This window comes from Lemur catta, chromosome 1 (genome assembly GCF_020740605.2).
Source record: "Lemur catta isolate mLemCat1 chromosome 1, mLemCat1.pri, whole genome shotgun sequence".
NCBI classification, from domain to species: Eukaryota; Metazoa; Chordata; class Mammalia; order Primates; family Lemuridae; genus Lemur; species Lemur catta.
The window spans coordinates 179488105-179632283 of NC_059128.1; the positions used below are offsets into that span (position 1 = coordinate 179488105).

At 36.8% G+C, this 144179-nt stretch overlaps 2 protein-coding genes and 1 pseudogene across 2 annotated transcripts; 2 read left to right on the forward strand and 1 right to left on the reverse strand.

Annotated features, from left to right (window-relative positions):
* Positions 1–46144: 46144 nt before the first annotated feature.
* On the reverse strand, positions 46145–46795 carry LOC123645077 (annotated as a pseudogene).
* A 3439-nt stretch (positions 46796–50234) lies between these two features.
* CPB1 (carboxypeptidase B1) lies at positions 50235–85347 on the forward strand. Its single transcript, XM_045539427.1, has 11 exons — positions 50235–50312; positions 50417–50492; positions 56906–57030; positions 63075–63174; positions 63263–63364; positions 64219–64320; positions 66973–67083; positions 67157–67247; positions 67919–68121; positions 82801–82885; positions 84975–85347. The coding sequence occupies exons 1-11, from the start codon at positions 50242–50244 to the stop codon at positions 85160–85162; spliced, it is 1254 nt and encodes a 417-aa protein (XP_045395383.1). The 5' UTR covers positions 50235–50241; the 3' UTR covers positions 85163–85347.
* Positions 85348–91595: 6248 nt separating this feature from the next.
* CPA3 (carboxypeptidase A3) lies at positions 91596–117378 on the forward strand. The gene is made up of 11 exons (XM_045556109.1): positions 91596–91670; positions 91767–91842; positions 94714–94838; positions 104076–104175; positions 104279–104380; positions 105662–105763; positions 107728–107838; positions 108756–108846; positions 109868–110070; positions 111845–111929; positions 116818–117378. Exons 1-11 carry the CDS (start codon positions 91603–91605, stop codon positions 117003–117005), a joined length of 1251 nt encoding a protein of 416 aa, XP_045412065.1. The 5' UTR covers positions 91596–91602; the 3' UTR covers positions 117006–117378.
* The last annotated feature ends 26801 nt before the right edge of the window (positions 117379–144179 follow it).

Below are 144179 nucleotides of genomic sequence, written 5' to 3' on the forward strand. Positions count from 1 at the left end.
TTATCCTCATAATACAAATGTGGGAACTGAGACCCAAGAAGTGAAGCAACTTGTTCAAACCCAAATGGCTGGTGAGCATCAGGGTTCTGATTCAAATCCAGGCAGCAAGATTTATCCCTGGTGCTCTAAACCATTACACAAGATGGTTGTGCCAAATAAAGCCAAGATTCTAAATATGTGAGATGTGTTCATCTCATAATATTCTTCCCAGGGAGGTATAGCCAAGAATTACAAGCTTTATCAGGAAAGCAAGTGATTTGTCCAAGATCATACAGTAAGACCAGAACTTAAACTAGAGCTTTGTTGATATTGTTATGGGTAGCCTATCAGGTGCCATGCACTGAACTAAGTACTTGACATCTCAGAACAACCGTGAAGTAAGTGTCATTGTCTTCTTTCATAGAAAAGAAAATTGGAACCAAGAGTTATATCAACTGCCTGAAGCCATATAGTCAGTAAACTGACGCTTCAGGATTTGAACCCAATCTTTCTATACTCTTTCCCAGCACCTCCGATTATTTCCTAGAGTCTCAGTAAATTGTCCTCTTCACTAGTCTATAACTTCTTGCTTTTACCTCCTCCCCCACAATTTGTTTTCTGAGATTTTATTTCACTACTGGAGTTTGCATAGGTGTTTTCAAAATAAAACAAAGGTATTTCAAGGAACAAAGATCTTTTCTATGATTTTTTTTCCCTTTATCAAATTAAATCAATTTTTGTTCGTTATGAATTATTATATTTTCCTTCAGAGAAAAATGCTTCCAAGATCTTGGAATGTTTATGAAGAGTCAAAAACTTAAATTAGGTATTTTATAGCTTGAAGTGGAACTATTTCACAAGAATGCAAATGTACTAAGTATTTTCATTAAGATAGAAGAAACTGGAGAAATTACCTTCAATTTGAAAGATGAGAGGGGAGAATTTTTAATATCTAGTAACTTTTTATATTCTCATTATAAAATAATAGAAAATTTCTGATTCAAAGTTACTTTTGTGATTATCTATCCCAGCTGTTATTTGTCTAGTTTTGTTTATTCAGAAAAAAGATTTGAAGAAACATGCAATAAAACTGGAACACTTAAAGACAAATAAGAACCACACAGAGGAAGGGAAGACATCATTTCATTAGAAAAGCAAAAGGAGATCGTGATTATACTCAGGTATCAGTTCCATTTGTGACTTCTTGGCAGCAAAGGCAAAAATAAAAAATGTTATTTGTATATGATTGAACTCATATGATAATATTAATAGCTACTATCTATATGAAAGTATGAGGTAGTGCCTAGCACAAAATAAGTTGTCCAATAAGTGCTTCTTCCTACTTCCTCTTCAAAAGCCTTTTTTCCTTTCACACAAATTCCAGATTAGAAGATAATATCCCTTTCTAAAACAACATGGTTTTGAAATTATTTTCTGCTGGTAGTTGTTCCTAGACACAGTTCTTTCCTCTCCTATTGTATAAGGTAAAATTGACAAAATTAGTGATAAATTTTTTGTAACCTTAAATTTCTCAAAAGACTAGGCTAAAGAAGAGAGAAAGAAAAGAAAAAGAAGAGAAGGGGTAGAAAAGGGGAGAAGAAAGGAAATGTAATCATTTAAATCCGCACTTCATATATGTGTATGTTTATAAACATTAAGATATGTTTCCTCAATATTTCAAGATTCAACTGACAGTATTTTTCTCTTAATCACTCAAGGCAATTGCTATGGTTTGAATGTTTGTGTCCCCTCCAAAATTCATGTTGAAATTTAATTCCCAATGTAACAATATTAAGAGGTGAAGCCTTTGAGGAGGTGACTCATGAAGGCAAGACCCCTTAAAGATTAAGACCCTTATGAAAGACTTGAAGGAAGTAGCTAGGCCCCTTTTGCCCTTCTAAGTTCCACCGTGCGAGGACACAGAAACAAAGCACCACCTTGGAAGCAGAGACCGCGGCCTTCAGCAGACATCAAACTTGCCGGCATATTGATCTTGTACTCCCAGCCACTAGACCTATGAGAAATAAATTTCTGTTGTTATAAATTACCCAGTCTCAGGCATTTTGTTATAGCAACATGAACAGACTAAGACAGAAATTTTATGGTTTAAGGAGATGTGTATGGGTGCCATGTTGACAATGGGTAGATTTATGATGGTTCATTTTAGGTGACAATTTGACTAGATTAAGGGATACTCAGATAGCTGGTAAAGCATTATTCCTGGATATGTCTGTAAGGGTGTCTCTGGAAGAGATCAGCATTTGAATCGGTGGACTGAGCAAAGAAGATCTTCCCTCACTCAACATAGGCAGGCATTATCCAATTGGCTAAGGGCCTGGATAGAATAAAAAAGCAGAAGAAAGGTAGATTCTCTCTCTCTCCATCTTTCTCTTCTGGAGCTGGGATATTCATCTTCTCTTGGCTTGGACATCAGAACTCCTCAGACCTTCAGCCTCCAACTGAGAGTTACACCATCAGTTCCCCTTGTTCTCAAGAAAATAAATAAATTCTTTTAATTTGTTTGATTTTCTTCAAGCTGTACAACTGAAATTGCATTTCCTTCAGTGTACTCTAAGATTATATCACCAACTGGATGCATTTATTCAGATTTTAAAATGCATTTTTTCTTATTGGTAACTATAAAACTTTGCTTGAATACAAATATATATATTATTCCAGGTACTCATAATTAGTAGTATTTGTTCTTTCAGGGAGTATAAAATTCAAAATATAGTCCTGTAGGACACTAAGGAAAGCAAAAGATTGGCTAAATTACAGAGAATTTTATTTAAACTTAATTAGATAATTATATGAAGGTCGTTTCTTATTAACATTCAAATTCAAGTGATAAAATCCCTTTGAGAATGCTTACAGTAGTTTGAAACCAAAGTACCTTCTTCATTTCAAAAACATTTTATCTGATCCCTAATAAACTGAAAAACCTTATAATTCAACCTCCTAGAAACTATTTTCATTTTTAAGATCCAGTCAGTCAAGAAGTAAAGTCTTCACAGCCCTTGACCACTCTTTCCATTTCTTTCACTGTCTTAAATACAATATCAAAACTAAAAGAATAAGATCAGTTGGTTCTCAAATCACAATTTTAATTGCTTAGTTTTCCCTAGTCCCCAACTTTAGAGTATTTTATTTCAACCAATATCCAGATAATTAGCTAATATTGGAGCTCTAAACCACCACTGGGATTGTTATTATTATTATTTGAGGAATTCTATGATTTAGGAATGTTTGTCAAATTTATTTTTCTATTATCTCTACAGATAATAAAATTAATGCAATAATAATCCCACAAACCAAAGAAAATTACTCTTAACATTCTAGTATATTCTTATAGATACTTTTCTATACACATGTCATATTTATTTTTTATGGAACTAACACCCTATAATTTTGTATCATGATTCCTAACCTAATATTATAAGCATTTCCTATCTACTTTATTATATTTCAACCATATTGTTTATAATAGTTACATATTATTTTTAGCCTATGACTACATTATAATTTATTTCAGCAGTTAGCTACTGTTAAATATTTAAGTTACTTACAATATTTCATTACTAGAAACAGTGCAGACTTCCCTGGTCAAAACATTAAAGTGTACTCTGAAGTATAACCAAAAAATCAAAATAAAAAACGGTTTTAATACATAGTCAAGTACAAAATAAGTTAGGGAAATTCCCAGGTGCCAGGAACAAAGAGAAAACTGAAAGTCTTAAGCACAAGTAGAAGATGAAACCTTTCCCCGGGTGCATTAAAATCAAATATAGGTTGGTGGCTGGGATTTAACAGAAGTTAGGAGATAAGAAAGAAGTCACACCCATGAGTCAGAACTAAACTTTGCACAAAACAAGGAGCCACAAAAGGCTGTGCATTCTATTCTACAAGCTCCACTTGCCAGCCTGGGAAAGCCACAAGGAAGCTATTCATGCATATAGAGATGAGGTTGGAAAAGAATCACCTGTACAAAGGCAGACCCCAAGCCTGTGTGACTCATGGATATGAGGGTAATATTCCCTGGATAGAAAAATCTCAACATTAGGAATTAATAGAATAGCTTGTCCAAACCAGTAAAACTCATATATACTTGGCAGACATAAATATAAAATCATTCTATAGGAATGATTCTACAAGGACAATTCACAAATCAAGACACTGGGACTTCTCTGGTAAACAACCCCTATTGAAAAATTACTCAGTAAAAAATTTTAAGCCCTACATAGAAATGAGACACATTGAAGAAGAGTGAGTAGGTGCAACTAATGGGATCATTTGAACCCCAACAATTGAAGATAGTAGAGCAGTCTAAAAGAAACTCACAAATAAATATAAAAGTAAGTTTCAAATGATCAAAGAAATAGACAAAAAAGTAGAAACTCTGTGTCAATAACAGAAAATTAGATAAAAATGTGTTTTTGTTAAGAGAGAGAGAAAATCTAGAAATAAACACGATCCATGTAATTTTTTTAAATCCTTGATGTTTCAATTTAAAAGTCATTAGGTAGAGCTGAACAAAGTGGCTGTCTGCTCAAGGTCAAGGAGTAGGGGGTAGGGCTGCAATGAGAAATGGCCCACATACAGGTAGGAATGATGCAATATATAAATATATTGAGGATAATGGGATCCAAGTTCCCCACTGTTGGAGAAAGGAGTAGCAAATATGAAAAGAGAAAAAACAAAATGGATTGGAATTGAAGGGATCAGAGGAACTGATGGGTGTTAATATAGACAAATCTGGAAATAAATGTAGAAATATATAAATATTTATACATATAAATGGATGATAGATGATAGATATATGGATAGATGACTTGGAACAATAGCAATGATTAAACCTAACACCCAGATCTTAATTTCTAAATACCAGCTTTCCACTAAAAGGAACCAGGGCTCCTTGGTGAAATGGCTGCTTCCACGGCTGGGGCAGAGAAAGCATAAGGTGATCTTGGACCACCATTGGGACAGAAAGTAAGAAAATACTCAAAAAATAATGAGACTACATCAAAGACTCCAGTGCAAAGAAACTCCTAGCCAAATTGTGAACAATTTTAGCACCAAAATAAATCATTATAGCAACAGATTTAATCCATTGAATTAAAAAGCCCATACTGACATAAATAAATAGATGCACATCTAAATGTAGAGAAAAGAAAGTTTTTCCTTACAGGAGACTGCCAATGGATAAATGTAGATGGAATAAAGCAGTTATAAAATCACAATTTGACAACCATCAGAGTAATAATTACTTTAGCCATGAAATATCAACAGATGCAAAATCTACTTTTAAAGTTTAATGAGGAATGGTGTATTTATATAGTTTTAAACTACTTCCCCACAAAATCATTGTTAATTACATAGGAACAAATAATATCTTTTTTTTTTTTTTTGAGACAGAGTGTCGCTTTGTTGCCCTGGCTAGAGTGAGTGCCGCGGCATCAGCCTAGCTCACAGCAACCTCACACTCCTGGGCTTAAGCAATCCTTCTGCCTCAGCCTCCTGAGTAGCTGGGACTACAGACATGTGCCACCATGCCCGGCTAATTTGTTTTTTTTTTTTTTCCTGTATATATTTTAGTTGGCCAGCTAATTTCTTTCTATTTTTAGTAGAGACGGGGTCTCGCTCTTGCTCAGGCTGGTCTCGAACTCCTGACCTCGAGCGATCCACCCGCCTCGGCCTCCCAGAGTGCTAGGATTACAGGCGTGAGCCACCGCGCCCGGCCTGGAACAAAGAGTATCTTTACAGTGGAAAAACATAACAGATATCACTTTAATTATGGTTATGATGACCAGTAATGGGACAAATCAACACCATGTGGCAGCTGATAGGATTCAATGAGAACATCCTGTCACTTCTGTGATAGTCCTATCAAAATGCATTACCTGAGTCTAAAGAAGAAGAAATATCACAGGTATGAAAAGTGAAGATCATTGAACAAAATAACTGGGCCATCATTTAAAGTTTCAATATGAAAGTCTCAGAAGACTGAGAGACTGTTCCAAACTGAAAGAGACTAAAGAGATGTGATAACTTCATGCAATGCAGGATTCCAAGTTGGATCCTTTTCTACAAAGGACATTATTGAGACAATTGGCCAAACTTCAATGGAGTCTGACTAGATGGTGGTAACGTATCAATGTTAATTTCCTGATTTTGATGCAGGAGAATTTTCTTGTTTGTAAGAATTACACACCGAAATAGTTGGAAGTGATAGGGCATCATAATAGCCACTTACTCTTAAATGTGTTAGGGAAAAAAGTTCTTTATCCTATTCTTACAATTTTTCTCTAGGTTTGAAATTTTTTCATATTAAAAAATAAAACTTAAGTGTCAAAGAGTAGAGCAGGCACAGTTAATAGTGAATTAATTATTTGGAACCTGGAACAGAAATTATGCTAATATAAATGGAATTAAAATGTTAGACAAAAACAAAGAAAATGAGTGGGAAACTTCAGAGTTAAGGATTTCCAAGAGCCTCACATTGGGTCAGAGGAAGGTAGATATACTATTTGACTTCAGGATTTAAGAAGTCACATAAACAGTTAAAGGTAATATAAAGAAGAAAAAGTGTGAAAAACTTCCAACCTCATAGAAGAAAAAGTGAATAACAACAAAAACATGACCCATCTTGTAGAAAGCTGGATGGGAGGATAAAGCCATGGAAACAGAATAAATGTGATTAAAAAAATTAACAGTTGGCAATTCTACAATAAATATCCTTGGCTATAAACTTCTTTATAGATATAGATAATCATATATATGCACACACATATATACATATGTATATAAAATCCTGTCCTTAGAATGTATAGAGATGGAATTGCTGCGTTAAAATTTATGTGCACAATTTTACCACAGACACAATAACTTTTCAATTTATTAACAAGTAAACAAAGGTTTTACTTAACTACATTTTTTTCATTAAAAACAAATTTAACTAAATATCTCTTAAACTTCACTCTCTACCCACTCCACCACACTGTCTGCCTGCTCGCACATGTCAACCTCTTTCTTGCCTTAGGGCCTTTGCAAATGCTGCTCCCTTGTCTGGATTGGTCTCCCATTTTTCCCCATCCTCCCTTCATAGACACTCCTTTTGGTCTTCACATAATCGACACCTCCCTGGAGAAGTCATCTCTGATATTCAAGGGGGATCATCTCCCAGGGAACCCACAGCCACACTCTATGATGAAAACTTCCAAGAACTTTCTCTCCTAAAACTGAAGAGTTTAGTGTCACCTTCTTATGTTAATTTTTATAGCACAGTCTTTCTCTTTTGACACATTATATTCAATTTTTTTCTTTCATAAATCAAGCTGCTAAGTGCTAATAAAACATGTAACGAAAAGGTAAATGGCCTCTGTATTAATCTTAAGTACTCCTGCCTGTAATATGATTTTTAAAGCTATATTCTCAAATTACATAAACCCCATGGGGCAGATTGTCAATGTCTTTCATACATAAGAAAGCCTCATTGTGGCTGTCGTATAACTTATGCCAAATCTGTTTTCTGTTCCTTCTTTAAAAAAAAAAAAATTTTTTTTTTAAACTCTTTCTAAAGATTTTTGTGAAGTTAGTGCTGGTGAAAGGAGCCACACCAAGAATGTTTGTGACCTTGGCTTAATCACAGGAAAAACACTTGCTTATAGCATTGATACGCTTCACACCACTTCAAAAAATCCATAGTTTTCCTATAAACAATCACCTAATACTGGTGAAAGTTTTTGCCATTTCTAGCAGGAAGTGACTTGGACAAAGCAACTGCCTTTCAGGGTCTGGTGATGGCCGCTGGGCATAAGCTGGTGAGTTATGAACAGCTCTAGACATGTCTGTAGCATTTAAGATGTGCAGAGTGTTTTACAATTGCTTTTCCTAGTCATAGCTCATAGACTTGTGAAGAAGGCAGCTCCTGTCATTATTGCTTTGCAATTTGGATGCTGATCCTCAGAAAGGTTAAATACCGTTTCCAGGGTCACGGAGAGTTTTTCTGACAGAGCCTACTTAAGCATTCATTGCGGCTGACACAGGGCTCCAGGGAGAAGGAAATAGAGGAGGTGAGGAAAAGCCCTAGGCTACAATGAGAATGCAACATTATAAGCACATCACTGGGGACAGCCTTTCTAACATGCTGCTAAAGACAACTACACCACAAAATATCCAATTATGTTCAATTCTTGCTAATATTAAATAACATTATCCTCAGAATTCCTGGGGAACAGCAAGGCTATAAAACTGACATAGAATGGGAGAGGGATGAAAGAAAATACACTGACTTTTTTCATACCTACCAAGCTTTACTGTTTCTTTTCTATTTATGTTATGTTGATGCTAACACATGTTGCTTATATTTACAAACACTAATGGGGTTCTAACGTGTGTGCTAAAAGACTTAGGCACTGTTTAATTTTTCTGTCTAAGGGTCACCAATAGGATTTTATTGTCAATGGAAGACTTACTTTTCATAGTACTGGTTGAATATCCCTTATCCAAAATTCTTGAGACCAGAAGTGTTTCAGATTTAGGGTTTTTTTTAAATTTTAGAATACTTGCATATACATAACGAGATATCTTGGGGATGAGGCTCAAGTCTAAACACAAAATTAATTTATGTTTCATATATACCTTGAACACATAGCCTGAAGGTAATTTTATATAATCTTCTTGATAATTTTGTGCATGAAACAAAGTTGTGACTGTATTTTGACTGAGACCTGACACATGAGGTAAGGTGTGGAATTTTCCACTTGTGACATCATGTCAAGTGCTCAAAAAATTGCAGATTTTGAAGCATTTCAAATTTCAGATTTTTGGATAAGGGATGTTCAACCTGAGTACACTATATTCAGAAAGGTTAAGTGACTCATTGAACATACATGGCTGCCCGGTGCACCTTGCCCTAAGCTCAGCACTCCTCTTTCCCAAGACATATGTCTCCCTCTGCCAATCCTCTCGTGGGCTCTCCTGATACCTGTAAACATGTGAAAAGCAACAACCAAAAGGAAATGTTAATTTGGGGGAAGGCATGAGTAGAGAGAATCTGTCTGCCGCAAAAGCTACTAATCAACTGCAGGGGATTTGGATTAAATGCAAAAATACTCTGAAATCCTATGATCTGAAGAACTTCAAGGACAGGAACTCATTGTTGCTCAGTAGTCACCAATCCCAGTTTATTTCTTATCCTAAAAACATGGATAAAGGGAAGGTTGGAAACCCAGATTAGTTCTGGAGGCCGACTGTGCCTCCAATTCTAAGCTCTTAGTCCTCATAATCATTTGTTTCATCAGACTACCTTCTGCACATGGAAGGGTGTAGTAATGGCTATTTGTCTGTTAGAAAGCAAAGAAATAGTGTACAGATCAGATCTTTTGTCTTCTCTCTGTCTGTTCCAGATACTAACTTATTTCTATTATACTGTGATTCCTGAGCACATTGATCATAAAAATCTGGCCACTCTGGGGAGTTAATGTCTAAACTGCAGAAGGAAGGATGCTAAGGCAGAGCCTAGGGCTTCTGAGCAGATTTGTACCTACAAGAAATTCCTTTCAGTCCCACCGTCCTCTAAGCGGAGGCCAGGCACAGCCCTTTACCTCCTGTCTTCGGCAGTAAACCAAAGACTGTTCACCGTGGGGCTTGGGGTTTGGTTTGTTTTCCCTTAGCCCTGTGATCATGACTTTCATAGCATGTGATAGAGTTCATTGTCTTTCTGCTGAGCTCCCCAATCGGTCCCCACAGAACAGACTTGGCACCGGCAGCAACACAGGCAGACCACAAAGTCTCCAGAATGAGGAAATGTTGGAAGCAAATAATATATTCAGCTGAGCATTCCTCCTGGCACTGGGAGCGAGAGCCTGATTTGGACCTTAAAAGATTAGTGGCAACAACAAACAAGCATTGGCCTGGAAAATCCACCACCTCATAGGCAAAACAAGGCAGATAATGTGAAAATAAGTTTGAGGTATTTGCAGAATCTCTCTGATTTTTTTTTTTTTAATGGTCACCCTCCCACCCAGGCCACTTTCATGGAGTCATTCAGTGCTGCGTCCCTTGTGTGGGATCCAGAGCGCTTTGCATCTTTGACTGCCTCCCAACACCTGAGGGTCAAGTATCCCACTGAGAGCTGTAAAGAGAAGCCAAGAAGATTTGGAGCTGGTGCGGGTGACTGTCGAGCACAGATGGCCAGTTATCGATGTAATCTGTGTATCTGGGAGGCATGTGCTATAAGGAGGCAGCTGCTAAACCAAATGAATCAAGGCACAGTTTTTAAGAAGGGAAAGAGTGTGGATTGGAAAAGGATAGAAGTTTTGAATTTATGCAGCTGTGCAGGGCTATGATTGATGCTTAAAAGTCAGGATTATATGCACTGATTGATTGAGGGTTTTCCCAAAGTGAAACCCTATGGAGGGTCAGAGTGATAATCCATTTCACTGGAGGGATGGGGTGTTATTTTGCAAGGTCAGTTTTAACATTGTTTTCCAAGTGTGTTAAATATGTTATGTTGTCGTTGACGCGCTGTGTTTTGGAAAAAGGCTGCAGGTCCAGATTTAAAAGAAAGTATTAACCTCTCATTTTCCTACAGAAGGAGAGCAGGGAATGAATGCTTTTATTCCATTTATTGATCACTTATATGTGTGACTTAATCTGAATGGCTGGATAAATTCTGGATTTTATATCTGTCTGTGGCGTAACCCATAATGTCACTGGAAAATGAGCCAACATTACTTTGTTCTGGCTGTGTGCACAGCACCAAATTCTAATTGTGTTTCTGTATCTGGGCCCCAGAATAGAAACTGCCAAGATCAATTCATTTTGATAAATCAACTGTTTCTGATGGCTATCTGTACTGAACTGCAGCTGCTGTGCTTTTTTTCCCTAAGAAAATGATTATGAAGTAGATGTGCTCCAACTATTGCTCTCATTGTTTTATTGAGCTAATGAATTGCTCTGGGAAGCCTATTATGAAGACTTTTGATCAGTTATTGTGTACAAATTGTTTTAAAAGAAATACATCATAATTAGGCTAACAAATCTGCTATGATGCTGCCTCTCCTGATGAATAAATTCCATGGAGATAGGGGGTAGGCACAAAGGGGTACTTTGCATTTTTCTGTTTATTGATTTTCATATGTTATAATATGATGAATTAACCAACACTGGCTCACAATTGCTCTTTGTCCAGAGATGAATGGAGGGGAAAAAAATACTTTTTAATCTCTTTTAAATATCTCCTAGAAGTGTGGGAGAGATAAGCATATGGTCATCAAGCAATACTACTGAGAACATTCACCTAGCTCAAAATGAGGAAACGCATTTCAACTGTCACTACCATGTCATTACAACCTCTCCTCTACTGCATTTAGTTGCCAAGAAGAATCCTCACCAGATCAAAATTATTGAAATGAGGCCCAAGACAGCTGTGGCCTAGATAAAGAAAACCAAATGATTTCAATCTCCTGGATACCAAGAAGTAGGATATATCATAGATGGCCAGTTAGTGATCTTGTTCTACACTTCAGTACTGCTTATCAGACTGTGACACTTTCTGTATAGTTGTTGGACTATGGTTGTTTGTTACAGTTTAAAGAGAAAATTATTCCACTTTCTTTAAAGCCTTCTACTGCAAAGTTTGGGACTCAGACACCACGTAATACAGTCAGAGAAGCCTTCAGGAGTTTATAAAAATTATCAATTAAATTAACTTGATGTTCAAAAACTGAAGAGTAATTGGCATGTAAACATATCCTAGACTAGAGATTACTGAATGATATATGGAATGTGACTCTGGATTTATTAAAATTTAACCTTAGGTATTATATAAAAGCAGGGGAAATGACACAAAACAGGGGGAAATGACACATGAAGAGAAAGTTTTTAGCCAAACCTTTCACAAAGCCCAAGAAGTTTGGGGCATTGAAAATAAATTAGTGCTTTATGGCTGCCTATGTTTAAAAACACCGTTAGTGTTATGCTCTATGAGATGAAACAATTAATTAAAAATTGTGTGGGTCAGATGAGTGTTGGCATAATCAAAGTCGTTTAGACTTTCTGCACAAATAGAAGAGCATCTCTGGGACTCAGGAATAGTACATGTCTCAGGAAGAATCTACACCATATTCCCCTGTCCCAGAAAAGCAGCCAAAAAGAGTGCCTTTCATGGGACTCCGTTTTCCCTGGCCAATGAGTGATCTTGTTCTTGTCAAAGAGGCTTTCCCTAAGGAACTCTCGAGCCTTCTATAATTTCTTTCTCCTCTAAGTTCTTATTCCTCTCTGTATTAAAGCTTCCCTCTCCCTAAAATAAAGGCAATAACACCATGTATAATTTGGAAAACATGGTGTTTTTGGAAGACCAATGTTAAAAGAGTCAAATCACTAGTAACTTAGCAGTGTTCGTCACCTTTCCCACGTCACAGAACACGTGAAGTTCATGCTTGCACAGACAAGGCTATTTGAGGTCAAGGTCTCACATCCTGCCCCCTGAAGACTGAGAGCATAAATACCTCAGAAACACTATAAGCCATTCATGTGGGAAGGGTTGCTGTCCACCAGAGATTGCTGAGCTTTTTTGTGCTATGTTATCTGGTTAAGCCTATGAACCCCTTCTCAGAATATTTTTAAACGCATAAAATATAATTCATTGGATTGGAAACGAAACTGAGTATGATATAACAATATATGTGCTTCCTTATTAAAGCATTAAATGAGATCAGTGTCAACTTAAAAGTATTTATGAGTACATGTAATATTTCAAGATATTTGCAACCATGATATTATGACATAAAGATATTATTTCTATTAGAGATAAAGTCATGAATGTTGCTAATACTAGAGAGGTTTGTGGCTTATATTCATAGTGGAGGGGCATGTCAATTTTTTTTATTTCAGCATATTATGGGGGTACAAATGTTGAAGTTACATATATTGCCTTTGCCCCACTCAAGTCAGAACTTCAAGCATGTCCATCCCCCAGACAGTGCACACAACACACATTAGGTGTGTATATACCCATCCCCTCCTTCCCCCTCCCATCTGCCCAAAACCCAATGAATGTTACTATTCTATGTGCACTTAAGTGTTGATCAGTTAATACCAATTTGATGGTGAGTACATGTGGTGCTTGTTTTTCCATTCTTGTGATACTTCACTTAGTAGAATGGGTTTCAACTCTATCCAGGATAATACAAGAGGTACTAGATCAATTTTGAGAGAAAATAAGGATGTATTATAATTTTTTCAAATCCCAACTTGCAGACCCCCTGAATTTTCTCCATGGATCCCAGGTTACAAAACCCACTTTAGAAGAAAAATTCTGCCGGAAAAAGTCCTCTCTATTACACTCTTTTTTTCCCTGTTCCCAGACTTCTCCTGGATCATGTGTAATCACCTTACCTTTTCCTGCAGTTATCTCTGTTTCTTCTCTCTGTGCCTCTATTTCCTTCATTCTTTCCTTCCTTGCTCCTCCCATTCTCTTCCTTCATTTCATTTTCTTTCTCCTCTTTTCATAATCCACTTCTCCATATACTCAGCACATGAGCAGGTCCCTCAGGAAGGCCTTTGAATGGGTCTGTGCGTGGCAAGCAGTGGAAGTTTGGGCAAAGAGAGAAATGCACCAAGAAATACAGCCAAAATATGGGAGGGATTAAGCTTGCTCCAGCCTAGGCCTTTTTGTTATAAGCAAAAGAAAGAAAGCAGCTTCCACAGCTCAGAAGGAAAGGTGGAATTGTCTGCTAATCTCAGTCAATATACAGTCTGCAAAGTAACCTTATCTCCAAAATAGAATATCTGCAGACATAATTTTTATCACTTAAATATCAAGTTCTTCCTATACATTAATGTTCCATTAGTTAATCCCATATATTAATAGAAGTTAGTATTAACGAAACCCTAAAAATATAGACAGTCAAAAAGATTGTAAGGAAGTTCAGGCATTTAAAATTGTTATCCACATACCTCAAACACACAACCATACACTGGCACCCAAAAATGTAATAATACTATTCATACCCACTTACCACCCTCCTCCTCAAATAATATTCTAGATGCAACTTGTATGATTATGCTTGTAGAGGCCACTGAATTCTCTGGTTCTTCTTCTGGGCTGCCACTGAGCAACGCAGAAGACTGTTATATTCTCCAGTAAGTAGTTAAAGAAAAATACTGAATAAATATGGAAACAATAGGAAAACAAGAGACTCATAAATGAAATTTATTTTTAAATTGTGCTGGACAGATTAGACTTACCAATGAGGGAAGGGAATTCATTAAATGTTAAATATTTCATTTCAATAAAGCATGTTTAACAACATCTAATATAATTTTGTGTACAACCATCTGAACTAATTTTGCAACAAAAAACTCAGCCACCTGGGTAGAGAACCATCTGAAAAAAATAATGATAATTTATAAGAATGCCAATGGGGAAAAGTACTTAATATTATACTGGCTAGCCAAAGAAAATGAGATCTATTCCAATTACTTCAATACTCTGACATGAAGCATTTCATGTTATTTTGATATTCATAATTTATCTTGAGGAAGGGCCAATCAGGAAGCAGATACAAACATCAGTATGAAAGCCAACTTGAATCCTCACTCTTTTTCAGGTGACTCATCTATGTCTAAGTTACATAGTTCTCTCTGCTGATTGTTTTAAGTACAAATAAACATAATGTCTGATTGAAATCTTGGCTTCCCTGATCAATTGTGTGACCAGTTGTATGACACGAGCAGTTATTTTTCCTCTAGGCCTCAATTTCTTCAAATATAATATAGGGATAATTCATAGAGCAATTATGAAGCTCGGGTTAGATAATGCATGTTAAGTTGTTAGACTGAGCCTGACAACAGAATAAGTAAATTCTCACTAAGTAAAACTGTGATCGTCTTTAGCTGATCCAGCCAACTGACCAGACAATATTTTTAACTATAAGAAGGAAATATGGTTGCATTTTGTATGATGTGGAATGCTTTTTACCTGTTTAGAAGTCTATTTTGTTGTTCTTATATTTGGTGCAATACATACTGATAGTGACCTAATGCTGCAGTACTTTTCACACACCAAAGTTGGTGGAAGCGTGATTTTAACTTCAAGTGTAAGCAGCTCATGTTATGCCTAAGAAAAATCATTTCATCTGCCTTGTTAAAACATAAAGAAAAATCACACCCACATGGATAACAAAAGGACAGCTATAACACTGTTTCTATTAGGGAGAATAAATTAAAATTTTGTAATTCCTTTACTTTGAAATCCCAAGTCCATTGGCTTAGCCTGGGGATTTCCAAAGTAACTCTTTGAGATGTAATAGTGATCTTTAAAAATAAGAAAATGATTAAAAATCCATCTCTTTTATTCATCCCATTCAATATAATATCTATAAAAGCTTTGTGTTGTGGTATTAATCCTTTACTATTTCCTTTCTCTCCTTGGTCTTTTCATTTATTCATTTCCCATTAATCGTAAAATTGAAATAAAAAGAGAATGAATTTTTTAAAGTCACTTTCCATTCTGGAGCTTTGTTAATTTCTTCTAAGTGCACTTTAGTGCTGTTTAATTTGTATCTAGGGGTAGTGACTGTTACTGCATATTTGCTTATTCCTCCAGATAGAAGCAATTAGCTGGGCTAGCCAAATCCTCCACCTGGCCACCATCAACATATGCACAGCACTAGGAGAAAACAGGAGGCTGAGTGTTCCTTTGGGCCTTTTCCTTTGGTATTTGAATTCTCCAGTTTCTCCAGTGGGCCTGCAGTAGTGGAGGCATATTTATGGAACTCAGATCATCTCTGATCTTAACCCTGGCAGACAATGAACATAGCTGTCTCCATTCTGATATTTTAGTACCAAATAAGCTCTATTTAAAAACTGTTGCACTGACAAATAAGGAACCTCTAAAATGCACTTCGTAATTTGACACTGGTTGATACTGGAACTCACTGTTTTGTTACTGTTATATAAGAAAAGTTTAGAAAGAAACTGGAGTGCTCTTGGTGCAGTTCAACCAGGACTATGGATGTCCACACTTTGAAAAATGTGCAGATGTTGAATGGTGGTGATATTGTCTTTTTAGGGTTGCTGGACAGCTCCCTGAAGAGTTTGAATTCGATACATGTTAAGTGTAACTTGATATAGACCTATGTTAAAAATGACTTTTCTCTTGGATGACAGCATCACTAGTTAGTCTAGGCTTTAGTCCCAATACTTAGCACAGCATTTTTTCCAATTTCTAAGAAGTTTTATTCCACAAATGTCACCAGATGAGTGATCATTTCAATGCAGAAAAGTTTGAATTTAAAAATCAAATCATGCTTTATCTGGGAACCTGGTACCCAAGAGAAAAGCCATTTTTAACTAAGGATCCATCATACCACATTCAACTGAAGCAAAACTAAGCAACTTATACAAACAAGATCAGTAGTGGAAGGAAATGTGCATGAATTTTAAATGAATAGGACACAGCACATTTTTATTCTGTATGAAGTGCTTATAATTAACTTCATATTTTTATTTCTGAACAATATTTATCTTTTTCTTTTATGTTAGATTTCAACAGATATGTAGGATCCAGAAAGCATCCTGGAGGTCTTGAAACTTTTCCCTTATGGAATGATTCTTCCTCTCCTTGGTCATGTTTTTTCTTGTCTTAGAATCTGCTAAATACCAAACCTGCAGATGATTCAGGAAAAATGCCAGCAAAGCTATTCTACCAAAGAGCTGAAGAAAAGCCCCAAAGATCTTTAAATCCAGTAACCAAATTTGGCAACTTTTTCTAAAGCAAATTAACTCCTTTTTTTTAATTAGCTGGAAAAACCATCTGCTAAATAGTTTCTTTCTTTGCTGTGTACAATTTAAACTTCTGTTCACAGTCATAATCTAAGGGCCTAGCTCAGTGCCTGGCACATGGAAGGTACCACATCAATATCTTTAGAATTAATAAAAGGCTAGTTTAGTGAATGAATGAATGAATGAATGAAGACCATATTCAAAGTCTTAATCTTCATCACTACCAATTTAGTAGAAATGTCCTGAAACATGTTCTTGTTGAGTTTCATATTCCTCATCATTACATTTTTTCCTATTTATACTGTTAAAAATGTGCAAATGTAGAATTGCACTCTAGATTTTTCTGCAGTATAGGAAGCCAGGAAACAGAACAATTCAGGGCAGGACAAATTTTTTAATCTCTTAGCATCTCTGGTAAATGAGTAAACTACTCTCCATGTTGTTCTGGATTTGAAAAGGTTTTAAAACAAACTACTTTTTTCTCTTGGTTCCTTTAAGAATCAAGCTAAATACCAGTTTTCAAATGTGAAATGTCCTTCAAACATAAAAGGACAAAAAGGGAGGGGATAAAATGATCTATTCAAGGACCCAGTTTTAAAGAATTAGATTGCTACATCACCTCGCAGCAGACAGTCTGGAAATAACAATTGCTAGGCTTTTTGATGGTATTAGCAGAGTAGTAAATATAATGTATATGTCATTTTTATTCCAGACAGGAAGACTAGAGGTAGTTACTACTGAATGACAGTAAATTGTACCAGATGCCAAGTAAATTTTATCAGCCTTATAGCTGCACTTCTAATATTCACATATTCATTAGTATTTTAATTTTTAGTTATATAACTCAAGGTTCCAACACAACACCACTTAAAAAGAAAATTACAAAGGTGTCTATGAGACAACACCTGGCTCTTGAGACAAAAATCTATAGTTTGATCAAGAAATTATTCTGTATCTATCCAAGAGAAATGAAAGCATATGTCCATACAAATACTTATATGTGAATGTTCCTAGCAGCATTATTCATAATAACCAAAAAGTAAAAATGATCCCAATGCCTATGAACTGGTGAATGCACAAACAAAATGTAGTCCATACGGACAATGGAATATTATTCAGCAATAAAAAGGAATAAACTACTGATAAATGCTACAACATGGAGGAACCTCAAAAATATTGTGCTAAATGAAATAAGCCAGATGAAAAAGATCACACACTAAATTATTCCACTTACATAAAATGTCCAGAAAATAAAAAATCTGTTGAAAGGGAAAGCAGATCAATGACTGCCTGGAGCTGAGGATGGAAGAAGGGATTGACTGCCAAGGAGCATGAGGAATCTTTTTAGCATGATAGAAAGGCTCTAAAACTGGCTTTTGGTGGTAGTTATACAACTTGTAAATTTACTAAAAATTATTGAATTGTACTTAAGATGGGTGAATTTTACAATGTGTAAATAATAACTCAATAAACTTGTTAATAAAAAGTGAGACCAAACACTTTTGTTACAGAGGAAAAGCTTGATTTTCACAAAAAAATTACTTGTGAAATATAAAATACTTTTTATTCATACTCAAAACAATTGTCAATGAAACTGATTTTTTTTCTGGAAACAAAATGATGGAAATATGACAACAAACATTCCCTAAGTTTCCCTATCTTCCAATATGCTTTTTCAACAATGCCGCTGAACAGAGAGTTATTGGATGCCTCCTATGTGTCAAGCATCACATAAAGTTTTTAATAAATATAAAATAATAAAACAACTTTAAATTAATCAAATCCTCCCTTTTCTTGAGCTTTTCAACCATAGACCTTTGCCTTCACTGATCTAGAGACTGTCCCACAAGGTATGGCCAAAAACATTATCATTTTATGGTTACAACATCAGCCGAGCCATCTATGCTAGCCCTGAATCAGTGTAGGACCCTCATCCCTTCCCTAGACTTCAATCATCTCAAACGCCCTTCTAGCCAAGTTCCCCCATTGTCTGCAAATTACGAAATTACTTTGCCTTCTACTTCAAAGAGAAAATTGAGGCCAGCCTGCAGAAAATCCCTCAGCTCCTCTTCCCACTCACCCACCTGACATACCCTCTTTCCTCCCTGGCACCTTCCATTCCCTTGGGGGTCAATATTCAGCTTTCTCCAAAACTCTTCTTAATTACTTTTCTTCCCTTAAAATGCAAATATGTTCAAGGTCTTTCACCACTTTAAAAAGTAACCCCAAAACTTACAAACCCTTCTAGCTACTGCCCTATTTCCCTCCATCCCCTCACTTCCTTGAAAGATCTAAAATTCCTGCTTCCTTCGCCTGAGATCAGCAACAACATGACAGTTGGTATATCATTGGTTCCTCATCAATCCTTAGTTTACTTGATCTCTCAGTAACATGCTTTAGGGCTTTAGAGTTGATACTGGAAAGGATTGAGTCTGGGAAATGCTGGGAATGTATTTTTCACCTTCACATCTCCAAAGACTCAGACCACCACTTCTAACTGCCTCCTGTACACTTCCACTTGGATAACACATTGACACTGCAGGCTCATGTACTGTATTTAGTCGAATCTAAATTTCCATCTATTATAAAATAAACCATTGTTCTATATACCCTTAATAAAAAAATGCCAACAATTTGATTATGCCATGCATTCATTATAAGAAACAGAGAAATTGAGAGATATTAAAATGTGGGAAAAACAAAATAAAATGAGACAATGTGTTTTGGATTCAAGGAACTATGGCAAGGAAGTGAAAGATTTCATCTTCAGAAAAAAATGTGGTTCAAGCAGCTGGCAAAGCATAAGCACAGGCACAAATGTTTGAAAATGCCTGGTCTGTCTGAGAAACTATGGCATCTGGAAAGACCAAGGCCAACTTGACATAGACTGTTATCAAAAATACCTGAGCAATTAAGCAGGCTTTAAACCATAGAGGAAGAAAGAATAACCCCCAGAGGTTCTTAGTTGGAACAGACCCCCATTGCAAAAGACAGATTAATAAGAGAAAAACTAACAGAAGCTTATTAACATATATATTTGTTATACACATGGGAGACACCAAGGGGTGAGTACTTCTCTAGCTTATATAGCATCTTCAACAAAGAATAGTAAAATTTTAAAGAAGTTGTAAGACTAAGGAAAAGGACTTGGAATATATTTAGGGGCAGCAACTTGGGGGAAGGCAAATAACTAACAGATAATGGTTAGTTAGTACAGTTTGTTAATACAGAGTCCTTTGGTATCACCTCCAGACCTATAAACATCTAAAGCTGTTGTTAGGGGTTAACCTTTGTTTTTCCTAGTGGATGGGGATTGGGAGCAGGACACCTTTTGTCTGTGTAAATCTATATCCTGTCTTTAGGCAAGTAGAGGGAGGGCAGAGAGCTTTTCTGTATCAGCTTCTTAATTGCCTTCAGTTCAACAATCCTTAATGTTTTCCAGTGGCCTCTTCTGGTCTCTCACATTCTCCCCTTTAAAACTATTTTTAGAAAATTTCACAAAATATCAATAAGGTTGGTAGCTATGGAGAGGCTTGGGTTAGAAGCTGAGAGATAAGAGATTGGTAAAGGTGAGAAAAATATAGATTGGAACAAGCAGAAAAATACATTTGAGCACATTGTCCCATATCTTATTAAATCGGTCACTTAGTTCTGAGACTAGATCAGTTCAGTTAGACTTGTGTCTCATTTCAGGAGCTGATGTTACAGGTGGGCTCCCATTAATGGTAGGCCTATATGGTGCAAGCAGTCAGGTATATAATAAGAGGCATTTATATGGAACCAAAAAAACCTGCCAAAGATTAATAGAACAAATCATAAATGAGTTTCTGAGTCCAGAGGGAAGCCAATTGAGAAGATTTCTAGATGTTGGGCTCTAAAAATGTTTTTCAGTTTGAATGTCTTCAAGGATGTCTGAGTGGCCTATAGGCAAGACGCATGAAGGCAGTCCACATGAGAGCTGTTGTGGTGATTTCTCTGAAGTTAGGTCATTAAATATGAAATGTCCAATTTCAAATCAAAAGTGTAGTTTATTATATCTTAAACAGGAAGCAGTATAATTAATCAAAGTGTGCACCTAAACTATCAACACAGTTTTGCCATCTTAACAGTAGCTTGTTTATGTCAGCAGTGAAGAAGCGTGGAGAGCAAGTGGCAATGAAATCCCAAAAGGCATTTTCCACAGCTTATTGAGAATGGAATATTTTTCCTTGCAAGAAGTGGTCCAAAGCCTGGAAGAAGTGGTAGTCAGTTGGTAGAAGGTCTGGTGCATAGGGTGGATGACAGAGAGTTTCCAGGTCCAGCTTCTGTAGTTTGAGCTGAGCTGTTTGTGCGACATGTGGTAGAGTGTTGTCTTGCAAGAGGATGGGCCTGTCTCTGTTGACATATCTCAGCTGCTTAATAACAAGCATCCTCATCCTTTCGTCCAACTGGTTGCACTGTCATTGATTGACAAGGTTTAATGAAGCTGTAGTGGATAATACCAGCACTGGACCACCAGATAGCAGTAGCTTTTATTAATCCACTCATGTATTGATGGGCATTTGGGTTGTTTCCACTTATGTGCACATATAGTAGTAACATTCATCGGGTGTCAGGCAGGTGGGAGGGGATGGGGGGGATGGGTATATTCCCACCTAATGGGTACAGTGCACACCGCCTGGGGGATGGACACTCTTGAAGCTCTGACTCGGGTGGGGCAAAGGCAATATATGTAACCTAAACATTTGTACCCCTGTAATATGCTGAACTAAAAAAAAAGAGATATCATTAGCTTTTCTTGGTGAATATTCGGTTTTGGACTGTCTTTTAGCACTTTATCTTTACCCAACCATTGTGCTGAATGCTTGCGATTGTCAAAAAGAATCCATTTTTCATCATATGTGACAATACAGTGTAGAAATTGTTTGCCTTTATGTTGTGACAGCAAATAAAGGCAAGTTTTGAGATGATTTCTCTTCTGACTCTTGTTTAATTTATGTGGAACCCATCTGTCCAGCTTCTTTACCTTGCTGATTTATTTCAGATGGTCCAATGTTGTCAAAATAGTAACATCAAACCTTGTTGCTAATTCATGCGTAGGTTGAGATGGATTCACTCCCACTACCGCTTTCGGTTCATCATTGTCCACCTTGGTCTCAGGTCACCCACATGGCTCATTTTCAAGATTAAAATCACCAGAACGGCACTTCTCAAACCATTGATCTACTGTGTGTTCATTAGCCACATCCTTCCAAAACACCCCGTTGATATTTTCAGCTGTCTGCACTGCATTGATTACACCATGGAACTCATATTCGAAGATAACATGAATTTTTGACTTATCCATGATTTCACAAAAATTGCCCCCCCAAAAAATTTGAAAGATAATCACAAGCCAAAACATGTGTTTGCAATACTGAGGATGTACCTTCACAATAAAAATAAAACAAGAAGTGTCAAAGTGAAATGTCAGAGATATCAACAGTCTAACTTAGTACTTAAGGAAATCAAACATCTCATACTTAACAACCTAATATCAAGTTGTCCAGCTTCAACTTACAGGGCTTTGGAAAAAGGACAGTTTTGTTCTTAGTGATTCCAAGTCAGAAAGGTAGGTGAAAATTAGAACTGTTGGTTTGGAGAGTCACAACCAGATATTGGAGAAAACGTGAAGAATCCAGAATCCAGTCCAATTTAAAGCTAGATAATAAAACCTCATAAATAATGAATAGGGCTAGAATTTTATAATGAGAGCACTATAGTTTTCTTTTGATATGTATTTTTTTCTTTCTACAGTCACCCTCATTTTTACTAAAGATAATCACACTAAGACTAATTTATTTTCAAAATAAGTTTAGTCTCATTAAACTTGAACCGATTGTTTACATAAGTGCAACAAAAGTGGTGATTAACCACATGGACACTAAATCTGCTTTGCTAAAACTTTTTTGAGACAGAGTCTCACTCTGTTGCCCGAGCTAGAGTGAGTGCCGCGGCGTCAGCCTAGCTCACAGCAACCTCAGACTCCTGGGCTTAATTAAGCAATCCTACTGCCTCAGCCTCCCGAGTAGCTGGGACTACAGGCATGCGCCACTATGCCCGGCTAATATTTTCTATATGTATGTTTTAGTTGGCCAGATAATTTCTTTCTATTTTTAGTAGAGACAGGGTCTTGCTCTTGCTCAGGCTGGTCTCGACTCCTGACCTTGAGCAATCCACCCGCCTCGGCCTCCCAGAGTGCTAGGATTACAGGCATGAGCCACCGCGCCAGGCCCTGCTAAAACTTTTGATAAGTAACCTCAGATTAGACTTTTCAAAGGCTCTCAAGGCTAAAAAGCCAAGTCAAGGACTTGCCATAAGACTTTGACTACAATAGATTTGAGTAAATTCCTTTTTCTTGAGGTCCTCAAAATATTTTGAAGTTGCTGAGCCTACCAGGAAGTGACATCTCTACACACCTGTAAGGCTGTGAGAGCCCTTGTAAATTATTATACATATCAGGTCAGTTTTTTAAAACAGGGCTTTACTGACTTCATAAAGTCAACCTTAGTTCCTCAAAACTGTCTGGTTTTATCTGATTCTATGAACATTTTCAAATATGACATTCTAGTCAAAGCCTTGGTCATATAACCAGTGTTTCCAATTGTGTCCTGTTATAAAGAAGACAAATTCTTATTGAATTTATGAAGATAACTGTATCACCATAAAACAAGAATACTTGCAACAGCTGCTGAATTCTTGATGGATCAGGAGAGAGAAAAAGTAAATGTTTCAATTCTATTTATAAAAATTCTACTTACAATTGTACTTTTACAAAAGTACAATTCTGATTACTTTACCAAATTATTGTAAGCTGTGGGTAGCTTAAGAGAAAAGATTTCCTTAACTCTAAAAAAAAAAAAAAAATTAAAGAACCAGCAAATTTCTGTAAAAACCAAAAATCCTCATCAGTTCATTCAGTCTCATGTAATTAATTCTTGTTCTGCTTGATCTTGGTCAGTAGTTTCATGAACTCATCAGTTTCTTTATCAGAGTTCTGGACATTCTTGCCCAGTCCAATGGTTGATCTTACTTATGAGAACCCCGTACTTGTCAAAGCCCTTTCCATGAATCTCCTTGAAGTTTCCATGAAACTCATTAGGATTATAATTGCTTTCAAAAAGCTTTCAGGAAAGCACCAAAGTAAACAATTAATTGCCTGTGAATGACAAGACTTTAAATGGCCATGGTTAAAGATCTGATGAGAGTTCATTATAATAATGATCCAGTTGACAAAGAAATTTAGTTGTTTCTGTGGCAATATTCTAAGATAACTAGAAACGTGACTGGTAACATTATACCAGGACTATTAGGTTTCTGGGAATTTCATACAATTTCTGGGACACATATTAATAACCTATCCATACAACTCAAAGAAGGTTAAACATTATTTCTTATTTGACAATGCTTCCCATGCAAATTTAACTTATCCAATAGGCCAAATTAGCCTAATATTTTTCTTTTTATAAAGAGAGAGAATAAATTCTTTTGAGATATTCTGGGAGCCCATCTAGAAAATCCCAAAGTCAATTCAAAATCAAAAGAGACTTAATTTAGAACTTGATTTTGGAAACTTTTCAAAAATGTCAAAAGGTTTAAACCATTTGAATACATAGGATCACATTTCACTGTGAAACAATAGTCACTCATTTAATAAGATTGTTAATTAAAAGACTTCAAAGGCAAATACAGAAAGTTACTGTAGATGTAGAAAAAACCCTCAGCTCTTTTAATAAAGAGGATTCAGTTTTCTTAAGTAATCAAAGACCTGATAAAAAACAACATGAAGCACAGGAAATTATTCTGATAAAACATAAAATTTCCATTTTCTAGGCAGATCCCCCTAAACATAAAAATCTTTCATATCTCTTATCACAAGCAAAACAATGCTCCAAGAAAACTTTGGTTTTTTAACAAAGAGAAAACCAGCTTCTAGTTTTGTACCAATGTATTTTTTATATTGTCTCATTTTTTAAATTCATATAGTAAATTTATTCAATTTTAGCCAGCTTAGACACACAAGATAGCCTCCCCCACTTCCCTCTCCCTTTACCTCCCCCCTTACAACTTCCTACATCTTTTCAGTGTTGTCTTTCATTTTCATTTGTAATTCTAAAACAACCTTTCATGTCACTTTTGTGCAGAATTAATTCCTCTCTTTTCCTTTAATGAAAGCAGAGCCTCATACCTTATAGCTTTCTTTATCAAGTTTTAATTATATATATTAATCAGAATGCATATCTATATTAATCGGAATGCTCAACTCTAGGTACCTTTAATTTTTAGAAGCATGTGCTTCCTCATAGTATAATTTTTCAATGTGGCATAAGACATGTTTGCTAATAGACCCAAATATCTCCAGCTTCTCTATACTATATAAAAATAGATGCCAAAAGTATATAAACTTAAACTTATGCTTAGTAATTAATGTTTCAAAATTTTATCTTATTTGGAAATGATCTAAATATTCAATAAGTATCCATTATTTAATTTAACTTAGCAAAACTTAAGGGTGTAAATTACCAAAGAGATTTGGGAAATTGTTTTTAATTAGACATATTATAAAACATAATTATTGTTAAAAAGTACATTTATAAATCTTTATTCTACTTACATCTATTTAATTCTCTTTTTCTTAACAATTATGCCTGGATTACTCATGAAAATTACTCATGAAAATGTCATGAGACATTAGACAGAGTTAATCATCATCTTTAGTTCCCTGTTAACTGTTTTTATAGTACACGCATTCTAGGTGAGCATCACCCAAGCAAGAAACCTGTAAGTTAAATGTGTGAGATTTTCTTGTTTGCTTGTTTTTATCAAACTAACAATATTAAAGTAATCTTATTAACCAAAGATTTACCCAAGTTACATGAACTTGAAAAACATTGTGGTTAGCTTCTATACTTTTAGCAGTTTTAGGAATATTTCATTTATTTAAGCACTTATTTTTCTTTAGACCTATTAAATAGAGCTCTTTTACAAATTAATGTTGGCAATACCATTCAGAGATAGAAAAATATTATGTGTACACAACATACATGCAAACACATATATAAACATGCAGATAAAAGCAGATCTTATAGAAGCAGATCTTACAGCTTTCATTCTAAAACTTTAGCCATGTGCCAAGTACTATAATACAAAACTCATTCATTTATAAAAGAATAGCTGGATCTAAATTGTTTCTGGCAAATGGGACAAGCCAGGGTTACCTGCTTAGATAACCAAAGCTTTCTACCAATACTTGTGAAAAAAACTTGAGATTTTTTATTTGCCCAATGTCCAAATAGCGTTTTTTCCTTCTGAGGAGTCATCTCCCAGAAGTTTGCATTTCAAAAGGGATGGCTCTCAGGTGAGACAGGGTAGAAAATCTGTATCTCATAGGTACAGAAAAAGAATGCAAGCTTTTCTCCAAGAAGGAGTTTTGGGGCATATTTGTCTACTACCAGACATCAATCCCATGGAGGCTGTGGACTAAATTTTAAGTGCCAGTCTATTCCCAATTAACCTTTTTCCTTTGCAGCCTCAGGTAGTTGCTTCCAGGTGAATCTGAGTGCTGTGAGAGCAGGATCCCAAAGTTCAAATGACTTAGGCACAGAGTGGGAAGGGAAAAGGTCCAGCTAGGGTGGGCAGAGGGACAGAGGAGGCAAAGGCTGTGAGGAGACATATCAAAGATTTAAGGGAACCAAATTGAGGATTGAAGGCAGGAAAAGAAGAAAGGAAGAGCAGAAGCAAGGGATGCAAAAGGCCTTAAGGAACCAATTTGGGGAGATATTAAGTTTCTTAAAGAAGGTAATTAAGTTCCACATTACCGTAAACAAAAATCATGCCAACAAGAAAGGAAATTGGAAAGGGGGCAGAATATATAGTTAGCAAGGATTTGAGAAGACACAGACAAAAGTGTATACCCAGGGTGTGCAGGTAATGCCCCTGAAGGTATGTATCTTCATTGATAAATTCATTCATAGGGAGCATGGATAATATGGAATTAAACCAGGGGTCATGGTACTAACAAGTTTTCTAAAATCCATTTAAATGATATTTCACATGTATTATTTGTTGTATCAAGGCAGACACTTCTTGGCAACTCTGATTTAGGCAACATTTGTTAATCCAGCAAGTCAGGGATCAGGGTAGGGGGGTCTGTGGACCACTGTTCTAGTCTAATTTCAAGGATCTGGGACAAGTCAAAGCATAGAGTAAGGATATCCTGGCGTGAGGCCAATTGAACCTGGAAAGTGGTTAAGGGCAAGGAAAGATTCAGGTGTCACAGAAGTCACAAGTGGTAAATGCTTGTCCTGAATAGATTGGGGAAGATGTTGGCAAATCTGACAAACAGATTTCCTCCTGTGGCAACACTCAGAGATAGCCGGACTGTTGTGTTGTCAGGTCATTCAACCCTTGTGATAAAAGAAGGTAGGAGGATAGTTAAAGTCACAGCAGTAAGGAGAGACATCTTGGATAAACCTTGAGATTTAAGGTTGTTTAAATAAATGAAGGCACGGAACTACTTTGGCACGGCATAGGATGTAATAATCTCAGAAATAATGATTAAGGTAATAATAAAATAAATGTATGGATTATGCATCTAGTAGGAAAAGAAAGGTGGGGGTGGATATCCCACCTTCTTGCACAAAGTAACAACAATAGTAAAATTCCTATGGTGTTTAAAATAATTATTATAATCAATAGGGTTCTATTTAAATTTTATAGAAAATAAAAGCGCCAACTTATCTAGTTTTTTCTTGAAGAGATATTTAAGGTCCGTCGGGGGTTAACTTGTCCACTCAGGGGAGGTCAAGGTGACTTTCTGGTGTTTCTTGCTGGGCCAGATATCAGATGGGGCCGGCTTTACTTGGCTATGATGAATCCTCACAGAGTTTGCCTCCTGCAAGCTTGACAGAGGAGTGGGTCACCAGCAATACTTCATAGGGCCCTTTCCACTGGGGCTTTAGTTGATCATCAGGATGCTGATTTCTCTGGATCTTGAATAACACTCAATCTCTAGGTCGCATGTGACGTAATAGAACATCTATCAGGAACCTCAAACTGCTAGAAGCAAACTCATGAATATCGAAGCAAACTCATGAATATCAGCTAAAATCAAGCTTAAAGATTGTACATATTTTATGATATCAAGCTGTTTAATGAGTAAGCATTTAGGGTCTTTTAATCTAGAACTCTGATACAAAATTTTTCAAGGCTTCAACTTGAGCCAGCTTCTAGGAGCCATTCTTACTTTTAAGTAGGGAAATAGGCAATGCCTAATCCCAGGTCAGATTAGTTTCTTGGCAGATCTTGGATGAGGTTTTTTTTCTTTTTTACGGTGTGATTCATCTTTTCAGTTTTTCCAGTGGACTGTGGCCTCCAGACCATACGGAGGTTCTAAGTTACGCCAAGGACCTGAGAAATATCCTATGTGATCTGAGCCACAAAGGTGGCACCATTGTCACTCTGTATAGAAGTCAGTAATCTGAACCAAGGGATAATTTCTTTTAGCAAGACCTTAACAGCTTTAGATGTTCTTTCTGTTTGGCAAGGAAAGGCCTCAACCCATCTCAAAGAGGTATCTACAAGCATAAATATATATTTGAAGTGTCTTGTCACTCCTGGCATCATAGTGAAATGAATTTACCAATCCTCCATTAGTCTTTGTGCCTTGCCTGGATTCCTTGTGCTAAGGGAAGACTAGTCTTAGAATTGTTCTGAGCACAAAGAAAACATCTTTCTATGACCTTCTGGATGGTCTTTTTTATATGTGGACTGACAACATATTTCATTATCCATTGGAGGGTGGCATCCCTGCCATAATGGGTGGAATCATGAATATGCTGGACAATGTCATTCATGAGATATTTAGGTACCAGAACCATTCGTATTTTACTATATATCTATCCATTCTGGGTCCTTTGATTGGGATTAAAACCCCAATCAAGTGCTCTTTTTAGGTCCTCCTCTGAATATGTAGGGGGCTCAGGGCCAAAATATACTTCAGATAGCAAAGGCATCAATAAAGTCTTGAGGGCCTTTTTTCTCACGATTTCCTTTGCAGCCTGATCTGCCCAGTGATTGCCCCTTGCTACCTAAGTACCTGTCCGCTGGTGCCTGAGACAATGTATTGTAATTATTTCCTTGGGGACTAAAATCCTAGCAAGGCTAGGATTTGTGTGTGTGTGTGTGTGTGTGTGTGTGTGTGTGTGTGTGTGTGTGTGTGTGTGGCATGTTTTATTTCTTTATTGCCAAAGGTTAGCAGTCCCCATTCTTTCCAAATAGCCCCATGAGCATGGACAAAAGGAAAGGCATACCTGGAGTCCTTCTGAATGGTCACTTATGTTCCTTTACCTCATTGGAGAGTCCTATTTCTGTACTGAGGTTCCAGGAGGGAGTGCTTTGGTCTCCAAATTTTGTCTATGTGTTACCACCACACACCTAGCTGCCTGTTGTCCTTGGCCTATAAAATTGCTTCCACCAGTGAATATTTCTAAGTCTGGGTTTTCTAGGAGTATGTCTGTCAAGTCCAGCCAGCTAGAATAGGCTTGTTCAATTATTTGTAAACAGTCATGTACAGGTTCAGATGGCATTTGAGTAAGCCGGGTTACAGAGTTTAAGGAGCAATTCACTCTCAGTGCTAACATTTGGGTTGCCTAAAAGGATGTCTTAGTACCTGCCTAATCTCCCAGAGGTTAGAGAATGTCTTCCTTCTTGATCCAGCAAGGGGAATACACAGTGAGGGGTGTGTACCTTGGTGGGCTGGACTAGTGTAAGCTTCTCTGCTTCTTAGAGGAGGTTACAAGTGGCAGCAACTGCATGAAAGCAGGAAGATCATCTCCTTGTGACAATATCCAATTGTTTTGAAAAACAGGTGATATTTTCTAGGTCCTGGGTTAACACTCCCAAATTTATTTCTTGTCTTTTAGGTATACACAGATCAAAGAGTTTTTTATATCAGGGAGTCCTAATGCTGGAGCAGCCAGTAACATTTCCCTGATATTCACAAAGGCCTTTTGGTGGTCCCCAATCCTTTTTAAGCATGCATCCTCTCCTCCCTTTAAGGCACCATATAGAGGTTTTGCTATAGGCCAAAGTTAGGAATCCAAATGCAGCAAAACCCAGCCACATCTAAGCCCTGTAGCTGTCACTGAGTGGTAGTTCAGACTACTCTGGCAAGGGCTTGCCTTCAATCAAGGAGAAAGTTTCTCTGTCCCTGGGAAGGCTCAAACTTGAGATATTTAACTGAAGATTGTGAACCCTGGGGCCTTTTTGGGGATACCTTGTATCTTCACTCAGCCAGAAAATTTTAAATGAATATGGTATTCTGATCAGAAGCCTCCTTTGTTGTGCTGACAACTAGTAAGTCATCAACATATTGTAGTAGAGTCTCATTTTTAATTGGAGATCTCAAAGACCCTTAGCAAATATTTTCCTAAAGATGATAGGGAAGATTTTAAAGTCTTGGGGGAGAGCAATATTGTTGCTTTGCTTTAGTATCTGGGTCCTCTTATTGAAAAGCAAACAGTTCTTGTGACTCTGGACTCAGAGGGATATAACAGAAGGCATCTTTCAGATCTAACACCATGAACCAACAGAACTCACCAGTCAAGGCTGTAAGTGGCATATAAGGATTGGGACCGACCACTGGTGGATGTCCACTACAATTTGATTAATGGCCCTCAGGTCCTGAACAAATCTGGATCCTTTAGTCCCAGGTTTCTGAACCAGCAGAATAGGTGTGTTATACAAAGACTAGAAAGATCTAATGAGTCCAAACTAAAGGAAAGTGGGCAACAGAGGTTGAATTCTCCATCACACTTGTTCCCTCAAAGGTTATTGGCAGTGCCATCCCCACCCATACCTTGACGTGTACAGAGACTGCCATCTTAGCCCTTCCTGGTCTCCCATCCGCCCAGTCCTCTGAAATCACCTCTTGAGGTATCTCTTCAGGGATGGGGCAGATTCAGAGGCTTTTCCAGCTGTAACAACGCAGGCTGCATGGCGCAAGCCTGTTCCAGAGGCACGCTGATATTCAACCTTCCTGGGCAAAAAGTAATCTTGACATTTACTTTAGTTAAAAGATCAAATCCCAGCAAAAGAATGGGACACTCAGGCTTATACAGGAAACTATGTTTCAATGGGGGTTGGCCAGTAGACATTCCAAGGGTTGGAGGAATGGTCTCATCAAAGTTTTTCCTGAGACCTTAGTCATGTTTATATTCCCTGAGGAGAGTTTAGACAGCTGGGTGCTTACCACCAAATGTGGCACCAGTATCTACCAGAAAGTCCAAGAGTTGATTTCCCACTGCAATTATGACCCCAGGCTCCATGTGGGAAATATGGAGGGTGTTGTTTGGGTAGGGAAGAGGCCCTGGGCCCTGTCATTCTGGTCCCCATCCTCCATATCCTCAGCTAGCTCAGGCATCTGGTGAATAGGACAGAGATTCTTCCTAGCATGGGCCTTCTTAAAGTATGGGAAATCTTTTTTCTTTTGTCCTTCTTGCTTGAAATAGGCACATGGATTGTGACTCACAGTGAGATGTCCCTTTTTGCTAGGGGCCTGGGGGGCAGGGGAGCCTGCCTTGGATAGGGCCCCTGAGGGGGTGTCCATGCTGTGATCCTGGAATTCTTTGAGTCAAGGCAGCATCCAGAAAGCTAGCCCTGTTTCATTTTTCATTGTTCTTTTTTCTCCATCACCTCATCTCAATCACTGAATACCTCGAAGGCAATCTTTGCAGTTTCCTTCAAATGTCAGGAGCACTTTGGCTGATGAAGGTCACATTTACTATTTTTGAATTTGCTGGGGCTTCTGGATTGATGTTCTTATATGGCCTGTGTGCCTTAAAAATCCATTCTAAGAATTCCCAGCAGCTTTCATTAGGCTTCTGCCTAATTTCCTGGACTTTATTAAGACTCCTCTGTTTAGGAGCTCCCTTGCAGTAGCAGCCAGGATGCAATCTCGGTAGTGCCCAGGCTTGGTTCTATCTCCGTTGTTCATACCATCCCAGGTCTGAGGCAGGCACTGCAACCTGAGCAGCTGCTCTTACTGCATGGTTGAGGGAATCAGCATCCATAAGGTCAGCTTCATCCCTGGCCTTATCTAAAACCATTCTCTGCTTCTCGGAAGTCAGTAAAGTGTTGAGTAGATTCTGAACATCTGCTCAAGTGGGATTGTGGGTTGCAAATGTAAATATAGAGGAAGATAAATATTCTATTTGCTCCAGGTTATCCTGATATGTAGGCATGTTATTTTTCCAAGTGAACAAATTAGAGGTAGAAAATGGAGAATGGACCCAGATAAACCCCATAGGCTGACCTATAGTGGCATCAATGCCTCCTACTGGTATCTGCCAAAGAGGGAGTTGCCCTCCTGGAGCTATGGCACTCTGGCCAAGTATTGGGGGCAGGGGGAGATCACTCATGTCACTGTGCAGGGGGGATCCTCGCTCAGAGGCCAGCAGCATAGCTCTGGCCCTCCATAAAGAGGAGGAGGGGAAGCTGACAGCTCATTTAACTGGGTGATCAAGGTATCATCATCGTTTTACTGTGCTTCGGGCAAAATAGGCTGTTTCTCATTATTAACTTCCTGAGCTACAGTTTTACATTTTTCCTGTGTTGGTTTATTTTGCCAAAGTAGCATGAAGCACTGCACATGGGGGATCTCATCCCATTTTTCTTCTCTTTTACAGAATAAATCTAACTACAGGGTTGAAATCTGGTTAAGGGACATCAGCCAATATTCTGATCCCAGCAAATACTGTGGCCAAGCAGTATTACAAAGAAAAACTGATGCAGATTGACAGGTAATACCTGAATGATTTCCAGTTCTTGAGGAGGCACCCCAGTGGGCTATCCTCTGGTATGGTGGATGCTTGGTTCTCTATAGTATTGATTTCTTATTACAATTTTGTCTCCAACTCACAAGAGGTAGTCTCCGATGGTTAGTAGGGACACCCAACCCACTATATTGGACCCAAATCACATTTTCAATTCTCTCAGACTGGTAGGAAGCACAATATGCCACAAGGCGAACTTGGTGGCTTCCCCATGTGTCACAAAAAATAGCACAGTAAGCGCAGGTGTGGTCCTACAAGAAGAACAAAGACACCTGTCCACCAGCTGCACGGTGCCTTGTGATAATCCTCCCAATGTGGATCTCCACAAGATCCTGGAACACACCTTCCCACTGCTGTTGAACAGAGCCCCTAGTTCCCAGTATGGAAACCCCCTCACCATCCAACAACTGCCCCAAGAAGGCAGAGGTGATCAAAGGGGATGGGGGGAACTCCCTGCTCAGCTACTCAAGCCCTACATGAATGAGATTGGTCAACCTCCATAATAGTAGGAACTGGGAGGTGAGGGTTGCTCGAATCCAACACACTCAGAGAGAGAGCTCTAGGGGCGTAATTCGGCAGGAAGCATACGGGGATCCTACTAATTTCTCAGCAGTACTAGACAAACACAGCCATGGTTTCCCAGGCACTCTCCTTCAGTTCTGATAGAAGCAAATGGGAAAACACCCTAGAAAGTCTTTGAAGGGTCCCACTTACCGTTGTGGATCCTCTTTCATTCTCCAAGAGATGTGAAAAGGAACAAAGTGGGGAGGGGACACATAGGCACAAAAGGGAGCCACAGTCCAGGCAAAGTGGTTACTGCCTACACACACACACACACACACACACACACACACACACATACACACACACACACACACAGCATAGATGAAACCAATTTAAAACAAGGATAAACAAAAAGGCCTTCCAAGTCAAGATTCCAATCCAAAAGTTTCAAAAGTATTTCTCCTGGGCAGACCCCCTGTTCTCTGTCCAGTTGAGAAGAACTCTCCCCAAAACAAGACTATTCCTACAACTTAGAGAGAGCCAGCGAGACCCACGAAGAGGCCGCAAGACAGCCAAGGAGGCCAATAAATCCGGAGAAGGAAAGGGGTGCTGATTGCACTAAGAACACTCACCAAAGATGTCTTCTAACTCCAGAAACTGTTTCCCCATGGCGAGCAGGTCCAAGCACCATGGGTTGGCAACACCCCACCAAAAGAGAAGGTGCCAGAGATGGCCCTCAGTTTAAGAAAACTGAGCGGCTGCTAGGGCTCACCTCTGGGCCTACCTTGCCAGTGAAGGGCCCTTGAGCCACAGGCAAGTGCCCACAAACAGGAATCCCACATAAGCCCCCAAATTTGTTACCACCCAACCAGATTGATTTTACCCACTGCACAGAAAGTGCCAATCCTCTGAGAGTTGCAGCAGAGAAGGAGTTTAATAATCACTGGGCAACTGGACAAGAGACAGGAGAAATCCCTCAAATCCACTTCCCTGAAGAGTTCCAGGCTGGGTTTTTAGAGAACATTTGGTGGGTTGGCGGGGGGGGTGGCGGGGGGAGAATTCACAGGGATCATAGTGAAATCATAGGGATGTAGAAACTATTCTTGCACTGAGTCAGTTTTGTGGTATGGGTCACTCGTCCACTTGGCATCAGTGGCCCCATTGGAATGCAGGGCCTGGAATATATCTAAAAAACAGTTTTAGGTTTCACAATAGAGGTATTATCTATAGAAGTAATTAAGGGAAGTCATAAATCTTGTGACCACCAGCTATGTGACTTCTAAGCAGTAAGCAATTATAGGGAAGCAGGCTGTGGAGCAAAAGCGGGTTAATTTTTCGCTGTGACTATACCTTGCAAAATTTAGGCCTCTATCAAAGCTTTAACCTCTTGGTTTCAACTGAGCTTATAAGGACAGTTTCATAGCTATCCATAAATCAAAAAGGATCAATAACAAATGAGTACCCAAGATCAAAAGTCACAATTCAAACTAATTCTTACAAATGTTTTTCTCTTGCTAATATGAATTTGGAAAGAAAGGGACAAGGAGAAATTTTTACTTTTCTCCTCAGCTGTGCCCTACAGGCAGAGATTAGAGAGAGATGATTTTGGTAAAAATTCTTACCTTTTTGTCAGCTTCTGCCAGTTTCCCCAGGATCCCATCTGTGGGCTCTGGAGCAAATCAAGTATCCCAGAAAATCCCATCTCCTCATCACTAGGAATGTAGGGAAAGGAATAATAACCCCCATAAATTCTTAGTTGGAATTGGAACTGACCAATTACAAAAGACAGATTAACAAGAGAAAAACAAACAGAAGCTTATTAACATGTATATTTCTTATATACATGGGAGACACCCAGGGAATGAGTACTTCTCAGAGATGGCTTTGAATTCCAGCTTATACAGCATCTTCTATAAAGAACAGTAAATTTTTAGAGAAGTGACACAACAAAGGAAAAAGACTTGCAGTTTCTAGGGGTGACAACTTGGGGGAAGGCAAATAACTAGCAGATAAAGATTAGTTAATATAGCTTGTTAATGTAGGTTCTTTTGATATTATTTCCAGGCCTATAAAGCATCTAAAGCTGTCTTCAGTGGTTAATCTTTTTTTTTTTTCAAAAATATTTTCTTTAATTCTTATTCTGTAAGATTTTGCTATTAAGTTTTTTTTGCTTCTCCCCTCCCCCCCCCCCCCACTTTCTAAACTTTTCTGTTAAAAACCAAGACAAAAACACATTAACCATTAGCCTACCCCTGCATAGGGTCAGGATCATCAAAGTATCGCTAGGCGTTAGGAATTTTTCAGCTCCATTATAATTTTAAGGACCATTATTCTTCCTGGTAGAGCAAGGGGGGAAGATACCTTTTATTATGTAAATCTATGTCCTGCTTTCAGGCAAATAGAGGAAGGGCAGAGAGCTTTCTTATATCTGCTTTTTCTTAATTGCCATCAGTGTGACAATCCTTCCTATTTTGTGGTGGTATATTGTGCCCCTCCACATAGCAGTTATCTATAATTCCTCACCCTGAAATTTACTTCAGCACCTGCATTCCAACTCTCAGTGAAGCACAATCTCATTTTAAACAAAGACACACCATTCACTTCAGTCTTGAAACTACCCTCTTTTAAATCACCCAGTGAACAGTTACATATTTTTAAGAATTCTATAATTCAGAAATTAGCAAATGACATTGGCTCTTTAGAATTCTAAGGAAACAGTTTAGTTACATGTGATAGAGGTGAAAGAAAAAAAAACATAAAAAAGAATGCTTAATGCTTGCACAGATTTTTACTAACAGTATTAGGCAGTCCAAAGTCCAGAATGTTCTAAGGTCTATAAGAAAATGTCAAGGATAACAACAAACATTTAATCGGATCACAAAGAGACAAGAACTAATAAGAAGTGGGTCCCCCATCTTTACTTCACTTTGGGTATATAGTATCTGAGCTAAAACAGGCAGAAAACGGAAATAAGCGCATTGCTCCTAGTTGCCCCTGCACCAACTTGTCTTCACCTGAAAAAGCGTAGAGGGAACTGAGCACAGAGGGATGAGGAATAGTAAGGAAGCATCCAGTGCCATTAACTATGGTCACAGCTTCTAGGCCCAGCTGGACCGTTCAGGAAACTCAGTTTTCCAGAGAGACTGGAAGCACTTGCAGATGTTCAGCAGGAACAAATGCCAAGGACTTTAGAGAAATTGTTACCTCTGCTCAAGAAAAGCCTCCTACTCAGTAATTGCTGCCCTCTTAATAGACCAACTGCTGTTGCTTGCCAGCTTGTCACATCTCAACCTCGACTCCTCAGGCCATGCTTCAGGGCTTCTTTTGCCCGGGGTGCAGTTGTTCCACTTCACCTCAGAAAACCGTAGCTGCCTCCAAGGCTACCCGACCTCTGTGCCAGGCACAGTTCCAGAGAAGAATCTGTGGCAGCAAGCATCATGTTCATGCTGGCATTTAAGTACCTCATTGTCTCTGATATTGTCTTGTTATTTAATATCTTAATAGGTTCTTAGGAATGCTGATGGAGCCATTCAAGGAGTCATGGACAACATCTAAGCTAAACAATCTACAAATGTACTTTCTTCCTGATTTACCTTTCCACCTGTGTCCAAAGGTTACTAATGTTCATGTAGCTTGATTTGGAAGCAACATAATCAAAAAGTGGACCAGTGGTTCTCCAAGGGGATATTTAGCCCCAGGGGAACATTTGGTAATGTCTAAAGGTATTATTGGTTATTACAACTTGAATGTGTTTGGGGGGGGGTTACTATTGGCATCTAATTGGCAGAGTCCAAACATGCTGCTAAATATCCTATGATGCACAGGGCAGCCCCCTACGACAAAAGAAGTAGACCCAGCCCAAAACGTCAATAATGTGAAAAGTTGAGAAACCCTGCAGTAGTCTAACAAAATGTTACTAATTCCATGATTACTATCTCATTTCTCATGTCATATATTCTTGATGTATAGAGTTGCAGTACCTGACTTCAAAGATTTAACCAGAATATGAATCTGTTGTGCATACCTCCCAGGCATACATTTAAACCATATTCAGAGTTCACCAGCATCAGATAAAACCATATATATGAAAAACACTGTTGACTCTTTTTGTTTAATTCCCAAAATGCATGTACCATATTAATGTGCATAAATAATTAATTCATTTCATAAGTACATAAAAGAGCAAAGTCACTAACAGTTTCCATCCATAATTTTTACTTCTGAACTTGTCTCTGGAGTGTTTCTCAGCTCCATTAAAGCCTTACCTACATTAAACATAATATCCCTTCACCATAACCAGTGAGAATGTGTGGATTCCCTCTTTTGCTCAGGAGATCTGAGCCACGCATCTGACCCTATAGGGCTAGAGTGGCCAATATTCCAGATCTGCCCGTACTCTTTATGATGCTCCCATTCTACAGTATTGATTTTTGTAAACATTTGATTTTATGAACATTTGTTAGAGCAAATGCTAACAGGAAACATGAGCAAACAAATGGTTTCAAAAATGGGCATAATACCAGAATAAGAAAGTAGAAAAAGAAGAACACTGGGAACAGAAAGAGAGGGAGAAACTTGTATTTTTTTAAATCCCAAGGCTGTGCCGGAGATGTTGAGGGTAATTGCTCCAGCTGTGTCCTTCGTGCTGCCTCTGAAGCCCTGCCATTGTGCACTTTGTGCCTTGGTCCTGTATTTCTCTTGATCAACCTGTCACTCTGTCAGTTAAAATTTGCCATCAAACAAAACTTTCACCAACTGCTACCCTTATGCCCCTTGGACTTACACCAGCTACTCTTCCCAACATTTTATACTCTGAACTAAATTGTGTGTGAAAATTACCTTTTATTGACTTTAGTGAGTGCCTTATACAAACAACTGAGGGCCGATTTCAACTGCCCACTGCCAAAATAGCCCTCTGTCCCATCTGTTGGCTGCACATATCATTAAGACTTTTATTAGCCTCAGAAATAGAGAACTCATTTTATGGTGTTAGCTAAAAACCTACAAAAGTCCTTGAAAAGCAGCTCTGCTGGCCCTGGTAACCACTACATCTGAGCAATCGCTGCTAAAGAACCAGGTTAGTATGAATATTAAAAGACAAAACTGCCCCCAAATGATAGCACCAAATGTAATTTCATGTCTGTACATTCATACTTTACATTAAACTACTCAAGGAAAATATACCTATTGCTTTTCCAAAAAAAATGGAAACTCTTTGAAATATAGGTTTTGAAAGAAAAATACAGAAATTTTTTATTCTGTTTATCCTGATTTAGTAAGAAAAATGTCAAAGGATACAAAATTTCAGTTAGACAAGAAGAATAAGTTCAAGAGTTACCATGTACATCATAGTGACTACAGTTAATAACAATATACTGTATGCTTAAAAATTGTTATAGAGTACATTTTAAATGTTCTCACCACAAAAAAGATTAATATATGAGGTAATCCATATGTTAAATAGCCTGATTTAGCCATTCCACAATGTACATACTGTATCAGAGCATGTAGTACACATAAATATATATAAATTTTATTTGCCAGTTAAAAATAAACAAAAAAAAACACAAAAGAAAATTTCCTCAGAAACATTTTAAAAACAAAATTTTGTGAAGAAACCCTTATGAAGTAAAGACATGGCATAAGAGTCACCGTCAGAAGAAATCAAGAACTTTCTTGGAAAAGTTGTAAGAGGCTTAACCATTAGGGGCCCAGGGAGAAGTAATGATCTTTTACCAGAAGAAGAGAATAAAATCATGGAAGCCTAATATGGCTTTTTACAGTTCTGCTTACAATTACGCATTAAACAATTTACCCCTTGTGGATGAGTTCCTAAAGCCTGCTGAGATGTTGCACTTGGAGAAACGAGTACATGCTGTTTTTTCTTCTGTTGTGGTTTATTTTTATTAAAGCAAAAAAAACTTACAACAACAACAAAAAATTTACTTTTGCTGAATTTTACTCTTTCTAAGAAGACCGGCAGCATGGATGAACATTTGTCCAATGTTTGCAGTAAGTCCGACAATAAAAGACAATGGCTTATATGTTCATGCCCAGTCACTGTCCTATGGGCTGGAATTCATAAAATAAAGGCAGCAGATGGCATACCTAAATTTAATTTGCTATTTGATTTATCCTAGTGTTACCAGTCTGAAATGCAGATTCTGAATGTTTATCTAATAATGCTGTTAGAAAATACAAGACCATGCTTGGAGCAAGTTTATCATGTAATCTGATGCTAGCCCATCAATCCTGAGAACGAAAACGGTAGCCCATCCAGAGACATTCTCCTCTGACTAAGTGGGACCTGTCAACAGCCAATACTCCATGTATCAGGGACGGCATTTCATGTCGTTTGGAATCACTACTCATGGCAGTAAAGCAATACCAGAGACCACCAAGAGGAAGAATGGGCCTTTGCTTCTGTTTTTGTAATTTGAAATTAGAGGAGATATTTCTGTGTGTTTGAGCTTTATTTCCCAATTTTCACTGTGAAAACTGATGTGTTGTTTAACTGTTGTAATCACTTTCCCTGTGGGTTCTTCTCTTAAACACTCTGCTACTGTCTTTGATCGTCCATTGGTATGTATACATCAGACCAATATTCTGAAATACCACATCCCAAAATGAAAACTTTCTGAGTCTATGTTATTGCTTTTGGCAGCTATCAAAATAATTCCTGCTGACATCATGTTTAACAGACTTGCCTCCGAGTCAGATCAATGTTGGGGAGCAACATGCAGTGCTACGAAATTAGGTCATTAATTGTGAAGCAAGCTCAACCCTGCTTGCACTTGTAGACCAAAACTCTGAGATGAACAGAAACCAAATAATCAAGGACTCTGTCTTTTAAATCTCAAACAAGGTGTCAATTTAGTAATTTAATTCTCAGATTCTTTGGAAGGGTTTTTGTTACTTAAAAGTATGGTAATATAATACCTAGTCCTCCAATGGGACTGTAAAACATTCCAACATTAAAATATTTCACTCCTTAAGAATGAAAAATCAAGTCCTAACATCCATCATACTGATCGTATTTCTGAGCCCTCAAATGCCAACTTTTTTCAAATGACTCCAGGAGAACTTATAGTCAACCTGTTTATCTCAAGTATCAGCCAGGATGGTCATTGTAGGGTTAGCTTATAAAATTACCTCATGGTAATATAACAGAAAGAAACCAGAGAGTCTCAATGACTTAGAATCTGGGAACAGGAAAAAACCAATCTGGTGGTTAGAATCAGATTGCCAAATGACAGCATCCACTGCATTATCTTTGTGCCTGGGGGTTGCCCTTCCAAACTAATTTTAAGAATAAATTGAAATTGAACTAGAGCCACAAAAAGTAGAACAAAGACCTTTTTGAAGATTCATATCAGGTAAATAGTAAACACGTTGTCAGAAAATATCGACATTTGAATTGACTTCATGCTTTTATTTCCTACCTATATGGCATTTTGTATTATTAACATTTATTTATTAAGACTCTGCCCTTTCTTCAAAAGGTTTAAAGGAGTTTTAATGTTCTGTAACAGCATTTTAAGAATAAAAATAGTTCCCCATCCATTACCTTATAAACTAGAATAAAACAAATATTTTTCATATTTGAATTAAAGGTAGAAATGTACCTCTTCTTGCAAGTTTATTTCCAGTAAAGATATTAATGTGAAAATATAACATAATAATTCAGAATACCTGAGAATTTTCCTAAAATTTATCATCTAATACACAAATCAAAGATCAGAATATTAAAATGGTGTATGAGAATTAAGATAAATGTAGGAACAAAAACAGGTTGATTTATTTGGCACTATTCCAATTTATCTCCCCACTCTTCTGTCCTGATTAATTGCCCTCAGCAAGGCGTTGGAGCCTAGTTATGCTGTTTTCTTAATTCCTGTTGGTGGAGTGTTGATATAAGGATACAAAGAGAACCAACTGCCTCTTAACTAGTCCATTCTTCATGTGTTAATCAATCATAACTTGTCCATTTTAATTATCTCCCAAATTCCAAATAGAGATAAGCTTGCAGTTTCCAAATATTTGCATGATTAAAGATGTTTTCCTTGTTTCAATAAAGAACCTCAAATTGATGACTCAGGTGATAAGATTTATGGGATGAAGTAGCTGTGTTTATCTCCCAGCTTTCAAAAAATACTGGTCTGCAATTCAGTAACAACAACATTCCCACCAGAGATATGCAGACTATGCCCATTAATGATGATGATCATGTTTGAAAAAACAAAATATATACCCGTGTTAGTAGGTGCCAAACAGAAAAGCCAGCCAAGAAAATGTTTACTACCCTCCCTCTTCATATTCATAAAAAGGCAGTTTATTCAAATATTAAATATAATTATACAAAGCTAACAGGCCATGGGTACACCTGTATAACATTTTTAGATTGTTTTTGCCCTCCTTGGAGTAATAACAGAAGACTGGGCTATCAATCAGTTTCCCCATCAAGTTATAGGGAAATTCTGGCCACCTCACAAAAAACTGGACAGTTTGGTTATGAAAAGTGTGTAAGGAAAATTTTCACTGAATTGACTGAACCAATCAGTTATTTTGATCAGATGAAAACAAAAACAAAAAGCTAACTCTATCCAGAAATAAATCCCCATCTAGGAGCTTCCCTCTAGTATCATATGAAATCTTATTGCATTTTTAACATCAGAAATGAAGCAACAATATTCTTTTTTTTTCTGTCTTAATTTTTATTTTCATAATTAATTTTTTATTTCAAAATATTAAGGGGGTACAGTGTTTGTTATATGGGTGAATTATATCAGGCTGAGTCAGAGCTTTTAGTGTGGCTGTCACCAGAATAGTGTTCATTGTACCTGAAGTGTTCTCTTTTTGTAATAAATGGTCTAGGAATTGATAATAGAATATGATGATGGTGCTCATGATGCAGAGAAAATAATTTTTCCTCTACTTTTTCTGAGTTTTTAGATTGTCAATGGAAAAGAACTCAAACTCTGTAATGTAATTTGAAAAGGTTTATTCTGGGCCAAATATGTGCAACCATGGCCCAAAAAGCTATGCCCAGGAAGCCTTGAGCAAGTGTTCTCATCATGGTTGGGTTATAGTTTGGTTTTATACATTTTAGGAAGACAGAAATTGCAAATAAAGTCATAAATCAATACATGGAAGGCATATATTGGTTGGCCAGAGAAGGCAGGATATCTCAAAGGGGGACTTACAGGTCACAGGTGAATTTAAAGATTCTTTGATTTGCAAATGGTTAAAGAAATGAAGTTTTGTCTAAAGGTTTGGAATGTTTTAAGTTAAGATGAGGAAGTCTATTAATCAGAGACAAGCCACCAGACATATACTGGAGACTCAAATGATCTGTTAAGTAAATTGATGGCCTGAAGGATTGGTTTAATCTTTGTCTTACAGAGCCTAGGCCTGTTAATTATTTTGTATCTTATTATTACAAAAAATAACTCCAAAATGGATAAGACATGACTAGGCATCAATCTAAAATGTGTTCACAAAATCACTGGTCAGAATTGATGTTTTTAAAGAAAATGTTCCACAGCCAAACACACAGGAATAGCAGGAATGATACTAAGTCTTCTAACTTTAGCTGGATTTTGCCAACCCAACCCTCTATTGTGAGATATGTTTGGGAAATGCTGTATGCCAGAGACCCTTTTTGATGATTTACAATGTATATTAAAGACTCCAAGAAGCCCGACAGTAAAGGAGCTTGTTTGTTTTAGTTTAAAGCAAACATATTTGACCTCAGAATCCGTTTCTACTTAATACCGTGGTATGCTTGGGGAAATGCTTTTCCAGAAATTGAGACATCACATAGTATAAATTATAACACCATGGGTCAGTTTACAGATTCTCCAAAATCTCATGCTGTTACATGAAACACAAACAGATACAAAGGTACCTCTTGCCTTATTAATCACCAAAGCTGTGCCGAAAAAAGGAGAATTTAAAAATATAAACATGAGACAGAAAGCAGAAATTTCAAAATCTATGCAAAAATAATTGCACCTAACAAAAACAAATTTTAATTACTAACTGAAAATCCTAATTGCTCTCCACTTGGATTCACAATGCATCAATTGAGATAAACTCTGCAGTGTGTTTACAATTCCCAGCACAATACACCACAAGTCATCTACAAGTGATTATGTCCTCCTTTAGTAGATATTTGTCATTCTCTTTAGCCATCCACATCTGAGCCCCTTCTCTAAGTTTAGGGAATGCTCTAGCTAAGGAACCATAGAAGGCAAAGACCTTTCCTCCTATTAAAGTTAAAAAGTCTGACTCACTTTCCCAGCCTCTCTTGTAGCAGGGGCACTGACCTAATTGCTATCAAGACTACATGGTGAATGCCAGGCGCACTGTCTGGAGAATGGACATGCCTGAGGCTCTGATTCAGGGGGATGGGCGGGACACGGACAATGTATATAACCTGAGCTTTTGTACCCCCATGAAGAGCTGAAATAAAAAATTAAAAAAAAAAAAAAAAAAAAAAAAAAAACCTCAAGGGGGTTTCGCCTAGGTCCAGTTGCTCCTTTGCATAGAGGTCCAATTATTGAGACAATGAGGATTGCCAAGGAAGAAAGTAAGTTTTTAATATGAAAGATGTCTCATTGGGAGAACTGGAGAAACTACCTCAAATCTGTCTCCCCAACTTATGGAGATCAGGGGCAGATCAAGGGAGATGGTGAATCTTTGTGTTAGGGAGTCTGCACAGGAGCTTTAGAATCTCAGTTCCTTTGTCATGAAGAAAACCTACCATTTCTGGGAAACAATTCAAAAGATCAAGTAGTTAGTTAAGGGAGAGGATTATTTAAAAAACATATAGGGGTTTTTGAAATCTGTTCATAGAGCTGGTTGCACTATGACTTTCACTTTGACTTAGAAGCTGGTGACAAACAGATGTAAGGAGTGCTTGAGATCTGTCCTGGAAATACGGTAGCAGCAGCAGTTGCAGCCACATTAAATATTATGCCAAAATTCTAGGGGTGATCAAATGACCCAGGCCTGGCCAACCAGCACACCCCATCATGCTGACCATAAGATTTGGTTGAAGGATAGATAGGCACATGTCCCAAGTCAGTCCACTGAGATTCAATCTGAAGATTTGAGTTAGGATTTGGGGGAAGAAGAAATTTTCTTTCCAATAGGGTTACCAATCGATCCACTGTTATGCAAAACTGTACCTATTAGTGGCCATCTTGATACCATATGACAGAGTTGACCAAAAACAGGGACCCAGGCTTAACAAACACCAACACCTGAGCCTGTGAAGCCAGCACTATTGCTAACATTTTCAGTTATATGAATGGCAATTTCTGTCATTCAGCTACTTTGGTTTTAGTTTTAGTTGCAACCAAGAGGGAACTTAGGGTAACCTAGGAAGTGAAGTGAAGAAAGAACAAAAATATGGGTTGATAGATTGCAAAGGTTGAGGATAGAAACACATTAACAAGAGCCAAATCAAAAGTCAAGGTCAGTGGGAAGGAAAAATATAAAACAGAACAATGAGCAATGAGATCAGAATCTGGAACAATCAGCCACAGCATAAAATGTGGTGTACAGAGCTGATTGGGTTAGGATAATTTAGAATAAATCCATGAATGATGAGCCAAAGCTATTATTTATCATTTATGTGGTACCTAAAGCAAAATGTAAGATGGGTGGGGAAATCAAAAAGACATCCCACATAGACACCACTTGATCATTAGTTCTGAAGACAGAGAAGATTCTAAGAAGCAAGAGCCACTCAGAGGAAACTGACAATTCTAAGAATATATACATGATCAAGGGAAATGATTTTATGACTTCAGGTAAGTTTATAATTTTTCTTTGATGTAAATTTTCATACACAGTTGACCCTTGAGCAACACGGGTTTGAATTGTGTGGGTCCACGTACACATGAATTTTTCCAACCAAATGTGGATGGAGAATAAAGTATTCGTGGGGATGCAAAACTCATGTATATGGAAGGCCAACTTTTCATATACGCAGGTTCGGCAGGGCCAATGGAGAGACTTGAATATGTGTGGATTTAGGTATACGTGGAAGTCCTGAAATCAATCCCTTGCATATACCTAAGGGGAATTCTGGAAGGTATTTTTGCCATTAACCGAAGGCAAGAAGGAAATTTGACCTTCCTTAGAAAGGAATAGCTGCCCTAATGTTATTCTCTCCATAATGTAGTTATTGAACAATGCCAAAATAATTTGGGATTTTTTTGTGAAAATATCATATTGTCATTATTTCTATATCTTTCCTCTCAACAAATCACCCTGCACCTGCTACAAAACAAATTAAAATAAATAAGGGTCTCTCAAGGAGCCTGAAATCCTAGTGAAAGGAGAAAGATTCACAAATATTCAACTAAAATACAAAAATAAACAATATGCAGAGATAAAATCAAGGCACTATGAGAGGGTGCAGAGAACAGAACAATTATTAATATCTGTAAAGGAGGCAAGTTTGTCAAAGTGTGACTTGCCTAAATTTTTAACTTTTTAATCTGTTGTGTTGATAAAGTATTGATAGACCATTTATATCATTTATATTCAGGAATATGTAACTTGGCTTTAATTTTTTTAATTAAAAATATACTTACTTAGAAGCATTCAGAATGTCAACAAAATAGCTACAACTTTTTTTGCAATTACAGAATAGTATTCATTTATCAGAACAATTATTTCATATAAGAGGCATCGGAGACAACAGAAGATGAAAATACTATCATCCTCATATATACCTAATTTGTGCTATACACCAATAAGATTTCTCTGCCAATTTATAGCTTCCATGCTGTACCAGGCAAGGTTAGTGGCTATTGCAAATACCACCAGGGAAGGACTTTCCAAGGACACGTTCAGTAGTGTGTTAACTATACCAAAAAAAGACATTGTATAGTTTAAAAACAAACCTTACACAGTCTTACATTTCAGTTTTTTTCTGTAAAAGGATCAACTTAGGTACAGAAGGATTAAATGCATTATAGACAGGGAAAACCTGCATTAGAACCGACTTATTCATCATCATCAGCTTCTTTATCTACATCTTCATCTTCTTCCTTCTCCTCATCCTCTTCATTCCTCATCTTCCTCCTCTTCCTTCTTTTTCTTGCTTTTGTCAGCCTTGGTGGATTTCTTTTTCACTGAATCAGGCTTTTCTTTAGCTCAGTATGCAGCAATATTCTTTTCATATTTTTCTCTTAGCTTCTCAGCCTCCTTTTCATAAGGCTGCTTGTCATCTGCAGCAGTGCTACTCTACATCTCTCCCAGTTTCTTGGCAGCAACACCAATGGATAGCCCGGGATGTTCTTTGATTTTGGGGTGACACTCAGAACAGAATAAGAAAAAGGTTGAAGAAGGTCTCTTGGGTGCTTTGGGATCCTTGAACTTTTTGGTTTCCCCTTTAGGAGGGATATAGGTTTTCAATTCTCTTTCCTAATGTGCCTTGTTTACCTTTGTTATGTCTTCGGCTTTTCCTTTCTCTTTAGCAGAGGCACAGAAGTCTTCCGCCTCTCTGAACACTTCTTGGAAACTCTGAGAAGTTAACTAAAGCACCTAAAGCATAGGTGCTTCTTCTTGTGCTTCTCCTGGCAAGTATGCACAAAGAATGCATATGATGACATTTTTGCCTCTCAGCTTCTTAGATTGCCCTTGCCCACATTTAGTTATTTTTCCTCTGTAAGGCACAGGGTTGCTCAGTGCCTGTCCAACTCTCACTTGCCCTGGTGTTGTCTCTGTGGAGCTCAATGTATTGCATTTTTTAAATTTTTAAAAAGTTTTTTTATCATGAGAGACAAGGAGACAAACCCAACTGAGCGATGTTCTTCTAAACAATGACTTCTACTCTTTAAAAATGTCAATATTATGAAAGATAAACAAAGGCTGAGGTACTATTTCAGATTAATGGAGACTAAAGAGACACGACAATTGAATACAGTCCTGGACTGGATCCTAAGTCATACACACACACAAAGTGGATTAAACGTCACCTTAGCCCTGGGAAACATTAAGGTCAGCCCCAACTCACTGGATAGGTTTGTTATGCATGATAGAATTACCCTAGACTTCCTCCTTGCAGGCCATCGTAGAGTTTGTGCAATAGTTAATAGATCCTGTTGTGCCCAGATTTTTGCCTCAGGTAAAGTGGAACAGTCAATACTGAAAGTTAGGGAGAAAGCTGCCTGGCTTTCTAAGGCAGACACTGAGAGTGGAAGCTATTTGTTCTGCTGGTTGGGTCCAGTCCCCTGGGGAGGGATTGCTGAGGTCAATGCTGCAGATTGGCCTCATCATGCGGCTTGGAGTCCTGTGGATATTAACCTTAATTAAATGCCACAATAAACAAATGGAATGGATTTGGTTCCAGCCCCTGTCAGTCAGATTAATCAGAGTGAACAACAGAGTAGCATATTCAGGAAAATTCAGTCATGAATGTTTAGAAAGCAGTAGATATTGTTGACAGACAAATGTCCATGGGTCCCTCTGTTTCTGCATATCTTGAGATGCTTTTGCTCTGGACTAACTTTTCTAAGATATTTGTATAGCAAACAGCTTCGAAGATAGAGATGGTGTCTCCAGGGCAAAGGAAAAAGTCTATTTACTTTCCAGGATGATAAAGCTAATGTTTCCTCTAGGGCAAAGGTTGAGCAGATTCGTTATCATCCCCCTCATGAGATTGGGCGTTTCCTCAGCTCACCTCAACTGTGACACAAACCTGTACACACAGCATCCACCTGGACCCACTTGCACATCATCTCCACGAGACCAGAAAATAAAAGAACTGATACAAACATGAAGCTCATGCTGCTTGCTGTGCCATGGGTAATAAAGTCCTTTTTTTCTGACCCAGGAGTTTCATGTCTTACTGTGTGGCAAGATCACTTGTTATCTTGCAAGTAAAATAAAACTTTAGTCCCTTCACACTTTTTGACAAATACCCAGAGTAATGTAGAGAGATGCCATGCTTATGAGTTGAATGATATCAGTTCCCCCAAATTGATCTAGACAGTCACTGCAATCCCAATCAATATCTCAGCAGGATTTTTCATGGAAATTGACAAACTAATACTGAAATATATATATGGAAATGGAAATGACTTGGAATAGCCAAAAAATCCTGGTAAAGAGCAAAGTTGAAGGACTTATATACTATCTGATCTTAAAACTTATTATAAAGTATAGTTATCAAGATATTGTGGTAGTTGTATAAAATCAGATAAATAGATCAATGTAACACAAATAGAAAGTCCAGTAATTACCCCATGCATATATGGCCAAGTGAATTATGACAGAGAAACCAATGGGGAAACCAATCTTTCAATGGGGAAAAGAAAAGCCTTTTCAACAAATAACACTGGATCTACTGGATAGTCATATTAAAAAAAATTATTTACCCATACTTTATGTTATACATGAAGACCTAAAACTATAAAGCTCCTATAAGAAAACATAGGTGAATATATTTGAGAACTTGGGACAGGCAAAGACTTCTTAGAAAGAATGTAAAGGCACTAATCCATTGATAAACCATTGATAAACTGGAACTTTATCAAAATATAAAATGTCCACTCATCAAAAGATTACCTCAAGGAAACGAAAATGCAAGCTACATACTGGGAAGAGGTATTTGCAATATACATTTCTAACAAGGGACTTGTATCCAGAACTGATACAAAACAAGAATAAAAAGACAAACAAGCAATTTCTTAAAAAAGGCAAATGACTTCAAAAGATGCTTCACAAAAGAGGATTTACAAATGGTCAATAAACATATGAAGAGATGTTCAGCATTTTTAGTCACCAGGGAAATGCAAGGTAAAACCATAATTAGACACCACTTCACACTCACTAGAATTACCAAAATTAAGGACTAAAAAAATGCCAAAATGTTTTCAAGAACACAGAGCAACTGGATACCAATGGAACCTTAAAATAGTACAACTACTAAGAAAAAATATTTGGCAGAATCTCATCACGTTAAACCTACATTTACATTATTATTTAGCAATTCTACTCAGATATTAACCCTCCCTCCAAATGAATACATGTGTCAACAAAAAGACTTGTGCAAAAGGGGTCGTTGCAACTTTATTACCAATAACACAAAATTGAAAACAGCATAAGTATCTATCAACAGGAAAATGGCTAAACAAATTGTGGTATATTCATACAATGGAATACCACTTGTTAATAAAAAGGAACAAACCAATAATACAAACAAAAATGCTAATAAATTTCAAAACTTCTTGGATGAAAGAAACCAGACACAAGGGAATAAGATCCCATTTACACAAAGTTTAGTACAGGCAAAATTAATGTATAAAGCTGGAAATCAGAGTAGCGGTTGCCTGACAGGAGTGCAGAAATAGACTGGAAAGGCGTTCAAGGGAACTTGTTAGGTTGATGGAAATGTTCTATACCTTGATTGGAATGTTTATTACATGAGTATATACATTTGCCACCAATTGGGTATCAGACTGAGGTGGGAGGTGGGGGGAGGGGATGGGTGTATGCCTACATGATGAGTGCGTTGTGCACCATCTGGGGAATGGTCACGCTTGAATGTGCTGACTCGGGGGGATAGGAGGTGGGGGAGGGGATGGGTGTATAACTACATGACGAATGCAATGCGCACTGTCTGGGAAATGGACACGCTTGAAGCTGTGACTCAGGGGGATGGTCAGTACACGGGCAATATATATAACCTGAATTTTTGTACCCCCATAATAAGCTGAAATAAAAAATAAAAAATAAAAAAAATAAAAATAAACTCATCAAACTTCATACTGGAATCTAGAGAATTTATTACATGTAATTATCAATTCAAAAGGGGGGAAAAAAGACTACAAAATAGATTTTATTTAAATCTCACTGATCCCCAGACTATTCAAGGTCTGGCATCCAAGTTGGATAGGTTGAACTTGAGATTATTTGCTCTATTTCCACAGGTGTTGAGACAGATATCCTCTCAGACTTTATACAGCTACCAAGTCAACAATGCCAGGAAATGATTAATCAAGATATGGTAATTCCTATTTGTGGTCAGGAGAAGAAAACAAAGAACACTCTAATATAAAAGCAGGTGGGACCCCCCGAACAGATCTAGCCCTACACAATGCTGGTGTTCCTGGTTCTGGGGGCTGCGGCCCTGGCGTCTGCCCATCATTCTGGGGAGCACTTTGAAGGGTAAGCAGTTCCTTAAAGAGCAAGTCTTTCTTCCTTGTTAGCCCCCAAATTTGGACACATTACCCAATTTAAATTTTCTGTTCTTCTGCTATCTCACCATTCAGCGAGAAAGTGTTCCGTGTTAATGTTGAAAATGAAAATCATATCCACTTAATCCATGAATTGGACAGCACCACCCAGGTAAGTCGCAATTTTATACTTTAGATTTACTTCCCATCTACTTTAAAATCTTAAATTGCACTGTGATTTCATCAAAGGAAGAATGACAGGAAATATTAACTGTAGCACATTTGGTAGCAAGAAATAAAAACTTGGAAAACATTTAGTACCATGATATCTTCTTTTTCTGCCTAAATCAGGTTGCCTTCAGCCCTATAGTATTATAAATCCATGGTAACTTTTAAAAGAGCTGACAGCGTGACAACTGGATGAGTTGGAACTGTCATGAAGGTCATAGACCATCTAATGTGCAGTTACTTTCTTTCTAAGGCAAAAGAGAAAAATGATCAACTTGGACATTACTGAAAAACTGGGCTTTTGTCCAACTTCAAATTCATTTCCACATCCCATGTATCATCTGTTCTCTTTGATTTTCTTTCATTCCAAATCAAACAGCTTGGGTTTTTTGTGACCTTGATTTGGGTCCTCTTAATAATATGACATGAGGGGTGAAAAGAAGGTAAAAAGCCATGAGTGATTTCCATATTTTTCTTTTGCTTTCAAAAAAACTGAAATCTCTGTGCTACTTAAAAAAAATTCACTGTATATGAGGTGAGAACCGACATTTTAAATTATATATATAGTGTGGCAGGGAGCTGTTGCTGACCACAAACACAGTAAGTAGTACCTCTTGGGCCAATGCTGTTTCTTCATAAATACATAAACTAAAATGAATAAATATATACAAAATATTCATCTTATATATGTGTGTGTGTATATATAGTCATTTTTTTAGCTTTTAAAGTGTAGAGGAAGGAAGAAGAAGGTAGAGAGTGTAATAATCATAGACTCAGAAGTTTAGAATTGAAAGAGAATAGAAAGTCATCTATTCCAGCCTTCTACACAAATCTGGAATTTCCTCTCAGGAAATAGCATCCCTGGTTGCTAGCCCTGATAAAACCTGTTTGAGTACTTCCAGAGACAGTAGGTGTACTACTTACTCTTCAGCATAGCCCACTTGCCTTACAAATCATTCCCATCATTTTCTTCCTTATATAGAGCTGCAAGCTGTCTTCTCTAACTTTGACCCATTGGACTTAGCTGAGCCAAATATTGTGTTACCTCTAAGATGTATCTTTTCCAGGCCTTTCATCATTTCTCTTAGCACTGGTTTACAGACTCTTGATCATCTGGTCACTTCTGGATTCAGCTCAGTCTCTCTGTCTATATTTCTTTTTTAAAACGTAGCTACCAGAATTGACAATGGGCCTCCAGGTGTGCTTTGATTAATACATACTGCAGGGCCATTGCCTGCCTTCATTTGTAAAGCAGACATTTATTAATGGGGCCTAACATCCTTTTTAGCATCTTGGGCAGTCATAAAACACTCGTAGCTTATATTAAATCTGTGTTCAATCAAAACCATTAGGTTATTGTTTTCTCACATGAATCACCTTCAAACAAGGTATCCTTCCTTCTGTGCTTGCCTAATTAATTTTTTTTACCTAAATATGGGATTGTAGATTTATACTATTAAAATTTATCTCGATAGCCTGTTTTCAGCATGTTAGATCTTTTTAAAAATGAACTCAGTCACCCAGGGAAATAATTCTTCCCTCGAACTTTCTTTGCATCGCCAGCAAGTTTGATGAGCACACTTCCTCGACTTTTATTTTTGTCACTGATAAAGAAAAATATTAATAAGGCTAGAGGTCAGCACAGAATTATAGCCCTCCTTCATGTTTCACTCATTAAATACATGTTTATGATGAATCTCCAATGTGCCACATACAGTGTAGTGTTAAGCACTGAAGTGATTCATTAACCTACTCTCTCCTTGGATAAGTTCACTCAGCTACCCAAGTTAGTGGGGTTTTCTGTAGAGCTAACACTGTGCTGATTTCTGGATTACAAAGAAAGACATCAATGTAGAGACGTCATCAAATGCTTTACTAAGATCAAGATTCAGCATTCTACCGGGTGAGTGGTCTCTTCCAATACTAAGATGAAGTTAATTGGGCCTGACTTATCCTTGCTTTAAACCGTGCTGGCTCCCAGAGATCACAGCTTCCCTTTCCGAGCATTCACAGTCCATCTGCTTCCAGTTTACTCTGCAGCTTTGCCAGGATCCATGCCAGGCCCCAGGAGCTCCTGCTTCTGGGCTTCACCTGCTTTCCCATTTGTGAAATCCAAGACTTGCCCCCTCTGCTCCGCAGCGAGCCCTTCAAGCTCTGATTCTTCCAAGATTGCTGAGAGAGTTCTGCAATCACATCTGCAGTATTTTTTTAGTAATCTGAAATTCAGCATTTTATGGTAGTCAAGAGCAAAGAATCTGGACTTAGACTGCCTGGATTCAGTTTCTGGCCCTACCACTCACTAGCTGAACCTTGGACACCTCTCTGAGTCTCAACTTCCCCATTTGTACAATGAGCATGATGATGTTATTTTACCTTATAGAATTGTTGTGAAATTTAAAAGAATTAATACAGGCAAAGCACTTAGAAAGAACTTAAATAGTAAGAACTATATTAGTGTTTGCTATTACTACTATAATCAGGTCTGGGATTTTGAATTCGATTTACATGGCTGGTATAATCATTGATCTCTTCATCTATCTTCAGCCTTAATATCCTCTTTCCAAAGGAGGTATTTCTAGTTAAATCATAACATGTGAAAAATCCTTTACTTACCCTGGTGGTGATTTCATTTCTCAGTAGAAACAGAAAAAACAAAGCATAGATAGTGTAACACCTTCCTGGAAAAGACAGAAGCCAAACAAGAATTAAAAAGGGCTACTTTCTCTCTTCTGGCTATAAACAATTATGCTTTAGCTCCAAGCAGTAGGACACATATTTCTTCTTTATTCTTTTTATTTTCAACATGATTGAAAAAGAGATTTTAGTTCTTCTTAGCAATCTTGTGGGTGCATATTCTGAGCTGTAGCCTTCCTGATAAGATCATTACAAGGGCATCCAGTCTTTGTATTCATCCTTGGCCATGTGTCCTTCCTCCAGCTTTTGAACACGTCCTTTTAAAAGCTAAGTGTAGTGAAGAGATCTGTGACCACAAGTACTCTAGCGCCTCTTGTTTTTCATCTGTAATTATATAGTAAGGATATCATTTTACCTCTTTGCAATTGGGGTTGTGCTTGTTCTTTTACTGGAGACATTCACCACAAAGCCTATTCTCATTTCTCTGGACTATCTTGAACTCTGTGTTTCTCAAGTTTAAGGTCTATTTTTCTCTATGCCTAGAGTAACATGTTACTGTCTTCCAATGTTCTCATCATTCCTACTACACTAGTAAGTTCCTTCCTACATCCAGAATTAGGCCTCAAGTAGAACTCACTACCTTTTCCAACAGTAAAGGAAAATTTCATCAAGATAAACAAAGAATCTATCATATGCTCTCCTTACAGTCAAATGCAATGCAAAGAAACAAATATGTGCAAATTTGTGAAGAACCAAAGATCCCCAGCACCGACTTTTATTCTTTTATATGCCAATTTTATTCCCCAAAGCATTGGAGGTTTATATGCTACTTTATCTTGTTTTTGTGCTAGTTTTCTGATATATTTTAGGAAGGACTCTTTAGTTTTTAGCCAACTGGCTGATTAAGTTGATATTCTCAGAATGTTATCTAAAGATATCTCTTTATCTAACTGAAAGATCTCTTTATTACCCAATAAATGTTCTGTATTGCTCTTTGCCACTCAGCCCTCTACATTTACAATTTTATAATTTCAGTTTTATAACTTCTTAACATATAATTTAATTCCTTACCTCTATATCATATATTTCACTTCATTTTTATATTTCAGACATAAATCTCATTCACAAGGTCCTGGCCATTCCTGAAATCCCTATTTATCTTCTTGTGTTATTACCTTGAGTTCATTATTTTTATACATACTTGGTGTATTGGTACTATACTGGAGACTGACTCCAGTATAGTAAACCTGCATCACACTTGCAGCACTCCGCAGTGTTGGATGTCGACAGGTTTGCTGACCAGTTTTATCCATGTCAAACTGAAATTTTTAAGCATCTTCAAGTTTGGTCTGCAAGTTTTTGTCAAACATATTTATGAGATTTTTCCACCCCCTTTAAAAGAATCCATCATTCTCACAGCAGAATCATAAAGGTAACACTATGTGTGTGTGTCTGTGTCTTCTAATATTTGGCAGAGCTAGGACTAACGGGAAAGAGTTTAGGAGGTTAGAGATGACAATTTTCAGTTTAATATTAGGAATAAAACCATTTGCAAACGATTAGGCTATTCTGAAGTGGCACAAGATATACTTGAGGATATATTAGAAATATCACCAAGGATATCATGCAGGCATTTGATGCTCTGAGTGCAAAACTAGCATCTTAATATAGTTTCTTCCAAAGCAGACCCTGGGACAAAGATTCAAGGGAAAGGGTTTTATTTGTGAAGTGCAGGGGGCACTAGTAAAGAAGCGGGGAGTGATCTAGAGAAGGAAAGGCAGCCAACAAAAGGGGCATATTAAACCAGCTACCACAGAGGACTGAAGCTTACCCTACTCTACGAAAGGGTACAAACCACATGCTCCAGAATTATCCCGCATGAGAGGTGAGATCTGCTTTTTAGGGTCATGGGTGAAACCAGAAAAGTTATTTCCTTGGTACCTCCTGTATCCCTGGAGCTAATCGTTTGGCCATTCCCAGTTCTAGGGAAAAGAGTCCTCAAGCATAAAGATGGAGATCTTGGCAGCAGGGAGTCTCCTGAGCACACTAAAGGGTCCCAGCAATTATGTATGGGGGGAGCACTGTCAGGTCGGCTGCAGATGCTTGGAGGACTTCATTTGCTTTACCAAATCTAAACCTCAGTGTCTGTAATAAAAACATACCTCCCTCTTCCACCCCACCATGGAATGACAGGTGTTTATTAGGAACACAAATCCAGAGCTGACTTTCAAAAATATGCTTTTTCTTGTAACGTACTTTTCTTTAGTGTCCTTCTTCTCACAACGTTGGCTAGCTAGAATTTATCACCAGCCTCTTGCTTTCTCTGGCCTTATCATGGCATGTTTTAATACTTGCTCACTACCATTTAACCTCTCATCTTTATCCTCTCATCCTTGACTTGCTAGTTCACCTTCTATAGCCAATCTTTCTGCTGCCATCAATACCCTCACCTTTCAACACCTTTGTGACAACCATGCTCACAGTTTTTTTCTTCTGAAATCCATTTTGATGGAATCTCAATGTCCTTTCCATTGCCCTGGCATTCCCTATGGCCCTGACTCATGACTCAGCACCCACTAGACTTCTACAGTGGTTTGAAGATGACAAGGACAGGATATGGCTTAATGGGTTCCCCACAAGTATATCTGAAACTGAGTAATCTTAAAATCTTACCTCATCAGTTTCTGCTGCCCAACCTTTAAGCCTTTCCAAACTCCCTTCCAAGTTTCCAAACAGTGGCCCTAAATATCACCACCAGTCACATTTCCAGCTGGAGACCACAGCATAAACATTCAAACAGAGATTGGGGAAGACACAGGGACAAAGAAAGAACCTGCTATTCAGCAGAAGGAAGGAACAGGGAAACAGACACTTACAAGAGTCAGTATGTCCTGGTTAATATTTTTCCATTGAAAAAGGATAATTAAAACCACACATTCACAAATAATAACATTAGAATTATCAGATATGGCATCTTGCTATTCTGTGCTTAATTTTTCCTAAAGTCTCCCCCATGAAGACAGAGGCCATGTTCGATTTGCCCACCAGTGTATTCCTAGTCTCAGGCACAGAACCCAGCACATGGTAGGTCCTCAATCATAGCTGATAAGTAACTATATAAATGAAAATGTCAGTATGTTACTGGATCCCCAAGAGCATTTTGTGTACCCACTGTGGAAAGATACCATTTCTCTTCCTGATGTATCCACTACAGGTCAGGAATGCTCCTGGTTCCACACATTACTGTGATTTGCATAGAACTGAGTTCCAAGATAAACTCATAAAATGAATCCATTAAAAAGTAAAAGGGAAAGCTTAATTTTTCTCCACTAAATTCTGTAGCTCTAGTTAATTCATCATCATTCAGCACATTAATCTATTGCCACAAATGCTGCTATCATAAGCAAGTGCTATAGAAAATCCATAAATAGAAAAGAGCAGTTATAGAATACTGCAATTAACTAGCATTCTGGAAAATGATCATATGTTTTCATGATTATTGATAATCAATTAAGGTTATGTATGTATTTGGAAACATTTTTATTGACATCTAACTGCTTGGTCCTAAGAGTTGTTCACTCAAAGGAGATATTTTTAAGAAATTTCATGGATAATTTGATTTTGAAAATAGCTCAATGGAGTAGAACAATAGTGTGCTCACAGATGATAATTCAGTCATTGAATTATAGGTGTCCAATGCAGTATATCTTGCCCTTTATTCAGATCGACTTCTGGAAACCAGATTCTGCCACACAAATCAAACCTCACAGTACAGTCGACTTCCGTGTCAAAGCAGAAGATATTGCCACTGTGGAGAATGTTCTAAAGCAGAATGAGCTACAATATGAGTAAGTTGATGTTTTATAGCTATTAAAATTCTTTCCCATGCATGCTTTCATCCAGGTCTTTAAATAACCCTGGGAAGGTAAAAATGACACGAAGACCATGCCTTCACCGGCGCCACACAAATAGGTAATGGCAGACTGGTCCTGGATTCAAATCTTAAGACTTCAGTCCTGGTACATTTTGTGTTTAGCAATTGCTCTAATGAAAATGACTTTGACTCTTGAACCCCAAATCTTCAACCACATATCTGATTTGCTACTGTTTTACAAGCAATGTATGGAGTAAAAGCCAAACCAAAGGACATTTTATTATCAGTGGGACACAGTTTTAGCCCCAAATCTTACCAGGTCTTGTTTCCAGGTGATCAGCCAAATCTGTTGTGAGCTGTGAGGGTTCTTTATGCTCCTTTAGCTTAAAGACAAGACTAGAGTCAGTCTGAATAACACTCTGTCCTTTTTTTCTCTAAGGTCTCACCACTGTCTCTAATGGTAGGAGAAGTCATGGAAAGAAGGAACCAAAGAAAGGAAAGGGCTTCCCCAAAGGCCTAGAGTAGAGTTGGCTAAGCTGATCACCCCATATCTCCTCCCCCTAAACACCACGCTGATCCACGTAGGCCTTTCAAGATAAGAATGTCCTCCTAAGTAGAGACAGTTGTCCATTTGTTGACCCAACAAATCTATGTTGAGTGCCTATGTGTATCAAGTACTGAAAAAGATAGATATGGCCTCACTGCCCTTAGCAGAAGACAGACTTTAAATGAGGAATTGCAACAGTGTATAATAGATGTTAAGAATAAAGACCTAGAGACTGAGGGGGATAGACCAAGTCTAGGCGTTAGGGAGGGCTGTTCTAAGAAATGAGGCTTCAGCAAAGAACTGAAAGATGAATAGGTCTTAGCCAAAGACAAGGAAAAACCATACTTTAGGCAAAGAACAGACCATATATTGAGGCTTAGAAGTAGAAAAAACAGTGCATACCTGGAGGCATTTGCATGAGAGGGAAGGAAGAAATAAGGTCTTTAGTACAAAGCAGAGTTCTTCCTACACTGAGTGGATCAGGGAGGAGCAAAGAGAAAGTCTTGGGCTCCAGTCCTGAACATTCATGTTTACCCAACAATCTCCCACCACAAGCTCAAGTCTTCATTATGTTTTGAGGAAATGTGATCTACATAATTGTAACATTAGAAATTTTCTTATGTTTTTCACATCTTAAAAATGTAGAAGATAAATCTCTAGGCTTAGTGTCAAAAAAAAGAACAAAAAATATATAGAAGAACACTATTTGTGCCAGTGAAGATGTCAGAATTGTCACTTACAAAATTCATACCTCCATCAGGAGAAGTGGTATAGCATAGTGCAACAAGTGAATGCTTTGAGAAAACATAAACTGGATTCCATCCTGGCACTGCACCTTCCTGGCTTTGTGACCTTGGATAATTTGCTTAACCTTTCTGAGCTTCAGTTTTCTTATCCATAAAATGAAGATATAATGCCTCTCTCAAAGGGCTGTTGTGAACATGAAATAAAACAATATGTAAATAAATTACAACTGTTATTACGTTTCCTGAGAATGCTGCTATGGTTTACTATTATACAAACAAGGAGATTGTACATTTTAAAAAATCAGCAGAAACTGTTATGTTTAACCCCAATATCTTGCCTCACATAGCTATCTACTTCTACCTGAAAGAAGTGTCAAAATATGACCTTAAGAACTGTCTTTTTAAAACAAAGGTATAACCCAGTAAGTTTCAAAATGTGATTAATATTCATGCCTATGACATTTTGCTCTTCATATTATACAAGGAAGGACATTTAAAATCCTAGCCATTAAGAGCCTTCTGTAACAGTCAAAAAACTGATTATTTCTTTATAATTCTTTAAAAACAAAAAAATGCTGGGTACAATTCCATGCCAAAACTTTTTAAAAATTTAAAAAGAAGCAAAGAAAGATCAGTAACCATACACTAACCCTAGCCACCTGAATGATGTCCTAATTCTACCCATATCACAAAATAGTGAAATGGTTTTTAATTGCATTTTAATCTCCATTTATTAAATAGAAAATTCACTTTCTTTTTTAGTGGTAAACTTCTTGAAAATTGTGTATGAATGTTGCATCATCTAGAACATAGGACATCCCCTGAGGGCTAAGAGCTTGTTAATTTTTACTTCTCTGTTCATTGCTTAGCACATTTGTAGTATATAATTTTCTAAATATTAAATAATAATAAGTCCCTAGAAATCCTGGAGAATTGCACCAGTAATATCCTTGCTGGGGCTGCAGGCAGTCCCTGTGCATCCCATTATTACCTCATATGGTAACCAATTTGTATTTCGATGGTTTCCTGCTAGCAAGAATTTGCAGTTGTGTTTGTATAAAACAAGAACCATCTACTGCACAAGTTCCACCAAAACAGTTTTTCAGATGTTTTCAGTAGTTCTAACCTTCTTCAGCAAGACTTGTATCATTTGGCAGCTTTAATCAGATCCTGAATTATCATGGGAAAATATTCAAAATGTGCGCAAAAAGAAAGATAACTACAGTTTTAAATGCCAAAGTTGCACTCTAGTTACAGAAAGACTAGGAATTGGATGGTCTAAATCTCCAATTTACGGTTCTGAAGCTAAAATGACCAAACTGTTGGGTGGGCGGCCCTCCATAGAATCCCTTCCTACAAATTACAGGAAGGCTGTCTTTGCCCTGTCCCATCCAGGGAGAGATTGATGGTTACTAATGTCTATATTATTTTTCTACATATTTCAGAGACATACAGGAGAGGGCCTTTTTTTATGTCTGCTTCCTAATACTGGGAAGGAAAGTGTCCTTGGATAGCAATGGTCACATAGTAACGTTCTTCAATAACAATAGCCACAAAATCCAGGGCACTGACCAGATACTCCATTTTCAGGAATCAGAAAGGGGGATAAAATGCAATCATGTCTCGCTTTCCTTCTCAGATATCATGTTCCCTGCTTCTGGGGGAGTCCCAGTTGTCTAATTTGCTTCTGTGTTTAAAAAAATAAAAAGGAGAAGAAGTTGGATGGCACTATAAAAGGAACATATAAAAGTATAAAATAATGTACATGCCTCTCTGTTTCGGAGCTGTAATACAGTCCCTATTATATTAAGAGGCATTGTTTTAATCTTCTAGAATAGAAGCTCATTATTTAGTAATAATATTTTGTAATATAGCTAAAGTAGTGCTTTGTCCTAAATCAAATAGTCAAAAGGCTGGGAAGGATCATTTGAGGTCAATCCTCCGCCTTCAGGCAAAAGTCAGCAACACGCTTCACCCTCCTTCTCATGCTCTTTTGCAAGTTACTAGAGAATACTTTTACCCTTGGGTGTCATCTTAAATTCAACTAACTGGTATTTTATGCTTCTTTGTCCTACTTATTGATGAAAATGTTTAATATTGAACACAGAAATAACTCCAACAGAAAGTCTCTTCTTAGTATCGAATAAAACACTAGCCCCCACATAGTCACCGTTTTTCCTAAATAATTTGGGGTGGCTTTTTGTTTGTTTGTCTTCCTTATCCCCATTTCACAGCTGAGGATTCTCCTAAATAATTTGAACTGGAGGGTTGGGTGCAGGTGAAAGGAAAGCAATATGCTCAGCCAGCTTTGCGGCTCCCTCCAGCTAGAGCTGGTTGTGGCAGTGAAAGAGGATGTCCTTTGCCATTTCCTCTTGGATTTTTTTTTCCTTCAGAGAAGTTTATCCTTTTTAGGCAAGATTTGTTCTTTCCAATTGATATTGGAACATAGTTTTCTCCGTAAAGGTTTCTGCCAGTTGATTATTTTTTAAGTTTCCAGGTTTTTGTTTTACTTGTTTTGTTTTATTTCTGTTTGTCTGTGTTTAGTTTTCAGTTCTCCTTGAAAATTATTTTCCTGATCTAACCCTATTTTAGACTCTAGTTTCCTCTATGTTTTCCTGGAGTTTATGAAGGTGGTAACTGGCAAAATACTATATTTTTTCATAAACCTAGGAAGACATCTATGTAAATGACCAAGACCTATTGATTTGAGCCAAGTCATTGCATTTTAGAATTGAAAGGGACATTGAATATCCACTAATCAAATGACCCCATTCTAAAACTTATGAAATTAAAGCCCAGGGATTAAATGACTTTACTAAAGCCAATTTATGAGTTAGGCAAAACTATGACCTTGATCTTTTGATTCCTATTTCAAGATTCCTTCCCCTACCATCTTATTCCCTAATAATCTAATTTGGGTGGTTAATATAATTATGGCACTTACTACAATCATTGTTCCTAACTGTAGCAGGCAGACTAACGGTCCCCTAGAAATGTCCCCAGAACATCTGAATACATTGTGTTGCATTGCGAAGAGGAATTAAGGTTATAAATGGAATTAAGCTTTCTAATCAACTGACTTTAAAATGGAGATTATCCTGAATTGTCCAGATAGGTCCAATGTCTTTGGCACAAGAGACCTTAAAAGTGGAAGAGGAAGGCAGAAGAGGTCAGGGTGATTGGATATGAGGACTCAGTTTACTGTTACTGGCCTTGAAAGTGGAGCAAGGGGCCACAGCCAAGGAATGCAGGTGGCCTCTGGGAACTGGAAACGGGGAGGAATCAGATTCTCCCCTAGAACTTCCCTTGTTTTCAGCCCAGTGAGACTTGTGTTGGACTTCTAACCTATAGAACTATACAACAATAAATTCACATTGTTAAACCACTAAGTCTGTGGTAACTTCGAACAACCATAGAAAACTTATACACTAACAAAGTATTGATGGCTCCTCAAGGGAAATTTTTTTTCCCCAGAATAAATTCTAAAATCTGCTCCTTTCTCATTTTTTAAAATACTACCTTAAGATAATTAAGGCCTTAAGACAGTGTTTGCCTTTTGTTAGGAAGCAGATACCATTTAGCATTAATTTATTGCATTTTCCATGAACGGACAACAGTTCACACCCAAGTTTACAAAATAAAGGAGCAACCAGGAGGAAGGTTCATAGGATGTCCCTGACATACTTCATCAGAATGTCCTTGGGGCAGCTGGAGGAGAAGCAGACTTTTGATGTGTGGCTGCAATTCTCTGTGTGTCAGATAAAACCATTTCAAGGCTTAACTATGGATAATAGAAATTTCTGCAAAGTGGCCTCTGTGTGTAATATTCTCAGTGCTGTAATCAAGGACATTCCACTCATAACATTTTGTTTCTTCCAAACACACACTCTACTCAAAGCAGCAAAGGGAAATGAAGTCACACACACCTGCACCTTCAGACCTGCCTCTTATAAAAGAAACTTTCACCTGAACAACTCATGTATGGAAATAAGGATGCCTCAAGAGATCTGTTACCAATTTTCATATCACCCTGCTACAGAACCATTATTAATTAGATTATTTAAACCACCCAAAAGACAGGCAAATAGAGACTATTAATAGTTCTTTAAACACAGTATTTTTTGCCTAATAAATCTTTAGCTTGTTAATATTTCTGAATGTACAGTCATCAAGATATTTTTCTCAAAACCTAGAGAAACTCTTCCCATATACTCAGATGATCAACTCTTCCCATTTACCTGGAACTGATTAGCTTCCTGGGATTCAAGGCTTTTAGGGCTAAATTCAGAAAAGTCCTGAGGAAGAAAGACCATAGACAGGCCTCAAGTACATACTGTTGTGTGGAAGCCCAAGGTTCCAACTCAAGATGCCCCAGATACCAGGGGAAACCATTTTCCAAGTTTAGGGTCTAAGGACACTCAAATATGTGAAGTTTGGGCAGAGGAAGAGCCTGCCTTGCTTGCACCTTCCAGTATCCTTCTCAGTGACTTGCTCTTTGTGATCAGTGGCAGATTCTCCCTTGAGCAGTTGAGGTTGAAGGTCGTCAGGAACAATCAGAGGACAGAATGCAGATCTGTGGGGAAAGCATTGTGCCATCTACTAAGCCAGTGGCTCTGGGGTTTTATGTGTGTTCACTTATGAACACATATAAGTACACTTATGTCCACAGGAGCAAGATGAAAATACACTTATGTTCACAGGAGCACCCACTCTGATTCATTGCAGGGTACTGATAAGCAACCTGAGGAATGTGCTGGAGGCTCAGTTTGACAGCCGGGTTCGTGCGACGGGACACAGTTATGAGAAGTACAACAACTGGGACACGGTATGCTACGCACATGATTGAGACCGATATCGCTTTGGGAATTGAACCAAGAATGCCACTTTAATCTACAAATGATTCCATTTGATAGATAGAGGCTTGGACTCAACAAGTCACCACAGAGAATCCAGACCTCATCTCTCGCAGTGTTATCGGAACCACATTTGAGGGACGCAATCTGTACCTCCTCAAGGTAATCATTTTTAGCCATGACCTTGCCAAGTCTGAGGGCTTTAAATCAATGAATTCTAACACATTAACATCTGTTTCACAGACACGCTTATCCCAAACATTGTTATAACTCTTTTCCTGCCTACATCCCCCAGGGAATCAGATTCCCCAGCTTCTTTTATCATATGTGGATTTTTAAATCATTATTTTGATTTATTCAAAAGGAAAAATGCAATAAAATAAGAGAAGTCCTATAAATTTAACCACATTCCTGTAAGCAATGTAAATGATCATCTACCTTGATGAAATTCTTCTTTCCCAGCTGTTGTTTGCAAATCCATTTGCTAAAGAGGTTCATAAACTTCACATCTATCAGACAACATTACCAACCGTATCAACAATTTGTTTCTGTCATCTTCTAACACCATTTTTGTCATGTAATTCTAATGAAGGAAATAAAAAGACAAGGAATAAGTGGGAGAGAAGGAAAAATTCTTACAAGATTAGAAACAAACATGATTACTTCTATAGTAATTACTCATCCAGTTGTCTTGGTCATGTCACCTAATAACAGCAGCTGAAAACAACCTCCACGTGAGTACAATTAAACAGGGTAATCAAGCATCTTCTGAAAATATGAGCTTGTCAAGCTTAATAAAAATAATAAACAGCTATGTAAGCTTTCAGCTCAAACATTGTATGTCTAGAGGCAAGAACATACTGTGCTAGTATTATGTTTTAATTTAATCATGGGATATACGTCTTGCTGCTGTCAGGTTTCACCTGTTGAGTCCAGAGACCAGACTGGTAGTGAAGGTTAACCCCTGAATGCCATATGATGAATCATGATTTCCCTTTTCCTTTTGTTTGCAATAGGTTGGCAAAGCTGGATCAAACAAGCCTGCCATTTTCATGGACTGTGGTTTCCATGCCAGAGAGTGGATTTCTCCTGCATTTTGCCAGTGGTTTGTGAGAGAGGTCAGTAGCCAAAGTGATTTTTGGCAAAAAGTAGAAAGTATTTTTTTCCCATTTTCTATTTATTTATTTATTTATTTATTTTTTATTTCAGCATATTATGGGGGTACAAATTAGTTCCTTATGACCTAGCTATAATAAGAGAATAATAACACAGGAAAAAATATCCATAATTCCAAGTTCCCATTTTTGGAAACTAGTTTCAACTTTTACCAATAGGCCTTTATAAGGCAAGATTTTAACACAGTTAGAAAATTGTATTTATTTGAATTTCACTCATCTGAACTTTCTCACCCACCTTTGAGGGAGAGGCCAACAGCTAGTATAGTGTATTGATCATTTAAAAGCTAATGGTTATGGATAAACCACCAAATTAATCATTATCTCCTGGATAATAATCACTGTATACTTCAAAATAAAACAGTACATAATAGTCCCTACTCTAAATGATACTAGTTTTCATTCCTTATAATTCTAATGATAAGATATATGTGCAAGCCCTTTAAAAACTAAAGTTATTAAAGATTCATGAGTCCATACTGATATAAATAGATGATTCAATAAATAAATAAAAGGGAGATAAACTAATATATGCACAAAGAATAAGAAAAATATAAAATCACCATTAGACTACCACTGTAATAATCATTTCAGAAAAATGCATAAGTGGTTGCAAAATTAGTGGATAAAAGTTTAAGGAGAAAAAGGATATTTACAGAGTCTCGAAGTATCTCCCCCCTCCCAAAAAAAAGTATTAATTACAAAGGGAAAATTTTCAGTGGAGAAACCTAGCAGAAACTATCTTCACCAAGTGAGCAAGGTTAAAATCACCAGTAGTAAATAAAACACATCAATATCGTGTACCCCCTGATATTATGCACAGAAAAGACACATCATCTTTGTGATATTCTTCCCCCAAATCCACAACCTCATTCTAGTCATAAAAAATTTATTAATAATTTAAAAAATAAGACAAGCTCAAATTGAGAGACATTCTACAAAACAAACCAACCAGGACTCTTCAACAGTGTCAGTAATAAAAGGCAGCGAAAGACTGAGGAACTGTCACAGACAGGGACTAAGGAGACATGACAAGCAAAGGCAATGATGTAGCATCCTAGATTGGAACCTAGAAGAGAAAAAGGACACTACTGGAAAAACTTGGGAAATAAGAATAAAACTTATAGTTCAGTTTATTATACCCATGTTAAATTTCTTCACTTTGATCATAGTTGCATGGTTATGTAAGATGGTAACATTAGGGGAAGTTGGATGAAGGGTATATGGGAACTTCCTGTACTATTTGGAATTTGTCTATATGTAAGTCTAAAATTATTTTGAAATTAAAAGTTAATAACATCAAAGTCTATAGTTCTTGCTACTTAGGAGGTTAAGGGGAGAAGATCACTTGAGCCCAGGAGTCAAGATTGGACTGGACAACATAGTGAGATCCCATCTCAGATAAAAAAAATAAACCATTGAAGTGTTTTAAAAAATAAGATTATTATACACAATATAATTTTTTGTTTGTGAATCACTTCTGTATATATTTGTTATATGGTATTCATTTCTAGACATGTTATATATCCAACTGGCATTACTTAATTTCACTAGATAGTTCACCAATTGCACTTCAGAATGAGAAAATCAGATTTGAGAATTGGATTTTATCATTACTTCCAATCTGTAGACCATTAAACAAACATGGTCCTATAGCTCCGCCAACTATAAAGCACAAGCTTTATTGGGTATCATTGCAATGAATATGTATGTATAGAGCCACAAAGAGTACATAAAAACTGTTCACATATAGAAGCCTGATATATTTTAAAGTTTATTAAAATGAATAAATAAAATAATCAAGCCTAGGGAAGGGCTGAATTTAAGTTTCATATGATGCTGGAGCAGAGGGATTGTGCCTAAGAGAACATATTTGGTGGACATGATGTTCTTCTTTCATAGATAAGAGATAGGTGCACACATTATTTAACAGGGAGAACTTGTCCCATAATGGGATTCCCTTCTGAAGAAAGACAATGGAGAAGGAGATTCCTGTCATGTGCAGCTTGGAGGATTGGTGAGAGCCTCCCAAAATCCATTAGTGTGAGAATGGGAGGCATTCTCATTATTCTTCCATGTTGGCCCCTGCTTCTAGTGAGATCACCTGCAGGAGGTTCCATAGAAAATAAATAAAAATTTTAGATGACATTATTAGGAACATGCATAGCTATCCATAGACATTTCTTATTAACTAGGACCAGGTCTTACACTTACATTCTACTAACTTTGAGAAAAAGTTATTGCAGTTGTTATAACAAAGGAGGTAAGTATATATGTTCCTAAAAGTCTCTAATATTATTAAATCTTTATTCATCTTTAAAGTAAAAAGTCAATATAAAAAGCAATAAGTATAATATATGAGCTATATATGGATGAAATAGAAGTATCCTAGAAGCAGAGAAGAATTAGACATAACAATTTTAAACAAAAATTTCATAAGTAATTTACTGATTGCTTGTTAAATATTAATATTGTCCACCTCAGTAGGGTACACCACTTTCATTACCAAAGTCAACACTCATCAGTCTATGTAAATTTTAACAGCATTATGCATTCCATTTTTCCATGAAATTCTGCTTCATAATTCACCTACAGGCTGTTCGTACCTATGGACAGGAGACCCAAATAACAGAGCTTCTCGAGAAGTTAGACTTTTATATCCTGCCTGTACTCAATATCGATGGCTATGTCTACACCTGGACCAAGGTGAGAGAGGCTGATAAAATTAAAACCAACCACATTCTATTATATTTGTCCTAACCATATAATTCACTTTCAGAACCGAATGTGGAGAAAGACCCGCTCCACCAATGCTGGATCTAGCTGCTACGGCACAGACCCCAACAGAAATTTTAATGCTGGTTGGTGCGGTGAGTATCTGGCTGACCATTGTGCATGTATCAGCTGAAAAACATAAGAGAAAAAATAACGTAAGAAAACACAACAGTGTCTAAACAAGAAAACAAGAAAAATTGTAAAATCTTATATTTTGGAGTTCTAACTTTCTAAAACCACAGACAATAAACAGTTTCTTAATTTATTTGACAAAAAATGTATTGAGCACTCTGTTCTGTTCCCAGCTGTGCTAGATGCTGAAAACGTAAGACTGAATAAACCAGACATAACCCTACCACTCGTGGAATGTATGGTCTAGAGGGTGAAACAGCCATTAAGTGAATAATTATTTAAATAAAATTGTGATACAATTAAGAATGATCACAGTAATATAGAATTTTTTCATGGTTATTAGTTTGTCCCTTACTTATTAAATTTTCTCACACTATCTTGATCTCATTGTGTAATACTACACAGGGATGCATTGATGATTTCACATGCAACTTTTTATCATGTTATCATGAGAACATACCATTCTGTGACGAAATGTATACATACCATATACTATATACTTAATTGAGGATGATTATAAGGACTCCTGTGAAAACCACTTCTTCTTAACTCCCTAATTTGAAAGTTTGAAACTTCCCCTATGAAAACTTCAGTAGGTAATCCTTGCCATTAACAGCCACATATGTTTTTCCAGAAACCGGAGCCTCTCGGAGTCCCTGTGCTGAAACTTACTGTGGATCTGCCGCAGAGTCTGAAAAAGAGACCAAGGCCCTGGCTGATTTCATCCGCGGCCACCTCTCTTCCATCAAGGCGTACTTGACAATCCACTCATACTCCCAGTTGCTGCTCTACCCCTACTCCTATGCTTACAAACTCCCTGAAAACAATGCTGAGTTGGTAAGTGGCCACAGTAGTAGATAGTAGATATGGCATTTCACTCCTGAGATTTTAAAAATTCTAATCCTGAGAAAAACATTATAAGAACAATTTCTAAAAGTTCCTTTATTGATTTTTGATAGTAGAAGTAAAAAACTTAGTACAGATTTATAAGGAATCTGGAGTTGGCTGGATAAATTGGCTAAAAGAAATTTGATCTTGATGCAGGAAATGGTTTCCCACGTGTGATTTATTCACTAATTCTCAAAATGATAATAGTTCCATTTCCTCTGGCTTTACCGTAAGACTAACTCACATGATGACTTCAGATGCATTTGGGATAATCAACAAAGTTCCTTGATCACATGTATATTCTTTGTCAGAGTCAGTTTTCTCAAGATTCCTTGAGCTGAATTGACACAGGCAGAGCATAGAAGCTGTCATTAGGAATTTGCCACATTTGGTTGGTATCAGGTTTAGTCTTGACATCCTAAAAATTGCTTATTTCACTGTTTGATCAGGTGAGGCATGGAAGTAAATCAATCAATGAACAAATAATGAGTCTTTACTAGATATAGGGAATAATGCAAAGAAATTTAAGAATCCCTGACATCAAAAAACTAGCAATCTTATTGAACCATCAATATATAATCACATGAGCAGTTAAATAATATAAGTTTTATAACCATTCACATTTACAAATATCACACATCAATGCATAAATTTTTTAAATAAGCAGGTTTGAATCCTTCAAATAATATTTCTCTAATTTATGAAACATCTGGCTGCCAGAAGCTGGGACCAGTGATCTAAAAGAGCAAGCATAAAATTTAAAGCATTTGAGTTACACCAGGGGGAAAAAAAAAGTGTTCCACTTAGACAATGACAAAGATATTTGGCTTACCTAAATGCATAAATGTGTAGATCCAATAACTTTAAAACTGGAAATTATTGTTTTGCACTTTCAGATTCAGTCTTTCAGGGACCAAATAAAATATGTAATGCTGTAAATATTTTGTGAAGAACGAAACACAAAAACAACCCAGTCTCCTAGAAAATTGATACCTAATAGTTGGCCAGGTCCTCTTCTTTAACAAATAACTAATACTATTTATCACATAGTTTCCCATTTTCCCCATCCATAGCCAAAAAAAAAAAAAAAGAGAAGAAAAGAAAAGAAAAGAAAATACCATTATTTAGAAGCATTAAACATTTCAGTTTTGCAGCTGTGCTCGGTGTGTATGTGTTCCCCGTGGGTGCTCACCATCCTGCTGTCCCAGAGATGGGCGTGGTCAGCTCCTCATTTCTAACCTAGATTTCTGGCCACTAGAAGAGAGAAGGTGGGGGCATGTGGTTGCTTAATTCATGTGAATATATTTAAACTGTACCAAATCAGAAGAAAAAAAGTCAAAGTTATAAAAACTAAACATTGATGAGTTAATAATTAAAATATTAAAGTTAAAATTGTAAAACACATTGTGTAACAATAACCAATACATCCAACTTGCTCAATATCAACTAGTCTTATATATAAATACTAAAAGACTAATACTAACAGAAAAGCTTAAAATATTCTTTGAAACTGAGCTGTTTCACAAAGGTTCTACACATTTTCTTATTTGGGGAATAAATTTAAGCCCTTTTAGTAATGAGATGGCTCTGTCACCACTGTCCACATTTAGTAATAACCTACTATCTGGACTATTCTGAAGTCTCCAAATTATCCTTTTTTAAAAAATCAAGTAAGTTCTGCCTTTGGAACTAATGAATCATTTTTGCTACTTTCCATGGCAATTTTATCCAGGAAAAGATCCAAGAATCTGACTTAATGGGTTTAGTGGGCCAATTCACAGGTGCCCCAAATGGTGCAAAAATGTACTAACGGAATGTGAGCCACTGATACTCTTCCATAAAAATCACTTCTTCGTTTAAAATCAAGGAAAGAGAGGTAATGGTAAAAGAGATACCATTTGAGGCCGGGCGTGGTGGCTCGCACCTGTAATCCTAGCACTTTTGGAGGCCAAGGCTGGAGGGATCCCTTGAGCTCAGAAGTTTTAGACCAGCCTGAGCAAGAGCAAGACCCCGTCTCTATTAAAAATGGAAAAATTAACCGGGCGTCATGGCACGCCTATAGTCCCAGCTACTCAGGAGGCTGAGGCAGGAGGATAGCTTGAGCCCAGGAGTCTGAGGTTGTAGTGAGCTATGATGAACACCACTGCACTTTACCCGGTGACAGAGTAAGACTCTGTCTCAAAAAAAAAAAAGGACACTATTTGAAATCGTGTCCTCCAAAATTGTTTTTAAATTATAATTAACAAAGAAGTAGAATAAATAGAAATCTTTGAAAGTAAAATATTCATAATCTATTCTCAAAAGAAAAAATATTCAAGCCACAAAATAATCTTATCTTGGATGTTCATTTTTATACTCATAAAACTAATAAATTCAAGGAAAAGTACATGCCACTTCCTATCTTTACTAGAGCGTGATAAGATAGGTAACTAAAATGCAAAACTTAATTAGACTTACATCATACTCATTGACTTAAAAGTTACTTTTATTTCCAATAATTTTTTGCAATGACTACACTTTTACCTAGTATTTTAAAAATGCCATTAGTAAGTGGAATGTTACCTAGGTGAATATTATTTAATTATTTCATTCATTCACTATCTGAATTTAGTTTGGCACACTAAGCAACTTCAGTTCTTTGAGTAACTAGACTTTCAACTTTTTCTTATTTTGTATAATTTCAATTTACTTACTTCCAAAGCACATTTTGTTGGAACACACTCAGTAACTATAGTGTAATTACAAATGTATGTATAGCCAAAAGAGAATTTGAGTCCCTCAAAAAGAAAAATATTGAATTTTTCACAGTTTTTATTTATAATGAGGATTTCAAAGGAAAAAAAATTAAGTCTTGATCTAGAAAAGTGAATTTTCCATCCAAATCTAGTGCCTCCATATTAATTCTTGGGTGGAGAAACGTGACCTTGCTGCAGAAAATAAAAGGTAATAAAAGATTAATAAGATGACTTCTTGGCATCAGACCACATTATTAATAACTCAAAATTTTCTTAAAAGGATACAATGAGGATTTTGTGTTATACAGAACTCAGCCAAGTCATCTATATATATAGGATTTTTATTTCTTTTTATATTTATAAAACTTATAACATTAAATTTGTAGCAAAAATTGTTTCAAAGAGAATAAGACTAAAGGAAATAGACTAAAGGAAATCATTTTGTACTTACGTTAGCATTCTCAGCCCAAATTTAGAACATACTAAAAGCCATAATCCTTTAATAATTGAGTCATAATAAAAATGTATGTGGCTTCATTTCTGAAAGATCTTATATGTAGATTGCCTGATAATTGCTCATATTATGAGACAATGCAAAGATGAGAATGTAAAAGAACAATGAAGTAAAAGAACAGGAAAAGTAATTATATGGATTACAAATCAGGCTACCAGAAAAGATATATTCATCAAAGCAGTAAAATGTACAAAGAATAAAAGTATCTTACACACGTAATGCTTTCCAGGTTGCAGACTGCTTTTACCCATACTACATTATTTAAAGAGAGAATACAAAGTGCACTATGGGTTCCTAATGGCCTCCTGAACAGTCTATTTCCTTAGTGTAGACTTCATCATTATAAGGCTACCATTATCTTCAAAGGAAATTTTAAAGCTCAGAAAAAGAATATACTTACATTTACAAATTCTAAAGCATAATGAAATATTGAATTGTGTGACCTCTTTATTGTCAGAGGAAATAAAAACTGGGAGAAATAATGGAAAATGCTCCCAAACTTAGCCGTATCACTGCACTTACTGGGCATGAAGAAACTCCCAATCTTTGGTCCACCTTCCCTCTCCAAGACACCCACATAGCACTGTTAAAAATAACAACAATAATAATAGTACCACTTCAAAGTGAAAAACAGGAAGCCAGAAAATCAACCAACTATGTATCTTGTGCCATTCCCCAGACTGATCAAATGGAAAGCAGAGTGCACTACACAAAGGTGTCAATCCAGGGCATGAGTCTTACAGCACTTCTCTGCATTAGAAGCACAAAATTTTATAGCTAGAAAAATCTTGGACAATTATCTGGTTCTGGTTCCCATGTTCCAGCTGAGACAATGAAGGCTTGACTAAGTCAACACTAGTAGTAGGGGCAGCCCTGGGTCTACGGCTACTGGCTCCTGAAGAATTTTCCAGGCTGCCCCAATTTCCAATGACACGCATTGCACATATTTATGTGGCCACATTCTATGATGGTACCCCATATAAGTATTTTGCAGAAGAATATTCATCAGAAAAAGTCTTTAATCCCATAAAGTACATCATAATTACCTCTGCCCCTCATCATTGCTAAGGAATTACCCTGGTTAGCTGTGGTGACTGACTTCTCAGGGCTCAGTCTTTACAATTCTAGTGCATTCTTTTGATGGGTGCATGTCCATTAACCAGGAGAAAGATAACAGTAACCAGAAGAAACGTGACAATATTTCTGAAAAATTATTAAATGTGATCAAAAGATGAAAATCTACTTCCAAAGTCTAACACCTTCCGGTCCAGTGGCACCTCACTCACGACCTCCTAATTGAAGTTTTAGTTAATGAGCCACCAAGATAGAAGTCCACTGCTCCACCCACGCATGTGAGTGCAATGAAAGACCATGATTAGAGGTAAACATAAAACCGGAGGGAAGAAATACTGTGATTAGAAGGGCACAATTGCAGGGTCATGTACACACCCATCACAGCTATCACACGTCTCTGTCTAATAACAAGAGCAACAAAGCCACAATGCCACCATCAGGCAGGCCACCACCAGCTAAGGTGAAAAGGGCTTAAGGCACAAAACATCTGCTTCAGAATTTTCTCAGAATTTGTAATCTCACTTAAAGGAAAACTAATTTTAAATGACAACAGTAGAATTTCTTTGATTAGAGAAATTAGTTGCTTATTCATGATTACATACCTTTTAAGTGACTTCTCAGCCTGATAAAATTCTCCTACGGGGCCTAGTCAATACATGGCTTATCAGAATATTATCAGAAATTTCATTGAGTACCTATTAAGTGCTCATGACAAATCATGTTTCCTGCCATTGAGAACTTAGGATCTTACTGAAATTATGAGACTCAGATACCAAAAATCATACAAAAGAACTACAGAATTGGGAGTTTTCAATTCCGTGCAGTAGTAGGAATTCAGGAGATGCAAACAGCAATGTGTGCTGAAGCTATTCAGGGGAGGTTATAGAGAGGAGATGTGATTTGCTCTGTGCCTTGAAGTCTGGGCAAGATTTGGGAGGTAGAGGAAGAAATAGGGCATTTTAGACAGAGAACAGAGCCAACAAATGGTGAGGCTGAAAAACAGAGTCAAGGAGGAAAGTAGAAGGGGCTCAGCCTGTTTTGAGTGCTCTTGTTAGGGAAGAGTGGGGTGAGGTTCTATCAATAAGGTGACCAGATTATGCAGGGACTTGAATGTCAGAATGGAGCCTGTGTCACAACAGGCCCTGGAGCCAGTGACACGGTAAATAGGATTGTTAGGTCCCATATGGGACTCCCAGTTTAATTTGGATTTCAGATAAACAACAAACAATTTTACTTTAAGTATGTCTCAAATATTTCATGAGACAAACTTATACTGAAAAAGTATTTATTGTTTGTCTAAAATTTAAATTTAACTGGTAATCCTATATTTTTTGCCAAATCTGACAACCCTGCTGATAAAGCGATACTTTAGCAAGAGTGACCTAGCAGAGATGTTTAGGAAATACCAGTAATGTCATCAACAGAGAAAAAGGCATTCAGAGTGCCTTTAAATTACTTGTCTTCTTTTGTAATTTCTTCCCTAAAATAAACTTTCATTTATCATATTGTATCTTTTATCTGACTTTTCTTTCAACTAATTTTGCTCCCCCCCCCTCCTACCCCCAGAGGACATTTGGCAATGTTTGGGAGACATTTTTGGTTGTCATAACTGTGGCATCTAGTGGGTAGAGGCCGGGGGATGCTGATAAACATCCTATAATGCACAAGACAGCTCCCCCAATCCCAACAAAGAACTATCCAGCCCAAAATGTCAACAGTGCCAAGGTTGAGAAATCTTGCTTAAATAAAGATAACCACAGAGTCACATTCCTGGCAAAAGGCTCTTGGCTCTCACAGCATCTTATACCCTTCCTCACAAATAGCTTACAATGTTCTGCAAATCTCAAGTGCAAGAAATCCTGCACATCTCCATTACACAGTATTTATTTTTAATATTTATTTGGGAGATACTCTACTTCCACCAGAAACAGAACAAAAAAATTCTCTGGACTTTGCAACTTCAGCTGACTCATGCTTCACATCTCCCTTGAATTTCAAGGAACTTAAAAATATGTATGCAGATCAGCCAAAGAAAAAATTTGGTTTTCATCAGTGAAAGCATTTCCACACACCCCTGGGCTCTGCGGAAATGGGCAGGCCTAGCTCTCTTAAGCCAGGCTTCTTCCTTACTCTTTGCCCTTCTTTAATCTCAGGCCGTCCTTTTTCCCAGAAACATTTGTTTTTTCAAGTCCCAAATGCTTTCTCCTCAGTGCCTACTTATAGATCTTAAGGGCTTCTCCTTTTGCACCAAAATCATAAAAGTTAAATTTTTCATTGGTCCCTTGGTGTAAGTTACCTATTATCACAGGACAGAAGGAAGGAAACTGCAGTTAAAGATTCATTTTGATGCTTCCATTATCACAAGTATTCACCCATAGGGATGGTTAAACTCAGGACTTCAAGTTAGAAACAAAGTTCTGAAGAAAATTTTCTTTGAATTTTTTGTTACCTCATAGTCAGTTTAGAGCTTTTGTTTTCCATAATAATGGAGCACTGGAAGCATAGAGGTGGCAGTCCCCCGTCATGATGCTGGCTGTGTACATGGAGGGTTGGAATGAGGACTGTGTGCAGAGTCATGAAAGAGAAGCTTCTTTGTCATATGTTACCTAGGAAGGCAGGTCAGTGGGAAAGAACACCCTCTCCTTATTCATCTCACCAGGCCTTTGGAGCCCAGAACATGGAGAAACATTACACTGGTTTGTCCTTTGTCTCTTGGGCCATGAGCTGTATGTGACATTTTGGACTCTCTTTGTCTTTTGCTGTAGGACCAAGGCCTCTTTTTAAGGAAACAGATGACAAAAGAGAACATGCATAAGATGTAGTAGGAAATTCATATCTAAGGATTAATAAAGGCTGACCATGTTTGGCCTTGACTGAAAGCAAAGTTTTCTCTGAGGCTGATTTATATTTAGCTTTCTTCTGTTCTTTACAATTGGTAAAACCAGCTCCAGAAACACTTCTTTTGAAGTATTCGAAGGCCACAAGGAGAAGTGAAAAAGAGCACAGGATTTAAAGAAAGAAGAACCTAGCTCAAGTCAGCCACTTGTGGGGCTGTGTGCCCTTGGACAAGTTCTTTTATCCTCTCTGAGTTTTAGTTCTTTTATCTGTAAAATGGGGATAAAAATATCTAGCTCTTATCAAGAGCTCTTTGTAAAGTCTAAGGTTTTATGTAAATGTTAGTTCTTATTTTGAATCCACTAGGAAATGATGTAAGAAAGATGTCCCTCAAATAGCAAGTTGTATAGAAATTGTCATTAATTGGAGTTTCAAGATGTGGACCAAGCTCTCTGCTGTGTTTTTGCTTCTCAGGTCTTCTGTCAGTTGTCTTAGTCCCTTTTTACAGAAATGTACAGGGAGAAAGAGTTACCACTCTAACATTTTAGCAAATGCAAGAATCACCTTTCTCTCTCTCCTTGCTAGCAGGGGTCAGTTATCCAGCTTGATTGGAATATTCCCACTGAGCATGCTGCCCCACATGGCATTCCATTCCGCTGGAAAATCCTGTGTCAATGAAATGTGGACAGATAATGTTAGGAAGATAAATGAGTAACATTTGTGAAACCATTTGAACTCTTCAAAAAAAAAAAATAGACCTACACTGATTCCAAGGATTTTTTTAAAAGATAATTGGAATTTAAAATATGATATTTTAGTTGATTAATGTCTGTTCTGACTGTTTTTGTCTTTCGGCCTTGAAGGGGCTTAGAGAAAGGATCCACAGACTTTTTTTTAATTAATAGAGATAAGTAAAGTGCACAGAAGATGCCAATGTCCAAACGTGGCAACTTATCAACCATCACTGCATGGCACCACTGCCTTCCCCACAAGCATCCCCAGTCTCCACTCAGATGGGTTCAGCCTTTGCAAAGCTCAGCACTCTGTACTCCCAACCAAATCTTGCCTATTTATAATGCCCCTAAACCCTAGCATAGGATTCAGTCAACTAACCATGTGCTAGGTGCTGTGCAATCTTCTGAGGATAAGGGGTGAGAGATGGAAGAGATACAAAAACATCTGATTATAGGGAGAGGTAGAGTAAGATGACCAAACAGAAACTTCCAGTGATCATCCCTCTACACAAACACCAAATTCAACAACTATTCACACAACCAAGCACCTTCAGAGGAACCCAAAAAATCAGGTGAGTGATCACACTACCTGGTTTTAATATTGTATCAAGGAAAAAGGCACTGAAGAGGGCAGAAAAAGATAATCTTGAATTTCCTATGCCACCCCCACCATCCCCAGCAGTGCAATGCCAGCATCCAAATCGAGAGAGAATCCATGTGCCCAGGGGAAGGACAGTGAAGTGATTGTAAAATTTTGCATTGAAACCCAGGGCCACCCTGGCACAGGAGAACATAGCACAAGGCTGAATTCAGTCAGTGACCACAGAGGAAACATTTAGACCAGCCCGGCCAGAGACAAATCCTCTGCCCCCAAACCCAAGTTCCAACTAGCCCCACCACTGGCAAACAAAAGCAGCCTGGGACCCAGACTAAATTTGTAAGGCAGTTGGGCTACAAAGGCCCTTGGGCAATTCCTGAAGCTGTGCTGGCTCAGAGCCAGTGGACTTGGGTGTACATCACCCAGTGAGACACAAGCAATAGTGGCCAAGCCAGTGCCTATGTCACTCCCTGCCTGCAACTCTAGGTAGTGCAGCTCAGGGAGCTTTCCATCACTTGAGAAAAGGAAAGGAAAAACTTCAGAGGACTTTGTTTTGCAACTTGTGTACCAGCTCAGCCACAGTAAAATAGAGCACTAATCAGACTCTGAAGACCCTGAGTCCAGGCCTTAGTTCTTGGATGGTATTTCTGGACCCACTCTGGGCAGAAGAAAACATGCGGCCCTGAAGGGAAGGACTCATTCCTGACAGGATTCACCAACTGCTGACTAAAGAGCCTTTGTATTTTGATTAACATTACAGGCGAAAGTCACCATGGGCTTTCGGTGAGACAGCTGGCTTCAGGTGTGACCTGGCGCTGGTGGCCACAAAGGAGTGCCTATGTCACTCCTCCAACAACTCCAGCAGCCCAGCACAGAGAGTGAGAGACTTTGCATGGTAATCCAAGGAATTCTCCCATGTCTTACCCAAGTCCTAAGGCAGGACCACCAGGAGTCTACAAGAAACAGCATTACTAGGCTCAGGGCATCCCGAGTACTGAAACAGCTTCAGTGACCAAAGACTTAGATCACAACATTCAATTCTTTTTGAATACCTGGAAAGCATTCTTAAGAAGGACAGGTTCAAACAAGCCCAGACTGTGAAGATTAAAATAAATACCTTATTCTTCAATGCCCAGACATCAACAAACATCCACAAGTAGCAAGGACACCCAGGAAAACATGACCTCACCAAATGAACTAAATAAGGTACCAGTGACCAATCCTGGAGCAATGGTGATATGTAACCTTTCAGACAAAGAATTCAAAATAGCTGTCCTGAAAAAGCTCAATGAACTTCAGGACAACACGGAGAAGGAATTTATAAGCCTATCAGAGAAATTTAACAACGAAATTGAAATAATAAAAACAGCAGAAATTCTGGAGCTTAAGAAATCAATTGACAAACTGAAAAATGCATCAGAGTATCTCAACAGCAGAATTCACCAAGCAGAAAAAAGAGTTACTGAGCTTGAAGCCAGGCTATTTGAAAATACACAGAAGAGAAAAAGGAAAAAAAGAATAAAGAATTTTAAAAAGCACACCAACGAGATCTAGAAAATAGCTTCAAAAGGGCGAATCTAAGAGTTACTGGCCTAAAAGAGGAGGTAGAGAAAGAGATTGGGGTAGAAATTTCTTCAGAAAAATAACAGAAAACTTTCCAAACCGAGAGAAAGATATCAATATTATCAAAAAACTGGTTATAGAAGGAACTTACCTCAACATGATAAAAGCCATATATGACAAACCCACAGTAAGTATCATACTAAATGGGAAAAACTGAAAGCTTTTCCTCTAAGATCTGGAACAAGATAAGGATGCCCACTCTCTCACTGCTGCTATTCAACATAGTACAGTAAGCTCTATTAACAGCTAGAGCAATGAGACAGGAGAAAGAAATAAAGGGCATCAAAATTGAAAAGAAAAAAGTCAAATTATCCTTGTTTGCAAATAATATGATCTTATATCTAAAGAAACCTAAAGGTTCCACACAAAAAGAGATTAAAACTGATAAACAAATGCAGTAAAGTTGCAAGATACAAAATCAATACACCAAAATCAGTAGTATTTGTATATGCCAACAGTAAACAATATGAAAAAGAAACCAAGAAAGTAATCCCATTTACAATAGCTGCAAATAAAACAAAATATCTAGGAATAAACTTAACCAAAGACGCAAAAGAGCTTCATAATGAAAACAATAAAACATTGATAAAAAAAATTGAAGAGGACACAAAAAAATGAGAAGATATTCTATGAACATTGATTGGAAGAATCAATATTGCTAAAATGTCCATACTACCCAAAATAATCTACAGACTCAGTGCAATCCTCATTAAAATAACAATGACATTCTTCACAGAAACAGAAAAAATAATCCTAAAATTTATATGGAACCACAATAGAATAGTCAAAGCTATACTGAGCAAAAAGAACAAAACTGGAGCAAAAGAACAAAATCACAGTGCCTGACTTCAAATTATACTACAGAGCTGTAGTAACCAAAACAAGATGATATTGGCATAAAAACAGACACACAGACCAATGGAACAGACTAAAGAAACCAGAAGTAAATCCACACATCTATAGTGAACTTATTATTGACAAAGGTGCTAAGAGCATACAGTGAGTGGGGAAAGGACAGTTTCTTCAATAAATGGTGCTGGGAAAACTGGATATCCACATGCAGAAGAATGAAATTTTGACCCATATCTCTCACCATACACAAAAATCAAATTAAAATGGATTAAAGACTTAAATATAAGACCTGAGACTATGCAACTACTAAAAGAAAACATTGAGGAAACACTTCAGGACATTGGTCTGAGCGATGATTTCTTGATTAATCCCCCCAAAGCACAGGCAACCAAAGCAAAGTTGGACAAGTGAGATCACATCAAGCTAAAAAGCTTCTGCACAGCAAAGGAAATAATCAACAAAGGGAAGAGACAGTCCACAGAATGGGAGAAAATATTTGCAAACTACCCCTCTAACAAGAGACTAATAACTAGGATATATTAATATAAGGAGCTCCAACAACTCAATAGAAAAAAAATCAAATAATTTGATTAAAATTGGGCAAAGGATCTGAATAGACATTTCTCAAAAGAAAACATACAAATGGGTAACAAGGATATGAAAAAATGCTCAACATCATTAATCATCAGTGAAATGCAAATCAAAACTACATTGAGATCTCACCCCAGTTAAAATGGCTTTTATCAAAAACACAGACAATAATGAATGCTGTTAAGGATGTGGGGAAAAAGGAACCATTTTACATAGTTGGTGCAACCACTATGGAGAATAGTATGGAGCTTCCTCAAAAAACTGAAAATAGAACACTAGTATATGACTCAGCAACCCCCACTGCAGAGTACGTATCCCAAGGAAGAGAAATCAGTATATCAAAAAGATATCTGCACTCCCATGTTTATTGCAGCACTATCCACAATAGCCAAGATTTGGAATCAACTTTAGTGCCCACCAACAGATTAATGGATAAAGAAATTATGGTACAAATACACAATAGAATAGTATATGGCCACAAAAAAAATGAAATCCTGTCATTTCCAACAACATGGATGGAACTGGAGAACATTATGCTAAGTGAAATAAGCCAAGTATGGAAAGACAAATTTTGCATGTTCTCACTCACATGTGGGGGCTAAATATTAAAAACAGTTGATCTCACGGAGACAAGATTGTGGAATGATGGTTACCAGAGGCTAGAAAGGATAGCAAGAAGAAGGGAATAAAGTGGGTATGGTTAATGGGTGCAAAAATATATTTAGATAGTTAGATAAAATTAACAATATTTGCTAGCACAACAAAGTAACTTTAATCTACAATAAGTTAGGGCATAATTTAAAATAACTAAAAGAGTAGACTTGGAATGTTCCTAACATAAAAAATGATAAATGCCTGAGGTGATGGATAGCCCAATTATCCTGATTTGATTAATCCACATTGTATGCCTGTATCAAAACATCACATGTCCTATAAAGATATACAACTATTGTGTACTCATAATAAAACTATATTTTTGCACCCATTAGCACCCTCAATTTATACCCCCTTCCCATAACCCTTTCCAGCCTCTGATAACCATCATTCTATACTCTATCTCCATGAGATCAACCATTTTTAATATCTAGCTCTTGAGTTCCAGCTCAGCCACACTAATATAATAAGAGCCTTTTTAAGCTAGCATCAATCTTAGATACTGCTTCAGCATCAAAGACAGAGCAACTGTTTCCAAAAGATGCCTATGAAGGCTTAGAAAGCCATTGAGTGTCACTTCACATGCCCAGAGTGTGGTTTTAGGAAAGGTAAACTGAATATTTTTGTGTGGCCCTAATGGTAGTCATGACTAAATTGATGAGATGATAAGTCAAAAGAGATAACAGATCGCAAGTAGCCCCCTTTGGTTTTGTCTGAAAACTGAATTTTCATTATATCAGTAAATGTGTTCAGAGACTTAATGGGCAATCATGAGGACACACAAGAGTTCAATAGATAATGACAAGGACTATTAAATCTTCTCAAATCTTCATAACTTTTCATGTTTGGAACTAATCCTGAAGAATCAGGATTAATTCTACTAACTAAAAATAATAATTCAAGGCTTAAAGAAAAAAAAGAAGAAGCTGAAGAAGGCAGCCAGTGAAGGAATAATAATTCTTTAGGGTCAGAGGTTAAAGACATTGTAGAATAATAGAAAACACACTGTTTACCTATGAAAAGAACTATTACCTCACCTTGTTTCACATCTTCAGAAGGTGGTTTTAAATCTATTCTGAATATTATGTGGTGTTTGTAGATTGTTATGATTTCAATTGACAATGGGACCTATACCAAAGAGTTAAACTAGACACTGGTTACAACAGTAAAGAGTCCATGCAGTAAGAGAAACCATGACTCGTTTGCCAGTTTGAAAATCGGGAAACAGAACCCCAAAACTCTGAGAATAATAAGTTAGCTCCAGGAAATTGATTGCATCATTTTGGTGAAGCAGAACAGAAAGTCATAATTTAAATTTTATAATTCTTTTAAAATTTTCTTATGTACTACTTGGTTGATGAAGCATTAACATTTTCAGAGCTGGAATCCTTGAAGTCTTTCAGCCATACCCTCATCAATTTGACATAAGACTCTACTAAACTGGTTTTCATACCAGAATAAAAACTAACGGAAGTTCCTACTTTGTAAAAATCAGGTTATTCTGATTTCATCAGCAACCTCACAATTTTCCAGGCATATGTAGAGAAGTAATTATAATGCCAAAGCATGAAATATAGCTAGTTTCATAACCAGAATGAATTATGTCTAATTCTCCGGCAGTGAACAATTCATTTTTCAAATCTGTATTCCCCAGACAGCCAAGTCAGGACTTGCTTTTCAAGTGTTTCATTTAAATAGGCAGTATGTCAGTGGAGTTCTACCAGGCAGTTTCTGGGTGCAAAGAGCCCTTCTTCTCAAGGAGTTGGGTGCAAGGGGCAAGAGGGCAATGGTTCTTATGAGAAGGTGATGCTGCCTCTAAGAAAAAAGAATACACGTAAGTTAATACTTAACTACTTTCTTTCTTCTGGAATTCAAATGTTCTGCATCCTCGGAACTGCGAATTCCTAAGCATTTCTATCTATGCTGGCACTGCATGTTGTATGGACTATCCAATCATTTATATGTATGTTTCTAATGCTCCTGCCCTAACTCACATAATCCTATCATGACTTCATCTTGGCTTTATAACCTGCCACTCTGCCAAGTGATTTTTTTGTTTGGTTTGGTTTGTTTGTGTTTGTTTGTTTGCCTGCAAAGAGGTAGAGAACTTCTTTGCACAGCCATAAAGATCTTCACGCTTCCTGCTTTTCTCTCAACATGCTCCAGAGACAAAACAGATAGAAGCTCAGAGTTCGTGCTTGAGAATGCATCAGGGAAGACATCCATTCACAAGAATCACTTGGATCCCATGTCTAAGTTTGCTGGAAAAACTGGAATGAGTGATGAACAAGTATAAAATACTAACCCAAATTGTGACATATACATTTTCAATGTCTTAAAAATAATGTACAGGGAGTCTTTTTGTTTGGCAGTGTGTGCTTTTATTTATTTACTTACTTATTACTGGTTCTCTTGCAGAATGCCGTGGCTAAAGCTGCTGTGAAAGAACTGGCCTCATTGTATGGCACTGAGTATACATATGGCCCAGGAGCTACAACAATCTGTGAGTACTGGCTTCAGAGCTGTGCAAAGAAACCCTGGGCCTAAAAAGCAACAAATGGTTCCCAGAGCCTTTCTTTTCTGATCATTTAGAGCATGTATGTAGCTTTTGCCTCACAGTGAATTTTTATGAAATATGTAATCAGTTTTCTGTTCAAAACAAGGAGGAAAATATCTTTTCAACCCATGGAAATATTTGCCCTTAGCAAGCACTGAACATCTAGTATATGCCAGGTTCTTACTAAGTGCTAAAGAGAATAAGAAAGGAAGAATAGAGAAAAGAAAAGAAACGAGGAAAGGAGAAGGGAAAGAGGGAGATCAGGGCAGTCTTCAAAGAACCTACCGTAGGGAAGAAGGAAAAGTAAATAGTCTATTGTGATACAGGTTTGCTAAGTTCCATAATATTAGGAAGCACTAGGAAAGAATACACCCAAGGCCCAACTAACCACCCCCAATATCAGGAATAACTTCCCAAGGTGACGATGCAGAAGCTTTACCTGGAAGAACCATTGCTGGAGGAAAGCATAAGAGGGAGTGTTTTCCTGGCTAAATAGACAGCAGGCATGAGGGCTACTTGAGGCACAAGCCCCCTTCTAGGGGTGGACGGTAGTCCCTCTGACCAGCCACTTGGCGTGTGCAAGCAAGCAGCAAGAGACACACAGCCGGAGTGCGGTGGGGGCTAGAACCCAGAGCTGTGGATGCTGCAGTTTAGATTTCCCTGGAAGGCACACTCTACAGGACCCATTTTCAATTTCTACTTATGTTTTCCTTTGCCTTCAAATGATTTGTTTCTGTCTGAGGTCTGAAAGGAATAGAAATATACACACACATAAAGGCTCAGTCCTGTCGTCAAGGGGCCTCCAGTGCAGTTGGGGAGGCTCCAGTCCTCAGTAGTTGGGTTTTTTTAAAGATTTATGTAGAATACAGTTTTCTGTATTCTCATAATTTTTTTAAATTTCTCTAATTCAGATGGGGTATATTGTCTTCTTAAGGGGTTTCTAGGGGAAATAACTCACCTGTTTATATATTGCAAACTTCCTATATGTTTTATTCAGACTAATTCAATTACGTTTCTTATTCCATTATGCCGTAAGCCCTTGGAGGACAGGGGCAATGTCTCTCCTTTGTCCTGGCATTTCCAGATTTGAGCCCATGGCCTGCTGTTCAGTGGGGGCTATACAATTGTTGATTGAATAAATAGATAAATGAATGAATGAATAAACAAATGAATGGGTGATTCGTTAGTGATAACATAATTGTTATTGAATAAATTAATAATTGAATGAATGCCTAATCTATGCCAGGCCTGAAGATACATAAATAAAGACACAGTCCTGCCCTCAAGCTGCTTCTTCAATTTCATCATCCAGCATAGTTTTTTTTCTTTTTCTTTTCTTTTCTTTTCTTTTCTTTTTTTTTTTTTTTGTTTTTGAGATAGCACCTCACTCTGTTGCCAGGGCTGGAGTGCAGTGGCATGCACACAGCTCACTGCAGCCTCAAACTCCTGGGCTCAAGCTATCCTCCCTCCTCAGCCTTCTGAGTAGCTGGGACTACAAGTGGGAGTCACCACGCCCAGCTAACTTTTTTATATTTTGTAGAGATGGGGCTATGTTGTCCGAGCTGGTCTAGAACTCCTGGCTTGAAGACATCCTCTTGCCTCAGCCTCCCAAAGTGCTAGAATTACACTGGTGAGCCACCAGGCCTAGCCTATTCAGTGTAGTTTCAATAGGGTTTATCGTCTTCTCTCAGCATTCATCATGTACCTTTGCTTATTTTCCTGGAAGATACACATTCTTTCATACTACTGAATGTAGTTTACCATGGCATACAAGCATGCAGAGAATTTTATATTACAAATTACATCCTTTCTGAAGTATTAAACATATAACTCCCACAAAGTAGGTTTAGTGGTAAGATAGGACCAGTTTTTTAAAACAGCCACCATATCCTTTATGATCCAGTTTACTAGAAAATTGGCCTACCCATAATATTTTGCACAGTAAAGCATTTGTAATTATAAAAGGAAACCGGCAATTTTAAAGTTCCTTTCTAGATTTAAAGATTTTTCTTCCCTTGCTGTTTGCACACTTCAGATCTTGCTGCTGGGGGCTCTGATGACTGGGCTTATGACCAAGGAATCAAATATTCCTTCACCCTGGAGCTCCGGGACACAGGCAGATACGGCTTCCTCCTCCCTGAATCCCAGATCCCGGCAACCTGCGAGGAGACGCTGCTGGCGATCAAGTACCTTGCCAGCTATGTCCTGGAACATCTGTACTAGTTGAGAAAGCTGAGAGCCTTATTGCAAAATACTCACTTTTCATTTCTTTTCTATCTTGAATTCTTATTTTTGTTTGCCTGGGTGTTTCACAGATCCCATTCTTTCTTTTAAGCTTCTGGGTCTATTAAACTAAGTGGATCTCTTCATATTGATCATAATAAAAGTGAATCATCATACTTGGAAAACTTGACAAACTGTCTACCTCTTTGGGGAAAAAGCAGTGTGTATAAATGACTAGGCAAGCCATGCATAGGTTATGATGTGGTCGGCCACATAGGAGTTAAAGTCCTTGGGGTGTTGGCCAAGACTGGAGGGTGCAGAGATGCACAGGTTAAGTTGGGAGGCTTGGGAATAGGAAGAAATCTAAAGGGAAATTTAGGGCTATAAAATCTGGTATAGATGAAAAGACACCATCTCGATCTAGCTTTCATCTCAACTCATGGAGTTTATTTCATGAGCTGTCTACTATGTGCCATGCATTTTGCTAAGCAATTGAATAAAGATCAATGAAAAATAAAAATAACACTCCTGCCCTCAATTGGTTGTATAGACCATTCAGGAAGACAGACATTAAACAAACAACTAACTCACTAGTTAATGATTTGATAATTAGTGATTTAATTTACATTAAGCAAATAAGTGCTGGTCAGACTATACAAAAAAAAAATATAGAAAGTCTACCTACCTGATGTGGGGGGAAGGCTCTCTCAGGAAGTGCTATAACCTGAGAAATGAGTCACAATTAGCTAGACACAGGGAGCACCCTTTCAGGCCTGTGACCATTCAGAAGGTGTAAGAAAGTCAGTGAGGGTGGAACTTAGAGAGTTGAGAGAGAAGGACCACGTGTAGGGGCTGGGGTAGGAGTAGGGAACCACATCAGGCAAAGCTTAGAGGTCATGTTAAGGATTTGGGGCATCGGTCTAAGAAGCCATCAAAGATATTAAGTTGTAAATGACATCATCAGAGTGTTTTTTTTAACACCAACTCTGCTAGAGCGTGAAAAGCAGATTGGAGGTGAGATATGGGTAGTGGTCCTCAACATTTTAGAACACCGAGGACCAGTTTTAGGGAAGACAATTTTTCCACATACCAGGTTGAGAGGGGGGTGGTTTCAGGATGATTCAAGTGCATTACATTTATTGTGCAGTCAAACCTCTCTGTTAATGCTAATCTGTATATGCAGCCGTTCCCCAGCACTGGCATCACTGCCTCAGCTCCACCTCAGATCATCAGGCATTAGATTGTCATAAGGAGCCACAACCTAGATCCATCACATGCGCAGTTTACAGTAGGATTCACGCTCCTGTGAGAATCTAATGCTGCCGCAGATCTGACAGGAGGCAGAGCTCAAGCAGTGATGTGAGCGATGGGGAGTGGCTATAAATACAGATGAAACTTCACTCGCTTGCCAGCCTCTCACCTCCTGCTGTGTGGCCCAGTTCCTAACAGGACACAGACCGGTATCAGTCCAGCACTTGGGGCTTGGAGACCATAGTACATGAGGATGCCAGGGACTCTGGCTGGACCAGTTGGGCCAATGAAAGTGGCAAAAATCACCCATGACTTGATGTTTTCCAGGATTAGAACTGAACATGCTAATGTTGGGAAGTATTGTGCCAAGTTCAAACTTTAAAATAGAATAATATTATTTAGGTTATAATCTAGAGGCATCTCTTATTTTAAAATCGTAGAACAAAATATTAACTGATTATTTTTATGTGGATTCAAGGAAAATGGGATTCCATGTTGAGCATAATATGTTAAGATATTTATAACAATGTTCTATTTGTAAAAAGAATGCTTTGAAGTCACAAGGTTTGCTTGGAAATGTCAAGCCAATGAATAATTAATTGCATCATTTGTCCACTAGATGGTAGTAATAAGGATCGTACAATTTGTCAAGCAATCATCTTCAAAATAATTTAGTAATACATCATTTAAATAGAGAGAAAGAGAGACTCTTAACTGAAAAAATAAAATTCCCATTAATTCTTCAGTATGGTAATTAAAAAATAGATGTAATTTAGTTAAATTATCTTTCCCCCACTCTATTTAAGTTATATGCAAGTTGAGAATTGGAGGGTTAACTCAACCATAGTGACTACCAAGTAAACTTATCTTGCTAGAGCTGTGTCATCCAACTCCTATCCCACGGGATACTCCCTTATGCTGCCTCTAGTGGGTAACAGCAACCCCTAACTAAGGGATGCAGTGGCCCAAAGTTCAAAAGTCGTGTGGGTAAACCATAAAGAGCCAACCCTCCAAAGTCCCTAAATTGAGTGCTTTAGTTAAGAATGCATGTAGGCTTTTTTTCTTTTTAATTCCAAGGAATTTTTAAGGAGCAGAATAAGGAATAGGAAAGCAAATATGCAAATATTCTCATTTGAAATGTATCTGATATGTATCTGAGATGTCTTGCACATGAGACATTTTTGGTATAACTCCTGCCTACTGAAAGTTAACAGCTAGCTGGCTAGGAGTTCCACTTGCCTGAGCTAAACCAAGAAAAACAGAAAGAGAAGTCTGCTTTAGTCCTTCCCAGTGCAATAGTGTCTGGTGCTCTCCTGCCCAGCCGACCAGAGACTGCTGTGAATCCCCCACTCAGCCTAACCTGCCCAAGAGCCCCAGGCTGTGAGGGCACTTCTTCTCTTCCCTCCTTTAACCTGCCTCCAACTTGAGAGCCCTTGAAGGACAGGCTCTGTACCCTTCCTTCAGCTCCAAGTTCTCATCTTCCCAAAGCAACAATTAACCAACAGCACAGAAGTGGCCCCTTGAATCTTTCTTTCTCAAATGGCATGGCTAGAAAATAGCAAGATGGTTTTCCTGTCTGGATTATGGAATTCCTGCATACCTAGCATCATATGCCATGTGCTCATTGGCTTTTGCAAGCTGACCCATATGAATTGGTCAAAGAGAGAATTTCTAGAAGGAAGAGAAGGAAGAACCAAGAACAATTAACAACTTAATTTGTAGGACAAATACAGTTTGATAAGCCTCTTAGTTCATCTCATTGGAGGGGGTAGTCACTCCCCTTCTACCAGGTCTGACACTGACTGAATCACATACCCACATATTTGTCCAGAAATGCCACCTTTGCTACAACTAATGAAGGCAAATTTCTCTACAGCATTTGCAGGGTAGTTTTATTTCAACATTAAGAATCCAACAACTACAACTAAAAAGCAACAATTTTTTTTCAATATATCTTTTATGAGGTATGTAAATGTATTACAGAAGTCTGTTGGACTGGATTTGAAGATGGAGAATTATTTTAAAGATTCTATTAAATCACAAGAGAACTTTCACTTCCATTTTCTAGGACATTTCTTTTATAGTAATAATGTTTGAAAATATATATAGAAAAGCATAGTTAAAAATATAAAGTGATATTTTAAACCATAGCTAGACACACACTACTACAAAAATCCTAGGAGTGCAAAACTCCATGAAGATGGACAGTTATTGCTATATGAAGCATTCAACTTTTAATTACATTTTAAAGAAATTAATTTAACCTATGAAACATCACATAGTCTTACATAGTCAATCCTAAAATGATAGGGTGTCCAACAAGTATTCATCCTTCTCTATACGTATGCCAAGACCTTTTATAAATCTTGATGTAATAATATAAGGTTGCACTAAATTATGCCTGCCAAGAGATAGCACCCGTTCTGAGAAAAAGCTCAAGAACATTCTTGAAATCCATCTATTGTAGTTTTCTTCAGAGGCTAAATAGATTGGAGAGTAGGAGGTGTCTAAACGTATCACACTTTTATATTCTACTTCAGAAACAGGGAATTGTCAATATGCAATAGATATTAAGAAGTCAAAGACTCATTTTTATTGATCATCACTCTTATCCTGAGAGATACCAGGATCCCCAAAGCATTCGCCTAGATCCTTAAATAAAATGAAGTGTCCTTCCTACTTCACCTGAAAAACAAACATAGAAGCCTTCTCTACGTAGTTTTAAAACCAGTCACACAAAAAAGACTTCAAGAAAATATGTTAGAATGCTAGAATTAAGAGGGATTTCTATTTCTTCTTTCAACTTTCCTATATTTTGCAAAATTATTTTCAATAGGCATCTATGACTTTTAGAATCAGAAAATTAACTCAAAAAGAGCAAAAAAAGAATTATTAAAGTAGTTCACATTAAAACAAATACAGAGAGATGTTTCATTGGTAAAGCTTGCAGCGACCACTTTAATCTACCACATGACATATCATCATGATAGTCAGTTCGGCAGCCTGGCAGTGGCCAACTGTAAGTCTGTTTACAGAACCTGACAATTTTATCAACTGCCTAGAGGGCATGGGCATGTTTCTCAGCACCTACCATGTACCAAGCTCCTTACATATGCAATCTCATTGGCCCTCGCAGCCATTTGTTAGAGTCACGTCAGAATTCCATTTTACAAAGGAGGAAACCAAGGCCCAGAATGACTAGGTAGCCTGCTCATGATGATGTAGCCAGTGTCTGGGAGCTACTCGAAAGTTACATCTGTCTAAACCGAAAATCAAGCTCTTGCTTTTCCACTGTGCCCAGGTCAAAAGCAATGAAGGAAATAGTTGCTTTAGGAGTTTCTAATTCTTATGAGTTTGCCCAATGTCAAGAACATGAAAGTATTTGTAAAAGCCTCCTCTTCCTTACCTTCAAGGTTGGGGCAGGGGGATCCACCTTCAGAAATAAAAGAAAGCCTTAAGTTATGCCACACACCTACCAGACTGAGAAGAATGGAGTTATTGCTACTGTGTATATAACAGAAGTATTTCCCAAACAATATTATTTTGATAATAAAAATACACAACCATAACTCTGAGAAATTTTATATACAACCATCCATCCATTTGCCAATGTGAAGACTCAGTTTTCAAAAAGAAATTCTAATAATTTATCTGATCAGATAAATTCACTCACTCTTTTAAGTTACCTATGCTTCTAAGTAAAGTTATTATTCTCCTAAATAATCTAGAATTAACTGAATAGTGTTCAAGACTAAAGATCCCCTAGAGACTGTTTAAAGTGGTCTATATAGATGGCTTTCATTAATTCAACTTTCAAAAAGTATTTATTTGGCCAGGCTCGGTGGCTCACGCCTGTAATCCTAGCACTCTGGGAGGCTGAGGCAGATGGATTGTTTGAGCTCAGGAGTTCGAGATCAGCCTGAGCAAGAGCGAGACCCCGTCTCTACTAAAAATAGAAAGAAATTATATGGACAGCTAAAAATATATCTAGAAAAATTAGCCAGGCATGGTGGCACATGCCTGTAGTCCCAGCTACTCGGGAGGGTGAGGCAGGAGGATTGTTTAAGCCCAGGAGTTTGAGGTTGCTGTGAGCTAGGCTGACGCCACAGCACTCTAGCCTGGGCAACAGAGTGAGACTCTGTCTCAAAAAAAAAAAATTTATTTGGCACTCACAGCATCCAGACTCCAAAGACTTTGTCCAATGAATAAACATTGCAACGTTGATACTTTTTTGCCTTCAAAGAGTCCTCAAGTTGTATTAGGAATAGGGGTTACTTCTGAGGACAGAGAGAAGAGAAGGGCAAAGGAGTTGAGATATGGACATTTTAGCTCTTAAGTGTTCACTTTTTTACAAAGAGAAGTATAGAACAAATATAGCAAAAGTATTAATATTGTGAACTCTAGATGGTGAAAACATCAATGTCTTCCATAGTACTTAGAGTATTGTTAGTATATTTATAATATTTTGTAATTTAATGATTTTAATTTAATAATTTATAATCTAGCTTCAAAAACACATTTTACATCATTAAAAAGCACTCACCAAGGTTCTATGGCCAGATACTCAAATTCATCTCAGTCTCCAAGTGCAAATTTTAAAACTGATTCCTTCCATCCTTCAATTCAAGCAGAATGGCACAGTGGTATTTTAAAATGAACAGAACTGGGTTTAAATCCTCTCTCTGTGAATATATTGGCCTCTGTTACCTTGGGCAACTTATTTGCTAAAGTAACCTGCATCCCATCTTGTACCTGTAAAATGGGTATCATGGGCATTTAGTGTTAGTGTTTTTCTCTCTTCCCAGCTGAAAAAATAGAGAGGTTGAGAGGGGAACAGTCATCAAGCAGAACCCTAAAAGAAAATCACAAGAATGGAAGTATAAGCACCACATGTACGCGCCATCAAATTGGCACTAACTGATCAACAATAAGGTGCTCACATGGTAGTAATATTCATTGGGGGTTGAGGGGGTGGGGTGGGTAAACTCACAACTAATGGATGCATTGTATGGGGGAAGGGCACGCCTCTAATCCTGGCTTGGGTGAGGCAAAGTCATAACATGTAACCAAAATGTTTGTACCCCCATAATATCCTGAAATAAAAAGAAAAAAAAAAGGAGATCAGCTGCTTTTCAAGATAAGGGCAGAGGCATAAAACAGGCAGAGAGGCTCAAGGCAGGCAAAGAACCATGAGGTTCATCCTTCCTGTGGGTTTGATCGCTACAACCCTTGCAATTGCTCCTGTCCGTTTTGACAGGTAAATCTCACATCCTATGTTCTGGTCTCTGTGTAGGAAGAGGACTGAGGAATGTTTCTTTACATTTAATGTTTTTTATCTTTTGCCTCCTTAAAGGGAGAAGGTGTTCCGTGTGAAGCCCCAGGATGAAAAACAAGCGAACATCATAAAGGACTTAGCCAAAACCAATGAGGTAAAGCATTTAGAGGGATATTTTATATTTTCTTTCCATTTTCCATTTTCTATGAGATACCTTTTTAAATTTTATTTTTAATGCTGACAGGGCTACTAAAGACAATTAAACAGAAGGGGAAATAACGGGAGCTACTTGGATATTTATCCAATAGCTAATACTTCGTTTATTTTTGTTTTGTTTTGTTTTGTTATCCTAGACTACTACTTCTGTTTTTTCTCCCAAAAGTTTTGCAAACAATGGCTTTTTCTAGGTAAAATTGTGAAATTGGGAGATGTTCTTGATACCTTTATCAGAGCCTCCCTACCGTGCCTTGCCAGCTGCATTCTCCCCACTCCCACCGCTCCTCTCTGGTCGTATGATTTCTGTTAAAGTACTAACTAACTGATAACCTCAAGGTACCGGCTGATATAAAGAGGTGACCCTTTCCAAGAGCAGGAACATTTTAAAAGAAGACTCTTGAAGTTAGATCAGTCCTTTAAAATCCATCAGGCTAAAATAATCATTTTTTCATTTACTCAGCTGCTCCTGTACATAAGGCACATAGTGCCAGCCACCTTACACAGACTATTTCAGATTCTCCCATGCATCAGGGTCCTAATATAACCTGTTTAATGTAGAAGAATTGAATTTCAAAGACAATAAATTAAATCACCAAGATTATACATCAGATTTAAACCCAGACCCAAATCTAGAATTTATTCTAGTCACACATTTATCTCTACATCAAGTCAATCAAAAATTCTACCTATCTAATTCCCAAACATTTCTCAAATCCACATTTCACCTTCCTTTCTACTGTCACTGCCAAGTTCATGTCCACTCTACCTATTCCCGGGACAATTTTGATAGTCTTGTAAGTAATGCTTAGGCTTTTAATCCTGCCTCCCACAAAGCCAAGTCTACGTTGCACACTGATTCCTCTCTCAAGGTATCTCATGTCTCTACTATCTTTACATAATGTGTTCTCTATATATCCTTATTTATTTTGTTTGTTTCCACATTATTTCTTACTCACCCTTGTGCCTTCCACCATGTTGGTGTCAGATTTTTAATAATTTTCTAGTTTCCACTTGAATAAAATCTATAACTCTTAAAAAAATTCTGACAATTGCATTACTCCATCTGAAGGTCATTACTGAGAGGCAGCCTAACACGGAAAGAGTATCCTCCTCAGAGCCCACCCTTCTAGGGTAGGCTCAAATCCCAGCTCTACCCTAGATCTGTGGCCTTAAGCAAGTTATTCGACATCTCTGGATCTAAATTGCCTCCTCTGTAAAGTGGGGATAATAATCATACCTATTTTTAAGGTTGCTATAAAGACTAAGTTTTGGGTAGCACTCAGAAGCAGAGCTGATCATGGTAAGTCCCACAGAAGCATTTTCTGTTGGTATTGGTATGACATTCAGTATCCTTCATGATCTGCCAAACTGCCTGCCTCTCCAATCTCCTGCTCCTCCACCCTCTTTCTCACCTTTCAAGCTCCATAAACACCAAAGACTCACCCACCTTGGCCCCAAAAACCTTTTGTCACAAAGAATGTGTTCCTCTCCTTCTTTACCCAGCTAAGTCTTACTTATTCTTCATAATCCAACTCAGGCAGTGTCTCCTACAGGAAATCTCCTCTACTCATCAACCCTCATGACCCAGTTTGGGTTGTTCCCTGTGTTCCTGGAACACACTGTTCCTTCCCCTGGCATTGGTTACCATGTTGGAAACATGCATGCATGGCTCTGTCTCCTACACTAAACCCCTTGCCTCCCATAAGTCTCTTATTAGCCTCTACAACTGTGGCAGCTCTGTGCCTAATGCTTAATAAATGAAATTTCACTGAGCTCTAAGCTCTTGCTCCACATTACCGTGCTAAAACAAAGAACTTTCTATTTACTTTTAAATCACACTACATTTTTCATATGTCCAACTCATGCTGTAGCTCTTTAATCAAAATAAACAAACACATTTGTTGGTTCCTAACAACCTCATATTGTCACATAATTGATTGACCTAAAGGGAGAGGGAGATTCAACTAAGAAACAGCCAGGCAGACTTAGACACTCCTATAAGCTTGGTGTGATGGGTGAAAATTGAGCATTTTCTTCACATTTCCCAGGCTGGGGACATTTGGTTTCACAATTAAGTATGATTTTGAAGACCACAAGAACTGGAATCTTCTCAAAGTTCTTTTAGCCTGAATGCTATACTTCTGAGCTCATACACAAAATTTTTGAAATTCTTAGCTAGGGGTAGAGAAACAGAAGGAAATCAGCACTTGTTAAATGCCTGCCTGCACGTTCCAGACCTCATATCTATTTCACAATCTTCGCAACACTCCCGCTGGACTCTCATTAGGCCCATTTTGCAGGAGAGAGGATTAAAACTCAAAGAGTCATAATAACTTGCCTAAGGACATATTGCTAGAAAAGTGACAGGGCTGGGAGATTATGCATTCTGTTGGATACAAACCTTCCAGGAATTCCAGAGTTTACAGGGACGTTGGGTTTTGAGGCCTCACTGGGCAGAAAAAGTGATATTTAATCTAAATTCCTAATTAAAACCATATGCTGTGGCTAAATCAATTCATCCCCAAAATTGTGGAAGCAAACAAATTAACCAATCCTTTTGACATTGATAGATAAGATGTCCTAAAAAAGTGATTGGTACCAAATGTTTTCTTTTCCATTCTCTAATATCCAACAGCTCTTAAATGTATTTGCAAAAATCTCATAAGTTTATTAAAAAAAAGAGTCCATACCTTAGTCACACTGAGCCCCAAGTTCCTGTCATGATATATAACACATGGTTATTTCTTAATAAGTTTGTGTTGGGTGAGCAAATAAACAACTGTGACTAACATTGAATTCATCTCTGCAGCTTGACTTCTGGTATCCAGATGCCATTCACTATGTAGCTGCTAACATGACGGTGGATTTCCGAGTTAGTGAGAAGGAATCCCAATCCATCCAGTCTGCCTTGGATCAAAATAAAATGCACTATGAGTAAGTCCTATGCAAATAATCAAATGTATCAGATACTCAAAGTTTTTGGAACCTCGGAATTGCGAGGAAAGTGTTACAATGAAGCCATTTTTAATTGGACCTCCAAAAAACTGAAGTTCTATCTGTGAGATAAAGTTCACAGTTACTTTTAAACAGACTACTGAAGGCTGCTTACAAGGGTGATAAAATCAAACATGGCAGCTCATCTTCCATCTTATATTTGCTCCAATCTGCAAGAATGACAATTACCTGCATCTGCCACCTCCAAAACCAGCCCCTCATGAGCCCAGAGCCCAGGTGAGTGGGCATGGCTTAAATAAAAGAGAGGAGAATTTCATCTGCCAGAGATGCAGAAATGAGTCATTCTAGCCCCACAGAGAAATAAGAGAAAAGTAGAATGTATTGAGCACCAACCATGGGCCATGAACAGTCTGAACCCTGGGGCAGAGCCCAGCAATGAATATCATAAATAAATGCATAATTTAAAAAACAAGATGTGTTTTTACACTTTCAAACATTCAGCAGTTTGATGTACTGAGAGGTCCAGTTTCAACTTCTCCAGGCATTGTCATCCTAGGATTCCCTTTCATTGAGAACTTCACTGTCAGAATACTGCTAAACACTAGTTCTTTCCTTTTGAGCTTGCTATTTCATGGCTCCACTACCTGACTTAATGCTTTAACTCAAAAGGGCTTCTTCTGGCTGAGATAAAGATCTTACTGATGTCAGTAATGTTATATTGCAGAGCAGGATTTACTGCTGTTTGTCATGACTTCATTGTATTTATGACATTGCTACAATATCTCAAATATATATAAACTCTATTGAAATTAAGCAATTATATAAGACAAGTGAAAATTCTTGCTCATGATTTTAAAAGTAGCAGGCTATTATTTTTGATGGTTATTGATCACTGTAGTTGTTTTTCCTATTGTTTCAAAAGGGTTGTGATACAAATGTAGAAATTAATAAATTGGGAAACATAATTCAAAATTAATTTATATTAGCATTTAACCTTTCTTAATTAATACATTGATATGTGTCTGTCATGTTTTTATAAATTGCACCATTAAAATTAGAAATAGATACTTCATAAAAATAACTACAAGATCTCAGAAATCTATAGTACATTATAGACTATCTGCTAACACTAGGGTTCAGATGACATCTTGATTCTCTCACCTAAAAGAAATCACCCCTCCACCCTAGATAACCCCTGGTTACTTTGTCTCTTGATTCACTTTGCAGCCAGTCTTTTTGAATCTATGCCTCACTTACTATACTCTCCACTTCACTTCCTTAATATGGACCTTACCTGGATTCCAATGATCAACTAACTCTTACAAATTATCCAGCCCAAGCTAAAATAAAAAGTAGTGCCCTGGCCAAATTTTATATAATTTGGCTTGAACAGCAGGGTAAAAAATTAGGTGTTATATTTTCCTTAATAACCTTGTAATGTAGACAAAAAGCTAGTTGCTTGGTATGAGCATGGATAGTAGAGTGAATCTAGGCATGTGGCCAACATCCTTTCATTTTATCAAATAACTCCCATCAGCCCTTTCTCCTCTTTGGTCCTCTAGGCCTCTCCTAGCCTGAAATGATTCTAACTCAGCTAGAGGTCTAAATCCAGATCCTCACAAATAGTGTGTTTTTCACTTTGTCTCATGCCATGATAGTGTCTTGCTATCTACATCAAGAATTGAAGTGTAAACTACCTATAAAAATTAGTTTTATCTAATTAAGACATGATTTCGAGAAATTGGCCCAAATCAGCCACAGTTGTAGGAAAGCCACATAATTAGATAGTTACCTTCCTCAGAAATATAAATATGTAAAGTGATCTGAGCAGACAAGAACTATTTAAAATCTCGTCTCCAAGTACTAATTATATAGATAATTTTATTTGCATATTAATTATATGTGTTACTTCATGTCAGTCAGCAACGGAAGAGGGTTCTAAGAACAGAAACATCTGGTTGGACCCAGGCACCAGGCTGAATTAAACATATTAAGAGGCTGGTTTGACACAATGATTTACTTAGACACCCTTCATTAGACAGTGCATATAAACCACCATTTAGTTTAAAGCATCTGTGTTGTGATTTTTTTCAATTTTCAGAAAATTATTAATAAATTACTAAGCCAGATTTTATTTTAAAGTGACATGCTTGCTCCCTTTTTTTTACATTTTTACAAAATCACAAAAGTCCAAGTCCAAAAAAACAAATAATATGTATATACTAACAAGCCTGAGCAAACTGGTGAACAAATGTCAAAAGGAAAGCACATTCATTGGACTGAGCCTCAGGGACAGACACCATATTTGGGTTTAGCAGTTAAAAATCCTAGTGTTTTTAATATTTTTCATATTTTAGATAGACAATCTTTAACATTCTCTTTTCTTCAAAAGTTAAAGTTAGAAAATTAAGAGTTGTTAATGAAAGGTAACTCAGAAAATAACCATTAATATAATAATAAAACTCATATGGTATAATTAAGTAAAATCTCATAAAGATCCACATAAGATTACATGAGAAATGCAAAAGAAATATATGCCAGACCAACACAGTGATAATCAACACTTCATATAAATGTATAATTACATAGCAATGATCAGACACAAATTCATATTCCAAGTATATACACAATCCTATCAAATAAGTGTTTCAATCAAAGAAATCATTCTAATGTGTCACTTTATTCATTTTTCCTTCTGCTCCACATTTTTACATATTTTTGCCTAAGAGTATAACATATATATCAGGCCTGCTACAAATCCCTAAGTGTACAGTTAGTCATGGTGAAAAACAGAGGAGTGTGGAAGGTAAGAAAATGGGTTCTGAAGCAAGGCTGTCTGGGTCTGGTGCCATGCAAACCATGTATTAAGTATTTAACATTGACTATTTAACTTCTCTTCATTTCATTTAAATGAAATGTCAATACAATGTGGATAACAATGGAACCTATTTCATAGGGTTTTCATGAAGATTGACTGGGATCATAAAATTGTTCTTTGCCTGGTCCTTTACTTCTATTAATGCAGATAAAGAAAAGGCCACTTACACATGTGCTAACATGGGTGTGCACACACACAAACATCACATACACACAGTGCAACAGGGGATAACTAGAGGCTATCACCAGATGCTTCATTTCCTTCCTAGTGAATAAATTAGTGCCTTAAAGTTTATCATCCAACAGTAGTATACCTCAAATGTTGGGAAATCCATGTTAATAAGTACAGTGTTTGATGCATGGTAGCCCAGTTAGGGAGTGAATGGGGACAAACTGAATCTCGTGGAAACCTGAAACCATATTTTTTGAATAGCCCCTATCCTAGTATAACAGGGCATCAGGAGAATCCAGACCAATCTATACAGCACCCTGGCAATGGCTCTGTCTCCTTGAAACATTCCTCCCCACTGCACATATACATGCACACACACACACACACACACACACACACACACACACACACCCATACCCATCAGAGTTTACAGCAGTGACATACACTGGCCCATAGTTCTCCTGTCCTTCTTTGTTACTCTCTAAAAGCAGCAGAAGCGAGCCTTGAAATTGTCAACGTAGAATTCATCTCACCTCTTCTCTGAACCTCTTACCTGCTCCCTGACCTTAGAAGACAGGCTCCCACGAGAGCTGGTCAATTGGGCAAACCTTACACAAGCCTCTGAAGACTAAGGAGAGCACAGGTCTGATAACAATACCCATGGATTTCACTCTTGTGGCGAAGGCATTGTTGCACAATCATTCACAGCTAGGTACTGAAGTCAGACGCCTTTAGATTCAAATCCCAACTCCTGTATTTTACGAGTTGTGTCAATTTTGGAAATCAACCTAACCTCCATAAAACAGGGAGTGATAATGGTACCAAATTAATCATGTTGACGTAATAAAATGTAAATACAGTGCTGAGCAGAGTGCCTGACACATAAGAAAGGCTCAATAAACATTTAACCATTTGTGTTATTAAATCCCCAGTGATAATTATTTACTCTTTCACCTACATTTAGGGATTTTTTTTTAACAAATTAAACAAATTTTGGAACACTAAAATAATATTTGAGAGAAAGTAATTTGGTTTCATCTGCTTACGCTTGGCTGCTGGTTAGTGGAAGGGCTCATGAAAATAACATCTGGCCTTGGTTCTTAATTTCCAGCCTTAGGCTTAATTTCTAGTCCCTATCAGCAACAATCTGGCATGGTTCTGATGCCCTCATGCAGCTGCATTTGTAGAAAGGTCGTATTTCAGCTCACATGATTTTTTTTCTTTTTTTGCTACTGTTATCACTAGAACTAAATTGATATGTGTAAGTCTAAAAATATTTTTAGATACAAGCTTCCTGTGACTAATTAATACTGCCTTATGTTATAAATCAACCTGTGGGACCATAAAATTTCTCTTTTGCCTGGTTCCTCTACTTCTAATAATGCAGGTGGAGCAAAAGCCATGTGCCCTCTTTAGAGCTTAAAGCAATTAATTATGTCTGTAGTGACCAACCAAAATATAATTTCAAACGTTCTCAGGCTTCCTATGAGTTTTAGTGCCACATGCTCCACCTGATTCCAAAATTGCTATCACAAATTTATTTTCTCAGAAATTCCAGATTCGTCATAAGTCAAAAGCAAAACATACAGTGAATTAGATATAATGTGCATAATACTGTGCTTGTCAGCACTGTTAATGGGAATCAATATTCATGAGCAGTGCTTGGTCCCATGTGCTAAATAAACTCTAATTAGGAGTATACGGCATGTGTGTTCCGCATCAGAACTTAGATCAGTCAGTCAGTCTGCAAAGAGAAACCAACAAGTAGAGTGGAGCTCTGCAGTGTCATAGCTCATTACCATAAGAAATTGAAGAAATCAAAGAATCAAACAACTACCTACCATCAAAGCCTGGTTTGAAAACATGTCAAATCTGGAACATGGTTTCAATTTTGTGACTCAACTTCACTATTATTCTGAAGTTCACTGGGTGCCTAAAGCATGACAAGCACTTCTCAGATTTTACTTCATTTCATCCTCACCACAATCCTGAGTGGCATAATTGGTCCCATTGTAAAAGTTAGAAAATTGAGGCTCAGAGAAATAACTAAACTGCCCATGATCATATTAAGTATTAATAGCCAAACTTGGGTTGGAATCCAAGAATGCCTGACCACAGGTCCCTGCTTCCTTATTTGATAGGATCTGTGATGGTGGAAAGAATGCCTGACACTGTCCTAAATGACTAGAATGAACATTAAAAACCAGACAGCAGTTTCCCATGCACAGGATTCACTGCTAACCGAAGAAAAATGCATGTGCATTTCATTACCGACAGTAAGATAATGCCTTCATTTATATGGAGTCAATGGGAAATAAGATAATCCAAACAAAATTGTTCAGATGAGTACAACTTCATATAATCCTTTCTTTTAAATATTTTTATTGAAACATTTGCATTATTAGCTACAGTTTTCTGCCCTGCAAAATGAAGTATATTGAATATAGTTTACCTTTAGGTGGAGGATTATCATCATAAATGCAAATTTTCATACTGTGCTATGAGAGAATGACATTTTCAAGGGCCACCAAAGTATGTTCTACCATTTAGACCTGCATCAAGAGACCACTGACCCATGTTTGTGAAGTCCTTCTGTCTAGGTAGTTTTACTTTCCTTATTTGTTTTTCTGTCAGCCATTATCTATTGATATAAGTGTAAGTCATTTCCCTTATAGCCAATGCATTCCTTCTAGTTTAAATAAGCTTTTCAGAACTGTATCTAAAATAAGAGGAAAAAGGGAGGATGCTTGTAAATCTTTTACAGCTATAAAATAGTATTTAACATTCTAAGGAATCTAATAATAGACTTTAATGCAACCACACATCAATGGACAATAATTTGATCATACAAATAGATACTGCCATATTAACCTCAAAGTGGCATTCAACATCAGACTTAATGGTGAAAGACAGGTTTTCCTATTAAAAGCAGAAAAAAAAAGAGAATGCCTTCTTTCACTACTATTACTTACCATTGTTCAGAGAGTTTAGCCAATGCAAAAAAGTAAGGAAAAAAGAAATAATTATTGGAAAAAAGTGGAAAGTATAGTTATCTGCAGAAGAAATAACTACACAAAAAGCCCTAAAGATGTAACTAAAAATTCTTAAAAGTAAAAAAAAAAATAGTTTTTTAAGCTACTAAAGTGACTAATAGATAAGCTAAACTAAAGCTATTAATTTTTTTAATATATCAATACTATAATAACCAATTGAAAAATGTAATAGGGAAAAAAGTTACTCACAAGACTAATAAAAATATATGACTAAGCAATCAAAATACACAAAATTTTACTGAAGAATCAAAAAGATACTATATTATGGTCTATTAATAATAAAATTCTTTTCATATTTATAATTTAATATAATTTCTATCAAAAGCCTAGGTTACTGATGATTCTAATAATTTCTAAAGTGATTTTAATAAAACATTTATTAAAAACAGGTGAAACTCACGAGGTAGTCATACCCCCATCCCCTCCCCCCCACCTCCCACCTCCTCGAGTGAGCACCTTCAAACATGGCCATTCCCCAGACGGTGCGCAACGCACTCATCATGTAGGCATACACCCATCCCCTCCCCCCACCCCCACCCCCGCCTCGGTCTGATATCCAATTGGAATCATTCCCAAATGTGCATTTAGGCACTGTGTGGGGAATGGACACGCTTGAAGCTCTGACTCAGGGGGATGGACGGGACATGGGCAATATATATAACCTGAACTTTTGTACCCCCATAATAAGCTGAAATTAAAAAAAAGAAAAAAAAACCAGGTGAAAATACTCAAAAATTTTGAAAACAAGAGTAAGGAGACATTTTACCTGACGTTATATTCTACTGTAATTAAATATGATTTGATTCTTACTTGAGCATAGGAAAACAGATTAATGAAGCAAATAGAAAATCCCAAAACAGACAAAATACATAAAATAAATATATATATGATGAAGATGGCATTTTAAAAAATAAATCTTAAAGTCAGGCAGTTTGCATTTAAATTCCCAACTTCGCCACATACAAATTGTGCATATTTAAAGTTTCTGAGCACTAATTTCCCCACCTATGAAATGGTGATGATATTGACAGGAGTAAATAAAATAATGTATGTAAAGTAGTACCTGACCCATATTAAACAAATGGATAAATCCCATTAAATAGTGGCAAAGGACTTGAACAGACATTTCTCAAAAGAAAACATACAAATGGCCAAGTATATGAAAAAATGCTCAACATCACTAATCATCAGAGAAATGCAAATGAAAATCACAATGTGATATCATCTTACCCCAGTCAGAATGGCTATTACTAAAAAGACAAAAAAAAAAAAAAACACGTTAATAAGAATGTGAAGAAAAGGAAATTCTTATACACTGTTAGTGAAAATGTAAACTATTATAGTATAATTACTATGGAAAATAGTATGGAGATTTCTCAAAAAACTTAAGCAATCCCACTGCAGGGTAGCTACCCAAATGAAAAGAAATCAATATATCAAAGGGACACCTGCACTTGCATGTATATTGCAGCACTATTCACAATAGCAAAGATATGGAATCAATCTAAATATTCATCAATGGATAAATGGGTAAAGAAAATCTGGTATGCATACACAATGGAATACTATTCAGCCATCAAAAGGTATGAAGTCATATCATTTGCAGCAACGTGGATGAAACTGGAGGTCATTATCCTAAGTAAAATAAGCCAGACACAAAAAGTCAAATATCAGAGGTTTTAACATATATGTGAGAGCTGAAAATTTGGTCACATGAAGGTAGACAGTGGAAAGATAGATAACGGAGACTGGGAAGAGTGAGTGGGAAAGAGGGGAAGGATGAAGAGAGATGGGCTAAGGGGTACAAACATACAGTAAGATAGAAGGGATAAATTCAATGTTTGACAGCAGAGTAGGGAAGACTATACTTAACAGGATGTATTATACTTAGGTGATAGACACCCTAAATACCCTGTCTTCCTCACTACACATTATATACATATAACAGAATTTTACATGCATCCCATAAATTTCTATAAGTAAATTTTAAAAACAAATGAACAAAAACTAAATGGATGTCTGAGTCCAAGAGAAAATGTAGTTAAGCAGTTAAATGTGTGAGTCTGGCGTTCAGGGGAGAGGCTAGCCTTGGAGATTCAAGTGTAAGCAACCATCATGTGACCATCAGAGCCATGGGACTCCATGAGATGATGAGATGAGATGACTCAGGAAGAGATGAAAATAGGAAGAAGCTGAGGTATAAACCTCTGACCCCCAACATTAGCCTCCCAAGAATTTTTCCTGCCTCTTATTTCAACCTTTCCAAATCATCTTAACCATTTTCCAGATCTGTAACCATAGACAAGTTGTTTCAACACTTTGTGGCTCATTTTTCTCAACTAGTAAGACAAGGAAAATAATCTCATGTGAAGATTAAATGAGTTAATAAGGTACATAAGGAGGTCAGAACAATGCCTGGCACATGGTAAGTGCTAAGTACCTGCTTACTTTTATTGTTATCATTATTAATATTCGTGTTTCTCCCAGCTCTCAAAGTGTGAAATTATAAGGATGGTCTGTAGATTTGTGCATGAAAATATGCATTGTTGCCTGTGCTGCTGCCTGTGTTGTGCGTATGTGGAATGTGTGTGTGTGTTGGAAAAGGATGGGGAGTACCATAGCATTACAATACAAGCCACACGTGTAATTTAAAATATTCTAGTAGCCATGTTTAAAAAGTAAAAAGCAACAAGTGAAATTAATTTTAGAAATAGATTTTACTTAAGCCAATATATCTGAAATATTATTTAACACATCAATATAAAATTTATGAGTGCGATATTTTACGTAATTTTTATACTAAGTCTTCACATTTTAGTGTGTATTTTGTATATACAGCAATCTCTATTTTTGGAAAGCCCCATTTTAAGTGTTCTGCAGCCACTCGTGGCTAAAGACTATCATATTGAACAGCACAGCTCGAGATAAATGGGGAGATCAGAAGCCAGACACATGACATGTTTGGAGGAGGCGGATAGAAAAGAATAATGAAGAAACGGAGCAAACTTGATTAAAGATAGAGGAGAGGGAAGAGAAATCTTCTGCACGTGAAAGATAACTGTGTTTTTCTTTCCCATGATAAAATGTGTATTTTATCATTCCCCTGTCAAACAGAATCCTGATTCATGATCTACAAGAAGAGATTGAGAAACAATTTGATGTTAAAGATATCCCAGGCAGGCACAGCTATGCAAAATACAATAACTGGGAAAAGGTACAGTATAAAATGCCCATACTTCAAAAAAAGTTACCCTCAACATTTATTGTCATTTTGTTTCCTTTTATTCCAATTTCTCAAAGTTGGTTTTGCTCTTAAGATTGTGGCTTGGACTGAAAAAATGGTGGCTAAGTATCCCGAAATGGTCTCTCGTATTAAAATTGGATCTACTGTTGAAGATAATCCACTATATGTTCTCAAGGTAAAAATAATTCAAGAACCACTGACTCTTCTTATTGTTGAAAAGCATAAATTTAAAAGTTACTTTGTGACACAACTGAGGTAATTTTGAGATAATAAAAAGTACTATCTTATGAAAGAATATTTAAGCTCTAGACATCCATTTAAGAATAGAAGTGACAGGAAGGTTTTGGTAGAACCAAGAAAGTGTCTGAATAAACATCTGTCAGAGATTGCACAGTGGACAAACCCAGAAAAATATCTCATCCCACAGCTTTATTACAAGAATTTGTGATATCCCTGGTGTATAAAACCCTTGCTCTCCTATTAAAATTCAGTGAAACTGATGAATGAATGTCGTGAAGGGAATTTAAATATCATAGACTCATAGGACCCCAGAACAATATGTTAGGCATTTCAATGCCATATCGATGGAAGGGTGAGTTGGCAGGAGGAGGGGAGATGAAGAGAGGTGGCCTAAAGGTTACAAACATACAATAAGACAGAAGGAATAAATTCAGTGTTTGATAGCAGAGTAGGATGACTATACTTAACAGAAATATATTGTACTCAGATGATGGACACCATAAATATCTTGTCTTGATCTCTATGCATTATATACATATAACAAAATTTCACATGTACCCCATAAATCTCCTTCTATAATAGAGCTAACAATTGCCCTTCAGCTGCTGCTGGATATTTGTACTTCCTTAGATACTGCTCCCTGAACTAGCCTCTTAATAACTGGGAAGGCTGTCCTTACCCTGAACCCTCATTCATTCATTATCTTCAACCACCTAAAACAAATCTAAACTCTCTTCAAAATGACAACCCTTCAAATATCCACTACTATTCCTCTTCCCCACTCCAAGCACAACACAAAATTTCCACTCCAAGCTAAACATCCCCAGTTTATGAAACCAGATAAACAAAAGGAAATGGCAGAAAGAGAAGTGACTTTATAATTTATTTCTCAGAACATAGGATGTTAGCAATAAAATAAGAAAAACAATAGATTATGATTTTTTTTAAATCCTAAAAGCTGCCCCGACACTAGGAGATATTTTTGAAAAATATATAATGCATATATATGGCATAGATTCATAGATTATGAATTATGTATAGACATTTAAGAATACGTGCCATGGTCCTCCCTGAGAACAATATGTGCATGCACAGTTCTCATTCAACAATAGACATGGTGAAAGAATTGCTTTGAGACTATGAATGAATTATTGGTTGACAAGGGATCAATGTGTGAGTTCATGCAAAATAATATCTCAAGTTTATTTTTAAATAGATTGGGAAAGAGGATAAAAGAAGAAAGTCTGTTTTTATGGATTGTGGCATTCATGCACGAGAATGGGTCTCTCCAGCATTCTGCCAGTGGTTTGTCTACCAGGTAAGGGACTCAGAACACTCTCACAATTGTCCTTTGACTGCCAATTCTCAGCACTTCCCTGAGTGGAGGCACTCCTTCCCAAACATGCAGTTCCACTTAACTGGAAGAGCCCACACTTGGTGCTGTCAGGGAAGAAATGCTGTGAATTTTACTCAGCATTGCAGTTTTTATGAAATTGATGCTTTCCCTTCAAATTTCTTGAACTCCAGCTGAGAGTTTATGAAACTAAAAATCACTTTTTTGGGGTATGATATGAAAATTCTTCCTATAGGCACGTATGGAAAACCTGAAACCACCTTCACATTACAACCTCCAAATTTTACCTTTCTTCAGTGAGCTCAAAACATAGATCCTTCATTCCTTTTTAGATATTTCAATGGACATGTATGTACTTGGAATTTTCATACTTAAATTTCCTTTCCAAGTGAACAATAACTCACTTTTTTAAATCAAATTATTATCCATTGATGTGTGGTTGCATTAAAGTTTATTATTAAATTCCTTAGTATGTTAAATACTATTTTATAGCTGTAAAAGATTTACAAGCATCCTCCCTTTTTCCTCTTATTTTAGATACAGTTCTGAAAAGCTTAGTTAAACTAGAAGGAATGCATTGGCTATAAGGGAAATGACTTACACTTATATCAGTAGATAATGGCTGACAGAAAAACAAATAAGGAAAGTAAAACTACCTAGACAGAAGGACTTAGCAAACATGGGTCAGTGGTCTCTTGATGTAGGTCTAAATGGTAGAACATATAAATAGATACTGCCATATTAACCTCAAAGTGGCATTCAACATCAGACTTAATGGTGAAAGACAGGTTTTCCTAAAGCAGAAAAAAAAGAGAATGCCTTCTTTCACTACTATTATTTACTATTGTTCAGAGAGTTTAGCCAATGCAAAAAAGTAAGGAAAAAAGAAATAATTATTGGAAAAAAGTGGAAAGTATAGTTATTTGCAGAAGAAATAACTACACAAAAAGCCCTAAAGATGTAACTAAAAATTCTTAATAGTAAAAAAAAAAATAGTTTTTTAAGCTACTAAAGTGACTAATAGATAAGTTAAACTAAAGCTATTAGTTTTTTTAAATATATCAATACCATAATAACCAATTCAAAAATGCTATTGTGTTCTGATTCCTACTATCTTTTAACTTTCTCTTTCTGCGAACTTTTGTACATAACACACTGATGGAATACGCATGACAGTGGTTTTCTGGGCATGGATACTTTCACTAGGAAAGAATCTGCCAGTAGAACTGACTTACCCCTGCAATTGTTTTAGCTCTCCCAGCTGAGCACCAAGTGCTCCCCTTACTCAGTCCATAAAGGAACACACATCATAAGGCTACAAAAAAAAAAACTTCTTGACTCCAGTACAGATGTACCTGGAAGGGATTTTCCAAGAGTGGTGACAAAGACATTAGGTAGCCACAGAAAGTCCAAATAATTAGAAAAAATTCAGTCAGATAGGAGAAAAAAGTTGATTGGTCAATCTCTAAATTCTTGAGTATTTTATTAATAGAAATTTTCTTGTTTAATCCCCTTTATAACTATTTTATGAATCCTCCCCAGTACTTCCATATTCCTGTGCATACAGACTCAGTCTACATTTATGCAAAGGATGTGAGGGAAAGAGTCCATTTAAAATAAGCTGTACTTCCCATTTGGCCTCCATTCTTCCTGTGAAACATCTCACATGCTACATTTGGGATGCTATAAATCTCAATAATTAAATGATCCTTTAAAGAGTGTTCATTTTAATTAATGTCGCTAGTCTGAATAAGTGAGGTTTTTTCCTGTAACCTAAATAGGTCATTTATTTTTGTTCATTTTAGGAAAAATATGTTTGAAATTATGTGACCTTGGGCAAATGACTCAAGTTATTACTATTATAACCACAGTTCTCCACATGGCAGCTGAACTTCATACCAATAGCTTAATTTTTCCTATTCCTACAGGCAACCAAAACTTATGGAAAAAACAGAATTATGACCAAACTCTTGGACCGAATGAATTTTTATGTTCTTCCTGTGTTCAATGTGGATGGATATATTTGGTCATGGACAAAGGTGCTGTTCTGTACTTTCATTTCCATTTAAATGATACATTATTTACTGGCTTTAATGCACACTGATTGTTATGAATTAAGTTTAAGGTTTGGGTAACTAGTTAATTTCAATTCAGAAAAGCGTATTTTTTAAAATCTCAATTCAGACTAAGTCAAGTACAATTTCCTGATTGCATAGGTGTCCTTGAAATAATACAAATTTTTTGCAGCTGAATCTAGGTATGTGGAAAAATGAAAGAAAGCAGTAATTATAAAGGAAATGTATTATTATATTATATAATATGGCATTTTCTAGCTAAGAATGAAAGTCATTTAAAACCATTATGAACACATTGATTTCAAAGCAAAAGTCATTGTATTCCATCAGTTTGGAACAGGGCTTAAGATGAAGTCATTGTATCAAAAATAGAAGAGAGACATAGCTATCTATTTGTCTTTTAGCAGACACTTTTATAGCCCTGCTGTTGCTAAATAAAATTAATACTGAACTTTCAGACAGATACTATCACAGCAAGTTCTTTCCTGAAAATTATGCTCCTACAGCCACAATTTGACCTCCATTATATCTGAATCTGTAAATGGTGAAAGATGTAATGAAGTTATCATTAAAATTATAGGTAATTTCAAAACATCTTTGATCATTTTCTAATACTGAGAACTAATCAACAGTTTTTAAAACTAACTGAATTATTTCAACAAGGCCTAAGAATATTAACATTCACATATTAAAAACCATGTTTCTGAAAATATTACAAATTATAAGAAAACAATATTTTTTCTTTATAATAAAGGGCCTCAAGTTAACTAGATATATTTTAAATAAAGCTGGAAACACCTGCAGAGAGAATCTGAAATGATCAAATTGAAAAATACAAACAGATTTCTTAGGTAAACACTTTTATCATTCAATACCGGCAGAACCGCATGTGGAGAAAAAATCGTTCCAAGAACCGAAACTCCAAATGCATTGGCACTGACCTCAACCGGAATTTTAATGCTTCATGGAACTGTAAGTAGTAGACTTAGTCTCAACGAAAATTGCTATAAAGAGGATTTAGACACCAAACTTAGCTAAACCACCTAATTATTTCAGTAAGAATAGGTATTCCTTGAGTGACTGTTAATTTTCTTATCTGTAAAATGGAAGATAATCATCACTACCATTGAAGAATCATAAATGTGTTGCTGTGTGGGAGGAAATGAGGAAGGAGTTGTTTATTAAGCCATCTCTTACTTAATATATCTGCTTGCTAAAAATCAGGCACAATCCAGAGTTATAAAAATTCAGATAGTCTGAAGAGAGACCTCAGGTCCCTCTTCCTCCTTCCTTTCTCTGATAAAAATTGAGAAGTATCAGTGGTTAAAACCAATACATGGGTAGTTCTTCAGATGTTTAGTGAAAAGAAACATTTGGGGCAAAGAAAGTGAAGAAGTTTAATGGAAATACGATGATAAGCAGAGGCCCGGCTATGTCAGATGATACTTTATTATCACTTTATCATTACAAACTTTCAAGGACAAATTACCACTGCCCCAATTCATACCTTTCTTTTTTGACTAATTTTGTTGAAAAATCCCAGCTTTTAGCTCCATTGTGCCATAATGAATATGATAATAACAGCTGCTATCCCTAATTAACAACTTCCTGCTAAAACAGGCTGAAGAAACTCAGCCTCAGAGAAGAGAATTTACACCAGACCCTAGTTAGTGAGTTAGAGCTGGGGTTGAATTGGACCTGGGATCTGTCTGGCTTACAGCCTGGGCTACTTCTGGTGTGTTGTTCCTATGGCCCTGGGAAAAGAAGGGGAAATAAACAAAGCTAAGAACACTCCAGGAGCCTAAGTCTGTTACAATCTGACACGTGTGTGCAAGGTTAATCTGCAGTGACTATGACGCGAAAGACATTGAGGCAGCCCTATAAGCATGAGAAGCCAAAATGTTTAAAACATTTTGTAAATCCACTTCAGAAGAGGCAGAAGCTATCCTGATGGAGAGCAGACTGTGATCTCATCCACCCATGTCTTCTGCAGCCTTTCCTGACACCAATAACCCATGTAAGGAGACGTACAGGGGCCCTGCACCAGAGTCTGAGAAAGAGACAAAAGCTGTCACTGACTTCATTAGAAGCCACCTGAAATCAATCAAGGTTTACATCACTTTCCATTCCTACTCCCAGATGCTATTGTTTCCCTATGGATATACATCAAAACTGCCACCCAATCACAAGGACTTGGTACGTAGAAAAACTGTCTGTGGTTTATACTTTGACATCACCATTGCCTTTCAGTCTGTTCTTCATTAACTTGGGTTATATTGAAAGAATTTCACATTTTAATACCAAAGAAGAGAAATAATGAAGAGAGTTCAAGTCATTACCTTTAGATAATTTTTCATTTGATAAATTACATAGATAACAAAATCTTTCAATGTGATTCCAAAAAAAAAAAAACAGTAGGAAGAAATGTCTAGGTTATCCGCAGTAGAATCTATTACTGCACAGCTTGTTGTGGAGTTTAACATATCCTGTGGGTCATACGGTAAAACCATACATAGCAAAAGCCTAATAGAAAGCAGACATTGCTAATCCTGTCTGCCAAACATCAGATTTAAGGAGACCCATTGTATTTTTATCATCCTGATCAACTTGGAAATTATATCAATTATTTGACTAGCCAAAGAAAGAACATAATAAATGATCTTGAAGCTTCCTCACTAAGAACACACCGTCTTCCCAAAACTATGATCCATTAAGCACCATTTTCCTTTCTGTGAAAACTGATTTGATCATGTGAACTTTCAGAAAAAAACAACAACCCTGCATAAGGGTTTCAGTGAATCACAAGAACTGACAGGGTGAATGAATGAATACATAAAGACAGAAATACTTTAAATTGCTGTAGAAGAAAAGAAAGTAGATAAAGTTCAGTGTCCCAGATCCACTGAATTGGCAAATGTAGCATACCCAGTAAAAGCTGTGGTTCAAATACTGCCTCATAAAATTTTTTAAAAAATTTTAAAAGAGGTCATAATTTTCATTTTTACCTCAGTCAATTGTATTTAGCACAACAGCATTTAATTTTAGTTGGAGCAGATATTAGAAGCAGTCATTAAAATTATCTATGTATACAAAACAAAGAAAATATACAAGCAATATGTGGCTTATTGAGTGATTTATTATCCAATCTAGCTGATAATCTGAACCCATGGGTTTGATTAATTTATGCAAAGCTACAACAACACAATTTCAACCCACTCTTAGGAAAATGATATTATGGATAAAAAATACACTTATACACAAAAAACCACTTTAAGTAAAATAAGAGTTCTCACACAGCGACTAAATTAAGAAAAAGCTTATTAGTTGGTTATATGCATTATATATATAGTCTTTTAAAAAATCTTCATTTGGAGTGTAAATATGTTATGAATATATTCCATTTAAGTTCCTCTGACAATCAGTCTTATAGCATAAAACACTAACATGAATTAAAGGTCATAAAATGTCACTCGAAGAGAAACCCTAATTTAACAACTATTTTAAAGCAGAGTCAGCCACTTTTCTTCCCTTGGCATGCTGAAGTTAGATGAGTGTATAAAAAGTGCTGTGGTGATATGGGACCTATTAAAGACATAAGAACAAGGAATATGGTCTGAGAAATTGGAGAAACTGACAGAAGAGCCAAATATCTGAAGCCAAAAACAAATCTGAGAGGAAGAAGAATGTATAATTTAAAAGAAGAGAATGAGGGAAGAAAAAGAGAAGGAAAGAGAAAAAAAGAAGGGGTAGAAATACAAAATAAGATATGGTATTACTGTATATAATTGATTGCATACTTAAGAATCTTCACAATTACAATATATATTGCTGAAAATGTTTCTCATTTAACCATTTATTTTATTTTGATTATCAAATGCCAAATAACTAGTACAATTGATCTTTAAATCCTCATTAAATTAATAGTATCTACATAATATTCTATTATTCCACTCTAACCTTCTCTCTCCAGGCCAAAGTTGCAAAGATTACCACTGATGTTCTATCAACTCAATATGAAACCCACTACATCTATGGCCCAATACAATCAACAATTTGTAAGTTTTTCCCATTATTTACTGTGTCCTTTTTCTCTAATGATTTTTTAATAAATATTAAATAAAATTATAGAATTTATAAATTAGGGTTAGTACATCTGGCATTGCTAATTTAAATTTTAGTTTTCACAGGACATTCTGAATTATGTGTGGTTCTAGGAGATAGGCTCTGCCCCTTTCTTGGAATAAGATTTTTCTAGAAACAAATTTTACTGAGTTTTTACAAGGTTACAACATTAACAGAAGTTATTAAATGAAGATAAATTTACAGTTTAATTCATCCACCTTCCTGTTTCCCACCTCTATACCACAAGGATTTATCCTCACAGGAACTAAGAAGAATTAGTTAGAGTGGAGTCTGTGAATTTTGTTTTTGGTTTGTTTGTTTGTTTTTTTTTTTTTGGTAACAATAAATTTTTTTTTCATTTTATTTCAGAATATTACAGGGGTACAAATGTTTTGGTTACATAAATTGCTTTTGTACCATTTGAGTCAAAGTTATAAGTGTGCGCACCACCCAGATAGTGTGCACTGTACCCATTAGATGTGAATTTCCCCATCCCCTCCTCCCTCCCACCTGCTTGATTTCCAATGAGTGTTATTTCCATATGTGTACATAACTGTTGATCAATTAGTACCAATTTAATGGTGAGTTACATGTGGTGTTTATTTTTCCATTCTTGTGATACTTCACTTAGAAGAATGGTCTCCAGTTCCATCCAGGTTAATACAAGAAGTATTAATTCACCATTTTTATGGCTGAGTAGTACTCCATGGTATAAATATACCACATTTTATTAATCCACTCATGTATTGATGGGCACTTGGGTTGTTTCAACATCTTTGCAGTTATGAATTGTGCTGCTATGAACATTAGAGTGCAGGTGTCGTTTTCTATGCTTTTTTTTTTTTTTTTAACCATTTGACTTTCATTGGACTATTACTTACTTGGCCTTATCTCCATGCAAGTACAGTCTTTCCCTAGTTCCTGGTGGGAAAACAGATAGACAATCAGTTTTAGCCGCTTTGGTCATATAAATCTAGTTTCTTGTCCTTCTCATTCCTTCTCATTATGTTCAACTGAAATTTATACGTGAGCTAAGAAAGTAGATCACAAGGTTTTAGTTTTGTCACTTTTGTTTTATATTCTCAGCACCACTTCATACTCTTCACTATTTTTAGACTTTTGTTGTCTTTGTATGTTTCTGAATTATTGACTTCTTGGTCTTGATTTTTTGGTCTCTTATTCTACATATAAGGAATCAGTAAATTCTTTCTGTAAATGGCCAGACAGTAAATAGTTTCAGCTTTGCTGGAGGTATGGACTCTGTTGCAGCTACTCAAACGGGGCATTGTAGCTCAAAAGCAGCCACAGACAGTAAGTTAGCAAATGCACATGGCTATGTTCCTATAAAATCTCATTCACAAAACCAGGAGGCTAGCCATAATTTGCCAACCCCCACGTGAGATACTAAAAAGTACCTACAGGTTTTTTATTGAGTCTTTTTTACAAGTTAGGCACTATGCTTAGCCCTTGGTTTTCACCATCTCAATCCTCACAACAATCCCATGAGGTGTACAGTACTATTTCTCAGTTACTAATAATTGGCAAAACTGGAACTCAATTCTAGATTTTAACAAAACCAAAGCCCATGATCTTGCCCACTGTGCATACTGCCTTTGCATTTGGTTTTCATAGCTGAAATATCCAGGATTTTCCATTTTTAAGCAACAAGAAAAATCCATTTGGCTGTCATCAAAGACCATTAATTCATATCCCAGGAAGTCAGACCATTTTGAGCTCTTATAGCAAACTCCTATTGAACTTAGTTTGGGAATACTTTAGTGAAAACCACCTTTTCTCCAAATCAAGTTCAAGCTTCAGTTCTTAGTCTCAAACTTTACACAAAATTCCCAATGAGACTTTTAAAGGCCAAGATTATGCTTCAGGTCTCCCACAAGTGCAGGACACGGAACAACAGCAGAATTAATTCCCATAAACTTGCTCAGTGAAAATGTTGTCCTGGTTTATCCAAAAGCAGTGAATGTAGGTTGAAAGCACAGCAGGACTGGACCAATGATACCCGATATTTTTAGCATGGAGACTGCCTTTTAACTTTTAAAAATGTCTATTGACAACCCTACCACCACCAAACACACACTCATATTTTAATTATACTTTTAGAATATGTGCATTAAAAAAGTAAATATGTGCATATGAATCCATGGATTCCTTGTAACAACTCTGCCTGGCCACAGTTTATAAATCATTTCCCCAACCCAAACCAAATGTATAAACTTGGAACTAAAAGCCTACATCCTCAACAATTGCTATGGAATTTCAAAAATACTGAATTTGTCATCTGAAGACCTATCCTTAAACAATGGCTAAAAGAAGCTCTCTGAACAAGAAGGACTAATAACAGTAGAAGGCTTAGAACTGCAGAAAAGAAGGAAGAACAATGGTTTATGAATAAATAAATAAGAGAGATAATAATAAATAAACTTTATCCTCATGATGATTGAATCAAAAATTATAACTCCATCTGATGTGATGCTCAATGTACATAGAGAAGTACTTAAGACAATTTTATTTAAAAAGTGAGAAAGGAAAAATGACCTAAGTGAAATTAAGATTTCTTTACCTCACTTGACATAGTAAAATGTCAATACTAGTAGACTGCAATAAGTTATGTATGTATATTATAATACCTGGAGCAACCACTAAGAAAGTATACAAGTGATATACTCGAAAACATCATAAATAAATCAAAATGAAACCCTAATAATGTCAGGCAACCAAGAGGAAGGTAAGAAAAGAGAAATGGAGGAATGAAAACAAAAATAACAGACAAAAATCAAATAATAAAATGCCAGATTTAAGTCACATTAATATTACCTAAATACACTAATTAAAAGACAGAGGTGAGCAGAATGGATTTTAAAAATTATAATTCAACAATATGCTGTCTATAAGGAGCTCACTTCAAATATAACAGCATAGATAGGTTGAAATGAAAAGGATGAAAAAGATATTCTATGTAAACATTAATCAAAACAAAAAAGAAGTGGCTACATTAAATATCAGTTAAAGTAAATTTCAGAGCAAAGAAATTTGCTAGGGACAAAGGGAAATATTTATAATGATAAAAAGGTCAATCCACCAAGATGACAATGATCCTAAATGTGTATACACCAATTTCACCTGTGTGGCTTCTGCCAATAATTTCAAATTTTATTTTCCCAAGGTCCTTTCTGAATGTCTGATTAATACTAAACGTAACCCTTTGTCTTATTTTGTCTTTTCTTTTCTCCATCCCAACCCTCTCTGAGTTCTTGTTTCTGTTAACAATATGTGATATTTTTTTAGCCACCAGAATGAAACAAATTATTTTTATCAAGTCCAAATGTTTCTTACACAGAGCCCCTCAATGCTATTTCCAAAGTGGTGACTCTACCCTACTTCAGGCTTTCATTTCACAATACCTCTAACTGGTCTCTACTCTTTTCAGTCCAGATTAACTCTCCCAAAGTACTAAAATTGCTTAGCACCTCCCAAAGCAAATATAAAACCTGGTCCTGATTTACAAGGTTTTCTAAACTTTACCCACAAACTCTCACTGTTTCCTTTGCTACAGTCCAACTGGATCTCACTAGTCCTTAAAAATGCCTCCATTCTTTTCCATTTTTGTAGTTCACTGGCCAGAATGCCTTTCTTCCTTCTCCACCTGGAAAAATATTAGCCTTTCTTCAAGGCTTTCCTCAAATACCACCTCTATCATGAAGGTGGTATTTGAACTGGCATTGGTCATGAAATGCCATCCTCTTTCACCAAGAATGTTCTCTTTTTTCCTTTAAATCTTCATAGTATATATGGTATATATATATATACCATTCTTATGGTACTTAGCATATTCTGCTCTGTCTCTATCGATTTGCACCTTGATTTCTCTCCCCTTCTTCATTTTTGTACCCTGTACTACCCACCCTCTCCAGTGCCAAGTAAAATGTATTGTAAATATTAAATATTTAATAAATATTTTTTACTAATTTAAGAGCCAACCCTCTCTTATCACTGAAATATTACAGTTCTTCTCTTTCTTTCTTCATGATAGCTTTTAATTCTTATCTTTTAAACCTAAAATGTTATCAGTTAAACTCAGTACTTGTCTTAGAACGTAAATGATTTATGTACAAAAAAAATCTTTTCTATTATGTAAAGCAAAATATGTATGCATAAATATATTTATAGTGTGTATATATATGCACGTGTATATTTATATAACCTCTAGATGTGTGTATACATATAGATGTGTTATATGTATATAACCTCTAGATATGTGTTTATATTTCCACACTTTTTACCAAAAAATAACATCTTTAATAAAATTTCATAAAAATTGACAAGGAAAATTTGGATTAGGGGTTAAATATGTCCTTAAAATAAGTTTTATTGGTCTTTCAACTGTAAAATAGTTTACCCTAGCAACATGAATAACAAGAGACCTAAACTACTAGAAAGAATATTATCAATTACTGGTGACTCCTCCTCAGCTGAGAGTTGCTCAACCTGCTTGTAGTGGCTTAGAGCACCTCCATCTGCAACAATGTGTGCCTAGAAAATAAATTCAATTTAACACTGACCCAACAAAAATGTAACTTTTAAAATGTGGCATGTGTTTAAAATGTGTTGTAGATTCCAAAGTCATAATGATGTTTTACTATATACTCTGTACTGTTCAAACTACTACTCTCATTCATTACTGCAATTAACTGTACACATAATTATTTTTATTGCTGATTTTACTTTTACACTAGTGATTTCCATTTTAAGAAAAAAACATTAGCATTTGTGTCTAATTAAATATTTACTGCTTATGTTTTGCAGACCCAATATCAGGTTCTTCTGTAGACTGGGCTTACGACCTGGGCATCAAATACACATTTGCCTTTGAGCTCCGAGATAAAGGCAAATTTGGTTTTCTCCTTCCAGAATCTCAGATAAAACCAACCTGTAAAGAGACTATGCTAGCTGTCAAATTTATTGCTAAGTATGTCCTTAAGCATACTTCCTAGAGTGTTGCCCTCTGTTTGGAATAAGCCAATTAATCCTTTTGTGTGTGTGCCTTTTACTGGAAAATCAATCTTTAATTATCCCTAGATGCAGTTTCCACATCACCTGAGTAGATCCTTCTCTTGCTCACTTAAGTCCCATGTTATTGCTCTTTGCTCTTATTTACTCTCAGCAGCACCTTAACAAAGTAACTTTAACTACTTTTGTTTGCTCCAAGGGAAGATTTAACCCAGTAGAAAGCACTATTTGGAGTATTCTGCAAGGTGATATACAGTGGGACACAAGAAAGAAATGAAAACCTCAGTTTCTCCAGAATCAGATTTTTACATGTGGCTTCATCATTTCATGTGCTAATATAATAAAAAATAAAATGCATTCCCGTGCTTGAAAAATGCATCTTCTGTTTCTGATAAACCATTCTCTGTATTTCTCTATAGCATTAATAACCAAAATTAATGCTTCTCATTCCATCTGTTAATAAGAATGTCTTCAATTTTGAAAAACACAATTTTCCTTTTTTTTTCTGATAGAAGCAGACATTGTTTATATCTTTAAAAGAGCAAAAAGATGTCATAGCAGGAAATAGGATGGTTCATACAAAGATAAATCTGTGCTTTAAACAACCAATCCTGTTCTCATCAACATAATGTACACTAAATTTAAAATAATTTAACCTTACATAATCAGTAGAAAGACCTATCAAAACATCTCTTGGCAGTTATAGACACAGCCAAGACAATCTGGGCGTCTGTGACCTTGCCCTCCTAAACTGATGGAAAGGAAGCCTGGAAATGTATTATAGGTTGAGGAAAGAAAGTCACAGTGATCAAAGGCAATCAGAGTAACTTGTTACTTTTATACCATTAATATTTGTATTGTTCAGGATGGTATTACAAAATACCTTCTTCCCAACACTGATCCCTCAGTGCTTGATCAAGTGACAACACTGGCACTGTCTACATTCCTGAAACCCAGAGCACAGAGATGCCCACCACAAGACTGACCAGGATTTGTACAACAAGTAAAGAGTTTCTTGACTTCCAGTAAACTTTCTTCTCAGAACACTCTGGATACAATTTTCAAGGATCCTGAAAGGTTCTGAGAAACCAAGTCAATAAACAACCTGGGATATTCCTCATGAAATTCTGGGGCCCATAAAAGAAAGAATGCCTTCAAATCTATAAGATGATGGTGTTCTTGATAGTCATGAAGTAAATAGAAGTTTCTCATGCCAAATTGTCTAGGAAAAACAAATGTAAACTAACAAATTTGCTTTACAGGTGGAGGAGGGGAAAGTGACAGAATCGAACTTTTCTTTTCTAATTTTCTTACTATTAAATTCACTCAACAGCATTGTTTCATATTTTGAAAATGTGTTATTTTATATCAATGGTCTAGTATCTGAGACCACATCTCTATTATATGAAATAATCAAACATCTTATTGATTATTTTTATAATGCTAATAAATAAGTTTCCAGAAAGCATTATAACTCCAAACTGATTTTTAAATGTCATGTCAAAAGTACTCTCCCAACGTTCTACACTTTGGGCACTTCTTTGACCACAAAATGGCTCACTGGCTAAGTGAACATTAGGCTTATTGATAAGAGTTTCTGTTTCTCATTTAACACAAACATCTATGTCTGATTTTCCTTAAATGAAAAAAATAGAGAAGTAATCCCCAAAGAAACTAAGAACATGTCACTGAGAACACACAATTTCTCTCTGTTCTTATCCTCTCCCCTAGCCTCTTTATCCTCACAAAAAAAAAAAATGTTTAAATTATTTTAACTATCCCAAATGGATGGATGTTGGGCTTTCCTGCACATGGGAGAATGGCAAGGGCAAAGAACTCTTCTTGATACCAACATGTGGTTCCCAATACTATAAACTAATCTTTAGCCTTTAATATAAAAAAATGGAAATATGAATTTCGCTAAAAGAAAATATGTATTGGTCCCCCAAAATTTACAATGAAGCATTTTAGTATTAATTAATGCTAAATTTCCCAGGATACAAATAATATAAAGCAGCAGCAGTAAGCAATCTTAGGTAAATGCTCATTTATTTGAGCACCTAAAAGAAGCAATGGAGTCTAGAAATTGTGCCTGACCACCTGGACCTTAGACACTGCATGTTGTTCCCTAAAATCTATTCTCCCCTTTTTCTCTTCTCCTCTTTCTCCTTTCTATTCTCCCTAGTAATAGGTCTCTCAATTTTGAACTAGGCACATTGCCATTTTTATAAAGGCTCTATTTCTAAAACTCTCTTGCAAATAGAATCATAACACTGACTACTTAAATTTTCTCAAATAAAATGAAGATTTCATTTTGTAACTTTTTATTTCATTCTATTTTTCTGTTTCAAAGTATTAAGGGGGTACAAATGTTTTTGGTTACATGGATCACTTTTATAATGCTTGAGTCACAGCTGTAAGTGTGCTGATCACCCAGATGGTGTTCACTGTACCCATTAGGTAGGTTTTTACCCCTCCCCTCCTTCCCCCTTCTCGCTGATTAATTTCCATGAAGTTTTACATTCATCGGTGCACGTGTGCTCATCAGTTAGTTCCAGTTTAATAGCAAGTACATGTGGTACTTGTTTTTCCATTCTTGTGATACTTCACTTAGCATAATGATCTCTAGTTCCATCCAAATTGTTGTAAAAGGCATTAATTCATCCTTTTTATGGCTGAGTAGTACTCCATGATATATATATAGATATACATATACATATATATATACACATGCATATATATATCACATTTTGTTAATCCACTCATGAATTGATGGGCACTTGGGTTGATTCCACATCTCTGCAATTGTGAATTATGTTGCAATAAACATTCAAGTTCAAGTGTCTTTTTGATAAAATGACCTTTTTCCCTTTGGATATATACCCAGTAGTGGGATTGGTGGATTGAACGGTAGGTCTACTTTTAGTTCTTTGAGAAATTTCCGTACTGTTTTCCATAGAGGTTGTACTAATTTGCAGTCCGACCAACAGTGTATAAATGTTCCTTTTTCTCTGCATCTATGCCAACATCTGTTGTTTTTAGACATTTTAATAAAATCCATTCTAACAAGGGTAAGATGATATCTCATTGCAGTTTTAATTTAAGATATCACATTTCCCTAATGATTAGTGACACTGAGCATTTTTTCATATCTTTATTGAGCATATGTCTATCTTCTTTTGAAAAACTTCTGTTATGTGTTTTACCCACTTTTTAGTAGGATTGTTTGTTTTTTCTTGCTGATTTACTTGAGTTCTTTGTAGATTCTGGATATTAGCCCTTTATTATATGTATAGCTTATGAATATTTTCTCCCATTCTGTAGGTTGTCTATTTTCTCTGTTGATTATTTCCTTAGCTGTGCAGAAGCTTTTTAGTTTAATCAAATCTCATTTATCTATTTTTGTTGTTGATGTGATTGCCGTTGGGGTCTTAGTCATAAATTCTTTGCCTAGGCCGATATCTAGAAGAGTTTTTGCTACATTTTCTTCCAGAATTCTTATGGTTTTATGCCTTATACTTAAGTCTTTTATCCATCTGGAATTAATTTTTGTGAGTGGTGAGAGACAGGGGTCCTATTTCATTCTTCTGCATGTGGCTATCCAGTTTTCCCAGCACCATTTATTGAATAGGGGTTCATTTTCTAAGCCTGCATTGTTTGCATTGTCGAAGATCAGTTGGATGTCAGCAGATGGTTTTATATCAGGGTTCTTTATTCTATTCCATTAGTCTACATCTCTAATTTTGTACCAATACCATGCTGTTTTAGTTACAATAGCCTTGTAATATAGTTTGAAGTCTGGTAATGTGATGCCTCCAGATTTGTTCTTTTTGCTTAAGATTGCTTTGGCTATTTGGGTTCTTTTCTGGTTTCAAACAAAGCATAGGATTATTTTTTCTAGATCTGTGAAGTATGACATTGGTATTTTTTACAGGGATTGAATCAAATCTGTAAATCACTTTGGATAGTATAGACATTTTAAAAATATGGATTCTCCCAATCCATGAGCAAGATGTTTTTCCATTTGTTTGTGTCCTCTGCAAACCCTTTCCTCAGTGTATCACAGTTCTCCTTGTAGAGACCTTTCACCTCCTTGGTTAAGTATATCACTAGGTATTTATTTTCTTTGTAGCTATTGTGAGTGGTATTGAGTCTTTGGCTCTCAGCTTGACTGTTATCAGTATATAGAAACACTACTGATTTATGTACATTTGTTTTGAAAGCTGAGACATTGCTGAATTTATTTATCAATTTGAGGAGTCTCTTGGTTGAATCTTTGAGGTTTTATACATACAAGATCATGTCATCAGCAAAAAGCAATCATTTGACCTCCTCTTTCCCAATTTGGGTACACTTTATGCCTTTTTCTTGCCTGATTGTTCTGCCTAGGACTTCCAGCACTATGTTAAATATAAGTGGTGATAGTAGGCACCCTTGTCTTGTTCCAGTTCTTAAGCAGAATGTTTTCAACTTTTCCCCATTCAGCATGATGTTGGTTGTGGGTTTCTCATATATGGTTCTTTGAAATGATAGACAAAATTGACAGACTGCTTGCTAGATTAACTGGGAATAGAAGAGAAAGGACCAAATAAGCTCAATCAGAAATGAAAATTAAGACATTACAACTGATACCACAGAAATACGAAACATTATCATGAATACTATGAAAATTTCTGCACACATAAACTGGAAAATGTAGAGGAAAGGGACAATTTCTGGAAACACACACTCTCCCAAGACTCAAAAAGGAAGAAATAGAACTCCTGAATAGACCAATAATGAAAAACAAAATCAAAGTAGTAATAAAAATCTTCCAACAAAAATAAGCCCTAGATCAAATGGTAGTTCTACTTTTAGTTCTTTGAGGTATCTCCATATTGCTTTCCATAGAGGTTGTACTAGTTTGCAGTCCCACCAAAAAAAGACATTATATAAAAAAGACATCTGCACTCAAATGTTTATAGCTGCACAATCCACAATTACAAAGACGTGGAAACAATCTAAGTGCCCATCAATATATGAGTGGATTAAAAAGATGTGGTATATGTATACCATGGAGTACTACTCAGCCACAGAAAACAATGGTGAACTAGCACCTCTTGTATTTTCTTGGATGGAGCTGGAGCTCATTCTCTGAAGTGAAGTATCACAAGAATAGAAAAACTAGCACCAAATATACTCACCATCAAATTGGTACTAATTGATCAATATTTATGTGCACATATGGAAGTAACATTCCGTGGGTGTCAGACAGGTGGGAGGGGAGAGGGGGGATGGGCATATGCACACCTAATAGGTGAGGTGCACACTGTCTAGGATGGGCATGCCTGTAGCTCTGACTTGGGCAGTGCAAAGGCAATATATGTAACCTAAATGTTTATACCCCTGTAATATTCTGAAATAAAAAATATATACATAAAAAAATAATAAGCCCTGGACCAGATGGATTCACAGCCAAATTCTACCAGACCTACAAAGAAAATCTGGTACCCAAACTACAGAAATTATTCCATAACATAGAGAAGGAGGGAATTCTCCCCAACTCATTCTATGAAGCCAGTATCACCTTGATACCAAAGCCAGGAAAGAACACACACACAAAAAAGAAAACTGCAGACCAATATCCTTTATGAATATAGATGCAAAAAATCCTCAGTAAAATACTAGCAAACCAAATTCAACAGCACATAAAAAAAAAAAATAAGCCACCATGAACAAGTAGGCCTTATCCCAGGGATGCAAGGATGTTTCTACATACATATATCAATAAATGTGGTTACATTTACAGAAGCATAACAAAGACCATATGATCATCTCAATAGATGCAGAAAAAGCATTCAACAAAATGCAGCACCATTTCATGATAAAAATCCTCAACAAACTAGGCATAGAGGGAACATACCTCAAAATTTTAACTTTAATATAGATATTTTTCTTCACATATTTATTTTCACAATTCATATGAAATCAAAGAAGCAAAATATTAATCCCTTGGGATGCCATTCGAAAACTCTTCAATTAGGATAAGGAATGATCTTGTTAGGATTTTTTATTCTTAGCCACTCAGATTATCTTTTTCTGATTGAGAAAAGAAATATTAAACTGCATAACAACTCAAGTAAAATAATGTGTAAAACTTTTGAGTCTTTTATAAGCTGAGTAATGGATGGACATAGGATAACATTTAACAATTGGACTGTTCTGGCCTATGAGTTGTAAGAGGAAGCATCATGTGGCAAAGTCTAGGAAGCTAATTTCAAAGACCTTTGGAACACTTTGGCTCTTCTTCATGTCTTTCTCTTTCTTTTTGGCTGCAATACAATGTAATGGCTGATGTTGAGCAATCATCTTGGGCCATAAGATGATCTTGAAAAAGCAAAGAAAATGATAGAAGGAGCCTGGGTCCCTTAAGACTTCACCAAGCAGAGATGCTAATCGAGACTTGGACCACCTACCTTAGGACTTAAATGTGAAAACGAAATGAAGGTCCTCCTTATTTGAGCTACTGTTGATTTGGCTTATTATTCTTTCTAATCAAACCTTATCCTAACTGATGCAACAGACCAGGAACAGCTGGCATAACAGTTCCAGACATGTCCTAGATGGAAATCACTGGAGGATGATGTGGTGCTATGCAAAATCAAACTGTCACCCTTTGCCTGCCCTGCTTATCACCTAGATTTCTGTTCAGATTTGAGATAATAGCTGCTCACCAAGTCGACCCACTAATTTCCTTTTTTTGTGTGTTCGGAACAAAGTACACTTGTCTTAAAGGGAGTTGGCTCAAGGGGTTCCTGCTTGAGGTAAGTGTTGGGTGGTACCAAAACAATTGGAGCAATTGCTACTCTCAAGTGTGGGTCTTCACTGGGCTCTGCTATGGTGGGATGCAAAGCAATGTGTGCATGTGCATGTGTACATTTTCCTGCATGCAGAGTTTTCATCAGATTCTTACCCTATGGGGATTACTGGCCCGCAATATTTAAACACAATTAAATAAAAAACCAAACAAAATTTCAAATAGTATTTTGACACATGAAAGTAAAAATGAATTTCAACTCTGAGGATTTTTGTTTGTTTGATCATTTGCTTCCTTTTGTTGTTGTTGTTTGTTACTACTGATTTCTCCTGTGTTTTTTAATGATTTTCAAAAAATATATAAACTATCTGTCAGATGACTGGAAAGGATAAAGCAGTTCCAATGATCAATAACAAGAAAATTAAAGATCCCAAAATTTTATAAAATGATTAAATTCTGCAATTTATTTGTTATTAATATAATATTTTGGTCCTTATAAGTGATGTCATATTTTTAACTGTATGTGTTATTATAATTTGAGGCAATTTTACACTTTTCCCTCTAAAATATTAACCCACTGAAACAGGAAAAGTAGCAGTATTCTACCACTTAAGGAAAAATAAACTCATAGTGAACGATATGAAGATCAGATTACCTCTGGCTACAGAAGATGCCTTCTTTTCATTCAGCTGGTGACATATAGAAAATTATGGGTGGAATTGAAATTAGAGGAAATAAATAGATGGGACCTTAAAAACTAGAAGGTTTTATTGTGTAAAACCACATTAAAAAACAACATTTTCTAAATAGTGAGGTTAATATAAATACAAGGCAATATTCCAAGATTATGCCTTTACACTTCTTTCTCCTTTTTAACACGATTGTATTTTATGATTAAAATACCAAGCCATTTTTCTATAATGAGTCATAATGGCATCTTGAAAATTTCGGCAGCATATAGACTACTGTCAGAATTTCCTTAGGCAAAGCTTTTGGGAGGCTCTTGCATTTCATTGTCACAAAATCCATTATACCAGGACAGATCCCAGCCTGCCTGAGTAATATCTATCTGAGGGTTATAATTTTGTCATAAAAATTTACTCTCACATGAACTTAGCATAAAAGGTCTCCGTCCAGAAAATAGGAATTGAAATGGATATATTATCATTTGAACTGCTTTTTTGCTCACTTATCCTTCAATTACAAGCCTTAAGTTCACTGGTGTCAAGAGAGGTTAAACCAGAAAAATGTAAAACAATTTTTGAAATATGTGAGGGAAATTTGACACTTAACATTCCAAATGCATTATTATTGCCATGGTATCACTGAAGTGTGCTATTGATTCATTTTACATTGTGGATTAAAGGCTTAAAAGACTATTCATGAAACAAAGAAAAAAATCCATATGTATCATTTCATATATAAAATAATTTGCAAGAACTCCTGTTTCTTGTCTTATTTAAAAAATCTCCAATTTCTTTTTTTAAAAAAATCTCTGTTTTGCAAAACTTAAATTTCAAGAGGTAATTAAATTTTAACAGGGCAAAGGGGGGAGGTGAGAAGGGCAAGTTTTGAGAATTGCAATCAAACTGGCAGTAATGAGCATATGAAAAGTAACATTTGCATAATACTAGATAATTTAAAAATTACCCTTACATGCATGTCTGCATTTGATCACAAGTCTATGAGACTAAGTTGAGGAGAGGTTATTATTATCTCCATTGTATATATTAGAAACTATGGCTCAAAGTACTTGAATGACTTGCATATATAAAATTGCAAATTGAAAATTAGAACTTCCCACTTCAAATCTTAAATTCTTTCCTTTACCACACTGCCCAGTGGTTTTCACTTCTCTAAAAGACAGACAGAGGGAGAGAGATTATCTAATTTGTGAGTTATCAATTTAAATTCTAATTCTCAAGCCATGCTAAAAATACATCATCAAAATGACCCATCAGATACTCTTCTGGGTGGTCTAGACCAGGGATTCTTATAATTCAGAGTGCATTGGAATCACCTGGAAGGCTTATGCAAGCACAGATGGCTGGGCCTCACCCCCAGAGTTTCTGATATAATAGGTCTGGGGTGGGACACAAAAATCTGTATTTTTAACAAGTTATTAAGTAATGCTGATGCTGTTGGTCCAGTAATCACACTTTGAGAACCATTTACACAGAGTAAGTCCAAAACTTTCTCCCATTTTTTAATTATTATTTATTTTTTCAATAATTTTAGTGATCTTTATTGAACTATGTAGTTTATTGGCAAAAAATAATTTACTTGTAGGTTTTATCTTTAATTAAAATTATAGACAAATCAAATAACAGATAAAATAAGGATAATATTTCTATTTCAATTCTTATCATCTATAAAAAACATTTGTAAAAAAGAAAACCAAGTGTTTGAACACAGACATATTTGAACTTCATTGCATACTAAAATAATTTAGAAATATACAGAAATAATTAAGTACAACAAAGGGTCCCTTCTTAGAAATTTTGTTCATTTCACAGATTTTAAGATAACTGACATTAATTTTTATCATCCATTTTTATCTTTTAATTTTTATGCATTAATTTATTGAATTGTAAAATGTTTTAACTTTTTGTGTTAAATGCCATATCCAAATCCATTTGGGGAACATAAAAATGTGACTTCTTCCTGGGTCTGGGTTCACTATAGCTATATCCATCTGAAAAAACTCTGGTTTGGAAATCATTGTAAAAATTCCTTTGGCAGTGAGCAATAGCTTTCTTAATAGTAAAACTAGGCAAATTTTGTGAGAAATATTTGCAGAAGTATTTCTGGAGTTAAAAGCATTTGTTTCATGAAGAATAAGGGAAGATTCCAGATGAAGTGATTCTTTGGCTGTCATCAAGATAAGGTAATGGGATAATCCAAGAACTTTCTTATGTGCGGCATCACATGATGCTACTACTTGACAAAGCTGAAGTGTGCCTGCTCCAATTAAGCTTTTACAAAGAGAGAAATGAAGAAAAGATTAGGAACATGTGTCTAGTCATTTTGGCAGAGACTGGAAAGACAAGAAATGGGAAGAAAATGGTAATACAATCTGATTTTCCCTATGACCCCCTTCCCAAACCTCCACCCTCCCCCAGAGTTACCTAAATACTCTGATTCTAAGTCTCATTGTAACCCAACTGTCCATTTCATGTGGTCTATGGAAATCAAGTCTTTGAGTTGAGTGACCATTCCTTAGACCTTGGATCAGAGCAGCCTCGTGATTCTGGCATGCCCAGTGCATTTCCCACTTACATATTTATTGTTTAACAAAATAACTTTATAGAGGTTAAAGATCTTTTATTACTTTATTGTATTATAACCCAAATATAATTCTGACAAAAACTTTGAAAGACTAACCAAGAATACAGGAACAACCTTTGAATGCACAACAGATACAATGGAGCATAGAAGGGTGTTGAAGTCACTCAAAGGCAGGTTTGAACACAGCCTTCACCACTTACTAGCCATGGCCCATTGACCCACCTGTGAAATTCAGGGAATGGAATCTATGTCTAGAGATTATTGTGAAGATTTTAAAAGAAGTATATAAAACATATGGGTGATCAATTGTCCCCGTTTGTCCAGAAATGAAGGGTTTCCCAAGATGCAAGACTTTTTAAACCAAGACAGTCCCAGACAAACTGGGTCAGTTGGTCACCAAGTTGTAGTGAAATGTTTCTCAAACAAAAATAAATAAATGTTAGAGCTCCTTTCTCTCCCCTTCCAATTTTCTAGAAGGCATTTTCATCAGATAAAATATATACTAACACTTATTAGTAGCTATCACTGTGCTATCGTGTGTTAAATACTTTACATGAATTATATCAATTATTCTTTAAATAAGCCTTAAGAGCTAAATGCCATTTTAATCACTCCCAGCATGACAGATGCCAAAATGGAGGCATAGAGGAGCTAAATGTCGTACTCAAGATCATACAGCTAATAAATGGTAGAATACGAATTCAAACCTAAGCAGTCAAGTTTTAAAATTTGTGCACTGAACTCTTTCTATTCAAAGTGCGGTCCTCAGACCAACAAATTCAGCATCATCTGGTAGCCTGCTAAAAATGCAGACTCTCAGCACCACACCCACGTCAGACTAACGCACCAGAATCTGTGCTGAAACCCTGTGCTACATCACCTGAGACTGTTACAGTTAGAAATAATCTAGAATCTTGATTTATAGAGAAAATTAGCAAACTCTCATTCCATGCCCCTAATTTGAGAGGTCACAAATCTAAAGCCCAGAATCTCCAAAAACCACACAAAGACTTAGTGAAGGAAACTAAAGCTGAACTAAAGTGGAACTCATGTCTCCTAAAATCTACGCAGACCTTGGTCTAAGAAGTACCGTTAAATACTAGACTAAGTAAACTTGGAACTTAAATAAACCCAACCAGTGCTTGCTTAAAACACAGGGTTTTTTTTTTTCTTCAAAATATACCTGCTTAAAACATGACCAAAACTATACATTTTTCTAATTAAATGCATCAGGAGGGAGGGAGAGACACAACCAAAACTTTAAAGCATTTGGAAAAGAAACTTTGAGATGATCTACTTTTTTGTGCTGTTCAAGTTTGTGGCTTTCACATAAAACTGAAAATATGAGCAAAATCCATAATTAGGAGACTAGCTTATGGATAGCATGAAATTAGAGTTTTAAATATAAATATAAATTAACAACTATTTAATGTTCTTTTCAAAAACAGGATCTTAGCAGCGATAGTCTGTCAAGCACTCTTACCAAAAGCTGAAAGCACAGCAATAAAATCTCATTCCCGGCTGAAACCAGACACACAAAGTCAGAAGTGATGAAGTCATTATCGTTTGCTAGATTAAAAACACTCAGTCTCAATAACAACTCAGACCCAGTTCAGAGTAACAGCTTCAGTCTATCACAGTAAATATTTTATGTGCCAAAATATGTTGGGTACACAGTCTGTACCAAATTATGTGTTTAATTAGCTGCATTTCATCAGATGCTTTTATATAATACTATCTCTTCTATATGACATATTTTTTCCATATAAAGTGAATAAAATAGTCACTGAAAACGATTGCATTTAGGAAATAAGACTATAATTCCACCTTCAAAATTTCTTAGCTAAATCTAAAGATTTTTTCTTGTGATGTTTCTTTTTTAAATAATGCATAAATATCCTATTTTTTCATTAAATTTAAATTGAATTTTTAAGGCTTTAGCATGAGCTATCACAATTGACATACTAAGCTATATTAGAAGAGAAGTGATATTTCTGAAGCTCCATGCCAGGTGCTTTACATCATAACTCTACTTAATCTCCCAACAACAAGGTATAATTAACCACCATTTACAAAGAAGAAAACAAAGATTCAAAGAGTTTAAGAGAATTACTTGTGGTATCACCTAGTAGCAGCATTAGGATTTAAACCCAGGTCTGAAACTCAAACACAATGCCTTCCAAAAGTAACCATAAATCATTCAAAGCCTCTGCAATTGAGAGTAAACTGTTTTCCCTCTAACAAGGGGAAGATTCCAGACAGCATGGACTCACAACAGATGAGTAAACAAAAGGAAGGTTTACTGCCCTCCCAGCTATCCTTATCTCCATCCATCATAGCCCAAAAGAAAACAAACGGTTACAGCCCTCTCCTAGTGATTAGGAAGAGGGGGGCATGGCTCCACTGAGTGCAGATCCACCCAAGTGTTGGTCAGCCTCATCCAACAGGCAGGGACAGCAATTCCCTAAGCAAGTTCCAGCACATGTGGCACAATGACTTGGGTCAGAGTACATAGACTGCAGTACATCTGGCTGCCCCAGCAAGTGAGCCACCAGGTTTTCCACTTTATGGATCCCACTGTGTCTAAGGCTCCTATCCAGAGCTGCCAAGCTTTCAGAAACTGAGCTCTCCACGATCAAGTAGCCCACCAAGCTTCTCCAAAGACTGTGATCCCCAACCCCCAGGCTGCAGACCAGTACTGGTCCATGGCCTGTTAGGAACCAAGCGGCACAGTAGGAGCAGGCAAGCAAGTGAAGCTTCATCTGTATTTACAGCTGCTCCCCATTACTCACTCACTCAAATCACCACCTGAGCTCTGCCTCCTGTCAGATCAGTGCGAGGCATTAGATTCTCATAGCAACAGGAACCCTACTGTAAACTGAGAGTGCGAGGGATCTAGGTTGCATGCTTCTTATGAGAATCTAATACCTGATGATCTGAGGTGGAGCTGAGGCGGTGATGCTGGTGCCAGGGAGCGGCTGCAAATACACATTATCATTAGCAGAGAGGTTTAACTGCATAATAAATGTAATATGCTTGAATCATCCTGAACCCATCCCCCTCCCCGCTCCCTGCTCTACCCTGTGGAAATATTGTCTTCCATGAAACCAGCCTCTGGTGCCAAAAAGGTTGGGGACCACTGTCCAAGAACATTACTAAATGTCAGTTACCCTCTTACTAGGCAATCATAGCATTGGGACCTACAGGCTTCAACTAACTTACTGGACAGTTTGGTTACCAAAAAGGAATAAGATCACATTTTAAAGTATCGTTTACTTGAAAGTCTCTGACTCCAAAAAGAATGTGTCCTCAGGGTGACAACTTCCCCAATTCAAACTCTACTCATTTTTCAAGGCATTGCACAGACCTGGCCTCCTCATGGGGCTTTTTCAAAAGATTCTGTCCATGCACGCACACTCTTCTCTCTCCCAGAGTTTGAGTTGCTGACTTTGGAAAACTGCCCCTTGGGTAGGGTTTTTCCTAATCATGTATCTAAACTCATGGAAATCAGACATTATCATATGGATGTCTTTTTTATTCCCCCTAGCACCTAACACATCTAGGATACAGTAAGAATAAGACCAATGTTAGTAGGCTGCTTTAGCAGGGCCCCTGGGATGGCAATCCCTAGGTGATGTGACCACAGTGCAGAATATGACGTGCAGAAATATGATCAGGAGTGAACAGGCTCTGCCACATTAAGGCATGTTTACCAGATTCACTGGCAACAACTGGCTTCTACATGAGATAGTCAAATTATTAATTTTCTATGGTCTGATGGGGGTTTGGAGTGAATTGGAGAACGTAGGGTAGATACACTTAAGATAGGGAGAAAGCATCCATCCCAAGCAATTGTTAAAAGAGGCAGAAATGCAAACAGACTGGGAGAATAAATGCTATTTCAACTTTATGCATTTTGATCTGGCAAGTAATATGGAAAAACACAAGACCGGCATAGTTTTTCCCAGTTGCCATCTTTTTCTCTTCATCACTGTTCTTTTTTTTTATTCAAAACAGTAAGAGCATCTCTGTTTTTCTACCTCAGGGAGGAAGTCTGGAAGTTGGAGGTAGGTAGGGAATAGTAAATGCCCCTAGGGGTGAAGTTAATGCCCCTAGTGGGTCACCTGCTTCTAGAGGTCTCTTCCTAGATAGGTATCCACATCCTTGTCTCAGACTCTGCTTTCAGTGGAACCAAAACTAAGTGGGAAATGAAGGCAAGACAAATTGCCAGGTTATCCAGAAGAGATGAAAGACAGGCTTGTGTGATTAATTCATGCATTACCTAGGCCCTAAGTATTAACTTGTCAGAAACATTTTGCTGACTATGAATAGAAGTTACTTAATTTCCAGCAACATATGATTCAACTGAGGAAAATAGCTGGGCACAGTGGCTCCTACCTGTAATCCTAGGACGTTGGAAGGCTGAGGCGGGAGGATCACTTGAAGCCAGGAGTTCAACTGAGGAAAATAATAAAGCAATTTTCTTAGCAAATGTAAAATGCTGAAGAAACTCCAGTAATTATACTATCAATGCTAAAGGTACTAAAGACATGGAAATCATGGCACAGGCTAGAAAAAGCAGCCTATACTTATAAAACTACACATAATGAACAATAACAGCATATTTTATATTTACTTTTTAATAGACTTTATCTTTCAGAGCAGTTTTAGGTTCACGGAAAAATTTAACAGAAAACATATACCTCTTCTCCCACACATGCACAGCCTTACCCCCCACCAATATCCTGCACCAATAGTGCATTTATTACAATCAATAAGCCAACATTGACACATCATTATCACCCAAAGTTCGCAGTGTACATTAGGGTTCACTCTTGGTGTTGTACATTCTATGGGTTTCATATTTAATTTTAAATTACAAAATGGTACCCAAAAGTGAGAGCTTTTGCACTTATGTTATCGAATGTGGTCAAAACCAACAGATGGAGTGCCACTGAGATAGCTTGAAAGTCTCCCAGAATAGATATTCAGGAGCCCTATGCAGCCACCAATTAAGTTAGTTTTTGATGTATCACAGGACCATATATTAAAATGGGTAAAGAATAAGCTCATTGAGAAGTACAGAATCTCATGGTCATTCCCGGTGGCCTAACTAAACCTTTGTAAATCCTCACACTTTGGATCTATAAACTATTTAAGGACTCTGAGGATAGAATATGAAAAGATAACACCAGCAAAACTTGCAGAATCGTTAGCAGCTTGGAAGAAAAGATGGGAGACAATAATGGAGCACTCTTATAAGAATTAATCCTTCACCAATACTCTTGATACCTCCTGATGAGTGGGAAAATGTAGACACTGATGACTCTAAGTGGAAAAATGACTCACAAGAGCAAAATTCTGAATGTGAGGTTATTTCAGGAATAACAAATCTATCGTGTTCATATTTGCAGTTTTAGGTATTCATAATCGTGTTGCATGCTTTTGAAACTTGTCTAAATAAGAGTAAAAGAGCCTTTATTAAAAGTATAGAATGAAAATCTTAGAGATAAAAAATTTTAATCTAATAGCATTTTTGTCTTTCTTATTAACATAATCAACAGCATCTTAAATTTAATAAAATATGACACATACTTACAAAACTATGGGAAGTTCTAGGGGAGCAAAGGTCTGGCTTCCAGAGGTCAGAAGGCTTAAGGAATCACAGCAAACCTCTGTTGATGATGTCAGCTGCCTGCAGCACCAAGGTAAATGATTAGCAAAGAATGCCAAGGAGTCAAAGTAGACCTCATGACTGCCATTTGCCATTTGTCTGCCCACCTTCTGGCAAAGAGTAATGCTTTATCCTAATTTTCCCACTTTCAATATCTCAAGTAAGTATTTCTCATGAACAGAATCTGACCCAGAACTCTCTTGTCAAGAGATTCTGGGAAATGTTTTTCCTACAATTCTCTCCTAAAATGTAAAACTATCAGTCCCTTTAATAATATAGAGGATGGGGATGATGTTGAGTTAACAGCAAACAATCTGCACAATTACTTTGAGATTATGATACATACGATTATTGTTTTCAATTCTTCACTTACTCATTAATAGAGTTATAACTTCACAGTCTTTTCCATGTGATTGTTCAGTGTCTCCCACTGTGGATGGATGAGCCCAGCACACTGCTGTTGGGCTTGGCCAGGTGACTTGTTTGTGCCAATGGAATGTTAGTAGACAGGAGGCAAGCAGAGGTTTTAAACATATTTGTGTGGTTTGGCTTCTGTGCTTGCAAATTTGTGGTCTTCAAAAAGAAGAGCATGTTCCAGGTAGCTACTGGCATTGGTAAAGCAGATGGAAACCCAGCTCACAGCCTGGAGCCAAGGCCAGCCAATCTTGGAGCCCAGCTGAGCCATAGACAATCCACAGACCTCTGAGGGAGAAAAATAAATGTTTATTATTGTAAACCTTCAATATCTTGAGACTGATTTTTGTGCATCAAAAATTAATACAAGGATTAAATGTATAATATCTAAAACAGTGCCTGGCATGTATTAACCATAAATATTTTAAGAATCTTGTAAATTATATTGCATTATAAACAGGTAATACATTCAGTCTTTGCTTAAAGATAATAGCAAATATGAAGTGCTGCATGGCCCTCAATCTGTAAAAAATGTTGTTTTTTTTCATTTTTCTGAATCAACTTAAATCTAGTTTGAGCACCAATCATTAGAGCTTGCAAGAAGTCTAATAACTGTCCTTTTTCTACACCCATCACCCCTTTGCATAATGCAAACCTTGGGACTTAGATGACTCCAAACAGAGGAGAAGGGTCATACTTTCAGACAATTCCTGCTAGTAATGGCAATTTCAAAAAAAGATTTTGTGCATTTCTGGGACAGCTAAAACCTAAAAATATTAATATATGACTACCACATGTTCTCTATATTGTTAGAGTCTGAGAGAAGTAAATGTCACCCATTGTCTTAGTTTATATTTATATTCCTAATTACTTAAATTAGAATTAGAATTAAGAAGATTTTACAGGGCTATTTGGAAGTAATAGTGGTTTTAAAAAAAATGAGATGGACTCTCACTATTTTAATTTAATGTATCCTTAAAAATGTAATCAGAGTAGTGTAAAAAGACAGAAGAGGATTTAAGTTATGTACAAGTTTGTGCATATGCAATTAAGTGTACTTCAGAATAAGTATATAGAAAACCATTCAAATAATAGCATCATTCTTTGAAGAGCAATTTGGCAATACTTATTGAGAGCCATAAAACAATTACATCTGTGGACCTTGTAATCTCATTCTTAAGAATAAATCTAAACCAATAAATTAAAAACAAAGATATATTTACAAAGATGTTATACTCATTTCTAGTAGTGAAAAGTAAAAATAATCCAAACGTAATACAATAAAGGAGTTTTGTTAAGCTTGGGTATATAAATTTTTTAACATATTATGAAACATTAAAAATTCACACGGTAGAACCATAAAAACAAACAAAAAGAACAAACCAAAAAAAGTACACCCGTAACAATGTAAGGTGAAAAATCTTAATGTAAAAAAAATGTGATTGCCTGTGATGAAAGATTGGAAATGGAACACAAACAAAGAGTTTGGGTGTAGTATTTTATATTTTATATTTTACATTTATATTTATATTCTAAACACCTTTTGTAAAAATAACACCATCAGGCAAAACTGTATGTTACTCTGAATTAGAAAAGAATATATATTGGTTCATAAAATTGGTAGCAAAGGGTGGGTAAATCCATTTCCAGATCCTCCTAGGAAGGTGAACAGGCACTATTATTGGCTCTCACCCCCGAGATCAATCACAGACACAAAGAAAAATATGAGAAATCCCTGGGATGAAGGCAGAGGGTTTTTTTGACATGATGTGGAAAGGAAGGAGTGGTTTTGTCCAGCACAAAAGGCAGACCAGTAGAATACAGAAAGGATAAAACAGAAAATACACTGTTGAAACAAATGGTACCCACTGTACACCAAAGTCAACTCAGACCTCTCATCCAAGTGATCTCAAAAATAAAAGAAAATCAGTGATGGAAGTCCCTGTGAAATGATGTGAAAAACGAGGTAATGACTTTGGAAAGTTGCTATGCTTAAGGAGGATCCTCACCTAAATTGCTCTATCCTGAGGGGATTTACTTGAGTTGTTGTCTTTAGGGTGAGGAATAATTGACTCTTGCTTTTCACTGCCTGGGCCTCTCCATACTAGGGTTCATGCATGCACCCCACCCCTTCCCTGAGCTGATTGTGGTGACAGATACAGGGGTCTGGCCTTCCTTTGTATCATTGCTTGACAGAGTAGAAAATATCTCCAGAAAAAACAACCCTCCATAAACCCAAGGATAAGATATTTCAGGAATACAACTATCTGGATTTTAAATTCTAGTAGAAGCAAAAGTTCCTAAACAAATAATTTTAAATTATTTTAACAAACTTTTTTAAAAGAATATGTCAATGTGATAAAATAAAAATACATAAAAAAGAGCCAAGACTATATTTTAAAAATAAGGTTGTAATAGTTAAAATAAAGAATACAAACATAAGATACATTTATTTATAAAGGGACACCGCTAAGGAAGAGTGAGCAAAGAAGTAAGAAATTTAAAAGTAAAATCAATAGGTATAAATAAGAATAGAAACCCAAGTGTAAACATCCAAATAATAAGAATCACAGAAAGAGAGAAATATTAGAAAACAGAGTAAATATTTGAAGAAATTGTGCCCAGCATTTTTTAAAAAATAAAAGGCCCAAGACTGAAATAGCCTAGGGAGTGCCAAAGAGGAGAGAGAAACAAAAATCCATACTACATTATGCTAAAATTTAAGCCAAAGATAAAAAGAAAATTCTTCAAGCCAACAACAACCAAAAAACGCACATCAAATCACAGGAATAAGAATCAAATTACTCTAAAGCAAAGGTAACTGCAAGAAGACTATGGATATAGAATTTCCAAAGTATTGAAGGAAAAGAACTTAGATTTAGAATTTTATATCCAGCCCAAATATCAGTCAAATCTAAGGGCTTGATCAATATATTCTCAGACATATAAGGGCTCAGAAGATTTGTCATGCAAAGACATGTTGAAAACAGTGTGGGGATGAAATTCTTAAATAGAGGAACAAATACAAGAGACGCTGCAAGTGATATGTGAATAAAAGAGATCAAACACCTAGGTATAATTGGTTGCTATCTGAGAGAGAGAAAGCTATTACCAAAGTAACAGAGGAAACATATTCCTAATAACCCCTAATTAAAATTTTAGATTCAGTCAGTATGTTGAAGGTTGAGTTCTCATAAAGGATGTGAAAAAATACAAAAACAACATTTCTCAAAGTGTAGTCTACCAAGCTAAAGTGTGGACTTTTCAACAGTTTTTAACAAGAGAAAGATCTTGCTCCATAATTTATATTAGCCATGTCACTAAGTGCACTGCTTAGTTCAGTTGACATGATTTTCATGTAAAGACTTTCTCAATGAAGGGAGCAAGGCTTTAACCTATTAATACATTCTGGAATAAGGTGCTTATCTCATTGTGGATCAATAACAAACAATTCCTGGATCAGCATTTTGAGAAGATGCAGTGGCAATTTAAAGGGAGAAGGGAGCTGAAGTGGGTAAAAATAAATAGAACAGAAAAAAACAGAAATAATAAACTGTTGAAAACTGGTCCAAATACATGATAATTAGCATAAGTTAATATAAACTAAACTTTTAAAGATAAAATCCAAATTGTGCTTACCTAAAACATACAAAAACACAAAGGTTTAAAAAAAAAACAGATGTTAAAGCTAAAAGAATAGAAAATGACATATAAAGCAAATACAACCAAAAGAAAGTTGTAGTTACACTAATATCATATGAAATTAATATTAAAGTGTATTGTTAGAGGTAGATAATTCAATTCACTACCTAACTCAGTTCTCAAGAAGATAAAGTAATTTTAAATACATAGCTAACTAGGCCTATTCTACTCCTACTAAGTATATAACTAAAAACCTGGATATAGCATATAAAACAAACATCAGACAACTCTGAAAGGGAGATTAAAGCATACTAACTAGGGATGCTGGGACCCAAGGAATGACATAGTAGTGGGTACCTTTTTTCTTTTTTTATCTTGTATATACCAGACATAAAACTGAAGAGGCCAGCAACATAGAAACACCAATAGGCACAAAGAAATAAACTTCCTAACAAAGCCTACTCTCCCTAGCCAAAAACAAGAAAGAGACAGCCCAGCAAGACAGAAAATCTGTAGTCATTAATTGCTCTACACCAGCAAAATACCCCAGAAAAACTGTGGCCCAACCCATGCCAGTAAAGGCTGAAAGGGAAGTTTAGATTTGCATGCTCCAACAAGAATCCTGATACCAAAACAGACAATGCAAAAAAGAAATCTACTGACCAATATTCTTCATAAATATAAATTCAAAATCCTTAATAAAATATTAGCAGGTAAAATTCAACAATGTATAAAAAAGGAATTATATATCATGACCAAGTGGAGTTGTTTAATGAACTGTAGAAGAAAAATCTCATGATTATATCAATAGAAGCAGAAAAAGCATTTGACAAAATTTAACACTCATTCATTTTAGTGTTGGGTAGTCTCTATTTTTTTATATACCTATTGGCCATTTGCATATCTTCTTTTGAAAAATGACTATTCAGATCATTTGCCTATTTTTTAATAATACTATTTGATTTGGGGGGCTTGGTTTTGTTTAACTGTTGAGTTGTTTGAGCTCCTTATAAATTCTGATTATTAATCCTTTGTAAGATGGGTAGTTTGCAAGTATTTTCTCCCATTCTGTGGGTTGTCTCTTCACTTCGTTGATTGTTTCCTTTGCTATGCAGAAGCTGTTTAAATGATCCCATTTGTCCATTTTTGCTTTGGTTGCCTATGCTTTTGAAGTCGTACTCAAGAAATCTTTGCCCAGACCAATATCCTGGACTATTTCCACAATGTTTTCTTCTGGTAGTTTTATAGTTTCAGATCTTAGATTTAAGTCGTTAATCCATTTTAATTGATTTTCAACATGGTGAGAGATAGGAGTCTAGTTTCATTCTTCTGCATGTGAATATCCAGTCTTCCCAGCACCATTTATTGAAGTGACTGTTATTTACACAATGTATGTTCTTGACACCCTTCTTGAAAATGAGTTGACTGTGCATGTGTGGATTTATTTCTGGGTTCTTTTTTCTGTCCCATTGATCTGTGTACCTGTTTTTATAATTTGAGGTCAGGTAATGTGATTCCTACAGCTTTGTTATTTTTGTTCATAATGGCATGGCTATTCTGGATCTTTTGTGGTTCCATATAAATTTTAGGATTATTTTTTCTATTTCTGGGGAAAAAAATCTCATTGGTATTTTGATAGGGGTTGCATTGAATCTGTAGATTGTTTTGGATAGTATGGGCATATTAACAATATTAATTCCATGACCATGAAATATCTTTCCATTTTTTTGTATCTTCTTCAATTTCTTTCATTGATGTTTTGTAATTTTATTGTAGAGATTTTCACTTCTTTGATTAAGTTTATTCCTAGGTGTATTGTTTTATTTGTAGCTATTGTAAATAGGGTTACTTTCTGGGTTTCTTTTTCAGATTTTTCACTGTTGGCATTTAGACATGGTGCCGTTTTGTGTGTTGATTTTGTATCCTGAAAGTGTACTGAATTTGTATATTAATTCTAACAGTTTTTTGGTAGAGTCTTTAGATTTTCCAAAAGATAAGATATCATGTGCAAACAAGGAGAATTTGGATAAATCCTTTCCAATTTGGATGCCCTTTATTGTTTTGTGTCATTGCTCTGGCTAGGACTTCTAGTACTATGTTGAATAAAAGTGGTGAAAGTAGGCATCCTTGCCTTGTTCCATATCTTAGAGGAAAAGCTGTCAGTTTTTCCTTATTTGGTATGATACTGTGGGTTTGTTGGGTATGGCTTTTATCGTGGTGAGGTATGTTCCTTCTATACTCAGTTTGTTGAAAGTGTTTAGCATGAAGGATGCTGAATTTTACTGAATGCTTTTTCAACACCTGTTTAAGTGATCATGTGGTTTTTATCCTTCATTGTGTTGATAGGATGTATCACATTTATTGAGTGCCGTAAGTTGAATCATCCTTGCATCCCTGGGATAAATTCCCCTTGATTATGAATGGTCTTTTTAATGTATTGCTGAATTCAGTTTGCTAGTATTTTATAGAGGATTATTGCAGCTATGTTCATCAAAAATATTAGCCTGTAATTTTCTATTTGTTGTTGTGCTTTTATCTGTTTTTGGTATCAGGTTAATGCTGGCCTTATGGAATGAGTTTGAAAGTACTCCTCCTCCTCTACACTTTGGAATAGTTTGAGTAGAATTGGTATTGGTGCTTCTTTAAATGTTTAGTAAAATTCAGCTGTGAAGCCATCAAGTCCTTGGCTTTTCTTTGATGAAAGATTTTTTTATTACTGTTCTAATCTTGCTACTTGTTATTGGTCTATTCATGTTTTGGATATCTTCATGGTTCAATCTTGGTAGAGTGTATGTGTCTATGAATTTATCCATTTCCTCTAGGTTTTCCAATTTATTTGCGTATCATTGCTCATAATAGTCTCTAATGATACTTTGAATTTCTGTGGTATTGTTAGGTAGTTAGTGAGGGATTCTTTGTCTCCTAGGGACAAAAGTTTGTGCCTTGCTTTGGTACAATTGCCCCACATGAGAAGGAGGACAAGGGTGGGCCCCAGGCCCCCATCTTGGTCCTTCCCCACCTTAATCCTGTCCCAAGCTACTGCCATACCTGGGGGAGGAGGGAACCCCTACAAATCTGCTAACCAGAACTTAGCATGCCAACTGCAAAAGAATGCAGAGAACTCTCTAGCTCACAGGACATGCAGCATAGGTACCATAGAGTCTGGAAAGTGACTTAGAACAACCTGCGTGCGTAGTAGGACTCAGGTCATGCAACTTCCAACTGTCCAATCAAAGTGGTTCCATGTTGACATCTGAGCCACAGGGAGGTCCTAATCCAGGCACTGTAAAACAAGACACAGACCATAACCCAGGCCCTTCATTTTACTCTCACTTTGCTATGACAATGGGTCCATTCATCATCTCTGGCATATGTATCATGCTCTGTAAACCTATATCTTGCTCTTGCTCTATAATCCTATCTTTTTCTCCTCAATAAACCTCATTTTCATGCTTGCTTTACTTTGATGCATCTGGTCATTCTTCGACCATGAGCGCACCAAAAACCAACATTTCAGACTGAAACCTGACAGAATCAGTTGTAATGTCTCGTTTTTCATCTCTGATTTTATTCATTAAATAGCATTTCTTGTAAGACAGGTCTGGTGTTGACAAAATATCTCAGCTTTGTTTTTCTGGAAAAGTCTTTATTTCTCCTTCATGTTTGAAGGATATTTTTGCTGTACATAATATTCTAGTCTGGGAGTTTTTTTCCTTCAGCCCTTTGAATATATCATCCCACTCTCCCTGGCCTTTAAGGTTTACACTGAGAAGTCTGCTGCCACACGTATCAGAGCTTCTTTATATGTTATTTGCTTCTTTTCTCTTGATGCTTTCAAGATCCTTTCTTTATCCTTGACTTTTGAGAGTTTATTATATGCCATAAGGTAATCTTATTTGGGTTGAATCTGCTTGGTGTTGTATGACCTTCTTATACCTGGATTTGTATATCTTTCTTTAGGTTAGGAAAGTTCTCTGTTATTCTTTCTTTGAATAAACTTTCTACCCTGATCTCTCTCTACATCCTCTTTAATTCCAACAACTCTTCGATTTGCCCTTTTGAGGCTATTTTCTTGTTCTTGTAGGCATGCTTCATTCATTTTTATTTATGTTTCTTTTTTCTTCTCTGTGTATTTTCATATAACCTATCTTAAAGTTCACTAATTCTTTCTTCTGATGATCATTTCTGCTGTTGACTCTGATACATTTTTCAGTTTGTCAATTGAATCTTTCACCTCCAGAATTTCTACTTAATTTTTTTATTATTTCAAAGCCTCTGTTCAATTTCTCTCATAGAATTATGAATTCTTTCTCTGTGTTATCCTGAAATTCATTGAGCTTCCTCCAAAAAGCTATTTAACTATTTTTAATTCCCTGTCTGAATGGTCATATATCTCCGTCACTCCTGCATTGATCACTTGTGCCTTTAGTCTGTTTCATGAAGTCATGTTTTTCTGGATGTTCTTGATGCTTGTGGACATTCATTGATGTCTAGGCATTGAGGAGTTAGATATTTATTCCAATCTTTGCAGTCTGGGCTTGTTTGCATCCATCCCTCTTGAGGAGCTCTCCACATATTCAAAGGGGATTGAGTGTTGTGATCTAAGCCTGTGGTCACTGCAGCCATATCTTCACTAGGGGTCACCCGAAGCCCAGGAATGCTGCAACTCTTACCGATTCCTATTATATACCACTTAGGGCTTGGGTAAGATAAGGAAGAATTCCCTGGGTTACCATGTGAAGTCTCTAGTTCTCTTCCCTTTCTTTGCTCCAATCAGCAGGAGTCTTTCTCCATGCTGGGTTGCCTGGATCTGGAGGAGAGGTGATGCCAGCACTCCCATGGCCACCACACCTGGCACTGTGCTGAGTTGCACCTAAAGCCTTGCAAACTGGCACAGGATTTGGTCCCTCCCAAGGCTTGTGATAAACTGCCTGGCTATCACTGATGTTTATTCAAGGCCCAAGGGCTCTTTAGTCAGCATGTGGTGAATCCTGCAGGGGCTGAGTCCTTCCTTCAAAGCAGCAGGTTCTCTTCTGGCTCAGATTGAGTCTAGAAATGCCTGCCAGGAGCTAAGGCCTGGAATCGGGAACTGCATGAATCTGCTTAGTGCTTCATTTTACTGAAACTGGTACCCAAGTTGCAAGAAAAGTCCTCTGTACTCTTCCCTCTCCTTTCCTCAAGTGGAAGGAGTCTCCTAGAGCTACACTGCCTGGAGTTGGGGAGGGATGACTCAGGCACTCCCTTGGCCACCACAGCTGTTGTCCCACTGGGTCACATGCTGCCCAAGTCCACTGCCTCCAAGATCAGTGCAGCACCAGAGCTTGCCCAAGGACTGCTGTCCTTGTGGCCTGATTGCCATTCAAATTTATTCCAAGCCCCAGGTCACTTTAGTCAGGCAGTGGTAGAGCCAGTTGGGACTCAGGCTCCTACCATTTGGGTTGAGGATTTGCCTCTGTCCCAGGGCTGGTGTAAATGCTGCCTCCATGGGTGTTGGCAGAATTCTGCCCTGTGTCGTGTTCTGCTGTGGCAAGGCAACACTGAGTTCTAATGCAAAGTCCCGCAATACTTTGCTCCCCTCTCCACACCCTCCATATCCCCAAGCACACAGATTCTCTCTCTGTGCTGTTCTGCTAAGTGTTTGGGGTGGGGTGGCATTGGCAATGCAAGACTATCTTCCTGCCCTCTTCAAGGCTTCTTTCCCTAATATTATGTTAAAACCAGGTGTCGTGATCACTTACCTGATTTTTTGGTTCTTATGAAGGTGCTTTCTCACATGGATAGTTGTTCAATTTTATGTTTCTACAGAGAGATGATCAGTGGAGTGTTCTGTTAGGCTATCTTGCTACTTCCCCTCTCATACAATGAAATATTATTCAGCCTTAAAAAAGAAGGAAATCCTATGTGAGGAAGTTATGCTAAGTGAAATAAACCAGTCATGGAAAGATATATACTACATTATACCACTTATATGAGGTATATAAAATAGTCAAACACATAGAAGCAGAGAGTAGAATGGTAGTTGCCAGGGGCTGGAAGAAGTGGGAAATGAGGAGTTGTTACTTAGCAGATATAAAATTTCCATTATGCAAGATTATTAAGTTCTAGAAATCTGCTGTACAACATTGCACCTATCGTTAACAATACTGTATTTTACACCTAAAATGTGTTAAGAGGATAGATGTCATGTTCATTGCTCTTACCACAATTTTTAAAAACTATACGATTCACCAGTTCTAGTCCTTGATATTTATACCAGAGAAATGAAGACTTATATTCACCAAAAAGAAATATGTACATGGATATTTTTAGCAGCTTTATTTGTAATAGCCCCAAACTAAAAACAATCCAGACATCACTCAATGGGAAAATAATTAAACAAACTATGGTACCTCCATACCATGAAAACTCAGAAATAAAAAGGAACAGACTATTGGTACATGCAACAATCTGGATGCATTGCCAGAGAACTATGTTTAGTGGAAGAAAAAACAATAACAAAGCTTTGGTACTGGTTTGGTTTCACTTATGTAGCATTCTTGAAATGACAAAATTATAGAAATGGAGAATAATCCAGTGGTTGCCAGACACTGAGAGGTTGAGGGCCAGGAAGAAGTTGGTATGGCTATAAAAGGGCAACATAACTGATCCTTGGATAATGGAAATGTTCCATGTCTTGACTATATCATTGTTAATATCCTGGTTGTGATATTATACTGTAGCTTTTTAAGATGTGCCATTGGGAGAATTTGGGTAAAAGGTATATGGGACCTCTCTGTGTTATTTCTTACAAATGTATATGAATCTAGAGTTATCTCAAGATAAAAGGTTAATTTAAAAATAAAAGAAGGAAAGCAATGGAATGATCAATTCCAGTTTTAGGAAGATGGTCATCTTGTGTAGAGGAACTCAGGGAATGAAGGGAGGGAAGAACTTAGTTAGATGTAGGATATTGTCCTTTTCATTTGCATGGTAAGTATGCAGGTGCTTATTATATGATTGATAATAACTAAGTAAATAATAAAAAGCAAAAGTTAAAATATAATGGTTTTAAATTTATTTCAGTGTCTTGTAGTCTCAATAAAATGATATGGATTCACCAAATTGTTTTATTTTCCTCTCAGACACAAGGAAAGTCTACATTTCCTATATCCCCTTGCGTCTAGGTGGAACCATGTAACCAAGTTCTGGCTGACGGTTTTAGCCAAAAATGAAGTTCATCACTGTACATGACAAATACAAGAACAGGCCATTAAACATCTTTTGCAATCTGCCACTATCTTCCTTCTCTATTGCCATGGCTAAGAAGGTGGTAGAGCTGTACAATGTAGTGAATTTACTGCATGG

Coding starts and splice junctions, on each gene's coding strand:
- CPB1 (XM_045539427.1), top strand. CDS start 50,242: ATGCTGGTGTTCCTGGTTCTGGGGGCTGCGGCCCTGGCGTCTGCCCAT. Junction 50,313..50,416: donor TCTGGGGAGCACTTTGAAGG/GTAAGCAGTTCC, acceptor CTCACCATTCAG/CGAGAAAGTGTTCCGTGTTA. Junction 68,122..82,800: donor CTGAAAACAATGCTGAGTTG/GTAAGTGGCCAC, acceptor GTTCTCTTGCAG/AATGCCGTGGCTAAAGCTGC.
- CPA3 (XM_045556109.1), top strand. CDS start 91,603: ATGAGGTTCATCCTTCCTGTGGGTTTGATCGCTACAACCCTTGCAATT. Junction 105,764..107,727: donor GCCAGTGGTTTGTCTACCAG/GTAAGGGACTCA, acceptor CTATTCCTACAG/GCAACCAAAACTTATGGAAA. Junction 107,839..108,755: donor ATATTTGGTCATGGACAAAG/GTGCTGTTCTGT, acceptor CAATACCGGCAG/AACCGCATGTGGAGAAAAAA.